A 144,179-nucleotide genomic window follows, 5' to 3' on the forward strand; every position below is an offset into this window, starting at 1 on the left:
ATGTTTCTGTAATACCTTCAAAGGAAAAAAATACAATGCTTTGATTGACTGCCTGCCTGTTTCACCTTGTTATTTTCAACTCTGTCTCCAGTGTAACAGCTCAGATAGGGCTGTGTTCGGTAGCTCTGACTTCCTGAGTGATTTTCCAGTAGATGAGCAGAACATGTGCTGTATTGTGGCATCAGTGGTGCACATTCAGGTAAAACCCCTTCGCACTTAAACTGGGTTTGACACCAATACAATGCAGTACACATAAACACCAACTGACATGAATCAACACTATAAATCAACTCTGTACTGTATCAATACTTCTGATAAAAATAAACTGAGCATAAGATCTCATTACTTACTCTTAAATTGCTTGAGATTTACACCATCTAGGTGCACGTAATAAACCTGTAACGTGTGTAAATTGCCCATGCAAGCGCTAGTTGTTGTCTCTCCATCAATTTGAGTCTTAATTATTGCTTGACACTCAATAAACGTGTTCCTAAGGTGCGATAATGACTGCTGTGTTTACTTACATGCTACAGCCTCAAGGTTAGTTACCGCTGATGCCGCATAATTAAGAGGGTTAACAAAGGTTAGTGGCCACAAATATATGCACACCAAGATCAGCACTTTCCTGTAAAGCAGCTTAGAGAGCACTCAGCAGCAGTGGTGACAGCTTTATTCCCATATGCATAAAACACTCTCCTTAGATGCAGAATATGAATACAAAGTGAGTGGTATTAATTAAAGCAACCATATGCATCAGAACTACATTAAGGAACAATAGAAGTGTGCAGAACAGGGGTTCATGATACATTTAAGCATCATTTAGAGTGGTTTTAATTATGTTTTTTTTATTCACTTCTAACAAGCAAACTGTTCTGTGGTTAATTCAAAAGATGCTGTGACAACTCGTCTTTGTTGAATCCTGACAGCTACGCTTGCACAGACTTGTGTGAGTCAGAAATCCAATTGTGTAAACACTTTTGTTCACAACCAAACAATGCAGCCATCATTTGAAAGCCTTGTGATTGTGATGTTGCCAAATGAAATGATTGCCACATCTTTGTTATGGCAAATACAGTTGTGCTGTTTGTGTGCAATTATTGATAAATGACTCACAAGAAAGAGGACATTTTGATTTTATGGAGTCAATCACACCCATGGTAGGGTATTGGCAGTAGAAAACTAAACAATTAAACTGGACAGTGTTGTTCACTAGGGCACAGAGGGTTGAATGCTGTCCAACACAAACAGTATCAATGCCATCACTTATTTTGGCTTTGGCTTCTGCTAATATAGCTCTCCCATGAGCTTTTGTGTAGATTGCGCCAGTTCTCTCATCTTTATGCATCGGATGGCAGCCTCGTCCCACAACCAGCACTCCAGCCCCCCCTTAGTGCTGATGTCTCTGTTTGCTCCGTCTTCACTGCCCATTACTACTTGACATGATGAGTCATAGAGTTCGCCTTCCCCCGAACACGGCCACAACTCCCAGTCCTCTTCCTCGCAATAAAGCCTTGAATTCACTTGACTCTTGTCTCCTTTTTCAATGTTTAAATTGTGTGTTCAACCCAGTTACTCGTTCAGAGCTTAACATAAATATCCAACACACTCTTTTCTCTTTTGGAATGTGACTACATTGTTGGTTTAAGTAACTAACAACCATAACTCGTGAGGGTAGTATGGCCATGGGTGTAGAAGTTGAGTCACATCCCTATTGTTGCAATTCATGCTGCCTGCAAGGGTTATAGAAGACTTCATGTCAATTCAAGCACTTGCAATTAATGAAGCTCAGATTTGGGGAATACCTACTGGATGTGATAGAGAGAGACCAAAAGGGGAATCATTTCACCTCCATTGGCAGATGCTCTGCATTATATATCACTGACTGCTTTGGCTTTCATCCAGACCTTTCTTTACGTCGTCACCAGACCATGGCGAGAAATAGTCTGAGCCACTTTGTTCAAAGGTTGGAGAAGTAAAGCTTTTTTTAAATTTGACTGAAGCCCCGCTGTGACTGACGTTGCAACTTGATTGCCTTTTCTAAGCATATAAATGTTTAGTCAATTCCAGCTAGACTCACTTTTAAAAGCATTTATGTGTTGATTGGTCTGAAGTAAACCAATCAACAGAAAAGTGATTTCTCCATTTCTAGTTTGGAGGGATTCTGGTCCAAGTTTGCATTAAACATTTACAATTTCTTCACATGCATTGCAATTTAAAGGAGAATATGAACTGCAGGCACTGAGATACTTTGCTGCCCATAAATGCATTTATCGGCTGTAAAGTGCTATGGCCCTTTCACATTAGTTGCAGAGACCCTCATCATGAGCAGTGCCGTATTGTTTTAACCCAGTGATGGATGAAATATTAATAGACCATACATAATGCAAGCCAAACACACTTAAAGGAAGTTTGACCAAGTGTGGTTTATTTAAGAAAAACTGTGTTTATTACATGACTGAACTGCATTATTTAGCCCTAATAAATGTTTTTACAACTCTAGTACAAGTCTATTCACATCACCCACCTAACAGAAACATACATTTTCATGTGGGCCTTTTTTAATTACAAAATTCCTCCAAAAAAAAAGAAAATACAGATTGATGACTGAGATAAATAGATAAATACACAAACAAATAATCAAACTCAATCAGCCAATAAATAAATAGAACAATAAATAACATTCAAAACATCTTTGGCCTTCTTCGGGCCAATGTATGTCCTCACAGATGTTGCATTGCTCTCGGTAGACAGAATCAGCCATGGGGATATAAAGAACAACACTGGATGTGTGGCATGAGATAGCAAGTGAAAGAACAATTATATGGAGGCACTTTTTAAGGATGTTCAAGGGAATGAAAACATTTCCGTGTGTATGCGTATTCCCCAAATAGGAAACAAAATGTAAGACAGGAACATTCAATTGAAAGATAATTGAATGGCTGCTTGGCTCATCTAATCATGTTACCGTATGTTCCCTCATTTATTTTTTTACAATTGTGGAACTGAGCATGGTTAAGTACCAAATCAAAAAGAAAACAGAAAGCTGGAATAAGATGGAAACAAATAACATGTGAAGAAAACAATGGTAAACTATTGTGTGTCGTAAACCAAACTTTGTTACATATTTCCTTTTCGAGTCTGTGAATAACATCAATGTGTGTTCTCCGTGGTGGTTGAGTTCGACTGAGTCTCTGAGTGCTCCCCGAATATCCCTGCTAGTGTCTTAAAGCGGGGCCCCCAGTCATTGAGGTAATCATAGTCCTCCTCAGGGTCTATGACGATGGACTCGATGGAGCTGAGCGACTCAGCCACGGAGCCATCGCCCTCGTAAGCGTACGTGGCCAGGGAGTCGTAGGGCGGCGCCGAGTTGTCCACATCGTGCTCCTTCAGACGCTGGTTAATGAAATGCCGGATGTCAGCGCTGTCCTGAGAGACAGGTGCCCTCGGACCTTTCTTCATCTCAGGTTTGACGTCCCTGCGGAATAGGTTCTCTTTGACAACCTTGGGATTGCGAAGCGTCCCCATGTCAAAGGCGTGCGTGTCCTCTTCTCCACCTCCTTCATCGTCATAGTGGATCACATTATCCCGGATGTCCTCTTTGGATGACATGAGGGTTTCTTTCTTCTTCTGCCGTCTCAAGCCAACGTAGAGGACCACGATTACTGGGGGAAATAAAAAATTGAGAAATGTTATTTAGACTTGTTCACACAACTAATCTACTAAGCACAAATGAAAACGTGGGGTTATGTCAAGGTTTTGGTTGATGTTGGCTAAGGACTAAAATATATTAACCACTTTGGAATGGATTGCCATAAACATTTTGTACAGATATTTTAGGTCCCCAGAGGATGAACCATGATTACTTTTGTGAACCGTCACAAGGCGCCATCTTCTCATGAGTACTTTTAGTTTACACTAAACAACACACATTTGGATTCATTGCCATCAGATTTCTTACATATTCATGTGCCCCACAGCATGCATTCCGATGACTTCGGTGATCCCACAACCAGCAGGTTTTAATGTTATTCACCAAAAACTTTGGTTTATTTCCCAATCTCTGGAAGGCTATACAAATCACATCAGCCTCAGCCGTACTTTGTGTTAAGTGTTAATTAGCAATAATTAGCATGCTTGCAAGCTAAACCAAGATGGTGAACATAAAATCAGCATGTTTGCATTTTTGTGCAGAATGCTATTGTTGACTCCAAGGCGCACAAAGATACTGCCATCTGTATTTAGCTTTGTGTGCTTTAATACAGCCCATATTTCAGAAGGGTTTAATTCCGGCAGTGGCTCTGTCAGTAGGGGCTTGGACTGTGAGCCGTAGGGTCGCCGGTTCAAGTCCCCGACCAGACCTAAAATATGGAGTGTAGACTGCTACTTGGAGAGGTCCCAGTTCACCTCCTGCCCTGCCGTGGTGCCCTTGAGCAAAGCACCAGACAACCCCCTTCCCCCCTCACTCCCCGGGCGCTGTACAATAGCTGCCTACTCCTCCTAGTACTAGACTCCTGGTACTAGGATGGGTTAAAAGCAGAGAACAAATGTCACTGCTGTGTGCTCTGCATGTGTGACCATTAAAGAGGGTTTCATCCCTCCCAATTATATTCTATTTATAAAGTGAAGTCCTGCTTTACAAGGAGGTAGTAAATGAAATCCCATTGAAACCATGGTTATGAAAAACCTAGACATATAATGCACTATTTTCACAGTTTGACCAGCACCTTCTGGGTATTGAATTGCTTTTTGTGGCTCAAAGCGAATAATGTGTGCTGGCCACATTACACACTTATAGGTAGCACAACAACTGTGAGCACTGTTGGATAGAGCCAAAGCACACAGTTTTGCTCACAAGCCTTCATATGTAGCTTGAGGATCTGCACATTTTTAACACTGAAGTGCAGCAGTGTGATGCTCAACACATTATGTTACAATACATTCCCTTCTCTCCTTTCTGTCAATGCAATCTGTCTCCCTTGATGCCCCTCTCTGGTCTCCTCTGAGACATTTGCAGTAAAATATGTGTTTTTCTTTTCCTTTCAATATAGAGTTGCATCCAGGCAGGAGAGCAATGGCAAGGATGGATGGAATTATTCAAAGCGAAAGAGTCCAATAAACACATTCCGACTGAAAAATAGACTTAAGTAGGTCTCTTCCTTTCATCCTGGCTGTATATCACTTTCTCTCTGCCTCCCTTCACTCCCATGTGATTTTGATCTGCCTGTATACAGTGTGCCAGCTCCCCCCAGTGGCCCCTATGTAGATTTCGACAACAGCCAGCTCCAGTATAGAAGGACTCACTGGTTGAACACAGCCTGTCACTGGGTGCAGCCAATCCACATCAGTTTGAAAGAAACAGCAATGCAGATGAAAGCCTGTGTGCTGGTCTCTTTAATTGACCTCATCATTCCTCCTCGCAGGACAACTGGGTCATCCTGACAAATCCTGCACAGGAACTAAGTGGCTCTATGAAAATGTTCTCAGTGTGAGTTCTGATTTTCTCCGCCACTTTCCTTCCCAGGGACAGCATGACAGTTTGGCGTCAGCCTCAGCCTCTGGGGCGAGTTGACTTGGAGCTTTGAAGACGTTCCCCTCAGATGAAGGGAACACACCAACAGCTCTGCAGCACACAGCTACTCCACCACATGCAGCGATGGAAACAAATTAAGTACATTTACTCAAGTATTGGACTTGAATATGATATGTTCTTCTACTTACTGGTCCACTTCAGCTGATAGGGACATGTTGTACTTTTTACTCCACTAAAAATATTTGACATTTATGGCAGTGACATTTTGCTCACATATTTAAAAAAACTGAAATTGTTATGCCACACGGAGAAAAAGAAAAGTAAATACAGCTCAATTTAAAGGTCATGGCTACCCTTGACTTCCATTGTAAACTAGGAACTTCCTTAACAACCAACCATCCCATATTCATAATTCAGAGAATGATCCCATAAACCCACATTTACTTCCTCCCTGTTATGTAGATGATATAGGGCATTAATAGCAGGGAATTAAGGAGGAGTTTTACAACCATGACCTTGTGGGGAATGTGAAAGCTGAAGCTTGAGGAGCGGCCACAGGGCAGCGAGATTGGATTTAGTTTATCGAGCCAAGAACTCCTCCCTACAATCTTTATTGCTCATTGAATGACTAAATTCATATGCGTTCTATAATTAACTGTGGACACTCCTGGAGAGGCGCCAGAACAAGTCTGAGGGTCAATTCGACATGTTTGGATACAAAAATTGTAAAGAATTGAAAATAATCCTGCACTAGGATTATATTCCAGGTGTTGAGCTCAATCTCCTACGATAAAATGTTTTCATTTGACATCAAAAATCAATCAACATCTCAAAATTGGGAAGATAAAACTCATACCTAAAATGCTAATCAAAATAAAAGTCTGTTTTCTGAAGACACTGCAGATTTGCTGCAGAGCAGAACACATTAATGTCAGAAAAGCACACAGGGGCCGTTTCTCAATCTCGTGGATACTGGTTTCCAAGCCAATATCTCAAAGATGCTACGTCATCGAGTGCCCCCGAAGTAGCCTACTGTTCCAATCTCCAGCATACTTGGAATTCCACCGAGGCCGCGTCCTTGGTTTGGGGGAAATGTCGACGCTGCACATGGGTAGACTTCGCGTCCTTAAAATCCCCACAATGCTTTGCGCACGGACCAATTTCAAAAACCCTTGCGGAGAATGGCTGAAGCGACGCAGCACACATTGTAAGTATGTAGTGGCGTAGAACATGTGTTGGTAAATATGTTCACCAAAAATGTGTTCCGTGAAAGTAAAGCAAGTTCATAATTAGATAGACATGGTGAGGTATTTATTTTCGGTACTTGGAAGTAGGCAACTACCAAGCCAGCGTCCTCGAGATTGAGAGACGGCCAGGGTGTTTCTCAATGTCAAGGAAAGCTGCTCCAGAGCCACTATTTCAAGGATGCTACGTCATCGAGTGCCGCCGAAGGACTGTTCCAATGTCCAGGGTACTTGGAATTCTACCGAGGCCGGCGTACTTCGTTCCGGGAAATTTCGAGGCTGCACATGTGTAGCCTCCGCGGTCTTAAAATCCCCACAATGCTTTGCGCACGGACCAATTTCCCAAATCTTTGGCGGAAAAATTAAGGCGGGGCCTCTCCTATGACACACACCTGCACACTTGCTAGCCTGTCCCATTCTTCATTCTCCGAATGAAAGGAAGGATTCTTGCCTCGCTTCTGAAGGGCCACGACTCGGAAGACGTGTCCCACCAAGGAAGCGTCCTCGACATTGAGAAACACCCACAGTTTACTGAGATTAATTGAAATAACATTTCTGCTAAATAAAATAGATGTATACCTTTTTTTACCCATGGGTAAGGTTGCCTTACCCATGTCGTGCCATGTTAAGCTGTGTCATACAATTTACTTTACATTTCAAATTATAACCAATCAATATCTTAAAACGGCACTCAAATTGATTTTAAAGGTCAAAATGTTTACTTAACCTGTCAAAGTGTAAAGACTGTTTGATTTGATAAACATATGGAAATGGCATTTTTGTAAAAGTAATAGCTGACAGGTATAAATTACAAGCAAAAGTTCAAACAAATGTCATACTCTCACCAAGCATGAAAATAAACATATAATTGAATGTGTTATACCCAGTGTGTGGTTAGCTTGTTCTGAGTGTAACACTAGGCAATTCCCTGGTCCCTTTAATATTATCAATGATGCAGGGCTACAATGAAGCATGTTTACAAGCCAGAACACGGCAGGCCTCACCTAACAGGATGATGATACATAGGAGGATAGCGATCAGCGCTCCTGTGCTGAGGCCCACGGGGAGAAAGATGGCCTCGGCGCTGCACGTTAGCAGTGAGCCATCGGACTCGCAGCCACACACACGGATGGTCAGAGTGCCGGTGCTGCTCTTAGGAGGGTAGCCATTATCATCAATCACCACAGGAAGGAGGTAGATCTCCTGCAAACGCCGCCTGAAGCCACCCCGCTTAGTCACAATTCCAGCTGTGTTGTCTAGAAGAAAGGAAAGAAATCATGAAAGAAGTCTTCGAAAACAAATTTTCTTAAAGGCTTTGGATGAAAAGAAACTCCTAAATCTGCATGGAGAGGCCTGAAGTACTTTCTTCCTTGATCGATACAGTTTATAAAGTGCTCTGACCAAAAGCAAAAGAAAATATTTCACCCTTTATACCAGGGGTTCTCAAAGTGCGGCCCGCGGGCCAATGGCGGCCCTCGGAAATGTTTCTGGCGGCCCGCGATAGTTAATGTGACACGCTGAAATGCATGCGTTATATTTTAATCCTCCATGGTTGTATCTAGTAAGAATTAGAATGGAATTTAAGAATGGTAAAACTGCACCCCCTGGGTTGTCATTCCTAAATTATGAATGACAGATTGTGGAAAGTTTGCTATGCTACTGGTTGCATGGCAACTAGGCATCTCGCGAGTTGCGGTAATTGGTTAGTACAATAAAGAAAGGATTTGTTTTTTCTTCGGCGGCCCTCAATCCAATATTGGGTACCTAAATTGGCACTCACTCATCAAAACTTTGAGAACCCCTGCTTTATACCCTCACATCAATCACACAATCCTCCAAGCAAGTCTGGAGGTCCATGAATGAGCAAGATAACACTTTTCAATGTCTGATAACTTTCCATGTTTGATATCAAATCCTCTCCAAATGTGCCTCCCTGAATGTGATGAGAAACGGCAACGTATCAAAGCTCTCGCCCATTTCACACCGCTTTCTTTAAAAGCCAACCACACTCCGTACATCATTCCCTGAAACACTGAGCAGCGTCTACCTGCACAGGGAAAGCTACGGAGATGGGATGTTATTTCTTATCTCTATGTGCAGGCAGTGTCACTCGAGAGAAACGGCAGATCAGCAATGTGAGATAAAAGATCAAGAAAATAATAAAAACACCCAAACTTGGAGAGGTGGGAGGATGAAGAGTGAAATGGAGGCTGCCAATGTAAACCAGGGAGAGGGAATGTCTCAAGTTGTTCTACTGTAGAGAGACTTTCTGACCCCTGTCAAGCCGGGTTTGTTCCTCTGACGGAGCCGGTCACTTCTTCTTGACTGGAGGTCAGGCGTTTTAGCATACCTTGCATGTCGTGCAGAACTGTGGCTTTGTCGGCACTCTCTCTCCCTCTCTGTGTTTGCAGCACCTGTCGAGAGGCCCGCAGTGTGTTGTGCTTCCTGTCCCTGCCGATCACATCCCTCTCTGTATTTGGGAGGGTGCTCACATGGCCTCTGGCACTCAAGAAACTGCAGGAGTGTGTCCAAAAAGGTAAAACTGGATCAGAGGTTCGGAACTGGGCATGTCAAAAGGATGGTGAATGCATTCGATTCCTTGGCCTCATCCTGCCATGACCCACTTTTCATTACCTGTCTTTCTTAGACTTCAAAGGGCTCCGCCAATGCAAGCTGTCATGTGTGCATCACATATATAAGTGACATGTATGCCCTTATGCAGTCACGTTGTCAAATTATTTTTAGCTTTGAGACATGCCACTCATATGAGCTTAGACCAAACAACTTTTTCAGATGGCACATTTTGATCTTGACAGGTTGATTGTTCTCACTCCAAACGAAATGACTGCATGTAGGGACCTGAGGGTAGCCATTTAGATCAATATTGGTATAAATGGCTGCCAAAGACAATTGTTATCATTTATACACTGCAGTGGTGATCTACAAATGTACACTTAAATCCTTATCAAGGCCACTATCTGGGCTGTTTGAAGTATTCAGTTGTTTCGTTCAGTAATCTAATAACTATATGTTTCCTTTTTAGGAAACCGTTAATGATTGCATGCAGCATTTCTTCATCATTCATACGTCAGGTTTTTATAGTTAAAGGGGACCTATTATGCTCATTTTCAGTCACAATTGTATTTTGTGTCTGAGGTGACGAAATTCAACAACACTTACTTCCAAAGTCCCGGATGGTAAAGTTCTTGTTCTTCATGTCTTCTTTTGGCGATTTGAAGGAGAACTGTTGTCCAGCCGCTCGTAGATCCTGGTCTTGTGCACTGAACGTCTGAATCACCTGTGAAACATGAACATGATGATAAATAGTTGAAGGTCCTGCCTGTACGTGGTACACTCGTTGTAGAAGTTTGATGTTTTGTTTGAGCACTGGATGTCAGATGTCTTTTCAATAGAAACTCAAACGTATACAGGTTGAATTCTTCTGGGAAAAATGTGTACAATTATTCAACATGGAGAGAAGTGTCGGACTGTCCTGAACTGACTTCCTGTCAGCGCTGAAACAAAGCGGTACATTGTTCTCCCTGTAGTTTTAGATACAGGCACTGAGTATTTGATTGATGACCTCTCGATAACCTCAACACATTGTGATGGATTCAGTTCATTCCGGACTGGTGGAGCTTGCTCAAGAGTCATGGACAGAAGGCAGTTGTTTCATATTGTACTTATATTACAGTGCATCGCCTCAGAGCACGGGGCCGTCCAAAAATAAACCCGCAAGAAAACAATTCGATTAATTCAACACCTTTCATGACAACTCCAGCACAACCCACTGAATGTGTTATGTGAAAATGAGTTAAAGCAACAACTGAAACAACAAACAACTTCTAACTTTTCCACCCCGCTGCTCACAGACTGCTGAGTCAGCCGCCTCTGTAGCAGACTGCTGACAGCTTTCAACTTCCTTCTGTTCCCCAAACGTCTCAGGGCTTTGTCTGAAACCCACTGACCTGAAAGCCCCCCGCTCGCCGGGCTTCACCTGCTGAAGACCTGACGCCTCATCCCAGGAATTCCCCTGCGCGAGCCGCAAATTCCCCCCCCGACCACAGTGCTCTCGCTCTCTTTGCTCCTTTGTTTGACAACCTGACACCGGGTGTGATGAGCCTCTGTTGTTCTCCCCACAGCAGCTGTACACTTCACACTGTTGATTTCTCAGCCACCAAATTAGCTCGGCGATGAATAAATCTAAACTATCAATTACTTCCCTTGCTTTAAAACTGTCAATTCTTTTTTTTCTTCTGTCTTGCACATACCAACACGCTGCAGAATGGATGGTTCATTTCCTGTGCTGCATGTCACACCTCTCCTTCAATTTTTAGATATACCTTTACTGACCAACAATGTCCAAAAACCCAAATGAATCAATCAATTTGTGTTTGTTTTATTAAACAAGACTTGACAAAAGCAGCACATTTTACAATTTTAGAAGCTTGCATCCAATATTTAATAATCTGTTGATTGCCCAACTGATCAATTCAATATATATGGGTATACTGTCTATCACAAGCTCCAGAGAAGAATAATCTGCAATTTAATATTCTATCATTGGGAGAATTCAACTTTATCATCTCTATTTGGTGTAAACCTATAAAAGCCATATGTTTTTTTTTATAATTACATAATCCATTATGTAAATGCTCCTTTTCTTGCTCTCCAAGTGCTCCCACCTTGGGATCATACGTGGAACTGTGAGCGCACTAACTGCTACTGTATATGTTAAATGGCTCTAAGGCTACTCTGCTTTTGCACTCCGCTGCGTTGTAAAATAAGCAAGATAAAAGTGCCAGCTAAATGCTGTAAATGTAAATGTAATTATTCCAGCATATCAAACTGATCCAGCGGTTTAGCATTTCAATGTGGCATTATAAAAAGCCTGTTAGAGGAGATGCATTAAAGAGTGAGCAATGTAATAGCTGGCTGTCCTAAGTATCTCTAATACGTGGAGGTCAATATTCTTGTTTTTATGTTTCCTTTGTGCTTGCTTTTTCTCATTTCACACTTGACCAGTTGACTCTGAGTGTAATACATTTTAAAATAGGGAAACGCCCTGCCCTTTTTATTTATATTTGCAAAATCTCAGTTTGAGGTCACTCTTCCTGCTCTTTCCACACACTGGCATGAACACAGCTTCTCTCTGTCCTGGTTACACATTATATTCCAGGGTAGGGGAGTGGCACTGTGTGAGGCAGCCCTAAACAACATGTTTTTTCAGCAGCGTGAAGGCAGATAATCTTCTGGGGAGACGTGTGATGGATTTTACACGAGAGGATCTGCAATGCTTTATCATTCACCAGCTGCGCACAACACCTGCTGGAATCATGCTGTGAAAATGCTGCATTAAGTGTATATTCTGCACCGGAGGGCAAGGGAGGAGAGGGAAAAGAGGGGGAATAGGAAGCGGGGGGAAGTGATTAACGCAAGGTGGATGCATCTTGAATACAGACGCGTTGCATTGCTGATCTGAATTTGAGGATGTGGTTGTCTCCATTCCTGCTTTTTATTTTTAGGAAGATTTTTATTTTGATGACCTTGATTTTATTTGTTCATTATATGGTCTTTTTTTATAGCTTTTACTATTTCTATATTTGCTAAATTATAATAAATAGTGTCTCGCCTTACTTTTTGACTTCAAATAGTTGTGTCTGTCAAAGCACTTTGTATATTTATATATTTATTTCTTAAAAAGTAATTTTTCAATTCCATTTTTCAACATCAAACACAGCTTCGAACACATTTCTAGGTGTCTTGACTGCATTTTTAAGGCTGACAAACATGACTCTACCTGCAGCCAAGTGCATGATGGGAGGACAGTGATGCCTTCAAATGCAGGGGCACAGCCGTTGTTTTGATTGCAACAGGCCTGAGGAGTCGCAAAGTGTCCTCAGTGTGATGAGGAGTCTACAGCAATTTGACAGACTGCCAAAGAAGCTGTTCCCTCAGAACGCTAACTGCATATAGATGCCGGCTAATGGGCTAATTTACAGGCGCAGGTGGTTTGCAATGCGCACAGGCAAATTATCCACTGCATCCAAAATATATCATCTGAAATGTACTCCAAGTTGCCGGTAGGAACAACACTGCTGTGCTTTTTGATTGCTTCTCTCTTTTGAATCCAACTCCACCACTCAATCACTTCAGGGTTTACATTCACACTGTGCTGAAGAGCCTCCAAATCCCCCTGTTTAATTTAAGTGACCTTGAGTAAAACACTAGGAATAAAACTTCTGTTCTGTATCAAAGCAAGAACTAATTATGTGTATTCATTCTAGCTGAGAATACCAATAGGTGTTTTCGCCAAAAAACCTCATGATCAGTGTTTATTTCTGCATAAGTGTTTTTACTCTGTGTTTTTTTAAATCCACACCTCAATGTAACACCTGCAGATATTTAACAACCGCCTTGCAGCCACATCAACTTTATAGGAGGACAAACCAAAACCGTTTTAACACTAGACCACTTGCGGTGTTCAACCACAAAAGCATAGTGTGTGCAGAAGACATGTGAAAGTACCTGTCCAGCTTTGGAGTTTTCACAGACAAACGTCTCGTAAGGGCTGGCCAGTTCAGGTGGGAACTCATTGATGTCCAACACGTGGACAGTGACGGCCACTCGACTGCTCAGAACCGGACTATCTGCAGGACAAAACACAACAGAGACAGATTTGCACACTGGAGCAATACAACACATTCATTTGTTCACAGTGCTGACATCATGTGGATATTGAAAGTACTGCCATCATAGGACGAGACAAAGCATAAAAGGTTTATCGGTTGCAAAGGGGTGGTTAAAGAAAGTCCAGTCGAGATTTTAAACCGCCTATCTGCTCGCCCACTTTAAACCGCTCTGGTTAAATGTGTCTGCTATAAAACCTCAGATGTGTCTGGAACACGGTGATGCATACATTCCCTCTGGACGCTGATGGAGTATGCCATGTTTGATTAAAAATATAAAGGAGAATTAAATAAAAATACACAGCAAATGCATCCCATGTGCTGCCTACAAATAAAGCACAATATGGAGTATGGCTCTTTAGGGATTCTTTTTGTGTTGCTTTGGTTATTTTATGGGTTTTAGCCTGTGTTAATTATAGTGTGAAAGCCCTCTTGAGAGGAACACACTTGAATCCAGGCTTGTTTGGAACAATGTTTCCTCACTGCCGGGGCACAACGGGGGAAATGTTCTTTTTGTGCGAAACCCCAAGTAAGGAAAACTTTATGGATTTGGTGTGGGAATAGGCTTTGCTCTGCAGCGGGGGGCTTAGTGTGCGCTTGTGTGTGCCAATGCAGGGCAGCGCATGGTGTGTGTGTGTGTGTGTGTGTGTGTGTGTGTGTGTGTGTGTGTGTGTGTGTGTGTGTGTGTGTGTGTGTGTGTGTGTGTGTGTGTGTGTGTGTGTGTGTGTGTGTGTGTGTGTGTGTGTGTGTGTGTGTGTGTGTGTGTGTGTGTGTGTGTGTGTGTGTGTGTGTGTGTGTGTGTGTGTGTGTGTGGTTTAGAGGACTGCAGGAGGGGGGATCTGTAGAGTGGTCTCCACAGGATTGGAGACCAGTTAGTAACCTGTCTCTGACCTTGATGGAAAAAGCAATCTTCCCACTGATGTGAAAATGACACGGAGCTGGGGATTTTCTACTTTCGCACTGACTGAACTACTAACATTGATGCTCAGCCAGCAAAAACACTGATCTTTTCTGTCATCGAGGTCCTGAATGTGTTGGCCTCTACAACGTTTGCAAAGCTAGATCAATGCAATCTGTACAAAAACATACAAATACTGAGCTTCTGGATACACAAGTGTGTGGTTTCCCCCTCATCTCATTTCAACAACTCCATAACTGTCAGTGATACATCTTTCAGTCCACTAGATGGAGCAATGGTACAGTGATTACATTCAAATGTGACCAGCGTCAGCATTTCAGCTCAATACCAAATGCTTTATCTATTCTACTGAAACAGAATTCTGTATTGCTTGATTGGTCAGTCATAAAGTTGGCTACTTTCTGCAGCTTTTTTATTGAGTATTACTTTTTTGATTAAGCTCGTTTTAATAAAAAGCCAACCAACCAAGCAAGCAATCAACCACAAATCTATAAAATGTCCTGCCAAACAGAGATAGGGAGATGTTTGTGGTTCGCAAACTCTTGAAAGTGCAACTGTAGACAGAATAAGTAAGCAAGCTCTCATCACAAACCCCATTTTAAGTGTGGAACTACACTTAGTTGCTGCAATTTAATGGAATCTGTGCGTCCTCATTTATTACCGCCAAGGTTATTATTGCATTTAATAGAAATTCCCCTCCATTTGACTCGTAAAAATGGCAACTGGGCTCAAATGCCAAAAAGCAGAATGTTAATTTAACCCCGGCTATTATTTAGCTTGGCTTCTGCTGTGTTCTGAGTCTCAGGGGAGCAGCGGGCACTGCTCTCATTTTGCTGCATGACTGCAGTGTCTCGCTATGACGGAACAAATCTCTCAGGCTTTTGAGAAGTCTCCAACTGGGTGGTTTCACTAATCGTTGCAGAGTAAAGGTGCCTTTTATTCAGGGGAAACGTCATCCAAAAAACTCATATTGTGCAGATTTTTTCGCCAGTGTCAATTCAATGGTGAATAAAAAGTGTAGGTGGATACACGTTTAAAAGCATTAGTCACAAGGACACACAGACACAGAATGGAGAGGTCTGTGTGCGGGGTCAACTGTGGCTGCTCCATACATTAAATATATATTCCCACACAATCTATATTTCTCTGTTGTGTGAATGTGTCTTGCTTTCATATTCATTGCTGTATTGGTGGTTTGAAAGCAGACAAACTATAACCCGACGATGATAATATAATTCATCTCAGAGGAGCTACCCAATACTCAGAACACAAAGTTCTGCCAAATCTCACTGAAGGTCACAAACAGATTTCAACTCACTAGTTGGGATACAAACTCTGGGGTGATGGGTTTATCTCTATCCCTGCTGCACCAGCTCAACCATCACATATTAACACTGGTTTCCATGTGAATATTGTTCTAATCTTTCTGAAGGAGATCGAGAGAGGACAGAGGCCTGGGTCAGAGCCTAAATGGGCAATAAGGAAGGAGTGAAACATGTGAGAGGGCAAGATGTGCAGAGATACTGCGATGACAAACTGAACATGTGCAGTAAACCCCCCCGTCTTCCTCCCACTCTCTCCTCCCACCATCCCATTTCCTTTCAGTCTACCTCATCCTCCCTTTCCTTGACATTTATGCACAAAAGCCACACAAAGAAACACACACACACACACATTGAAAATAGAATTAGCATGTCACTACCATGACCTTGAGGGGAAGTGAGTAATATCAGTTTCCAAGGCGACAATGACTCAAGTTTTACAGCCCATATTTCACAGTCTATCCTAATGAATATACAGCGTGTGTAATTTTGATTGAGCACCAGCCTGCCTCTGGGATAATGACTTTGACGGTTCTTAGCAGATTTGATGACTTGATGACGATGGATTTGCTTATTTATCCGGAAATTTGCTCCACTTCCTTCATAAAAACATAATTAGCCTGATGACATGTCTTAAAGCCACAGCTCCGCATTACTTCACCCTTTCACAACATGCTGCGACGCCACCACATCTGCTCAGTGTAACATTTTAGAAGGTTGACATTTTACTGCGGTGCGAGTACAAGTTGACTCTGGCAAAGAAAAGCACTCTTTCAATGCCAACGTCATTAAAGAAATAGTTGTTAAAAATGAAAACAGAGATGAGGAGAGAGTGCTTGAGGAGACACTGTCCTAAAGATACATCCCCCAGGGAGAGCCATCATGGTTTATAGTCACCAATAAACATTTCCTGCAAAATGGGATTGAGTATTGACTTGAGTAAAAGCGTGTTAAATCCTTCACACCGATTACGAAGGGGGAAGGACAACGACGCTTGCATGGATCACAATCTATCTTGTTGTCATACTTACTAAGTTTGGTGGCCACGATAGAGATATTATGCTGGGCGATGCTCTCTCTGTCAAGGAGTTCATTCGTGGAAATTGTTCCCTCCACTGGATCAATGTCAAAGTAGCTGTCCAAGTCACTCTTCCAGTCAATGGAATACCTGAAAGAAAAATGTTTGTTTAATGGCGTCCATTTCCAACATAAAGCAGAGAATTAAACCACAGGGATTGTCCCTCTGGGCTCATGTATATGAGTTAGGTGTAATATAACGTTGGCATAGCCTTCATTACTCATTCTGAATGGTCATTTCCAGAAAATGTGCTGAGGATCGCATTTACATTCTAATCCTCTAATGGGCCGCATGTTCTTCGGCCATGCTGAGCCAGTGTTTTTTTTCTTCAGAACGTAAATGAATTTTCGGCATCGCTGAAACCGTATCAATCTCACAGAGCTGATGTTTAACATAGGCGGAGACATTTGGATTGGTGTCTGAGAACAGAGGGCACAGTGTCCTTTGGTCTTTCCCAGTTATTCTGAATGCAAACCATGAAAGAAAACAGGGATCTGAAACCAAACCGCATGACAGCGCCATTCATCAAACTATGCTATTTGATCTTAAAAGGGCGATTTTTTATTAATAACTTTGTGATCGTCAGTGGAGTTCCCGGAGGAGAACATATGTTGTTGTCTTGTATTCCTCTTCACAACAAGGTCATTGGTTGGGGGTTCAATGCCTTGCTCTTGGGCATTTCTTCAACACAGAGGCTTCATTTCTCTCAGCCTTGAGTCTGGACTTCTTACATTAAGAACAGCCTTGCTGTGCCACCATTATTCCTTTATTTTTCTTTCTAATGGCAAGCTGTTTGATCTTAATAGGGTATTTCTCATGAATATGAATTTGCTTGTTTTTTTCTCCCACTAAAGAGCTTCAAACTGGACTTGAGTCATTAATGGAAAGAGGGTTAGCGTACTTTCAAACCCTCAAGTCTTATGCCGTAATGAGAATGATAACAAAACCATTTAAGTGGATTTCTTTTACAAGCTTTGGTTCCATCACATTTTCTGTTTAAATTTTGATTTCTCCACGTCCTCTCTTACACTCTTCATGGCGCGTAGCCTTGAAGTGAACACAACCATGTCCAAATAGTTTAGTTTGAGTCTCTCTCATAAATATTGCAGCTAAACTCAAATCAAGAGTTCAAAAAATCAATGGTTCACAATTTCTCCTCGGGGCACAAACCCTTTTTTTTAGTGTGGTTTTATTGGAGTCCTGCTGCTACTGAATCATATGTGTCAGTGTCAGTCCGACCCAGAGGTTACACAGGCGGCCTCATACCGAGAATATTACAGATTAAAGAATGAATGTTCAGGGATTTCCTCGAGCAAAACACACATCTCTAATCACCAAACATGCAATATGTAAACATGTGCGATAGAAAAATATCAGAAATGTTTTACTTGTAAATGGATCAATCTGTGAATTATTTTCAAGGAGAATAGGGGTGTGAGATATAAGGAGTCTTCTTATACCAAACTCAGTACCGAGAACAGCAGATGTGGAAATTAATAACAGCGTTATCATACTTTGAACTGCTGTAGTGGTCATTCAGTCCAGAGAAGATTACTAAAAAAACACAAGTTGATTTAAAAAGTAAACTGAACGGCACAACTGAAGTTTATTTTCCACAGTTATTGATTTCTAGAGCTTACAGTTTTGCTGCAGTAAACCCTTCAGAGTTCATGTCCAACAAGGCTCTTCAGTGGGATTTGTGAAGTTACCATTTAAGGCCAACAGCACAGCATTCCATACAGAATGTATGGCCATTAGCACTTAGTAATATGACTGTTTTTTTAAGGAAGGGGCCATTTTATGCATTAGATCCTAATTTACTGTAAATATGTGCTAACAGCACCTGGATGCTATTTGCTTGGCGCAGGTTTACTGCTACCTTTTTTAACAGCCAGCCAATCGTTCTGTGAATACGCCCTTCCGCTTTGAAACTGATTTGAACGCTCTTTCAATTTGGCCAACAATTAAGTATTCATGATGCCCTTTGTTTCCCCAGTAAGAGATAACTCGGCTCTGTACTACTGCTAAATAGGGCAATCATTTGGGACTAAAGTCTAAAAGCTTAATTCCCTATGCATGATGGGTGATTGGGTCTATTTTTTAAGTAGAAAATGCAAGGCTGCTCTCTGAAGGCACCCAAAGAACAATGTGAGCTGTGGTATTGATGCATATTTAAAGTGCTGGAGACAAAGTGGAGTTCTAGAGAATAGTGGGTTTTGTTGTCCAAAATCACTACTTCTTCCATTGTTTTTGTTTTCTCAAGGATAAAATATTCATTATAAAACATTTCATGTCTAGGCAACAGGTATTTTTGTGTTGCACTTGAGTGATACATCTTGGAAGAACCATCACTACAAAGTAGCTACAGTGGACGAGTTTGAAAACAAAAGGGTTCTCATAAATGTTTAAGAATGCACTTCTTTGACATTCTATTGTTATCAAGCACTCAAGTTGTATGTTAGCGTGTTGTTTGTGTGGTGGAGAGGTTGTAAAAGAAATGGAATAACATGACTTAAGTGAAGTAACCAGGATACGAGTAAAGTCAGATTTATAAAACTAAGCAGTGATGTTTGAAACTGCACAGAACATCACCAGGACGGAGCTGCCATCCGTGGAGGACCTTTACTCCCAGCGGCTCAGGAAGAAAGCCCTCCCTCAGGATTATAAAAGACCCCCAACACCCCAGCCACAAACTGTTCTGTCTGCTGCCGTCTGGCAGGCGCTACCGCAGCATCCGGACTAAAACCAGCAGACTCAGAGACAGCTTCATCCCACAGGCAATAAGACTGTTAAACACCTGAACTGTCGAAACAACATCTGTTAAACACCTGAACTGTTGAAACAACATTTGTTAAACACCTGAACTGTTGAAACAACATCTGTTAAACACCTGAACTGTTGAAACAACATTTGTTAAACACCTGAACTGTTGAAACAACATCTGTTAAACACCTGAACTGTTGAAAGATCCATAACATTCATCTGGCTGCTAATTATTTATCTAATATATCATATTCCAATAACTTGCATTTAGACTCTTATTGCACAATTACACTTTTTAAACAATTTTTCTTTTTGTATTTATTATTTACCTGCACTATATTTTATGTTTATCTGTTTTATTGTTGAGCCTGTGACCTAAGATTTTAATCCTCATAACTACACTGTATGTTCGTATGACAACCTTGAACCTTGAAAGTCCCATCTAAAAATCACCACGGAGAGGAGGGGGGAGAGGATTTTTTTGTTAGGGTAGGAATTGTTTGGATGTGGGGATTAATATTTCAGTTAAAAAAATAAATAATCATAACATAAGACACGTTAAAACTACAGAAGAGTTTGCATTAATATTCATTATGTGCGGCTCTACTTGTTCATTGTATACTGTTTATATTATTATCATTCATCTTGTTCAATAAGGATTATATTTAATGCTGCTAAACAATGTTTTTTAATGTGCAAACTTTGCAATAACTTTACTGGAGAAGCTAACTTTGGATAAAAACAAATACGCTTACTCTGTGCAATTTATTTAATTCTAATTGCGTGCCAAAACTTCTATAAAACAACATATCCACTTCCACTTGTGTCAATACAGGAAATGTGCACAGTGTTGCACATCCCCACAAAACAAGGACAAGTATAGAATATATGATTGCCATTAATTAAGTTATGTTAATTATCTCCATCTGCAAAATAAATCACCACAAACGGATCTCATCTAACAGCTGCCTCAAATAAATGCATTTCACTTCAGGGAAATAGTTGGCCAAATAAACTTTTCAAAGTGACAGCCACTTAAATCATTTTCAAGAAACATGGCTATATCTTGAATATTTTAAGCCATAGTGAATGTCAGCCCATGGGGGATACAGTATGTTCCTGAATATGGTCAAAAGAATGAGGTGCAACAGTTTCTGTTTAGTTAATCTCGATAAAAAACAGAAACTGTGAGATGCAACAATTCATTAAAAAAACAATTAAGTTGACAGAATCATTGTCTTTTAAAGGAATGGTATGCTCATGACACTCATTTTTAAATAATTATCATCCGATAAAACAGACCAGTCTCTGCCAGTCTTTTTTTTTTTTTTTTAATCCGATGACATTATCAGTGATTTTAAACTGATTATATACCGAAATAACATCAACACTGTGGGCGCCGCCATTTTCTGGACGTGACGTAAACCATGCGTTTGGTTTTCGAAGACACGTTGATCTCCATGTTATTTACTGTAGTTTCTCTCTTCAAATATGCCTCACTGTATCGCGAAATATTGCCATAATTCGGATAGGAACAATCCACGGAATGCTCGGTTCCATCTGTTGCCAAAAGGTAAGCGTAAGAAGTACATTCGGAGGCAGTGGCTAGCGAAATGTGGCCGGCCCGAACCGAAAGATTCACAGGCTCATGTATGCAGCGCAGAGTCCTGCATCGGGTCCGACGGGTGACCCGCAAAAAAGGTGATTCGCGGGTGGTATTTTTTCAAACGCTTTTTTCCGGGTTCAGTTCTGGGTAAACAAAGATGATGCGGGTCGGGTCGCGGGTGTTGCATAATAAATATATTGAAATAATGATAATTTAGTTTAATGTTTAAATCCTCAGACCTCTCCCCCGCGGGACCGTGGATAATCATAACCTCTGCAGCGCATCAATCTGCTGCTGAGCGCGCCACATTCGAAATGGCTGAGGTGAAGCTCTCTAGCGGAGAATACAGCATTTTCAATAACACTTCCTCAAGAGCGAAATCCAACGTCTGGAGGCTTTTGGTGTCATCCTAGATGGAGAAAATAACCAACATCCCATGCTTTTTGAGATAAATATGCAACTGCGTGTGTTAATAATTGCACGTTTTCACTGCTCATATATATGCGGGTTCGGGTCGGGTCGCGGATCTTGTGCCGACGGGTCGGGTCGGGTTGCGGAACTAATTGGCAATATGTGCGGGTAGCGGGGCGGGTTCGGTATTGCACGTCGCGGGTGTGGGGCGGGAGCGGGTCTTGAAAATCAGACCCGTGCAGGACTCTGATGCAGCGAACATTTCAAATTTCCGGACGACTACTCTGAGTATGATAAAACATAACATGGGATTTATGGAACAACCATTACTTAATGGAGATGCAGTACCATCGGTCTTTCTGGTGTCATCACCGACCAGGACACCAGTTCGGCCAGTTGAGAAATCGCCCTCTGCAAGTGTGAAGCGACGGAGGAGCAGAAGTAGTGCTCGGAGTAAGAATAAGGTATGTTATAGCGCATTTCCATTGCAGCGGCTAGCCCCGTGTTAACGTCCTTTAGCGTCCAGGCCAGGCCAGATTTTGGTGGCCTTTCCATATAGCGTAGTACCGGCTAGTGTGTATTTTCCCCCAGTTTTTTCCGGCCCCATAAAATCGTGATTCTATGGCCAGGGACAACGAAGCTGAGTATGCTAAACTAGAGAGGGAATCGCTAGCCAGGGTGGTACTACATGCATACATATAGTATCTTATATCATCTTCCTATTATACACACATTTATTTCCAAACATTTGGACTACCTATGTGGCAAATGTATTATCTTTTCAATGTACACACGGCATCTATTGCACGTCTGTCCGTCCTGGGAGAGGGATCCCTCCTCTGTTGCTCTCCCTGAGGTTTCTCCCATGTTCCCTTTAAACTGTGGGTTTTCTTCGGAAGTTTTTCCTTGTACGATGTGAGGGTCTAAGGACAGAGGGTGTCGTATTGTCATACTGATATGTATGGCTGAATTCCCCCATCCAATCTCTTCACATTGGTCAAAACTTCTTCCTCTGCTGACGAGTCCGAACTCAAATACGCCGCCATGTTTCCGTGTGTTGACAAAGTGAACGCATGGATGACGTCACGACCATCACGTGACTACTGAAAATGGCAAAAATGGCGGCGGCCAGACGGAATATACAGGTTTTGATAAAAAAGAGCTATAAAATCATTATTTACCGGGGAATATCGCTGATTTCTTCAGGGTATGGTTTAAACATAATGTTTCACTAAATACTGAAGTTTTGATTAATTATCTAATGAGTGGACCATTCCTTTAAACAAAATAAATATTGCAGTTTAAGAGACGCCAGTTAAAAAGAGGGATTTCTGCTGATATCCTCCATTAGAATTAACATAGTTTTTACATTTAACCATAAATTATACGGCAAAACAATATTAGTATTTATTACATTGTATTGAGTAAATGATCCAACTATGTAAATGTCAGACAGCATACATAAGCAAAGTCTAATGAGTCCTTATCAACCAGAATTTCAGATATGCAATTATAGCGTGGCTAATTATATTATCTCTGTTAAATCACATCAGCGACACAACCTGAGCTGCAAAGAGACGATGCAAGCAGGATTTCTCATGACAATGTCAAATGTTCAACATAGATTGATTAGCCCTCTGATGAGTAAAGCTGACAATACTCTGAAGATTAAAGCCATGATGACATTAATGAATAGAGACTTGGAACATTGATGAATGGATTAGGGTTCTAAAACCTTCAATCACCGGCGGCAGTATTACAGTTCTTCTTCCTTTAGCTCTTTTATCCTTGCGGGAGTAACGAGGGATAATCGGTTCAATAGTAAAGCCTCTGAAGATGAAGATGTGCAGATCCAGGCCAACTTCATTCACTAAGACTACATAAAGCTTCTTTAGATGGCCAAACTGGGGGTCATACGGACTCCTTTATGTATCTTACTTAGCCCCCTAGAAACTTCAAAGTTGACCAAACTTTTGAATGTTCACAACAAACTCCTTAAATAGTCCATTTTAAATGTATTATTTAGCAGGGTTGCCAACTTTGGGCACCTGGCTGGAGTGAGATTTTGATATCATGGGTTTAAATACACATATGCGCACGAAATGACTGCTATCGTGTCAGCAGCGGGACCTTAGCATATATATAGGATATATATACAATATATGCAAATACACAATATTGGACACAGACTATAAAGGACACACAGTTTCATTCACTAATGAAAGTCAAACACATGTTTGTTTCCACTGTTTTATTGTGTGCCTGTCGCGATAAGCAATTAATTCAATCATCGTACACTCACAGAAATGAATCATGGTAGAGTTTATTTTTAAGCATTTACATCTATTTTATTTTATTTAAATACTCGTATTTTTTTTATTTATGTATTGAAATGAATTATAATCTGTATAATTCCTGTCAATTCTAAAATATATTGAATGTAATTATTTAGAGGTTAAACAATAGCAGGATCGATAAATAAAAATGAACTCGATAAATTGCCATTTACATGAGGATGTGACTAGCAGTTTGAAAGGATGTACTTTAATTATTATTATATATTATCATTATGTCAGTGGTCTAAAATGGTCATACAACGGTGCCGACAATATTATCGTTTATCGCAATAATTTCTGGGAAAATGTATCCAACAAAATTAATTATCGCGAGAGGCCTATACATGAAACACACACACAAACAAATCTACAGACTTACTCCAAATTGCCAAATAATAATAATATTAATTAACACACTCTCACTCTCATATACTCTTTGACTCTATTTAGGCCTTAGGCCCATAAGCAGTAGACTTTTAATCATTTCTACTGGATCTTAGATCTGCGCATGCGCAATACGGGTCGGCAGTTGCGGCTCCAGAGTATTTTTGTTGGGTAATCTATGGTGGGGCTCAAATCAGTATTTGCAATGTAATTACATACACGCTCCCCTTGACAGTGAAACGCCATGCGTGAGGTTTAGATTATTTCCCTGTCTCAATCCAAATTGAACTGTATCAAATAAAAAGACACATTTGTCTTGTAGTAAATAAAAAGGGCGACCTGGAGCCAATCCTGCAATTTCCCCACAAGTGAAAGAGTTGACATGCTGAAAACCCAACCCCTGCAGGGGCGTCTGGGGGGATTCTCCCCCAGGAGATTTTTGAAATACTAACATAAAATACACATTCTGGTACTCTCTTGAGAAGAAAAATACATACATCTATTACTACATATTTTAAAAAAAATGAATGCCATTTTAGTTTGTGTTACTTTGTTCTGAAAGCTGAACCTGCTGCCCCTCACAGAGAGAAGAGGGAAGAGGATGTGAATTACTTTACATTGTGGATAAGGGTGGAAAGCCCCCATTGTAATAGGCGCATTCACACTGCGGTACTTTTCCCACAAAGGTTCATGCGAATTTAGTTCATGCGAACTCTTTAGTTCGACTCTATTGCATGCAGTCACACGGCGAATATGCCTTTTTTTACGAGTGGGAAAAAAGTCTGTCCTTCAGGGCAGTATCCACTACACTATTTATAATCCAGGGGGCGGTATTGCGCCTAAAAGCTGTTTGCCAGCCGCCCTTAAACAACAAATGAAGAACAAGAAGAAACACAACAACAAAACGAACTAAATACAAGAAGAAGAAAAGTTAGTATGGCGATTTCAGATAACACACATGAGCTAGAACCCACCTGCTTCTTTTAAATCAGCTGTGTGGGAACATTTCGGGTTCCCTGTGGACTACAATAACGATGAAGTGTGCGAGAGGTGGATCCGACGAGGACGGTGTGTCGGCGTTGTTCGATAGCGGTGCGGTGCGGTAATGCCAACACACTCCAAACATGCTAAATCATATCAGGAGGCATCACCCAGATTTGCCAATCACCGGAGCCCGGCAAAAGACAACAGCTGTTCCCCGCTGTTTTTAAGAAGCCAATAGACATGAGAGCCGAGAGACCAAAATAAATAACGGAAGCTTTTGGCATATGTTTTTCAACGACTTTGCGCTCTGGAAACACTTTCTTATTATTTATGATGTAAGACATTCTTTTTAGTTTTACAGCTTGATGAAACCTTTTTGTTTGACATCAGCCATTATAGATAATATGGCCATCTGAGTGTGTGTGTGGTACTGTTTATGGTTTGTTTTTAACTGTTTAATACAGTTAATTATTCAAAATGTCAGAGTTCCTTATTTTGAGACTGAAACTTGCACTACTGTTCAAAAATAAATAACAACAAACCTGGAATTATGCATTTGGGACTTTTTTTTGCTTTTTCTTCTTGTCCCGAACCGTGACCCCCAAACCGAGGTACGAACCGAACCGTGACTTCTGTGAACCGTTACACCCCTACTACTTAGCTAAGAATGTCCGGAGAACATTATATGACCATAAGAAAATAATTCAAACATGTCATTTAGATGTGAATGGTTGAATGCTGACATGTATGAAAGCGCTTTGAGGGGTTTCAAAGACCCTTAGCCTATCAGAGAGCACGCCAATTGAAGCGCAAGTGTTTCATCGTGATGTCATTATCTCAGGGAACTTTGGGATGTCAGCCTTTGCAGACCATTTACATGCACACAAACCTCTATAACACAGTACAGGATAGAGAAAACCCCAAAAGCATTATCTGGCCCCTTTCAACTTAAGTGTAGAGTGTCTATTGTTCTACACAGAGGAGTGAAACTTTACCTGACCGGACTGCTGCTGGCGTCTAAATCTTGTGCCGTCACTGCTCCGATGATGGTGCCCGCGGGTGTGTCTTCATACACATCCATCATATAGGAGGGCTTATTGAACACCGGGGGCTCATCCACATCCAACACGTTAATCTTCACTGTTGCTGTGTCTTTGAAGGCCCCAAAGCTTTGAAATCGTGGATCCAGATGGGCATTGGAGGCGTCTACCTTAAAGGTGTATGCCTTCTTGCTTTCATAGTCCAGGGGCTGCAGAAAAGAAACAGAAAATAGTCCAGTTAACATCTCCAGTTTATTTAAAAGCATTATCTTAATGGGTATAGAACGTGTCAGCACTGCCATGTCATTTATTGTCTCTGTAGTATTCATCCTGTATGCACTACGAGCACTTGAATGAATTGACTGATTCCGAGCAACAGTGTTGGCAGTAGTTTCTTATTTCTGTTGGTTTAGCATTTTCAAGGATGAGTAAGTGCTATCAATTGCCTACATCAGCGTCCTCTTATTGAATCTATTTAAGCATTTGGCTGATTTCCTATGTTACTAAAAACACGTTGAAATACAGTCGCCTGAAGAGCAGAACTGAACAACTGACGATTACACATATTTGTGTTGTTCAAATGGCAGTTTATTGTGGAAGAGTGCTTCATGTTAGACAGACACTGTAGGTCCTGACACGTCTCGCCCCTCTTCAACGAATAAGTCAAGCTGCACTTTCCTGGTTCAGCAGAACTACGCCCCTTTACAAGAGTTCTCCAGACCACAGCTTAGGGGTTCATCTGTTCTACCTCTTCAAGTTTCTGACACATCAGCTCAGGGTCAATTAGTCAAAGGCGAGGGGTGGAATCTGCATTCTCGGCATGTCTGCAGCTGAGGTGTAAACACCCGACAGCAGTGACACCCATGTTCGTGCTCCTGCCTGTCTCCTGCCCTCTCATGTGTGACCGACAGTACTTGGCGAGCTTGCAGCCGGTCACGCTCCGCTGGCCTACAGTCACATGAGAGACATTCCTTTCGGTGTATTTCAAATTGACTAACATGTAACCACTATGGCAGCAATGCTATCTCTCTGCCCCAGGACCTGGCTCTTCTGGCATGTTGTTCCAAACGACACCAAGGGAAAAACTGCTGGTAATGGCACAGCGAAATGTCCTTAAAGAGACAGTTGATGTGAGTGGGGAGGCGCACTGGAGGGTGCAGAAAAGGGCTTTTATCGGTGGAAGGGAAATATACAGTCATCTGTCCAAATTAAACGCACATGAATTAGATATCTAATTAGAGTGTAACCACTAGGAATGATCAGAGGCTGTGCAGTGGTGATTTCACAGTGATAGCAGATGCTTCTCGAGACCTCTGTCTCTCCTCCATCTCCATGGTTTCACAGTCTTGCTGCTACAGCAGGTGTCCGTAAAAAAAAAAAAGAAGAGATGTGAAGGCAGGCCAATCTGAAAGCAATCATTGACCATCAACCGCCATGATTGGTTTGATTACAGTGTGCCAGATGCAACTGGCTAGGCACAGCTATAAGATCTTTCAACAGGAAATACACTCCGTCCCTTTCAATCTCTTTCAAGAAGTGACAACACAGTGAGGAGACCAAGCTCCCTGAAGAAACAGTCGTGTATAAAAATGAAATTCATGGCGGGTGTCATTCAAAAGCTGATCACTACAATCGACCTAAAAGACTTCCTGCCAACTTTCACTTACAACAGTCGTACAAAGTAGCTTGAAATATACAGCAGTCAATCTTTCAGATAACTCAGATCCCTGCAGGTTCCTGGAAAATGTTGGAAATAAACTTCAAAAGGAACTCAGTGTATCTCATAAAGTGAGATTAAGACATGGAAGAAAAACGCATCCGTTCTGTAATTCCAAAACATATATTATTAGGAATTTATGTGACGTAAATCTAGGAATAAAATATACATAGTAGCTTTAAAAAGACATACATAGTGACCACGTCATTGTGCCTGAACCATCGCATGTAGACAGCCTTGCATACCTCAGCTTTAATACAAGCACAGGTGGAGGACACGAAGGGAGAGGAGGAGGGAAGGAGATGCTGGGGGAGGTAGACAGCAGGTAGTGTACACCAGGCTTCATTAGCCAGACTCTCATGGGGACGAGGAGACGAGTTGCTTTCCATCTCAACATGCTGCATCGCAACACAGTTCAGATACAGGCCCAAACCTCCACCTTGTAAAGCTGTCTTATATTCCTGTTATCCTCTTCTCTTGGGTGTGATGGGGAACTGCTTTTTATTTTTCGCATAAAAAACTTCAAAGGCACAACAACTGGCATCCTGGAGTTACATTTGACAAATCATTGTTCATAAATAATATTCTAAATTCAAAAACTGAGCATGACACAAATCGTTTGTTCAGTTATTGTCACTATCTCAGTTTTTTGTATTTAATGTTTCCCGTTTTATTTTGAAATGTATTTCCTCTTTGTGTTTCGATTGCATTTTACTTCCTGTTTTTTTGTTTTCCCGCCTGTGTGATGTTCTGATTGTGGTCACCTGCTGCCCTTGTGTTTCTGCTTGCCCTCCCCAGCTGTGTATAGTCCTGTCTCCCCGTGTTCTTTGTCGGTTCGTCGTCTTCCTTTCTGTCCGGTCTTGATGTGGTGTATTTCGTCCCTGCCTGACTCCCAGTCTTCCTGCTCGTTTACTGCCCTTGTTTCCCAAACCCGGTCTGTACTCGTTCAGTTTTTTATTTTGTTGTTTTGCCTGATTCCCCTTGTTTTTTGTGTTAAACTGTTTATTTTTGTTTATCAGATAGTTTAGCAAAAACTGTCTCTCACACTCCATTACTATAACTCTAAATAGCTCATTCAGAATCATAACTATATTTGGTCAAATCTAAAATAAGACTTGTAACTAAGTACAGCTAAAATTAGCTAGCTGGTGCAACATCCACAGCTAGACCTTAGCTCAGTGAAAATAACTTCACATCAATGCTCAGTGCCCTTGTCTTTTGTTTGAATCCATTTTGAATAACAATCGATAGTGGACTATGCATGAAAGCTCTGTGGGCATGACTTCCAATACTATGCAAATCAGATGCCCTCACTCTGACTCTTGCGTCTATTAGAGGCATTTAGTTGACCAGATGCCTTGATTAGCTAGCTAATAAGCTAACATAATCAACAAACTCAAAGTGATTATTTCTCCTTTTCGCTAACATCTACATTATCACCACCAGAGGGCGTGTTATATGACCTAAACACGTCTCTGCACTGAACGGAATCACAGAAGCAAGTCAGATGATTTTGTACAATCTTTGATCAGAAAATTCAATTAATAATGAAACGTTTCTTGCTGACACCCGTGGAACAATGCATTGACAGAGATATGATCAACCACCAAGCACATCTCACATTTACATATTCTGATTTGGGTGTAAATCATTCATGTTAAGAGCTTCACTGCCTTTTTAAAGTGCCTAAGACTCACGATGGTCCAAGTATGACTGGGAGATCTGGGGCCAGGAGGGGGTAATGAGAAAGTCTGAGTTAATGAGAAGACGTGCTAATGTGTCAGCGCATGACTTGGGGAGAATCAAATCACATCTGGAAGCCATAGGGGAAATTTCCCAGGAAGTAAAAACGGCCATTCATTCTCTAACTGCTACTACCATTTTGCGTTTTTCCCCCTTCCTCGAATGACCTACTTTAGGGCTCAGAATCAGAGCTTTATGAGGGCGTATTACACATATAATATCCTAAAACAAGTTGCATACACCTATGCATGTTCGGTTACACGTTTGAAGTGTCTTTACAGCTTCAGTTGTTATGCACATTGTATTTGTTACTGCGGACACAACAAGGAAGTGTATCAACGGAAGAATTTGTAAGGAGGACAGACCGAGTTCCTCTCATGTCAGTGCTGCTGCTCTTCAACATCACAACAGAACACACTTGAAATTCTAGACATGGTGCTGCACCCTTTGATATGTAAATGTGTACCTTCATTGCACTGGCAGTGATACTGAATGAAGGAACTTCTTTTTTTTCTTGCCAATTGAACCTGTAATGTTCCAAGGGAATTTGTTCATTTAAAACAGGGACTAATCAAGGCATCGCAGTCTCTCTGGAACAGTATTATGCTTCAAACACAAAGGAAAAGAAGACCATATTCAAATGTGAATACTGAACAATGGGTGTGATTTTTGACGCCTTCTACTGAGATATGTCATGTAACCCATAATATAAAATCTGTTTCTCCTTTATACTTGGCTATGTTTCTCCCCCCACCCCCTAAAGATTGCTTCCAGCATATTATAAAGTGTTAGCTGCAGATGTTTTTACAGCTTGCTGATTGTTTTGGAGAAGCAGGATGATATGCTTATTGAATATGGGCTCCGTTTCTTTGTGTCACTCTTGTATTACCACAGCAGATCAATAGTCTTCTCAACCTTCACCTACACACCCAATAGTTTGAGGGACAGTCTTTTGCCAACACCCATGGCTGCCATTCCCCTTGGAGAGTTATTATCGCAGCGCAGCAAGTCCTCAGCAGGCTGTATTTATTTGTTTATGCTGAACACAGGTATTGCGTGGAGAGGCTGACGATTAAGTAGGGTGAAAGATAATGCACATGTTGTTTAACCTGTGGTATTCAGAGCATCCTTAAATCCATTTACCACTGCATTATATATTTACAATAGCACTTATGAATCATTAACACCCACTCACGTGATTTATCCTCTGAGAGTAAATCAAAGCTTAGCCGAATATTAGAATATCACACATTTCTAATGGCAGCTGTCTACGCCAGTACATTTCTCCACAAATCATCATGTCTGCATGCTTAATTCTCATGAGGCCAAAACCTCTTGATCCCATATGACAGCACCCTTCATTTAATCGCTAAAGATGTGTCTGTTTTGTTGCATTAAGCGGGAATAGTTTCAACAATGCCCAATGCTAAACACATTCATTCTGGGAGGCGAAGCCGCTACGAGGTGCAAATTCCTCTGAGATTTAGAGATAAGCAATTATGACTCGGTGGTTTGACTGTGGCCTGACGTCTCTGTTTGTGAATGAGTGACTTCTTCATAAGGTCACTGCTGTCTTTGACTGACGGTTCCGGAAAACTGCCATGCAGAAGAATGCTAAACTCCTCCAGCCACCATTGTGCCATCAGCAGTCAACTGGCCACGGAGCACAATGAGCTTATCATCGCCAAAGAAAAGCTTACATGCCCCAGAGAGCGATTCGATGTCCCTCTTAATACGGGGGGGGGGTCTTAGCACTGTGGAGAGGAGATGCTCACTTTATTGCGCTGCCATCAGTCACATCGGTTTGTGTCCTTAGCTGCCTCCAAGCATCTCCATCCCCCCAGTGCTCACAACAGTCGAGTGCCATGGAGAGGCTTGCCAGCAGCCCTGTCCACTGCAGCGGAGTGGAGTGACTGTGAAAGACTCACACTGCCACTCTTAATAGGACAGGGTTTGCCGTGGGATGAGCCCCGAGACTCTACTTTAATCTATTACACCCACGCCTCCCGGGCCACCAGGGAGAAGGCACTTCATCGACTAGCACCACCTCCGTCGCCTATTTGTAACAATCTCTTTCCTTTTTGTCTCTTTGTTCTCATTCACTCACAAAGCACATGCAGAACCACACACAAGTAGTTGGAGCTATATATCTCTTTATATTATTTAATAGTTTAACATTTATTTTCTTGCTGTTTATAGTGTTTATTATTATCATGTATTTATATGTATTCTTAGTTAGCGTCATAAGTTAAAGTAGTTTCTATGCTTTTATTTTGAAGGCATGTTTTGGGCACTGGGTGGTTAGAGCACCCGGTGTAATTGTATATATTGGAGACAGGTGGGTGGTGGGAACCAGAGCACGAGTAGGCAAACGGTTTTTTACCAGGGTGTTTCAAGCCACACAAAAGAAAGCCATAGGAACGGCTTCAGGAAAAGAGGTATAGGAAACCTGTTCATTGTACTATTTTTGGAATAAAATGCACAACGGAGAATCTTGTCTGGACCTGGATCATTGCCCTGCGTAAGATCCGCTAACTAGTGCCTCAGCGGCTGTTAAGTTAACTATCTGTTTTAGTTCTATATGATTTTTGCCGCTACACAAGTAGTTGCACACACACTTCGCTCCAAGCTTGGTGAGGTGTTATTTGCGTGTGGTGCACCTGGATCTCCTGTTGTTCTCAGGTATTCTTTTCTCCTTCGTTTGACTCCTTTAACAACCCTTCTGAAAATAACTCATGTCACCTCCCACTGGAACATTGTGCACTATAGATTAGTTTAACTCCTGTCTGTGACCAAGGCTCAGTCACTCTCATTCTACAGCATGAACTCTCACTGCGATCAGTTTTAAGCTTTAACATATTGAAATCAATCACCCCCTGGCCATTTACAGATGACATGTTCCACTTTGGAAGGACATTTAGATATTGGACAATGTATATACTGTGTCCTTGTTAAAGCGTTTAACTATATCAAACTAAAGCCCCTCTGTTCTTTTTTGTTGTTGTATTCAACCAATATTCCTCACTATATTCTGGCTTTCAGAAATGTTAGCAGTCCGTTCATTTCTTTCATTTGAACGTTCCTTTTTTTTTAAACTGACGGATAGTGTCGCATCAAGACTGAAAGGCAGTAGCAGCTTTCATTCTCTGAAATGATTAACTGTTCAAACAGCCCACTAATGACATTTCTGATAGAGAAATTAGACTGCAGTCACCGTCTGACTTTAGTGAAATTAAGTCCTTAATTGATGGCAGCAAAGATGAAAAGGGCTTCTTGCTTCGATACTGCCAATCGTTATGACTTTAGGGAAGTCCATTGGGCCGCGTTTGAGCTAAGCAATCCAGGCAATTAGTGGCATTTATTTTGAATGCAGTGCTTATCCGTTTTTGCTCAAGGTTGGTGGCAAGCTTTCGTCTAAAATGTCAAGCGACACTGTAACATTTAGCTCTTGAAGGTGCTGCTCTTTGAAAGTGGGAATAATTGTCATCTTATGCAATCTGGAGTAATCATTTGCCGCTTTTCTTACTTGCCGCTTTTCTTACTGTACCTTATTAGAAGAACAATAGAAACAAATCATTGTGCGGTTGTAAACTAATTGCGTACTTATATAAGAGCTCAAACATCGGGGCGGTCTGCATTTACTGTGGCAATACTAGAGTCGATTATACATAATATATATATTTCTTTGATTACATTTCAGTCTATCTCCTTCTGTCTCCGTCCATGGAGCTGAAACATTTACAGTGTCTGGCTGTGGCACAATCCTCCCACCCCTCTTGTCTTTCTCTCATAAAATATTCTCTATATTATTTACTTTATAAAGAATAGAACACATTTCCTATTGTCACTGACCTAGTATTGTGTTTTTTCTGTGTTTCCAGAGATAGAAAATGGCCTCCTCAAAGTACCTTTACATGTACAAGTCAGAATTCACCCTTTCAAACACATTCACACCGAGGCAGGCTGCCATACAAGATGACACCTGCTCCGAGAGAATAACTATACATTCACACATCATTAGCCATGCCATCAGGAGCTGTTGGGGCTTTAGAATATTGCTCAATGACACGTTGACTGTAGGCCTGGTGTTCGAACCACATAGCTTACACCTATATGCAACCAACAGTTGCCCACGAAAGAAACCACAAACAATCAAATTAGATGCATTTATGTTGCACTTTTTGAGCTTATATGTTCATATTGCAATATAATATTACTTTTATTATCTAGTTTGGCTGTTGGAACAGTCCATCCATCTCCTCCCGCTTATCCGTGGTCGGGTCGCGGGGGTAGCAGTTCCAGCAGAGAGCCCCAAACTTTCTTTTCCCTGGCGACATCAACCAGCTCTGACTGGGGGGTCCCAAGGCGCTCCCAGGCCAGCGAAGAGATATAATCCCTCCACCTGGTCCTAGGTCTACCCCTTGGTCTCTTCCCAGCTGGACGTGCCTGGAACACCTCCCTAGGGAGGTGCCCAGGTGGCATCCTAACTAGGTGCCCGAACCACCTCAACTGGCTCCTTTCAACGCGAAGGAGGAGCGGCTCACTCCGAGTCCCTCCCTGATGACCGAACTTCTCACCTTATCCCTAAGGGAGACACCAGCCACCCTGCGGAGAAAACCCATCTCGGCCGCTTGTATCCGTTGGAACAGTGTCTAGCTAAATGACCTATAATAGGAAAAGCCAGGGCTCAAACCACAACACATTTGCTTGTCACCAGTGGTTGAGGTGTAAATGCAGCACTTTGCACAGCACAAGTCCCCGGCAGTTCTCCACTTCATGTTTTTTGAACCGCTCTGACACTGGGGGCGATGGATTTGGAGTCAGTCAGTGCCAAGAGGTGCTCTTTACTCAATGCACTGTGGCCGCTGGGGGCATTCGGTTTGTTCAGTGAGTCCTGTATTAAAATGGATTCTCTGAATATGAGCCAGTAAATATTATGCCACACATGGTGAACAATGCCGTTCCTCTAGGCCTAGAACAGCATATTTCAATTACACATAACCGCCATCCCCTCATCTCCCAGGAGGAGGTAAATAAACAAGAGAGTGGGCATTTCATCTGACTAGAAGTAAGATAACCAACACACGGTTATCTTGCCGATGTGTGTGTGGGCTCCTCATACTGTATGTATAGCTGTGCATTTGTCTGAACGTTTCTGTCTGAATTCATCGGTGGATTTACCTATTGTCTCCCGTAATCCTATGTTTCGCAGATGGGATGTGCAAACCCCCTTCATGCCTCTGTTTTCCTCTCCCCCCTGTATCGTCAGACTGGGAAATAGATGATCATCCCTTGTACCCATTACTCAGCCTGATCCTCTTATCATAACCAACCTTCCTGAGTCTCTAATTTGGGGTCTGCCAAACTCTGCTCTGTGTACAATGTGGCTTTCCACTCTGGCCTGCTGCGATTTGTCGACGCTGCTGCATTGGAGGGGAAGTCAAAAGGGAAAGAAAGAGACAGAGGCAGAGGGGGGGGAGAGGGAAGCGAGAGGGATTGTCTGCACACATTTGCACACCTGTCTCTAGGGATATTCCACCAATGTGAAATAAGACAAGTCTGTGGGCGGGTCAGTATTCTGGGAACACAGTGAACAACTCATAAAGGCTTCATCTCTAGCTCCCCACACCTTTCCCAAGCACAGCTCATCCCTCTCTCGTCTGTTTCTCACTCTGTCCTATCACTACCCCACATGGGCAGAAGCACGTGTTGTTTAGTGCATTACACTGCGGGGGAGCCTGGGCAGGTAAAGGGGATAAGAACGTCCCCCATCAACAATGCCTTTGTGCAGTAGCTTACCACTGTAGGGAATCCATCACACTGCCTCTGTGTTATATGGCAGTAAATCAAACACTACACGTGAATACAATAAAGACGAGATGCATCCCCATCCATTGAGGCTATACATGTAAACCACTCATTTACATCATAATTGCATCCTGCCTCATTTGGATATTCCATTAGTGTCAGTGAGAAGGTCACTTTAACATGATCTATTGACATGCCTTTGAGAACAGTAGGTACATATATGTACTGTAAGCATGATATGGAGTTTGCATACACGTGCACAGCGCATCCTGAGCAGCGCTAACACCGAGCAGGGAATCAATTACACCCTCAGCGGCATCTTTTTCTGGGATCAAAGGATCACACCTTGGGGTTTGCTGGGGCTTGTACTAAAAATGTACCGGTTCGCAAATACCCAAGTCTGATTCGTCAGAAAAACAAATTCAGATTTGCATTTCCCCCGGAAACATTTTACACACTTAGATGAGAAATACCCTGAAAGGTGCATGGACAGATAGAATTGTCTGGCGACAAATCAGACAAAACATATGCGGTATCCCCGAACTGAAAGAAGTGACAAAAAAAGATGTATTACCATTTCTTACGGGTATTTTGTTGAGGTGAATTTACATGAAAGCGGCAGGATTTAATGTGAAACCGACTCTTTTAATTCTTTAATAATGAATTTGCTTTAACAGCTGCAAAATGTTAGAGGCATCTGTTTTTCGAAGTGAGTAATTGATCCTGTTCTGTTCTAACATTCAACATAATGGTCATTGCTGACATGAATGTGGGACAGAATTAGTTTCAGTAGAGTTGGAACTTTTTTCACATAAAATATTGTATGATGGATAATCAATGGATTATATATATTAAGGATATCATACAGTGCTCCTTAAGGCCAATGTTCCAACATACAGAACAATCCAGATAAGCAATTCATTTCCTCCACAAATCGGAGCATCTCTCATACATATCTTTCTGACTTTAAATAGATTTTGCCTACATTATATCAAAGATACATGGTGTGGCTCTTGCATTATGCAAACGTGGCTTTGCTCTGCAGTCTTTTTTTTTGCTTCCATTGAACCTCAACGTCACTGACAACAAAGGGCATCTAAACTCACCGCAGGGGTCTGCTGCATCCTGCCAAAGGGAAACGCAGCACCAGGTATGAAGGGATCGATGTGCAGGGGATTATGGGAGAAGGCTGAAAGCATATCTGTGTGCATGTGTTCCTGCATGAGTACGATAATGACTTGCATATGTGTAGTTTGGGGTGAAGATCAAATAACTTTTTTTTTTTTTACTTTTTTTTTTTTTTTTATAAACTAACAGTCAGACAGACAGCACAATAGCAGTTGGCAAACAAATTAGGATGACAACAATGTGATTCGAGTCCGACAGGATAAAAAACAAAGACAAAACAAAAATAAATGAAACAAAACAAAATGGACTGCGAAAGGCTCTGAGTCTAACTCCATTATTAATAACATAATGCAAAAGTAGAGATCAAACAATGTGTATACATGGAACAAAAAGACCAAATATATCAAAAATAAATAAAAAACCTAGCACTTGTTGGTCAGTCAGCCGCCCACTAATCACAGTTTAACACCACAGGTCCACCACAGAGACATCCAGCATGTCCAGCTCCCGTATATACCCGTATATAATATCAAATAACTTTGATCACATTCCCATTATCATGGTCCTGAGCTGCAACATGACACGTTCGGAAACACTGAACCAAACCATTGCCAGCTGTTAGTGATACTGACGACATGTCACGCTGCTGGAAGTGTGAGCGGCGCTCTATACATGCCAGAAAGAAGTCTGTGAAAATGAAGATGATGGTCAGATATCTTACTTAAGTCAAAGTAGGAATATACCCTCATGTAAAACTCCAAAAGTACACCAGTATGAGCATGAAAATACATTTTGAATACTGAAAATAAAAGTACTCATTATGCAGACTTCAAATTCATTTATCTTATATTATATATTTATAATGCATTAAACATAACTTTAATGTTGCAGCTGATGACTGTGGGGATTATTGTATTTATTTGAAATGCTGCTGGTAGCTTAACCTATATTAATATCATTTTTTTTTTTTTTTCATATATTCTTTAACAATTTCAATCTGCAGAGTAACTAGTAAATGTATCCCAGATTCCTCTTTACAGAGCATTTACGCCGTGATTAATATGACCAAATATGGGAAAGGTGTCATTCTAATGAGGCTTTCATAACGCCCATGCTCTTAATAATACCCTTTTTGTCACACTGACGCTATCACCATCTTGTGTGGAGTCCCCTGGAACTTTAATAAGCCGATACTGAAACTCTTTTATTCCCTGCTCATAAATGCATATCATCACCCTCTGTCAGCCAGCTGAATGCTTCCAGTGTCCGAGGAGAAATAATATCCCTACAGTGAAGCCCGAGGGAGGAGAATAATAACCTTTATATTTGGTGGGTTTGGGCTTTAACCTCTTTTAACTATGAGATTTCATAAACCAAAACAACATAATACATTAAGAAAGCTGACATTAAGATTTATGAAGGAATTCTCTTAGTCTTTTCCATGGAACAAATCTGAAGCGTGTCCTATACTTTAAAATTGCAATAGTTATTAATGAAATTATCACAGAAAACGGCACATTGGTATATTTGAAATGAAATGAATATCCATTGTTAATCCACTCCTCAGATCTTAAGGACATACAGTCATGATAGTATTTAAAGTATGAATGATCTTGGAATGGAGAAAAAAGTATGTATAGGCTTAAGTTAATAAGTCTTATTATAGCCTGGATATTAGTCGATTAGCACACAGGTCAATCTATTTCTGCTTCCAACATTACTCTGTGGCTGATATATCCTTTTTCTTTCACCTCTGGCAGTTGTATGTCCCGCTTGAAAATGAGATGATAGATCCCAAGGGTTTATCCTTGGAGTTATACTTTATAAATCACTGGTGCTTTCGTGACACTTCCCTTTTTCGTGCAGAGATATCATAGCCCTACAAACGTGCTAAAAGTAGTTTTAAAATGAGATATCTTTGCACTGTTGTTCAGAAGAAGTGCAACCAAAGGCCGAGACCTCTTGACGTGGGTCACTATGCACCGGCTGTATTAATCCATTTAGCCAAAAAGAACATATGGCATATTAAATGAGGCCTGACAGGCTGAGTTAATGCTTTATATAGCACAGGCACTCAGAGAGCGCTACTCCTTTGCTCGGAGCGTTGCTCTTAGGCATCGGCTGCAAGAGACAAACAGAAAGAGAGCAGCATCTCACAGGTTCAGCATCCGTTGTGTAACACAGTGAGCTGCACACTTGGTATGGTTTTATGTATTTAAACATTGATTTTTAATATGTGTAAATGTAATGTAAAGTGAGCTTCTAGGTGTATTAACACACTGAGTGTCGCGAGAAGTGCAAGATGCTAGGGTGCTGGAACAACCCCCCCCACACTTTCACACGTACACAACTGTGTATATACTCCTGTATATGCTAAGCTGCCATAGTTGTCTCCAGTGTTACATCCCTTTTCCCATTCCCTGTCACAAACAGGAAGGAAGCGTTGGACAGGATTTAGACAGCCTCTCCAGCATGAAAGAGGCTTCAAATGCAGAATAAAACAAACAGCAGCTCAACAAATGTGTTGCTTTGTCTTGAATGACAAGTCTGCTTCACTAGGCCTTGTTAGGACCCCTTAGGGCACCGTTTTGCATATACGTAGAAACATTCTGTTCGGGAGTTATCTGCAATGTACTGTAAAGACACATTTGAATTGTGTGGCAGATAATCAATAGACAGTGTTATGTGTTGGTGTGCATGTTAATAAGCGTCCATCAATGCATTCCAACACGTTTTAACATCGAAACTAGGCTTTTCCCTTATTGGTTGGCTTTTAATGTGAACATCCACACGAAGGGTTGCATTTAAAAAAGTAGAACAACTGGATACATCGGTAAATGAATCTGGTCATCAGTAGCCTACTATTTGCTGACTTTAAAAAATGTCTTCCATACCCTTTTGAGAATGATGATCCCCTCTTGGTTGTGTTCATTCGTGGTGATGTCGAACATGGCCCCTCCGTCACCTGGCACGATGGTGTACTCTACTTCGGCATTTTTCCCGATGTCCAAGTCATGGGCTTTGATTCTTCCGACAGCAGAGCCCAATGCGGAAGACTCCGGAACCCGGAGATGAAAGAAACCTGTCAAACAAAGATCAGACCGGATTCATTTATTATCATCACTTGACATCGGATGGAAAACGCCGAGCTCTTCACATCCTCCGTCCTTTATGTGTCTTATCCGCCCACAGGCAGGCTGCTGATATGCTCTGTCTGAAGTCCGCCCTGTAGCTATGAGCATGACATTATTCCATTTGGACGTGCTTGGACATCAAGGCAACACTGCTCGTTGTAATTGGCGGGCTCAACCCTGTATGATCCACAAGCACAAGAGCCAGGGGCTGTGATACTCCCAACAGGAGAGATATGACGGCTGAGGGCTTGGAAAGGCAAGCAAACAAACTGCGGATTGATTGATTATCACTTAACTCACAATATGTGGAAATTAATCTGTTTCTGTTTTTCCCTTTTTACTTTTTTAGATAGCTAGTATCCTCAACAACATAATCTGCTGATGCAAGAGAAATATAATCTTTACTGCTGCATTAGAAATCTGTTGCGAACACCTGGCGGCATCACAGAGGTGCCATGGGCAATTCAGAGTGTCCACGTTAATTTGAATGTTTTCAGGGCTTTCATTCCATACTCAGAATCGTGTCAGGTCAAGAAATGTCAAGTAGGCAATGTGTCATTATTTCTAACACTGTGTTATGTCAGAGGTTACACGACAACTATTTGAGACTAAGTCCTTTTCTGACGCCACGGCTGGCTTCACTGTTTTGTTGACACTAATTTAACAAATTCCTCAATTTGATTAAACATATTCCGGACACATTTTACGGCTGCAACAAATAATTAGCCAAGATTGGTTTTCAAAAAAAACATTATTCGCTTCATGGAATGTCATTTATGTGGCCTTTTAAATTAGAAATGTGATGCAAGAGAGAAGGATGTTTGCATCTCTTAAAACTTTCTGAGGATGGTGCTATTTGACAAATAAATCCATCAAACAAAAGGATGACCTTGAACATTACAATGTACAATAATCCAAAGTCTTAGTTAAAAGGCATGCACAGGGTGAACACAGAAGGTGGTTGGCATATAGGATGTTCATTTTGTGGGTGATTTAACATAATCTACTGAAACAAACACCAGTCTTTCTCAGATCTCACTCAACTGCTGAAAGAAAAGGGAAGTTTGATCCAGCTATTTAAACCCAGTTCCATTTTGAGGACTTGTTCTGGTCAACCAGGCTGTATTTTGAATGTCACTGAACCCAGGAGCTGGTGGGACGTAACAATTCACCTTCAACATCGTCTGTTAACCTGCATTCTGATCTGTGTCCTTCGCTGGCCTGCTTTTCCTCTACCTCTCCTCTCTACAAGATCCTCATCCCTAATACATTGACATTTTGGTTTTTACATCTGTTGATGTTAAGTTTTTGCGTAATGGGTCTTGATGTGATCTTTTGCTTTCAGATATATTAATTATGATTTTGGACAAATACTGACATTATTTGTACATCCTGTAAAGGTCACCGGGCTATCTCTCCATCTGTTTCAATAAATTAACCTTTTTATTCTTGACAGATAAATATTTTAAATATTCTTCTGTCTGGTGCCCAAATGTAATGTTATACTTTTGCGATAAAACCTACGCTACATGCTGTTGCTATCTACCATTTCCTTCACTCTTGATCCTTGGATTTTGAGAGGGAATCTGAGGCATATGTGTGAATTCAGATGGTCACATTTCAATACCTAATAAAGTACTTTCAAGGACATGTACAGTATTTAAAAGTGGATGTCATTTGAAGGGCAGGACAGCTCCAGTGCCAAAAAGGGTGAGTTGCAGGTTAGGAGAAGTTAAGAAACAGCTGTTATATGCCACTGCATATCATTTAACAAAGCCACATGCAGTTAATACACCCCTATTAATCATGACCATTTCAGTTACAACCACATCTGGTATCATTACAAAAAGAGATCATTCAGGGGATTTACAAATGTTTAATCTGTAATAACTAAAGGACAGATGTGGCAGGGATCCATGCTGGAATATTATCAGAATCCTTTGATGAGGTTCCCCAATATGGCCGCAAGACTTTTTTTTTAACTTGTAAGCCTATACATATGGAAGAGAGAAGACAACAAAGAGAGGATTTGGGACAGGGCAGAGGGCCCCCCCACCTCTGTGCTGTGACAGCATTATGGAAATATCATCTTTTCCCCACTGCCAGGGTAGCTTGACCGTCTGACGGCATATATTTACATTCAGGGGAGACCACTCGCTGTAACCTCGCAATACCTGAAGAGACTGCATCAATACACAACAGTATTTATTTTTCCTTTTCTGTCATACACTAGCTGATATTTAAAATGAAATAAACACAATTTAATATGTGTGCTTAGTATAAGTAGGAAAGCGTTCACAGATCAACATGTTTACAGTAATGCATTTTTTTTCCCAGCTTGGCTTTTTACATGACCTGGTGAACGGCACAATCAAATTAATCTGGTTTAGCAGCTTATTCAAAATATCGGATGGAGAACACGGAGTGTTTAAACTCTGAATCCCCGATGCAGCAGCAAAACTGCTCTAAATATAGAAGGATGCCCTGTGAGCACATTTACAGCAATACTACAGTACAGTCGTTCATTTGCCAGGAGTATTACATGTAGATGCAATCGTGCTAAATAAACAAACAGGCCTTAATATGCATAATGAAACCTAATTACAAAGAGGATACATGATAAATACCCCCCGCCATGTTGTAATTGCACAGTGTTTATTTTATTGTCATACAATGTTTGAACCTACTAAATGTGAGTCAGCTTTGAAAGTAGGTGTTGGCATGCTGCAATTATTTTCCAAATATTTACTCACTTTTAGAGAACCTGGGTGGATTATCGTTGACGTCGCTGAGGGTGATGTTGATAGTGGTGGTCCCGGCCAGCCCCCCCAGCTGGCCCCCCATGTCCTTGGCCTGGATCAACACCTGGTACTGTTCCTTCACCTCTCTGTCCATATTGGGCAAGGCTGTCTTTATAACACCTGGTAAGATACATAGGTTATAGAGTGGTTAGAAATAGGAAGAAATAAAAGAGAGAGAGCATAGTCAGTTAAAAGAAGAGAACAATGTGGTAACCTGGACTATATTTGGCACTAAATGCTCAATTAACCTCATAATGCACACTCTAATATATTCCCCCTTAAGGAGCTGACTGCCCAGGAAGACACTGCTCTAACCACGGCTGAAATAGAGGTCATTCCACAAACTGGAGACACTTGACATTCAATAGGGAGCTCTGGTGAAGCCATATAATGATTCACTTGAGGATCACAGGCTCTGAGATCAGAGAGCGTTTGTACTGCAGATTAATAGCGAGGTCCACTGGAGGTTGGCAGGGTAAAAGGCAGCGGGCAGCATAGGTGGGTCTGCACTTTTTCCCTCCTCTTATTTAACTTGAGGAGGATGTAGCACTTGATCCACACACATGTCTGAATGCAAAACCACACACTGTGGGCATTCAACATGTCTGTCACCATCTTTTGGAGAAGGGGTATGTCTATCTCTAAAATCGATAATTCTGCGACAGACATGGAGAATTACGTGTCTCCCACCCTTCCATTGCTCACCTTTGTTCCTCCCAGCAGTTGTTCCCGTTGCCGATGTGCGTTTGGAGCTAGAAGCAGGCCCAGCAGTGCAAACATTTACTTTAACAGTTTGATTTTTTCCCAGCATCACTTTGAAATACAGTCGCAGTATGTGCTCTGTGAAGCTCTGGGATGAGCGGCATAATCAGCAAAAGATTCCCTCGTATCTGCCAGTGTGATATGTATGAACCTATTTTCGTATGCTTTGAACTGCCCCAGATGGAAAGCCATCAGCAGCCCACTGCCGGCAAACACTAGTGGTTTGAAGGTATTTCAGATTTAGAGCAGTCACTGCCACTCTGCAACCTTTTTAGCACCATTTACCTCCCATGACACCAACCGCCTACACCAGAAAACAGCAAGCATTCATAAATATTGCTTCAGCATATTGTTTCATTTGTCTTTTGCTTTCAATTTAAGCTCCCTTATATTACAGTTTGCCAGCTAATGCTACGCAACCCAGAAGATGCAGTGTCCATGAAGCATAGACTCAGATAGACAACGGGGGATTTGAAATGCAGTTTATTTCTTGAGTTAGAGACAGTCTGTCGGTTTTCGAAGCTCAACTGACATTTGTATATGTCGCATGAAGTTAGCAACAACCATTTCTCTATCCACTGTACTTGCACATGTTTTATCTAGCTGTCTCTGCAGTAACTCTCCTGAATGTTCATATTATTTTTGAACGTTTTTAGATAAAATTGGGTTTTCTGCAGGGTTAAAAAAAACTTGGACTTATGAGTTTTAAAGAGCATGAAAATACATTTTATACCTACTTTTTTGCAGTCACACTGGCAGGAGTGTGAAGAAAATGTAAATGACTATACGTGTTACTTGAATTGCATGAGTGCATTGACTGTTTAAACAATAACAAATATATATATATATATATATATATATCTATATATATATATACATTGTGAATGTCTAAATCCAAATTGCCTAAATGTAAAATCTAAATCTGGTAGGGTTTTATTTTACTTTAGGACCTTTACGGCTTAATATCAATGCAGAGTCGGATGCAATTGACCCTTTACTTCATACCTTAAAAAAACAATTCAACATCTTTATTTGAGAGCATGTGTCCTTTCTTGGCCTCATGATTTGTGGATTGGCCCGATGGTCAGTTCTGGGATCGTTTTATTCTCATGATGTATGCTTGCACACTGCAGCATATTTCACACAATGTTTGGAAGACACTCAATCAGTCAAGCCTAATGGCCTAGATGACCTTATTTTACTGCGCAATTGCCTCGTAGCAATTGTCAGGTGCACATAAAACAGGTATTTATTGTTGACTTTCACATTTAAAGTGAAAATGTGAGGATGTATTTGAACTCTACACTGACTGAAAGATTTCCTCAAATAAATCAGAATGTGCTTTACCTGTTTTGGGGTCAACGGAGAAGTATGGCTGTCCATGGAGGATGCTGTACACCACTCTGGCACTGTTTCCATAGGTGGGGTCGTCTGCATCGGTGGCTGTAACCTGCGTCACATATGTCCCTGGGGGAAAACAGTGGGAAGATGTATTGACTTTCTATGGGCAAAGATATGTCTCATCATTATTTGTGTGAACATAAAAATAATTTGTGTGTAAATATGTGATTTGTAAATGTAAAACACCATCCACAAATGCATTTAAAAGATTTGCAAACTCACTCATTTGCAAGTGTAAAACGGATCTGCAAATACGCTAAATATGTTCACATATAAAAAATGTCCAATGTTAGTGGTAAATGTTTTGAGAGAATCCTTTTTTAATTTTGGGAATGGTCCATATGCTTCAGAAAAGCTGATGGGTAGTACAATATGGGCAGATTGGGAAGCCGCCATCTTGGCAGTGAAGCATCAACCACAACCTTAATTATGCATTATTTTAAAAGGAAAAAAGGTCAAATAAATGTTAATAAAAGCTCTCTTGATTCTTAAATGTAGGTCTAATGTATCAAGCACATTGACTCCAAATCGGGCCCCGAAGAGCTGATATTCCACTTTCTGGTTCAAACTCAAATGGCCAATGACACAAAGCACCATGTTGGCATCCTTTTTTGGGAAATGTTTTGTTTTAAACTGTACACGACCCACTTTTAAATAAACTAAGTATATGTTGGCATTGGAAGTTGCTGCTTGGTTTATAATATTTGTAGCATTACTAAGTGGGCCGTATTTGAATAATTAAAGCAAGGGTAACAAACAAAAGAAATCTCTTGTGTGACCATTCATAAAAAAATACTACAATTAAGTAAACAAAAGGGCCATGGCAAGAATAGTATGAGTATGGCAGTCTTCCAAACTCCTACAGTCAGAGACGGAATAATTACTTGTTGGAGGCTCGGCTCATCCTCCTTAACTAGCTGGCATTGCACATGGTCCTTATTTAATATTCAAATTCCATGTTGTTCAACCATTTTGGGGATAATTAAAAATGCCTTGTCAGCCTGACTAACTCTAAAAAACAAGGCTGATGTTTCTTGGGCAGATTTTTTTAATAAACAGGTGGACATGGACAGCTCAGTGAACATATTTCCATACATCACTCAAACCTTGCTGTGTTCAAAACATGCTGTGGTAAAAGTTGTCAGCTGCAGGATTGTGGAACCTTTATATAAATAGTAGACACTGACCAAAAGGGAGGACATTTACATAGTCTAAATTCTGCTAAGCTTCCCTGTAAGAACTTGCAGTATAATAAATAGGCTTTGCAGTCTGAGCAGATGGTAACAATGGCATTAAAACATTAGGTGAGAGAGATTAGTGTCTCTATCCTTACTAACAAAGCCACACATGCCTGATTACCAGAGATCGACTGCATAGTGTTGTAACACCAATTTACAGGTGAGAAAAGCAACAGCTATTACTCTAGGTGTGAGACGACAGCAAGCCGAATAAATGAGGTTCCTGCAATTATGGAAAATAAGGATTGCAAGAAATAACTAAGTGGAAGAATTTGATCCAGAAGTCAATCAGCCGCTTTCACACCAAGGCCCTTTCTCATTTCTCGAACTCCCCTCCTCGACTCCTATCCTCGATACTTAGTCCCGCCCACAGGAGATGCGAGCGGAGGAGCCGAGGAGGGGAACCGAGGAGAGAGGAGTGGAAGCAGCAGGCGGTTAGAGAAATGAGAACTCCTCTCCTCTGAGCGGTCATATTAAAGAGACGTCCATCAATGATGACAGGAGGCACAGCAGCCCTCTGTCTGATGGACAGATGTGTTCATGATGACTTATATATTTACTTTGATTCATTCACAGTGCGGTATAATGAGACAATAACAGGCTACAGATGCGGACACGCACACACACATATATATGTGTATATAGTTATATAAATAAATACAATTTCAGAATCAAACAGAGCACTCTCATAACTCGTAACACTATCAGAGACTGGATATATCCCCCCCCCCCCTCTCCCATTTGGTCGCTACAATGAGGAAAATAAATTACGGGCCAAAAGTTGTATTTACAAGTATTAAAAGTAAGCAGAGGACACCAAACTAACAGACCTGTCTGTCCGCTGCATCTACACACACACTGTACCACACACACCTACACACTGTACCACACACACACACACACACACACACACACACACACGCACGCACGCACATACAGCTCATAAAACAGGCTACAGCCGTTGTGTATTTTATTGTGAAGCACTGAATGGTTTTAGAAAAATATCGACTCTTTGTTTGTAGATATCTACTACTAAACTAAAGCAAATAAAGAGAGTAGGCCTGTTATACTGAGCGATATATATTATACACACTGCTCTGCTTTCTGCAAGGACCTCACAGCTGTTCTCTCTGTAAACATCGCGTCGCGATGAAAGCAGTTTCTAAAATAATATCCAGGGGATGCATGCAGAGCTGTCATTGGCTGAGATAAGTCCGGCCGTGCGTCACGACTCTTTGAAACATCTCTGTTCCCGGAGATGCATCCGCGAAGGAGCCGTGGAGGACCATGGAGGACCATGGAGGACCCATCAGTGTATCCTCGGTTAGTGCTCCTCCAGAGAGCCTCCTCGATGCTCGGTCCTCGACGTGCATTTAGAGAAATGGGATGTCCTTCAACATGGCGCGCTAAAATTCATTTCCGGGTCACTACCGGAGGACAGAGGAGTCGAGGAGTCGAGGAGGGGGATTTGATGAAATGAGAAAGGGCCCAAGTACTTTGCCGTACTTAGTGCCGGTGTTGCAGTATAACTTGAGTCATGACCAGAGTTGGGTGTAACGCGCTACTTTTATGATCCAGTAATCACACTACAGTTACTAACATTGCCCCGACACGCGTTACTTCGTTACTTTCTAAAATCAGTCATAATCAAACCTCAACAAACACCTGCAAAGAACACATGCTAGGTGAAGCTAACGCACATAGCTGTTGTTTATTTATATATCACACACACACACACACACACACACACACACACACACACACACACACACACACACACACACACACACACACACACACACACACACACACACACACACACACACACACACGTAGTTCTTCTTCTCTGTTTTCCGGTTGTTGCTTGTTTTGAATGACGAATACACACTACCGCTGCCTGCTGGTAAGGAGAGTTATTGCCACTCACGCATGCGCAGTTCGTACGTGCTCGGCTGAAGTCTGGCTCCAGTGCAACACATGGCCAACACGCAGGAGAACACGCTGACGCAACAGCGTGAGCAGAGATAGACTGCGCAAAATATACAGATAGCAGGAGACAGAGGACAGCCACGGTCAGATAGCAGGAGACAGAGGACAGCCACGGTCAGATAGCAGGAGACAGAGGACAGCCACGGTCAGATAGCAGGAGACAGAGGACAGCCACGGTCAGATAGCAGGAGACAGAGGACAGCCATGGTCAGATAGCAGGAGACAGAGGACAGCCACGGTCAGATAGGAAAACATTCAGGAGCTATCTGGATCAGTCTTATGCGACAATGGAAACTGAACTAAAGAGAACATTTGAAACTTTAGCAGTCTGCGTGATCTGCCTGCAGGGAGGGGCGGGCCGGCCCTGCGAGTAAAGTAACGAATTACTTTATGTAGATAGTAACGAAGTAGTGTAATATATTACTTGTACCTGTAATATGTAATATGTAATATATTACTTTTTTTTTAGTAACGACCCCATCTCTGGTCATGACAACTGGCGACATTCTATTATTTTCGTCATAGGAATCCGGGGCGTGTACATTGAGGACCCATTGTTGACTTACCAGGAAATAAACATGTCGATCGCCTCGTTTGTCGTTTACGTTCATCTTTTGCTATATCTGCCTTCCTACGATCACTTTGATGCACATTCAGTACTCGTATGTGAGGTTGTGGGTGAGAGATGAGTTATTGTTATTACAACGTGACTTCACTATTATTTAACAACTCTTTTTATTGGGTTCTTTTATTTGGGGTTAAGTACATTGTCAGAATAAGTGAGAAATGGATTTAACTTCTGTTAGACAGCTATCATACTGAATAAATATTTACTGTGAATGTATGCAAAAATGTATGGCATATGGCTGTTTAACAGAAGTTAAATTCATTTCTCACTTATTCTGACAATGTACTTAACCCCAAATAAAATAACCCAATAAAAAGAATTGTTAAATAATAGTGAAGTCATGTTGTAATAACAATAACTCATCTCTCTCTCGTTTTATTTTTGAGCTTTGCTAAAAGCCACTGTGTCAAGGGTCCATCTTGGGTTGCCGTCCGGAGTTGTCCAATATGGCGGACCATCTCGCACATGCGTCACATACATGGTGACAGCCAGCAAATACAATGGCGGCTTCATAACACTTTTTAGAGTTTTACGGGGCGTGGTTTGCAATTCGCCCAGCCAATAGAAATTGGTCCTTTTTTCTCTCCAGGATAGTACCACCTCTCTAGCAGGCACTAAGTACTCTTTTTGGTGTGAATGCAAAATAAGGGGTACTAACGTACTAACGGGACTAAACGGGAAAAGTACGGGGAAAAGTAAGTACTCCGGTGTGAACGCGCTTATTACACTGGAGAAGCATGCAGATTTTTGCAAAATAAAGATCTCAGTTAAATATATTTTACATCACAATTCTAAACAAATAACTGTAATACAATACAATGCAGATTAAACAAATTAATATGGAACTATATTGAATGTCTAATTTGTACCAGAAAAAAAAGATCATTTAACTGATACAATAAATGACTTCTGTGAGTTCCATGTAATTTGTTCAACCCGATATCACGGCAAGACGTGAACATGTGACGATTTACCATGCTGGGAGACGTGAAGATGTCACGATGTCATCCCTTCAAACGTGAGAATTACACGGTATTGTTAACCCATGTTAAGCATTGGGAGAAATAACCGGAAATGCCAAGCAAATGCTACCCCGACGGTCGGTTGTTATTGTCAATATTAATATAATAATGATTTATTTTTTAATAGTCACACTCGATTACGGTTACCCCAGCTGGTCGACACCTCTTTTAGCAGAAACAAAGGCTACATTAATGTAGTAAATCGATGTTAATCCATGCGTGTAGATCTGGTGTGGATGTGGAATTAACGGACGTGACGTTGTGCGATTGAGTTGCCAGGCAACAGCTTCGGTTCATGTTAATTTACAAACTCTTCAACTACAACCGTAGTTATATTTAAAAACATGTTGGAAGGCCTCACGAAATACTTTAATGCAAATTAAAATGTAAATGTGAAGGAATGTGTGTATAACAAAATACATCGGTGATAAATGAAACCGGAAACTGACTTAGGCAAGATCCTCAGCTCGATGATTGGATGGTTTAGCCGCAATGCATGCTGGGATTTGGGGTTTATGTGATGTGAAATCTGAAAACGTTTTTTAAAAACAAAACTTTATTCCGAGTGTGCTTGCTTTTCTCTTTGAAAGTCATCACATAACAGCATTGTAATACATGGTTCGGCTGCATTAAGTATTACATATCTGCCGTAGTTCTCTATGTATAGAGCCCTGCTGAGAAGACTTCTAGACAAGCAGGAAGAACTGCTGCCAAAACTGAAAACGTGACGTGGATCATAAATATATAAGCAATTAAACAACATCTTACATTTCTGTTCACACAATACGTCTCCTTGCAGTATCAACACTAATTCGGTTGACTTTTATATTTTATCCAATTGGTAGATAGGCTGTATTTACACCATAATGGTGCAGAGCTGATAGAAAGGGACACCTGGTGGTTAAAGCACGTTATTGAATTGTATTATTTATTATTAGATATTAATAGGAGGATGTGCAAAACAGACAAACTAATAAGGCTTAATTCAAACATTAAAGACTACTTTAGGTTAAGGTCTTCTTTTGAATAAGAAAAAAGCTTTGGGGGTATAGAAGAAGAATATGGATCACACATGCAGAGCACACAGCATTACATTACATTGCATTTAGCTGACGCTTTTATCCAAAGCAACTTACAATAAGTACATTCGACCAGGAAGACACAACCTTGAAGAAAACATAATCATATAAGTACATCAGGTTTCATAGAGCCAAACATTTCAAGTGCTACTCAACTGGCTTTAGATAAGCCAGTCCTTTATTAGTATATAAGTGCTTTGTTAGCAGGGTTCTTTGTTAGTAATTCTATCGCTCGAGGTGGTGTCGAAAGAGATGAGTTTTCAGTCTGCGCCAGAAGGTGTGTAAGCTTTCTGCTATGGGGAGTCAATGGGGAGCTGATTCCACCATTTTGGAACCAGGATAGCAAACCCACGTGTTTTTGCTGATGGGAACTTGGGTCCCCCTCGCAGCGAGGGTGCAGCGAGTCGTTTGGCTGATGCAGAGCGGAGTACACGTGCAGGGGTGTACAGTTTAACCATGTCCTGGATGTAGGAAGGGCCAGATCCATTCGCAGCATGGTACGTAAGTACCAGTGTCTTGAAGTGAATTCTAGCAGTTACAGCACACACAGTGACATTTGTATCTACAGATACATATTAAGCCTGACAAAGTACTTCATATAATTGCTTTCTTGCAATGTTAACTATGTTTAAGCACTTATTTGTTTATTATTTGTTCATTATTAAACTGATATTATACTGTATTATACTCTTATAACATGTATGTAGATAGTATAAGAAATGTGCAGAATGACAGTTTAATGGTGGAGGTATATACACACAATATTGATAGATGTCTTGTAATGCACTGTTGAGGAACCTGCGACCCAAGTTGTTCATTCATTGCATAACTACACCATAGTTGTGTATAATATGTCAATAAACCTTAGCTTAGAACATCTTGAAAGGGGTGTGTAAACTAGTCATTATATACAGTCTGTTGTGACAACAGTCTTTAATTAACTATTAGTAGAGAATAACGAGTAATGAATATACTTTATAGGGATCCTATTAATATCTAATAATAAAATAATAAAATTCAATAACATCCTTTAACCACCAGGTGTCCCTTTCTATCAGCTCTGCACCGTTATGGTGTAAATACAGCCTATCTACCAATTGGATCAAATATAAAAGTCAGCCGAATTAGTGTTGATACTGCAAGGAGACGTATTGTGTGAAAAGAAATGTAAGATGTTGTTTAATTGCTTATATATTTATGATCCACGTCACGTTTTCAGTTTTGGCGGCAGTTCTTCCTGTTTGTCTAGAAGTCTTCTCAGCAGGGCTCTATAAATAGAGAACTACGGCAGATATGTAATATTTACTGCAGCCGAACCGTGTATTACAATGCTGTTTTGTGATGACTTTCAAAGAGAAAAGCAAGCACACTCGGAATAAAGTTTTATTTTGTTTTTAAAAAACATTTTCAGATTTCACATCACATAAACCCCAAATCCCAGCATGCATTGCGGCTAAACCATCCAATCATCGAGCTGAAGATCTTGCCTACGTCGGTTTCCGGTTTAATGTATCACCGATGTATTTTGTTATACACACATTCCTTCAGATTTACATTTTAATTTGCATTAAAGTATTTCGTGAGGCCTTCCAACATGTTTTTAAATATAACTACGGTTGTAGTTGAAGTGTTTGTAAATGAACATGAACCGAAGCTGTTGCCTGGCAACTCAATCGCACAACGTCACGTCCGTTAATTCCACATCTACACGCATGGATTAACATCGATTTAATACATTAATTTAGCCTTTGTTTCTGCTAAAAGAGGTGTCGACCATCTGGGGCAACAAGAACATTGGCGTAATCGAGTGTGAATATTAAAAAATAAATCATTATTATATTAGTATTGACAATAACAACCGACCGTCGGGGTAGCATTTGCTTGACATTTCCGGTTATTTCTCCAATGGTTAACAATACCGTGTAACTGTCACGTTTGAAGGGACGAAATCGTGACATCTTCACGTCTCCCAGCATGGTAAATCGTCACATGTTCACGTCTTGCCGTGATATCGGGTTGAATTTGTCAACTTTTTTAAATGTTTGGTTCAGGATTTGTACGACCAACAGTTCTTTGCTGCAAGTGGTCCCCTCTCTCTCCCTTTCCTCTCTATATTCAGTTGTATTATCTCATCACGGTGAGACAAAAACAATCTTTTAATATAGATTTTTTTTTATATTTGGAGACAAATTCATCGAGTCTAAGACATTTGGTGGTGATTAAATGTTTTAATTTAACCCGTATATCTGTCACTTTATTAATGATTCACGGACAATTTAATTGCTTGTAAGTCGAAGGGAGTCTCTGGATTGCCTTGAGTGATATCCTAATGTCTGGCCATTGATTGGTCTTCATTACAAAGCATTATTGCAAATTAATGTTAAGCATCTCTCTTTTACTTTTGTTTTCCACTAACATAAAAACGTCTGAAAGGAGATAAAGACAACACGAGGGATTTAACAGTTAATGAAGTCATTGATCACACATTTCTTGCTGGTGTAAATATTGAGAATAACATTTAGTTGGTTTGATGATTCTTTTTTGCACTGGCGGTAAATATTTACTCAACACAAATTGTGGCGTGCTGTTTTAAACTCACAAGTGCACTCTCGGCTAAGATATTTCTGATAATGGTGTCACTCTGCATCATTTGGCAACACTCATCATTGCCACTTGTGATTTTAAGGTTTTAACAGTTATGGGAGAGGGTACACAATATTTCTGAAACCCATTATCCATTAGTCTTGTTTTTTAACAGATTTTCCTGTAACACTACACAAGTGTTTTGCATTTTAAATTATTTGATATTGTTGCCATGGCTTTCATGACATATTGTTTAATGTGTTAGTCTTTTTAAATTAGTGTTTTTAAATGTCATTTCATAATATGTTTCTTAAAGGTAGGGTAGGAATGGAGAAACCAGCTCGAGTGCGCTAGAATTTGAAAGTACACAACCGAAGAAAATCTGCCCCTTCCTTCAGACTTCCTTACAGAGCCCCTCCTCCAACACACACGAACGTGCACATGACCAATGAGGGCACGAGATAAGTTTGTGCACGAGATGGAAGGCTGACAGGCAAGTAGGCCATCCAATGATCTGCCGCGGGCCGAGGCAGATGATTGGACTTGCTTTTTACAGCGCCACAGCTTCCACAGATTAAATATTTGTCTATATTTATTGTCAAAGCATTTAATTAGTTTCTGAAGTGAATTACCTACCCCACCTTTAATGCTCTTAATGCACTTTGAATTGCCTTGTGTTGAAATGTGCTATATAAATAAACTTGCCTTGCCTTGCAGTGACTTTTTCATATTCGATCTTTGTTTATTTTTTAAAGAACTTATAATTCATTTTTAAAATATTCTTTCTCAAAAGCTATTTGTTTCAATGTTGGTAAAATGTGCATAACAATATTAATAAGATTACCTACATGGAAGTTAATAAGCTTTTTGTCAACTATCTAATAAAGGATCTCCTTAATATATTTTGTGGATATTTTTTTTTACATAATCCCTGTACTCTATAGTATGTGTTTTTGATTCGCTTGAAAGCTTCTCTGATTCTTCGGTAAACTATTTCAGAGCAGTTTATGATTTTGAGGCTTCACTGGGACCGCTAGAGAGACTGATGATTTGGGAGTGTTGAGGGATTCATTGCCATTCAGATCAAGAGGAACCATTCTCCCAGCGAATTACCTTGATCTGTGTCCCAGGGGGGGGGGGGAGGGATGTGTAAAGACAGAGCTGTGAAATACACTCAGGGCACACCAAGAATAACTGGTTCTCGGAAATGTAAAAATCTGAGGGGAGCCTCTTTACCCCCCTGGTTGTATCTGTGATGCTGTGGAAACGTTTGTGTTGTGGTTAAAGAGGAGAAAATAAAACGTTCAGTGGAAAGGAGTCTAAACAAGTAAGCGTCTCTATCTTTGACGAACAGAATACATATATATGGATGGTTACTGACCTACTGGTGACATCTCAGGGACACTGGCTGTATATGGACCCTCCAGGAATTTTGGCTCATTGTCGTTGATATCTTGAACCTTAATTACAAATTCTGACTCGGGCTCGAGGGGCCTATTGGTGTCGATGTCAACAGCCTGGGCGCGTAGGGTGTAGTAAGGCTTCTCCTCCCTGTCAAGGCTCCTTAAGGCATGGATATCCCCTGTTGTTTGGTCAATTGTGAAAATAGAGCCAGCCCCATCTCCGGAGAGAGTGTACTTCACACCACTGTCCCCACTATCGAGGTCAGTGTGCAGCTGGAAGACAAAAGAGGAATAAGACAGGTTGAGTGCAAACATTGGCACATAATGATTCATTGCAAGCACTAGGGAAGAACTGTCAAAGAACACTATTTCACAAAGTGTGTCAAGGAAACTGACTGTGCATCAAAGAGCAAATTCATGTCTTGGCAAAGAGCTGCAAAACACTAAGTCATGAGAAAAATGAAATGATCGTACTTTCAGAGAGTTTCACAGATTAATGAGGCTAAATCTCTCATAAATTATGTATTCTCTCTGTGCAATTACACTGTGGTGATAACTCTTCTATCTATCCTGGACCCGTTTCTATTCATGCAGGCTCTAAAATGTTGTCTTATTGAGAAAGGAGTTCTCAAAGTGGCATAGATCAGACTGTATGTAAACCTCAGGTAAATACTCCACAAGAACTGTTTTTAATACTTCACCTGGCAGCGGAGGTCTGTGACCAGATGACTCTCGGGACAGTTGTAATATCAACACTCAACAGCCAAAGAACATCTTTGCTAATATAGATCCAGGACCAGCCACTCTCTTTGCTTTGTGCAAGACAAACACATTCTGGGATGGTGGAAGAAAGCCTATTGACATAGTTATGTTTACCTCCCCCGGGGAGATCAGTCGTACAACTCAAATCCTTTTAAATATTTAACAGCTCTAATGCAATGTAATCATCACCATATATGGATATGGATTTCTGCCTTCTTATCAATAACATGGGCATTTCTGTTGAACAGGAGTCTTATTCCAGGTGACAAGAACAGATATTTAAAGCACTGTAGCAGAGGAATATAAAGTAACCATGCTAAATAGAGAACACGCGAGTGGGATCCAGGTACATCTTAACAAAGTCACGCTTATTTGCTATCCTCGCTCCAAAATGTTGGAACCTGCTCCCTATTGAAACCAGGACAGCAAAAAATACAAACTGAAAACCTGATTCTACTCGACCTTGGCCGAATAAAATATAAAAATAAAGAAATGCCCTCTTTACCTCTTTATCACTTAGAATTAACTTATTAAAAGTGACTGTACTTGTAGGATTCTTACTTTTTGAGATTGCATCTTCTTGCACTAAATGTATTGTGAAATGCTAGCTAACATGATAACATGGTTATTTTTCGTCTTTCAGAAAAGCTTTCATATCATGCATGGAAATTCTTCAAATGTAATCTTCTACACTTTATGATTGACTTTAGGGAAACTGTGTGGGTGTCAGTTTGCTGACTTAATAATAATAATAACAAATTCAGAAACAATTTCTCTCCTGCAATCATATTCTAAGAAGCCTTGGTAGTACAACTATATTGGGCCACTAATGGTTCACCATTCATGTGCAATGACAATGTTCAGTTCCAACGCGGAACACTTTACGGCTTATAAAGGCAGTTTCTCTTTTTCCAGTTTACTTATCCATGAACATCATCTTTTTCTAGCCACCGCCTAGCACTCACTAATGGCTAAGTGAATCACTGAATTACACTATTTTTGAATAATTCAGCCTTTATTGTTGTTTTCCCCACACATAAAGATTAGTCTATCATTTTCACATGGACACATTTCCTGTGAAATTCAATGGTAATTGCAACCAGGGAGAGAATAAGAAAATTTGAGATGCTGCAAACAATTCTCCATAGGCTACAGTTAAAACATAACACAATACACTAGCAAAAACAGATTGGGAGTAATTGGTGATTCAGTTCAAATTGCCCAGTTCACACAAGCGTAGCACTGCATTATGATATTCTCACCCATGGTGCATTATTCATTGCCATTCAAATGTGCGAACATTATTGTTGGTGCATGCCCCTTGTTGGGTGACTATAGCTCCCATAAAATTGTATGCAATGAGCACACAATTTGATTATGTATTGTCCACATAAACACTGTGAACAATAATAACCTGGCAATAATACTAAATACAAACTAAACTCTGTATTTACTCAGATAGATAGGAAAGTGGGGCAGGTAAAGCAATATTATTTTTTATTGGGGACACTTGGTGAAGATTATATTTTTACAGCAGAAAGTCAATATATATATTGCCTGCCTTTCCACTTTCTTATCTCCATATAAAATAACAATTCTTACAACTACTCATAATTAACATGTCCATGTTTGTTATCCTGAATGTTATAATGTGCAATTGTTCTCAGTGAATGCAACTGTTAATATGTTTGCCATTAGCAGACAAAACAAAGAAACGAGGGAACTGCACATTGCAGCTGTGCAATTTCCTCATTTGCAGGAAGAGACTGCCGTTCAGCTTGATGCATTGCCCTGTTTGAACACTGCGTCATTTTGGCTATAGCCTATCAGTATTTTGTGATTTTACAAAACGAAAGAAACGCTACAGAAATAGACGTATCCGGGTATTATGAGCTGTAAGGTTATCTACATTAGTTTAATTGACAGGAGGTAATTCAATTAAACTGCGCAGGAGCATGACAGCTAGCTAATAGGTGTGCTCACCCAACCCAGATGACAGATGCGAGTAAAAGAAGAAGTGGATGAAAGGTAATAAAAGCAACCATGATAAAAGTAACTTTAACCTTATTTCTTACTTAAATTACTTAATTTAAAGCTAAGAATTAAACTTTTCAAAACAAGTTGAAAGCAACGTGAAGGGTCTCTCATCGCTTTTGGAGCAGAGCTAGCTTGAGCTGCTCACCTGGACAGGTGTAAACACTTTTTGGAAAACACATTTGACCTGTCATGTGCTCTGAACAAATATATTTTTTCGCCAACAGAACAAGACGGGAGAGGACCAGATTCAGAAGGTGAAATACTGTCGCAATGTCCGTGTATTCCTGGAGAAAACTATGTTTTGGACATGGCTATCGCCTGGAGAGTTTGCGACTGCAAGGGTAGGAAATAGCTATTTTGTTTAATTCTGTGCTGTGTTGTTGAGGCTTCCTGGCGTGTGTGTGTGTGACAATTGATTACGATTTATTGACTGTCAGTGGAAATGTATGTTGATAATACGACCACAGCAGTATTGTATTAAAGGTCCCATCATGGAGCCAGAATTGGGTATATATTCTAGCGAGCAAAACAAGCTACTCATCATGAGCGAGGTGGCATAGGGATATATATTTTTTAAATCCTCTGAAGCAGAGCGAGGAGCTGTGGACTATTGTTATTGATTAATGCATCATTGTTTCTTAGGGTCAAAAACACTAAACTCACAACTTAAAATGAAAGCGTTTAGTTGATTTAATAAAAGAGCATAGGCCTATGTTCAAAGTGAAAAGTGACAGTAGCCTATATAGATTAGTTGCAATTTGTATAATTTATATATATATATATATATATATAATTAATTAAAACATTTTATAATTTCTTTGCTTTTTTTAAACACCTTGAATTTCAGGGGGGCGCAGCGCCCCTCCAAGACAATGGTAGGGGAAACACTGCTAAAATAGATTTATATTGTGCAATTTTCCAAACTCACATTGGTTTCTCATACAGCATCTCTGTATAGTATGTGTATTCACTCTCTGTCCTCTGTCCTGTGCAGACAAAGCTACATAACACCAGTGATGTAACTGAACGCGTTCAATGAACGATCGTTCATGAACGCGTTCATATTTTGGGCGAACGTGAACTGAACGTACTGTATTTCCGCTAGATGAACGTAATTGAGAACGCGTTCATTCTCAGCGGTGTATAACGGCGTTCAAAAGTGCGTTCATTCTCAGCACTGTATTATAACGGCGTTCAAAAGTGTACCAGATTTCATATGCCTTTCAGCCGAAAACCCAGTTAAAACACACCGTAAACAGGCTTCAAAATAATGCGGAAAACCACCCAATTTGGCAACAGCAAGCTGCCTGTGACGCGTACGCGCCTGTCACCCCTGGCTGTCGCACTAAAATATAAATATACTAAATATATCAGACTCCTCACAACTAGTGCTGCGTACCGGTACGCCGAACCGGTACTGGACTTGTACAAAGTTTCGGTTCAAGTCCGGTTCAAACCGGAACGTCAGGAACCGGTACTTGGACTCGCAAAAAAACTAGCACTTACATATATTCTGGTGTCTGTGGTTATTTAAACATTCCCTGATACACGTTATTCAGCGTCAATAAATGATTGCTAATCCCAGTGTGCTCAGTGTACAACATCACATGTCATTTCACCTTCGACTCACGGTTTGAAAACGTAGCATGTGGCGAAATGCTAACCGGAAGTGAATAATTTTCAGAATAAAAGTATTAAGTTAATAGTGTGAACTTCCGGTTTTTTCAGAATAAAATTGATTTAAATTAAATAGTGTATTTAATTCAAAAATGACGCCATATCAACATTGATTTTAATTTCTAACAGTATGTACTGTATAATGTAGAGTTGTAGAAAATACATGGTGTACAGACAGTACAGTACACTACAGTGTAGCCTATACTGTATAGTCGGTGTGTAATGCGTATAGTCTACTCTACACTCTACCTTTCAGCACCGTTTTAGGGATTTAGGCTCAGTCAGCTCAGGGACTGTTTGGTTACTTTAGTTTGGTAAATGAAATAAATGTTTGAACTTTGTAGTAGTTCACTGTAGTTGCTGTCATAAGTCATTTGTAGACTTAAGTGGCAAAAAGTGTTTTTTTACATTTGTACTTTTTAGAGAAATGTAGACACAAGTTGGAAGGGAGCACAATAAACCTGACGAGTTTGAATTTGAGTTGATTATGAGTTAATTTTCAATTGATAATTAGCTCACAATAAGTTCACTTTAGTTACTCACACAACTTGACACAAGCCATGGGTTCAGGTCCGGACTTATAAGTCCCGACCTGAACCTGAACTTCTGGACTTGAGTCCGGACCTGAACCTGAATGTGAGTCCAGGTACGCAGCACTACTCACAACAAACAATGTGGAACCGCGGAACCGGCGAGCATTGAATGAATGAATGAATGAATTAGTATGGACGAAGCCGAGAGCAGCTGCAGCAGCACTCGCTCAGAGTGAGACTCTACGGCAGGGGTGGGGAACCTCCGGCCTCCGGGCCGTATACGGCCCGCGAGACAATTTGGTACGGCCCTCGAGGTAATTTATAAACACACGCAAAAAATAAAAAAATGAAAGAAATCTAGACCGCAAAATAATTAAACAAGGAAGTGCCTGTTTTTCCTGGCCAAGATCAGGGTCCTTGAACACAACACGAGCCTAACGTGTCATCACGTGGTATATGTCTCGACTGACAGGGGTGCAGTTCTGACGGAGAGCACCAGAACGCCACTCCAGCACTTCAGAAATGGCAGAAAGTCCATACACATGCCGCAGTTTCTGCGTGTCTGTGTCTTTAGTTGAAAGCCCAGTGGCGATCTGCTCATCTGTCATACAGTCAATAACTTTGTTGTTATCATTAGCATCTGGTTAGCTAGCTATGCTAACGAATATAAGAAGCTTTGTCTACAACCAGTGAGGTAAAGGCACATCTTTATATGATCATTATAGTTATAAAAAAAATAAGAGAATAAAGTAAACAGGTATAAAATACTATATGATAGTTATTAATAAAGAAGAATACAGTTTGAAAGGGGAGTGATTTGTCAAATATCCATAAATTAAAAGAAAATCTGCTTACAGTTGTGTTTGGGTGTTGAGAGATGTGTCCATAGCTCTCCTAATGTTGCACTCAAAGTGCACCAGATTGATGCTTTTAACTTCAACATTTAAAAAAAATCTTCCCAGGGGAGCATGCCCCCCGGATCCCCTTAGAGGAGGTTAGGTCCCCCCCCCCACTTAAATCATGTTCACATGAATAGGAAACTAAATACATTTGCACACATCTTGTGTCCATATCTTTCTGTTTTGGTGGTCACGCCACACCGTGCACGTGCATACATACGCGAGTCATGGTGAGATATCTGGATTAAGAGGTTGCTTTTTCTTTGCACAGAATGAAATGAATGGGCTGTGATTTTAGTTTTTTTAAGCAGAGGTCAATAACTTGTACGGCCCTCTGAGGATATTGTAAAAATTGAAATGGCCCATTAACATCGTACAGGAGACAAATAATAGCTCGCAGCAACATATTGAAAAAAGAACTATGAACTATAAATTAGTTCATTTTTGAAACCATGAACTTTAGTTCAACATTTTGAATTATGAACTATGAACTGAACTAGTTCATTTTAAAATGTGTGAACTGTGAACTGAACTATTTCATGTAGAAAGTGAACTTTCCCAACACTGCATAACACACAAGGGGACGGGTAATAACCAGAAAAGCATGACATGGGACCTTTTAAAGTATATTGTAAGCACTTGCATCAAAATAAGGTATTGATTTGGAATTGCATTTATGTAACCTTGAATACATTTCACATAATAGTATAATCATTTCAAACATAACCTATTGCCCAGCCTGATGTGCTTGAAGGTGTGTACATATACACAGACAATGGACATGCTCTTCTATTCTATTTTATACTCTATTCTATATCACTCTTTTCTAATTTATGCTATGCTGTTTTGTTACTGGCCGCTGTGCTACTAATTTGCCATCACAAATCCTTTATCACATGTATGTTTGAATGGTATGCATTTTCATCACACAATACATCTCTCCTAACATGCTGTGGAACCTTAGAAATTGTGTCACACAAACAAAACATTTGGTGTGTATATGGATAGTGTTTCTATTTCTAATGCTTTGCACACATATGGAATTTTGGACTGGATGACTGATTCGAATCGACACACGTCTCCTCACTACAAAAGGTAGGACATTATTTTCTGTTGTGGATAGCCGCCGTGCTATTATACTGTGATGGTCGCCATACCACCAAAGGATATGTGAAAGTATGTATCCCATCTACTGTGTGGGGGCTGGGGCTGCTTGGTTCTTGTGGAATGCATTTCTGTTCATGGAAATGTATTTGTCATGTGATCAGAAACATTGGGTATAGGCTTCGAGTGGTTGTTGCCTTCAGGGTTTCTGTTTTTGACTTAGTTTAATCAGTTAAATATAGAAGTGATATAATGATTTTATTATAGTTTGTAGTGGTTTACTTCTGAAATTAAGTTGGACTGATTTCAATATAAAGTCTTTGATAGCAGGTTGTAAATAGATGCTGTGATGGATGTGTTCATCAAGACTTGTCATTGCACCATAATTACACCACGCCTTCATGTCTTCTTTCCAAATACATACATTGCTTGATTTTATTGTTTTCTATTCTGATCTTTTCAATGCTGCTTGGGCATCTTGCCATTTCTTGGAATCTGTTCCTCCAGCTTGCCTGTGTATGTGTGTGTGTGCATGTATGTGTGATACAGTAATGATCATACAGTACTAATCCATCATATGAAATTGCACTGTAGGTGAGGCTGCAGAGCAATACATAGTCAGACTTATCAAGCCTTCTGTGATGAAAGTTTTTACAACAACTTGAGTACATTTGAGAACTTTCTATTTTAATCGCAAACATTTAAAACGTACAACTAGTAAAGGTTTAAAATCAAGCTCAGATAGCCACCAAGCATGCATTGTTTTATACAATAAATACATAAAACTGCTTTTTCTGTTGAGTCTAATTAAAGAGAAGTGTAACTGTGGGCCTTTTGCCTGCCAGCAGTTTGGTTAACGGCCCGTCCACACAGCGGCGTGCGTTGACGCTTCCCCATTCACTTTGAATGGGGTGACGTCACTTTTAGCCGAAATGCATCGTGGGAAGCGACGTGGAGCGTAGCTGGAGTGGCTCGCTGCAAAAGTTGAGCAATGTTCAACTTTTGACGCCTCGGCGAGGCGTCAGCCAATCGAATCATATGCCAGTACAAGCTCTAGCCAATCAAACCGCTGCTTGTGTGTCAGGGGCGGGAGATTCATGTGATTGGTTGTTGGTCGAGTTTCAGACACGCCCGCCGGCAAGCGTCAGCGCACGCCGCTGTGTGGACGGGCCGTAAGACGTTCTTGCCTTCAGGTGATCCCTGGAAACTTGTGCTTCCTGGATTGCCCTTTTTTTAATGAAACACTGTGCATTGCAATGCATTGTGTTTTCTTCAGATAGTAATAGGGAATCCTGCAACAAAAGTAGCTGTGTCTCTGTTCATTCATTATCCATGTTGTTTTCTATTGCTTTGTAATCCTGTAATCTCCTGCAATCCATTCATATGATCCCCAGTATCATTTGTACTAGATTGTTAGTTTTGTTCTATTAGGCAGATGACATGACAATACCAGTGAACATTCATAAGCACCATGAACGTTGATATTTTCGTGTGCTTTCGGCATGGAGAGATCACAGTTGCAGATGGACTGCTGAAACAATGTAGGCTAGCTATAATAGGATTCACAATATTTTACTTTGTAAACCAAGCCAAGAAACACCCTCTGCTCACACATAACATGTCACACATACACATATTGCAACAAATACTGCTGTGAGAAAATATATATGTTCCCTTTCTGTAGGGAATTCATGATACAGTGGCATACAGATTGTGATTGCATTAATAACATATGTTTGTCCTAATCTGTCACCCACTACTGAAGAAGAAAATAACGAACCCTCGACAACAGTGGTCACCAACCTTTTTAAGCCCAAGATCCCCGACCTCGGCCTTGGTGAAAGGCGAGATCTACCTATTGCAGAATTGAGTGAACAAGACAGCCCAGACAGTACTTCCAATTTGAGGCCTTTTATGTAGGCTAATTGCATCTGAATTACATCAAATCATTTGGTACAACTTCCAATTTGATTAAACCAAGAACACAACATAACTAACATGTCAAAAAGGATAAATATATATATTTACATCATACCTATCATTTTAAGTTTCATTCATTCCTTCATTACAATCCTAAATATAAATGTATGTAGCTTATTTTCCGTTTGAGTGAATGAGTATTTTGTTGACGGCAACAACAACAAAGAAAAAAATAACATCTTGCAGTGAGCAGATAACATAAAGTGCCATTTTAACTGAGTCTTATCCATTGAAGCTTCATGCAAGTGCAACATTTAAGATTAACATTACAACTAGTTATTTTAACACAATTCCATACATGCCAACCTTTCCAAATCCAAAAGAGGTAGGTTTGCGCGCGGCAAATGTGCACGCCCAAAGTAGAAGAAATGGAACCTCAGTAATTACATGTATAAACCATGTATTGAACATATATTGCATCATTTTATGCATTTTTCAGAAAAAGTAGTTTGGTAAACAGTGACATCAACGACATGTTTGGTCTGTAAAATGTGCAAAAGTAAAAGAATGGGAGATAAATATCCCAAAGTCTCCACATTTTATTATATTTTTAATGTGTTTCTGGTCCTCTTTCAGTTGAGACAGTGGAGATGAAGGATGTGTCAGGATGTAGAAGTGTGAACATTGGATAAAGCCAGGTTCATATTCTTGTTTCATGTTGTTGACATATTAGAGTCAAAGGTTTGCACAGAGCGAAATATCTTTGTGTTGCTCCAGAAATCAGAAAATACTACATTAAAAAAAAGTCATTTCCTGCATTTGACTACTGATAAAGTGTGATATAGATAATGTACAGGCTTTCAGATTGCTGTAGTTCACTAAACAGAGACATTAACGACATGTTTGGTGTTGAAAATGTCAGAAAAAGTGAAAGAATGGGAGATAAATATCTCAAAATTGTATTATATTTTTTGTGTGTTTGTGGTCCTCTTTCAGTTGAGACACTGTAGGTGAAGGATGCTTCAGGAAAAGACCAAACACTGGATTTCTTTCAGTTGCCAACATGTGTTTTCGAGACACTGATATTAACGGGGAAATCCTGCAGGACTCAAATGCCTCGTCTCTGTTCCCCTAAATTCATTTGGGAGTGATTACCCATCAGCCCCGGGGGTGCAGAGGAAAGGCAGCGTTATCCCCGGTCTAAACGTTGTTTCTCTTTCAGAAACACAGAGGACTGTTTGTATGATGCGATCACAGACACGCTGCAAACGGTGTCCGCCAAAAGCCGAGTCCAGTGTCTATGTAGTGTCATTTTTATTTGTTATAGTTTGGGAAGATTGAACATCGGTAGGGAAAGCCAGCTAAGTCGGTAGGCGGTAGAAACATGTCAAAAGCGGTAGACTACCGCCCAATTCGGTAGGGTTGGCAGGTATGCATTGCAATTCTTACAAATTCAAAATTCTAACAACATTCTTTATCCGTGCATAAACCATTGGTGCGTTCACACCGGACGAGATGCGAATGACGCGTTCGCGCGGTAGCCAATCAGCGGTGAGCATCTCAGCCGATCTCAGAACCAAAACATCAGCCGTTAGCACTCAGAGCTCACAGCTCCTCGTATCTGTTCAGAAACTGGACAAAAGTTAAACATGAACAAACCACAGACTGTCCGTGTCATGGCGAATTCAGTCGCTGTTGTATCTGTGTCTGTATCATGTTGTTGTGAGTCCGGACGGAGCAGCTACAACGTTAGCTTAGCCTGATCGATCCGATCTCCATTCAGAAAACACGCATTTTAAGAGTTTTTTTGCCTGCCGTCTGTCTGCACACTTGTCAAAGCATTAATTCATGGTTTTTACTAACCGGTATCAGTATGTAGTTATTCCGGCATCATTTTGAAACGTGTATTACAATTAAATCACGGTAAAATATTTTCATTTTGTTGTAGTTGGTATCTACCATAAGTGCAGTGCGTTCAAAAATATGCAACATCACTTGAAGTCAGTCTATCATTTTCGGGAGCGACAATGAATGTCTCAGACACGTCAATCAAGTGGCACCTGCTAATGGGGTGGTTGATGATTTGTTGTTGACCACTGCTCTACAATGAAGTCTCTCTTGTAGTGCTGAATCAACATCTTTCTAACACACTCCTTTTTAAATAATTAAACATTGAAAGTGCACAGCAGGGTCTGTGTCACATGTTTTGTCTGGAAATATATTCTTGAAGTGTTTATGATAGTTTACATCATATGTTACCCTTTTCATTTAAACCACACTATATTGAAAACTCATCAAACTGTTCCGTTCTAATAATCATCAACACAACATACTGGATTAGTATACTTTGTAATGGCTCCTATTTTTGAATAAATGATCACTTTGTATTTATGAGCAATGAGGTGTTTGTATGTGGTTATCCTTTGACTGACAAGAAAGGGAAAATATAACAACTCGGAGCATATTTTTCTAATTTGTACTTTATTCAATAGAAGTACCCAGGAGAGGCACCTGCAAATTATTCATAACTGCAACATTTAAGATGTAAAAGAAATGCAATTATAAAAAAGAATAGACCTCATTAGTTATAAGTTAAAGTTAACTGATATTAATTATATATTCCATTACTCTAATAATGGCAATCAATTATGAAAAATATTCATTTATGGGGAGGTGGTCATGGTTTTTTTTCCAAACTACAAAACAGCCAGTGGGCTCAATGGAAGAGTTACCTCTGTAAGTAAATCAAAGCAAAAAAGTATGTTTACTAAAGAAATAAAACATGTCTATTCTTTTACCGATACGGTTCGTCACAATACGTTTAAATAAAAAAAAGTAGAGACTATGCATTTGGCATATAAATTATGCTTAACTTATAACATAATATCAAACAAAAAGCAAATGTGGTTAACATAAAACATTCGTAGAATGACTAAGAGCCAACCTGAAGAGACATATGATGATTTGGTTGTTTTGAGACCGTCTTTACACTCCATTTTTCATGATGGGCATAATTAGCAAGATGCACTGCTCAGGGTACCAGTTGACGTGGCAGCTATAAAAAGAAACAGGTAGTGTTGTCAGAAGTGAAATAGGAATCTTGTTACCATCAGAACACGCACCATCTGTTTGAATAATTATGTTTGCATGAGTTTTTCAAGACTGTTAAACAATGAGGCTGGGATTTATGCCTTTTTATGTACATGCTTTAGACATTACAAGATGCAAAGCCATGACCTATTATTTCCACCTTTTTTAGGAGTGTTGTCAAAAGAAATATCAAGCAGAGACTATTACTCTTCTGCTAATTTTGAAAAATGCTATTAGCTTAAGCTACACAAATACTGGTGCAAATGAGAAGAATGTTGGCTGATGCATACTGTCTGTGGAATAGTAACATACTTAGGATAGTGATTGTGCTGTGCAGGGAATTGTTGGCTCTGAGAGAGGGGGGTGTACCCTGTTCCTTTCAGGATTTGCAGCACATGATCCCTCATTGGCTATGCAGTAAACACGCATATTGATTAATTTGAGTGATTTCAGGGGAGAATGTAACCAACCGCTGTAGAAAATGCTGTAATTGGATTTCTGCAGCCGGGATTATGTGGAGCTCCTCTCAGGAATGCATATGGTGGCCACGACTCTTTGCTGATAGCAAGCCAACATTGTTCCTTGAACAGCCCAGCAACCTTGCACCAGCAAGTACATTCACAGATCAGCGAACATTCTGAAAGGGTCAGAGTGTTCTTGTTGTTCTCGTTTTTGCGTTCAGTTAAATACAGTGGCGAGCCGTGACTTTTATACCTAGGCCCTCTGACCCCCCGCGGAATATCAAAACAATGGCCCGGGGTGCAAAACGCATCAATGAAAGCAACCCTCTACCACACAAAACAACACCTGTAAATAAACCTATTTGTGTTCTTTGAAATTGAAAAGGATATTGCATTGTGTTTGTTACTTTCGTTGCAGTTGTATGTCTTAAGTGTAATTTGGCATCCTTTTATTTTGAAGGCGAGTTAACGCTGTTGACAGGAAGTTGTTGTTGCTACGGAAACAAGAAAAGTTTCACAGCGGGCGGAACTTGTCATAAAGTCCGCGATAATAACACCCACCCAGCGCCATATAGATAGACAGTAGGCTTGTTTGAGACACATTGCGGCTCGCCTCGAAAGTAGACTAGAGTAGCCGATCGCAGCCGGGGGAGGTGTCAAAAAGCTCGTCTTAAGTCGGACAGCTCGGACTCGGAGTCGGCTTGACTGGCTGGGTTTGCAATGGCGGAAATTGCGTTGGCGTTTTTCGTTGCAGATGAAGTGGATGCAATAGAAATGCTCCTCCCTCTTAATGTTTGCAAAACTGATAGGTGGACATGCTACAAATGATCAGTCCCTTCAGATCCGCACACATGAAGCTTCATCAGCATGAATTGAACAGACCTGCTGCTGTGTTAATTCTTTAGCTGCCACTTTAAGCTTTATGATCTGTACAACATGGATGTAATTTGATTTAATCTTGCCATTTTAAATGATGTATTCAATAAATAAGGTTAAACCAAATCATTACATTACAATATATTTTATTTGAATGATTTGGTTTAACTTAAAGAGAAACTTTATTGTTATTGCACATATTACAGGTACTGAGACAACGAAATGCAGTTTAGCTTCTAACCAGGTGCAACAAGCAGTGAAGTGGAAAGTAATGTACACAATCTACAGAATAACATATAGAATGAATTGAATGATGAATAAACAGTGGGGTATGAATACACTAGATATCAGCCTGTGAGCAGTATGAACAGTGTGTATGAATATGCTAAGATATATAAAGTATGAAAACGGTAAGCAGTATAGTATAAAATATATAGATATTAATTTCATGATGATAAACATTGTGGAACAATGATGAAAAATGGGAATGGATGTGGCGACGTAAAACTGACACAAAACAACAACAAACTTTTGCCAGCCAATTGGAGAGTTTCATCAGCAGCACGTGGTAAAAACCACCAATGAGCGCTCAGCTCGAGATACCAGCGAGCCGTTTCCCATCAAGCATTTCGCTTCCGCAGCTCGTGGAGAGCAACTGCGCCAACTCGCCTCGCCTCGCTCTCAAGGCTGCGGGCGTCTTTGTTCCGCGAGATTTCAAAGTCTCATGTGGGCGAGCCTCCAGAGCAAGTCGGACAAAATGACTAACCATCATGCAACGCACTAGCAAGACGTTGATCGCAACTGCGCAGGTCTGCACAGGTCTTGCTTGTCTCAAACAAGCCTAGTCTATATGGCGCTGCACGCGCTGCACCCACCCATTTAGAGGGAAGATATTGTTCAATTGTACTGTCATTTGACATTACTCTCTCGTTCAGTTACTATAGCGGGGCCCTCTGTGAATTCATAGCTGGACCGCCTGGACGTCCAACAGCTCCTCTTTTCACAGACTCGCAGAGACGAGCTTCTTTCATTTAACCCAGGGGTGGGGAACCTCCGGCCTCCGGGCCGTATGCGGCCCGCGAGACCATTTGGTACGGCCCTCGAGGTAATTTATAAACACACGCAAAAAAGAAAAAAATTAAAGAAATCTAGACCGCAAAAAAATGAAACAAGTGAGTGCTAGTTTTTCCTGGCCAAGGTCAGGGTCCTTGAACACAACACGAGCCTAACGTGTCATCACGTGGTATAGGTCTCGTCTGACAGGGGTCCAGTTCTGACGGAGAGCACCAGAACGTCACGCCGGGTCTTCCACACATTGCAGTACCCATAAGGAGCCGTACAAATGTTTCTGCGTGGCTGTGTCTTTAGCTGAAAGCCCAGTGGCGATCTGTTCATCTGTCACACTGAGCATACAGTCAATACCTTTGTTGTTATTAGCATCTGGTTAGCTAGCTATGCTAACGAATATAAGAAGCTTTTTCTACAACCAGTGAGGTAAAGGCACATCTTTATATGATCATTATAGTTAGAGAGAATAAAGTAAACAGGTATACAATACAATACAGTAAAAAAAAAAGTTGTTATTAATAAACACGAATACAGTTTGAAAGGAGAGTGATTTGTAAAATATCCATAAAGAAAAATAAATCTGCTTCCAGTTCTGTTTCATCTGGGTGTTGAGAGATGTTTCCATAGATCTCTTAATGTTGCTCTCAAAGTGCACCAGATTGATGCTTTCAACTTCAACATTTAAAAAAAAATCTTGCCGGGGGAGCATGCCCCCCGGACCCCCCTAGAGGAGGTTAGGTCCCCCCCCACTTAAATCATGTCCACATGGATAGGAAACTAAATACATTTGTACACATCTTGTGTCCATATCTTTCTGTTTGGGTGGTCACGCCACACCGTGCAGTGCATGCATGCATGAGTCATGGTGAGATATCTGGATTCAGAGGTTGCGTTTTCTTTGCACAGCATGAAAGAAAGGCGAAATGAATGGGCTGTGATTTTAGTATTTTTAAGCAGAGGTCAATCATTTGTACGGCCCTCGGAGGATCTTGAACAAATTGAAATGGCCCTTGAGAGGAATAAGGTTCCCCACCCCTGATTTAACCCTTCACATTCCAACAGAAACTGAATAGGCAGATTCGAAGGATTTATTTATTTTGAAATGTTATTTTAAATACAATTAAATCAAGTTATTTTGGTAAAACTCATGAAAAATATAAATAAAAAAAATATGAAAAAAAAAATATTATTTTTTTTAATGTTTTTAAATATTATTTTGTAGAATATCTTAGGCCCTCACAGAGCCCTGATGGCTCGCCACTGGTTAAATATCTTTCCTGATTTTGTCATGTAAAGTCCAACTTAAATTAAATAGCCTTTTGTATTTCGTGTTCTTGAACATGTATGTCTGCTCTGTGTATCTGTCCTGTTTTCTCCATTTTAAGAGAAACTTCATACCAAAAGTGAGGATTCCACATTTCTGTATTTTTGCTACACACAACAAACATCCAGATGATATTTCGTGCTGAAGTCTGATTCCGAGTAACTCACCACCATAAGTATGCATCTTGTCCTGCACCTTGTTAAAGGAGCGATAGTTTCCTAGTACATCATAGAAAAATGCCCTGTTTGGTGGCAAAATACAGTTTCTTTGGACATTTATTATACTTGAATATCTGTATCCATTGGACCCACTGCTGTTTTGAATCTATTTTTAGGCTGCTCTTCATTATAGGCCTGAAAATACCCTTCAATCAAACAACCATTCAACCACTGTCCTACCAACCCAGTAGTGTGGTGACAGTAAGTTGTCATTATTATGGAATAGGTGTCTCCAAGTTAGTTCATTATCAGACTTGTGCCATGCCGTACCACATCATCACGGCACGTTGCATGGTAAGGTTTTCCAAGCTATTCCACTGGTGAGTTGCTGATAGGAAGAGAACGCTGTGTCAAATGCTGCCAGCTTATTATAGCTGATCGATATTGGCTTGCGAGCCATTTCTTTGCTGCTGACAGCTTGAAGCTTGCTATCTGGGTTGTGTCATGCCTCTGTCAGGTAATAGGGATGGAGGGAAAATGCACACACATACACAGAAAGCTATACAGCTAGATATGCAACCACAGACAAGGTAGAAATGTGCAGTTGTGTACGTGAAAGGGAGAGGCAGCCATATGGGATTGATTGCCAGATATAACATAGGTTGTTTGATGACAAATATAAACCGTTTTTACCTCTGCATCTGTATTCAGTGCTATGCCCATATGACCTGCAATTGTGAAGATGCATTCACAACGTAACTATGTTGTTACCTATGTACAAAATCTGACACAATAAGATGCATGAAAACTAGCATATTTATCATACATCACAAATATAGTGGGGCAAAAAGTATTTAGTCAGCCACCAATTGTGCAAGTTCTCCCACTTAAAAAGATGAGAGGCCTGTAATTTTCATCCTAGGTACACTTCAACTATGAGAGACAGAATGGGGGGAAATAATCCAGGAAATCACATTGTAGGATTTTTAATGAATTAATTGGTAAATTCCTCTGTAAAATAAGTATTTGGTCACCTACAAACAAACAAGATTGTTGGCTCTCACAGACCTGTAACTTCTTCTTTAAGAGCCTCCTCTGTCCTCCACTCGTTAACTGTATTAATGGCACCTGTTTGAACTCGTCATCAGTATAAAAGACACCTGTCCACAACCTCAAACAGTCACACTCCAAACTCCACTATGGCCAAGACCAAAGAGCTGTCAAAGGACACCAGAAACAAAATTGTAGACCTGCACCAGGCTGGGAAGATTAAGATTAAGATGAACTTTTATTAATCCCTCATGGGGAAATTATTTCTCTGCATTTGACCCATCCTAGTGTTAGGTGAACGGCGCCCGGGGAGCAATGTGGGGAACGGTGCCTTGCTCAGGGACACCTCGGTAGCACTTGGTCTTTCGGGGACTTGAACTGGTGACCTTCCAGTTCCCAAGCCAAGTCCCTATCGACTTCGCCACCACCGCCCCGACTGAAAGACTGAATCTGCAATAGGTAAGCAGCTTGGTGTGAAGAAATCAACTGTGGGAGCAATTATTAGAAAATGGAAGACATACAAGACCACTGATAATCTCCCTCGATCTGGGGCTCCACGCAAGATCTCACCCCGTGGGGTCAAAATTATCACAAGAACGGTGAGCAAAAATCCCAGAACCACACGGGGGGACCTAGTCAATGACCTGCAGAGAGCTGGGACCAAAGTAACAAAGGCTACCATCAGATAATCACTACGCCGCCAGGGACCCAAATCCTGCAGTGCCAGTCGTGTCCCCCTGCTTAAGCCAGTACATGTCCAGGCCCGTCTGAAGTTTGCTAGAGAGCATTTAGATGATCCAGAATAGGATTGGGAGAATGTCATATGGTCAGATGAAACCAAAATAGAACTTTTGGGTAAAAACTCAACTAGATGTGTTTGGAGGAGAAAGAATGCTGAGTTGCATCCAAAGAACACCATACCTACTGTGAAACATGGGGGTGGAAACATCATGCTTTGGGGCTGTTTTTCTGCAAAGGGACCAGGACGACTGATCCGTGTAAAGGACAGAATGAATGGGGCCATGTATCGTGAGATTTTGAGTGACAACCTCCTTCCATCAGCAAGGGCATTGAAGATGAAACGTGGCTGGGTCTTCCAGCATGACAATGATCCCAAACACACCGCCCGGGCAACGAAGGAGTGGCTTCGTAAGAAGCATTTCAAGGTCCTGGAGTGGCCTAGCCAGTCTCCAGATCTCAATCCCATAGAAAATCTTTGGAGGGAGTTGAAAGTTTGTGTTGCCCAGCGACAGCCCCAAAACATCACTGCTCTAGAGGAGATCTGCATGGAGGAATGGGCCAAAATACCAGCAACAGTGTGTGAAAACCTTGTGAAGACTTCCAGAAAACGTTTTACCTCTGTCATTGCTAACAAAGGGTATATAACAAAGTATTGTGATGAACTTTTGTTATTGACCAAATACTTATTTTCCACCATAATTTGCAAATACATTCTTTAAAAATCAGACAATGTGATTTTCTGGATTTTTTTTTTTTTCTCATTTTGTCTCTTATAGTTGAGGTATACCTAGGAGGCCTTATAAGTGGGAGAACTTGCACAATTGGTGGCTGACTAAATACTTTTTTGCCCCACTGTATGTGTTTCCATGTGAGGTTACATACCAGATAACATGGTGTAAGAATGATTTGACGTATCAAATGCATGATTGTTATTGATCTTAGAAACTAGGGTTAAGGCTTGATTCCCTTTCCTCATATCACACTTGATTAAACAATATAGTGATATTGATACAACATGCAGAATGCAATTTTCTTCCCAGATCCCCCACAATATTGCCCATCAATGTCAAGGAACAAATGGAAAATGTTGACCAAGGTAATAAGTGATACTGATTGTCGCATTAGCACACAGTTTGGAAATATTATCCAGGCAATTCGTCCATTACCCATAAGGACAAAATATATGAAATATATTACTTTGGCAGGACAGATGAATGGCGTCATTAGCTTTTATTTCAGATGTTCTTTCCTGAATTTCCTGCAACATTCATCATCAACATACATTACAATTGTAAAGGCCCTCAACCTCTTAATATGTTCTAACGAGTGGCTGAATCACTGGCATACCTCATGCAAACCCTCTAGGAGAGCAATCCTTTCAAATTACTCGGAATTTGACAGTGAATTACTTGGGCAATACTTTTTCTAGATGAATTTAGAGATAATATCTGGTAACAGCATTTTAAAGAAGAGCCTTTATTCACATTTTACAAAATCCACACCTATACTGCAGTTTGTTTATCAGCATTCAGACATATTTATATAATTTAAATTAATTCAATATTAACAATATAGTCAAGTGCCATGTTTGCTGATACATGCACTTGTGTGCCATATTACGCATCTCACTGATTGCAGTATTGTTGTGTCAGTTACTACATTAGACATGCTTTGTGGATGATATGATTATTGGTTTCCATTTTGCTTGACCCTGCATGCAGTCACCTGTTAAATCTAGGTCACTGAATGGACTGCAAAGTTATTACGTTACAAAACCTGTGATCTTGCAGTCAAAGTTAATTGCCTGCCGGCTTTGCAGTCAGCCCTCAAGTATTTTTGAAAACATTGGCTTCTCATCTCCCTAGACAAGTTTGCTGTTTTTTTTATAGTCCTCTTCACGTTTTCATGCATTTAACAGCTAAATTGAAAAGCATTTAAACCTCTCCATATTCAACAAAGTGTGTCTCTTTGTTGGGCCTGGTGCATAGGTCTTGTTGAAGCATTTTTTATGTCCTTCTTATAGGTCCTCATTGAAAGATTAAATTGCAGGCTGCACATCAGTAATCAATCTCAGCCAGGTGTGAGGTAGGGCAGAGAGGGAGAGCCATCAATAAAAAGAGGGATGGTCATTCCCTGTCGGGCAGGAAGCGAGGGAATAAACAAGCTGTAGGGGAAACGGGCCTGCCCTTTCTAGCAAAAGTGCTTTATTGACTTGTATTTAAATGAGCGACCTTTTGTTCGCGAGTGTGTGGAACGGGGCATCGGAGCATGCCACTGTATGCCATTGCATGCTCTGTATTGTAAAAAGGGTACTGAGACTTTTTATTTTTTTGCTCCTTTACTTTTATAGGTCCTATCTAAATTGATTGATTGGATTTGTCTTTAACCTTCATTGCATGAACATGTTATGGGGGTACTCTATGGTTTTTGCTTTTTGAACTTAAACTGATTCCATGACTGCCTTCTCTTGCCATGTGTATAATTTGCTAAGTCCCCTTTAAGGGTTTTGAACACTGTCTTGCGATAATGTCCCCATTACTTGTATACAAGAAAGCAGGGTTATGTGGTGTTGATTTCTGTGGGAGGTATGCTGGAATCCGTTTGATTTGCAAAGATTTATATTCAGATGGACTTTGAATCTGGAGACCAGGTTGTCCATACGAGTGTCCAATCCCTCATTAATGAGATAGCAAAGTAGCAGTTATACTCTATTTGTCATGTTACAAAATGAGAAGAAACGCTCCTTTTGTAAGTGGTTACTAAAAGGCCACTTTACTGTAATTTCTGGATAAATATGTCAGCAGCAGCAATGCATGGCCATTATGTTCAATCTGAGAGCCCAATGATGTAAGAAAGAAATGGTAAAAAATAGCTCCTGAACACAGCGGGGAGTTTAATAGAGAGTGAGAGGAAGCAGCTTGCCTTGCTATCCAGCCACACCACTAATGGCTGACTTTTCCTGCAGATAATCACTGCTCAGCATAGGAAAGGTCTTATCATTATCTAATTGTGAGCGCTCAGGGTTGTTATATTTACCCCTAAGCCTTCTGGGCTTTAATTGCTAATCTGAAATAATGTGGTTGTTTTCAACAGGAGATTGTCAGACACTCACAACATGGAGGCCTGTATTAAATGTGCAATCTGAGTGCTCAGTGATTTTGAATCGATATGTTTCAGAGGTCATTTTTTATATCAAGTGACAGCATAATAACGTTGTTTTTTTTAAACTAGAGAGGACAATCATACACTTATAATGGTTGATTATTTATTGTTGTTGTCCTTTCGAGTTACACAGCTTCTCTCAGAAGAGCAGCCTCACAATAAGCTTGAACAGGTTAAATATGTTATTATTCTTTTTAGAAATCCTTTGCATTCGTCTTTTAATAGACCATTGAGACATTGTGACTCTTTGTTAAAAATGAAGTATACCTTGCTTAATTGCATTTCACTTTGCCCTCTACCAAGACCCAGAGCAGAAGCTTCCTCTTAAATGTAGACAGTAGGGAATATTAGCAGTTGGAAACTTATTCCTGAACCCTGTCTTATTTGCACCATAGAGAGCAACGAGGATGACTAAGAATCTTTTGTAAGTTGCAGCTCCTAAATGTTACTGTAGGTTTCTAACTTTCTCCTTGTGTTCAGTTTCCTCAACTTGCCTGAACAAGAAGACGCTCCATCAACTATGTCATAAATATATTAAGATTTAGTGATGGTGTGTGTAAAATCAATAGGAATATATTACTGCTACTGGTTATTCTTCACAGTTTTTGTTCTCAAATTACGTGGCATGCATTAAATGGTTTAAAAGCCAGGGTCTAAATGTATTCTCTATTATATTGTACTCGCACTATAATGCCAAAGCAAGTGAAAATGCAGACATTGCACATTTTCCTATTGCTGTCAAGGAAGAAGAGAAAGGTTGCTTTGCTCGCACTCATTAATCTGAAATAGACCACAGCATGGGAAGATGTGCGTCTTAGTCGGTCTTTCTCTGCACAGTGCGAACCAGAAATAAGGAAATTGTGTAGGTGCTTTGAAAAGTATGTCGCACCTGTATAATATACCTACATCAGTTGTGGTTAAAAAAAATTCTTATGGCAACCGGCAAGTTCATTTTTCAGGAAAAAATCATTAGAAATATGGGGAATTATTCTCTCATATTAACCTTTAAACTGGAATGCTTGAGTTCAATCAACCATAAGAGAGCCTGAGTGTTAGTTGTTGCTTATTTTGGTGCCTTAACAAGAACCAGGGACTTAACTTGGCTCTTGAGACCAACACATAACTGTATACCGCATTGCTACATATACACCTATAAAGTTACTGCTATAACTTCATGTCATGGCAATTGTTAAGACAACTCTCTATTTAATGCACAATTGTATAATGGTGAAATGGTTTGAAATCAAGAAGCATTAGCTAATGATGTTTGTGGTCTGGTGTTGGATCTAATGAATGTGATGTGCATCCTGTGGTCGGTTTATGATCACTGCAGTCTAAGACTCAAACACGGAAAAGACAACAATCTGACATTCACAAGGACAACTTCATGTTATTGTGTCGTTTCCCAACATCTGCCGTCGCTACAAGCAACCACTGGTGCATTTCGGCAATATTCATCTGGTGATAGGCAAACTGGTTGATCCGTAACAATGGTACTCCAAAGCTCCACTCAGTTGTCAGTGGTTGTCCCCCTCCCCCTTTCTCCTCTATATTTTGCATTGTATTATCTGTGCTGTCATAACTGACAACATAACTGCAACCATTTATGCTCACATTCACACCTATACATACAGGCAATGTATAGTCAAACACGTAACTAAGCTGCATCTCTTTGCAGTGTGGGATATGCTTCAAAACCAACATTGTTCAAGGAAAAGTTGACTAATGCCCCTCTTTAGAGGGCGCTGCCTTATGGTAATACAATTACCGTTATTTGAATGGACAATTACAAATAATTGATAATTCCCCTCAAAGTTCCTTAATGTTAATACACCTTGCACGAGTTTAAGAGTAGGGCACAACAGCCCCCATGTGCTGTGCCCTGTGCTAATTAACTGATAAATAAATAAATAATAAAAGGGTTGTTTTATGCAAATGAACCATAACTGCTGAGGAAATTCCCTCGACAATAACAAAATCAATTCCAATATGCCCTATTATGCTTTTTGTATAAGGTTTTAAATGATAAGTTCCTCCTCTCAGTCAGTGAGAAGAGTAAATGCTGATTAGCCTTTTCCCAGTTATATATATATTTTTTAGTTCAGAAAGACTCCACTCGAGCCACTATAGGTCTTTTACTCCGAGGGTCACTGAATGGACATCATGTTTACACCCTAGAGTGAATACATTACCACAATTAGGCATTGATGTATTATAGGACAAGCATTCATTGCATGACGACTCATGTGCCTTGAAAATAAAACTGTTGCCCTGACAGGCTCTGTGATAGCACTTGATAACTCTCTGGAAGACATGCCACTGACACCCTGGCATTCTCTGTTTATCTTCCATCCTGCTATAGCTACACGCTTTATGCAGTAAAAGCTTTGCCCATAAGATTGTCCCAACAAAGGTCCCAGGATCTCCTCTCCAAATGCTTTTCATATGGCAGAGAATCAGTCAATTATTTTTGAAGCAGTGCAGCAGTTCAGGATTAAGTGATTTAAGAGTGCACCGGACAGCAGCCTCACCCCCGCCACCCCCCTTGCTTTTAGCCTCAGAGACTTCGACAAACCGTGTGGCTCGTCAGGGCTGATTGCAGCGGCACTGGGGCAGATAAGTCAATCTTACTATTATCCTATGTAAGCTAGGAGTAACAAATTACAACTCTAGCCTTACACTTCTTAAGCCACAGCAGAGAATAAAAGAAATCACTACACTAAAGCAGCGATGGCCCAGGTTTGAAGCGGGACACAAATAAGTGTGTCTGATGGCATGCGTATAAATCTCAGTCTGGATTCAGTTCAGGCTATCGGGCCTCTCTGCTGTCTCTTTATTGCCGTCAGCATCTCCCCAAGCTCATAACTATGATGCCCTGACAGCTTTACAGGGACTGTAATTCAAATGTATTTCTACCAAGCCATCGATTCTCTCACCACTTTAATGTCATGTGTGTCTGGCGAGTCTAACATAGAAATGCACAGCTCCATTAGCATGTATAGATTTTCTTCCCAGTTGTAACTTGGAACACTTAACCAACAGGGGCAGTTTTACTACAAGAGCATTATTATATTAAAATGCTGAGGCTTATCTCCAGGGGAAAAATGAACAAAGGTTGTGGTAGTTATCTTCTGGTGCAGTGTAGATATATTCCTTATTTATTTTGAAAAGAGAGTCTTAAAACATTGTCATATGAATCAATAATAAAATATTGTGGAATTGTATGTAGGTAATATTGCCCACCAGAGTAGTTAACATATTCAAAGGTTTTATGTCATGTGCACAATACCGTATTCTTTTGGCAGTGACATGTTAATACCCAGGCTCCTTCAGCAATACAATGTACAATACACTTAAAATGAAAGACAAAATAGTGCAGTAAAACAGTGCAATAGACTATATGATCAAAGTTATTTGGGGGATAAGTAAGAACAATATTTAAACATAGAATACGTAAAGAAAATAAAATACTGTAGAGTAGCATAAATACTGTGATAGTATATCAATATGTGGGTAGGAGTGCAATGTACAAATAACAGTGCAAATAGTCTTTAGTCTGAACATATGGTAGATGAATGATACTGCATATTACCGTGCTTTTCTGTGCCTTTTCTCCTACTTTATCCGCCTCATATTCTGTTGCTCCCTCCATTTACCACAAATTCAATTTCTCCCAAGCTACACTGTGTGATTAATGACTTCTCCTGGCCCATAAAAAGATGAAATAAAATATTTTTACCTTGCCCACGTACTGCGGGTCTGACCCCATGTACTCCTCCAGTACAAAGAACTGGTTCCACACCCAGCCCCTTTTGACCCGTTGATATCCAGCCGCTCCATTCCTCATTGGGCCCACCAAGCTCTTGGCGTGCTCCCTCCCCGTCCTGCTCCGTCCCAGTGGCGGCGAAGGGGGACGCAAAGAAGAGACTGAGCCTTCGTCGACAAGAATCCAAAGGAACAGCAGCAGGCAGTTCCTTGTTAGCATTGGCGATCTGTGAGCCTCAGGTCCCCAAGTCAAAGTCCAGTGATGAGAGTTGAGCCACGCTGAAACAACTTGTGAGGGTGGTGATGGGGAATGGGTGAGGTGGGGTCCAGTGCCCAAAAAGAAGATTTCCGTCGGTCTGTCAGGAACCTACTCAGAGAGTTAAGGAGCTCATCACCTGAAGGAAAGGAAAGAAAAGAAATGTTTGGATTAAAACGTTACTGGTGTTATATTAATGATGTCGAGGACTGTGAAATGGCACACATGGTCTTCACAATAGTGAAATAAAGTTGTTGTAGGTCATCAACCTTCTATAATGAATATAATTTTAAATAATGTATTTTTTGACATTCAAAGCTTCTATTGAGTTTTTTGAATATCTCTAATGCTTATTTATGACAGCTTCATAACAAAAAATTACATAATCATCTTTTTATACTTTAGTTATGTTTTATATATCCTTTATTTAACCAGGTAAAAAACTCATTGAGATTAAAATCTCTTTTCCAAGAGTGACCTGGCCAAGAAGGGCAGCATGTACAAAGTTACAACATATAAAACACAGACATGAAAGGCAGACACATACAGCTGTAAAACACAAATAAAATGGCACATTAGCCAGTCAATATGCGAAGTAAAACAAACTATTAAAATCATTCAAAAACTGGCAACATTTAAAACGATTTCAGGATATACGAGCACTCACATCGACCAATGGTGTCGTGTTCTCTGTCCTTTAAGATGGACCTGAATTCCCCCATAGTGACTCAATCTGAGATTTTCAGCTCCTTCTGTACATCGTTCCAAGCTGTGGGGGCAGCATATCTAAAAGCTGTTTTTCCCAGTTTTGTTCTCACTGTAGGAACCAGCATCTGAATAAAATCTTGGGAGCGCAGGCCATATGGACTTTCTCTTTGACACATATATGTGCAAATGTAGGAGGGAACCAACCCAAGCAGAGATTTATAAATAAAACCCAACCAATGGGAAAGTCTGCGAGCAGACAAAGATGGCCAATTAGCAGCAGCATATAAAGTGCAATGGTGTACACGATATCCACATCCAGTGATAAATCGTAAGGCACAATGGTACACAGTATCCAAGCTCTTTAGGCATTGGTCAGAGGCATGTTATCAGTTTATTTTCAATTACTAGGTGTCAACTGAGGACTGTGTGCGCGTGCGCGTGTGTGACGGAGGGAGAGAAGGTGGACACATCTTTTGTGTAAGTTATTAATAACCAGAGCTGTTGACTAATCCGTAAAACCCTTTAATTAGCTAGATCACTTCTGTCAATAGTGAACTTGCTGTCAATTTAAACACAGTGTCCCACACCTGTCAGCAACTGCGATTCCTTGATTGCTTATAAAGGTTAAGCGGTTGCTAAGAAGCTCTCATGTTTTGTTTAAAAAACATGTCTTACTATTGTCATTAAACCTGTCAGAAAGTTTTATACTTTCGAGATGAACACTTTTAAAAATAACTTGACACAGATGTGCAGTTGTTACGCCAATTGCACCTGAAGATGTAGCATGATGCTTTGGCACTTCATATATGAAACTGACATGTGTACTGAAAGGCAGATTTGACAACCAATGGCCACAGGAGATTGTTTTGCTTGCTGCAGCATGTCACTTGACTGACATGCATTCAATGAGAGGCAACTCTCCTACAGAAGATTACTAATATAATCTAGATGACAGACGAGCGGTTGAATATTTTATTTGTTTTCTTCCATTATGTTTTGTTTATGTCTTCAAGTGGTTTGGTGGAAGTACCAATGAGCTAACAGATGGATATCATGTCGTGTCATGAGCCATTGTCTTTGCATGCTTGAGTAAAGCACAAATGCAGACCATTTTTTTGTTACCCTTATTATTATATATTTTTTACAATTGTGTTCTATAAGCAAAAGCAATAACTAACTATTCTACACATTGAGGACTTTGTTTGTAGCTAGAGTAAGGTAATACACTACGGTTTAAATTCGGAGTTATTTACCAATATTTATTAATGTCAGGTGAGTTTTGTTTGACAGGCAACACATTGTTCGTCATAGATGACTACATTGTGATTTCCTAATTACAAATCATTTATTTCAAAGCCTAATGCATGGAAGACAAAGACGTATTACAAAACCAACCTAATTTGTTAAGCCTCATTCATTATTGCACAACAGCTTTTGCTGTTTACACCTTGTTTGCAAGCCTGACTAGTACACTATCACCACTAAAGTATTCACGTCTGGCCTCGTTATGACACACACTTAATTGCGCTGAAAACAAGAGAAGGGAAATGGTTTGGATGAACAATGGACCTAATGGTTTCCACACCTGGTTTATTGTTCCTTTCTCCCTCCTAATGCACTTATAAGCTATACAGTAATGGAAGACAGCATGCCTCTAATTTCATAACCGGGGCCCTCATTGACATCATTGTCTTTGATTAATTATACAGACGTGGAACATCGGCTTCAACGGGAGATTACTTCAACAAGGTTATGCCGTGCTCCCAGATCCATTTATTCTCTGTCACCACAATATCTTAAAAGTTAAAACTGATCTTCAAAGTTCTCCGTGCAAAATTGTCAGGAACTATCTGGACATGGGTCCGACCTGCCTCTCCCGCAGGTCACTCCTCATTTAGCATTGACATAATGGAAAATGACTGTTTCCATAATTCCTGCAAAATCACGCCTCTGCCACGGTTCGGCTGCGGGAGGGCTTGATGCATATTTGATGAGATAAGTTCATTAGCATGTGTCAGGCTACGGTTGTGAGCCCTGACCCGCGCGTCGTCTTCAGATAACACGACACAGTGGCAGCATTCTCACACATCACCTTCAATAATCAAAGAACATATGGCTCGCCGATCTGCTGCTGTAGATTACCTCCCACCAGAGACTCCCGCAGAAAGTTAGGAGTCATCAAAGCTGCCATAAACATGACAAACACATAAGTAAGCATTGCCTTCTGAAATGAAGGGGAGAAATTAGTCATCTGGATAAAGCAGTTGTTTTGCATATCCTTTCATTTCTTTCTTTAACAACTACAGAGTTTTGCATTGTGGAACGACATGTCAGTCAGAGAAGTCATATTTGCTTTAACATTTAAACAGTTGTTGTCCAGGTTAGAAGAGCAGAAGCATATAGATAAGAAAGGGAAGGCATTTTGCTTGTGTTTTTTTCTTTTTCACACTATGCTTATATGTAAACAATCGTCCAAAGATTATGTACTCATGTTCCCTCCCCTTTAGGGGCCGCGGTAGTGCAACCAGCATTGTCATGTTTGGAAATGAGATAATGGACTTTAAGATGGGATGTGTCGTTGTGAACATGTGTTGCCACTCATAGGGCTGCTCCTGGGTAAATAACCTGGGTTGACCGTTGAACTATTTGACAATGGTTTTGAGTAAAAAGAAAATGCATGCAGAAGTATCCACATTTGTATTATATTCCTCTCAAATATATGCCCATCAACATTAAACTCTGTGCATTCATCCGTCCCACAATTTAACAAAGTAATAACGCTAAATCATCGAATGTAGCATAGCATTTGCAATGAATCAATATTGATGAATGCATTTTGCTGGCATTACAATCTACAGCTATTCTTTGAACAGAATTAGGAGGAGACAAGTTATTTTCTTCAATATGAAATATGTTACTATCAACACAATGTATAATGATTCCAGTAGAAGAAAACTAAAATGTAGAATTATTATGTTACATTTCTGAGTACAGGCCCGTATGAAATGTCCAGTATTGTGTTTAAGCAGATCACATTGTCCTAAAGATGTCTGTAGTAGCAGTGAAGGCTCCAATCACATAAATAGATGTGTTGAGTTCAGTGCTGTCAGCAAAGTGATCAAGACAATGGCCTCACTTGAATTACAGCCTTGACTGATGAGGTATGTGTGCTAAGGCTGAGGAGATGGAGGAAACAGTGTGGGCCAGACAGGGATATCACTCTGAAGACATTGTTTTTGCACAGCTAAGGCTAACGACTGTAATATCATTGAAACCCATCAGGGGAAGTGTAGGAGGAGAGAAGTGTAGGTGGAAGCAAGGTAATGAAAATGGGAGCAACAACACAGCTGGCCAGTCAGGCTGAATAATCAAAGAACACCTCATGCGTAGGTTATAGCACAGCCAAAGTAATGAATTGCAAATAAAATGGCTCCGTTAGTTACAGATCACTTTGCGTCATTACAGATGCAACTTTGACTTTAACCATTTTATAGACAAAGGTGTTTGTATACGAGTGGCTGTTAGATAGCACCACAGTGGTTTTCTGCAGAAAGATAATATAGCAGATTTTTGAAATGTTCTTTATGATTTGGTTTTTAAGGGCTGCTTGCATGCAACGCACCACGAAGCATACTAGTTGGTTCCTTGAACAATAGACTCATTAATATTTAATGAGTCGTCTTCCCCACTTTTTCGTGCATCCCACGCACATTATGTCTGGGGAGAGCCAAATGATGCCTTCCACTCACAAGTCCGAGTAGTGTAATGTTCTGCTTGGTACGACATGAGCTCATAATCATACACTGAAATATTCCAGGTTTTTAGTAAGCCTATTGCAGTCTTTTTCTTATTCTGTCCGACCCTTCTGTTTGTATCTTAGTTTACACACTACAGTGGTTTTGAGCACCAACAAATCACTTTAAATGAGCCACCTTGCTGAAAAACAGAAGCAGCCATAAATAACAGTGGTGATTTGAAAGAGATGATTCCACCATTGACTGCCAGTACAACATTTTCTAAACCATATATTTTTCCTGTTGAAGAACACCTCTATCTTTGAGTTCATTAGAACACTACAACAGTAAGCCAAAACACATTCTTTTAATAGTGACAAATGGCAACTACCCCTTTTTGAAAAGGCTATTTATGTGATAAATGTGCCTTGATGCTTACTTTGCTATAGTGCTATGTCGGCAGAACCAGGACTGGATAAAGCCTTTGCTCAGAGTTTTGGTCATGTTGGGGAAGTTTAGTTTAATGTAAGACATCTCTACATTATAACATGTGGGTTTCATGCCATTTCACATTAACGAGTGACTCTGATTCCTGGCACCTGAATTGGCAAACACTAACCTGATTCACTAATACATAGTTTCAGGAATGTGCACAGTGTTTACAATGGTAATATTGTGACAAGGAAATGTCAAACAGCTTGGCAAGTTCACAGTGAAAGAAAAATACCAACAAGGTTAGGTTTGTCACAGCAACACAAACAACACATGTCAACTTGTCTCTTTGTATATTTTCATTATGGAATGACTGTCACTCCATCACTTCTCTTTATTCACTTTGACACCTTTCCGCTGGTGAGAGTGGTGTCAACATAAACCCTTACCAACTAAGTGCTTATTCTGAATCAGCAGAAATCAACGGGGGAGAGGGCTTATTAACTGTTATTTAATTTTAAATGAATAATGTTTATGTCCGGGTGGCATGTTACAAGCGGTCTTCTTTTTGTATCTCCTCTTGTTTTTGCCACTGTCTTCATTTTGACGACATTTCTGACTCAATTATACATTATTTTATCAGGTCTATAGCCTTAGTCACCATATTGAAAAACTCTCAAGGACACTGCTACTCACTCTTTTTTTAAAACTTGTTAACTACCAGTTCACACAGGCCTGAATATTTGTTGTACAATCATAACAAATATGACAGTATTTCTGTTATAAATCTACAGATGGTAAAACATCCTTTCCTATGCATACAATATCCTTATGATCCAGTGTTTAGCTATCTTTTCTCATGTCTTGGACATCTTAAGTTTTGACAGCTACAAATATTCTGAGTCAGAGACATGCCTGATCTGATTGTGGAGCAGTGAAAGACAGAGATTAGATGAGGCAGCCCTGTTGCCTTCAGGCAGCTCTGGAGCACCATTGGTGCAAAGGCAGCGGCTGTCATCCAGTCAGACAGTTCTCCAGCATGTAGTGCTACAACTTATTCTGACCCCGCAACTTCTGCTGCTTAAACACTGTTTATCAAGACTCTTCTCTCAATGAGGTCACTTTGTGCTTTTAGGCCTCGTCCTTGTACTCTTCTTTTTTCTTTTATAAAAGACTCGGTATATGTATATTCAATGTCCGGCCCTCCTTTAGAACACATGTTAGTGCTGTGCGAAAAAACGATTTTGAAATGATTGCAACCCTCGGTTTACCATCTTACAATATCTACCCTCATACTGGGATTCATGAAAAATAGACTAGATATAAACTGACAACAAATGGCTTGATCAGTTCAATTTTGTCCACCCTTCATATCATTGAGTACATGCACTCCCTGAGATGCTCTATCACCTTAAAAATAATAAAGCGATGATGACAAATAAATTAGTCCCATGTCCTACTCAGGGCCGCCCCTGTCCAACTTGGGGCCCCAAGCGACATTATGAGATGAGCCCCCCCCCCCCCCCCCCCCCAACCGACAGGAGTGAGAAACATTTTTTTTTGGAAACAAAGTAGGCTACTTTGCAAATATAATTCCTGTTTATTATTATTATCAACACTTTTTTATGCAGCGAGGTAAATGGTAAATGTGCATGTATGTCGTTCAGTATGCGTTTACAGGTGACTACGTCTGCATTTCTTGCCAAATACTAGCCTCAAAAAGATTAAAATATAATTAATGCAAATAAACAACTTCTACTAATAATAATAATCATAATCAATTCAATAATATAAATACTATATTATTTTATTATAATATAGTTGTATAGTCAAGACAAAACATGCTTATGATATTTCTTAAATCTGTATTCAAATGTAGTTCCCTCTGTCAGCAATGTATCAACAACTACACACACATTTCTATCAGTATTTCTCTGTGTTGTGGTTGACATGATGATGACTGTTAGGAGCTGAGCATCACCATGAAATGTGCAAATTGACATAAAAATGAATATAAAGGGGAAAAATGCTCCATGTTTTTTAGGCTGTAAACTTTAACTGTTATGTAAGCCAACTAGACAGACAGTTTATCACTCTTCCTCCTGTACGTTAGCAGATAAAAGGCATAACATACTTGAATGAATGGTAAATAAAGAATGCTGGAAATAACTGCATCTCCATTAGCCTATATGCTCTGCAGAGACTGCCTTCTTCATGTCGTGAATTGCAGCTGATGTTTTAATATGGCAATTGGCAATTTGACTTATACAACATTCGCAAGTTGTACATTTGACAATAACCCACCTTCGAGTGATGCTCTAGTTTCTTCAAGTTTTGTTTTTTTCCCCTCTAGCTTGTGCCGGACTGAAACTGTCTTTTCACCGACATCTCTTCACCTGCACTAGTGGCCGTATCAAAGCCGTGATTGGTCAGATGTCGATTCATTGCAACGGTGTCGGGTTACAGACGTGCTCCCCTTGTCACCTCTCACTCTCGCATGTCAGCCGGGGGTGCGCGGAGAACTGAGCGGAGAACTGCGCACAGCAGCTGAGGCCCTCTGGGCCCCATGCAGCCTGCGTGATTGGCCTGTAGGGAGGGGCGGCCCTGGTCCTACTGAATGAAGGTAGCCTCTCTGTTTGAAAAATGAACTTTTCTCCCCTGAAGAAATGGCAGGCTTAGCTGTAGAGACAAAACTGGCCTGAGGCACTGACTCAGCTCTCCCCAGTGGGAACACGTCTGGATCCCCTGCCAAGAAAATGTATGATGCGACAGATATCACTCCAATGAAAGGTTACGATTAAAAATGCAATATACATACAACTTCAGATCAGCACTCAGGATTTAAATGTATTGATTTTGTCTTTATAACTGCTGGGTGCTGTGGATAATCTGTGACATATTGTACACTCGCACGCATACAAAAAAAGAAGACAAACACAAGCGGTAGGTTGAACGGCTTAATATTGATGCCGTGTTCCTGTTGTTTGAGTCGGTGCTGCTGCTGTTCTCTGATCTGAACGAATGTGCATTAGAGTGTGAGGTGTGAATGTGGAGACTTTAACTTGACTATGAACCCAAGAGCTAAATTAACAGTAGGGGGAATTGGATTTCCCTGCTACTACAGTGTGTGCAGTGCAAACTCGTGCCCCCGTCCCCCGCTGCTTTAGTTTGAACAAAAAAAGAAGACGAACTTGAAGGCTGCATTCTGAACCCTCTTGTTTTGTTACATAGTGTGTAATTAAATTCTCTTGAAAGCAATGTCGACTATTGACAGAGGAGGTTATGAGGGTCAAACTGACTAAATAAACACAGATAGTATTGGGTAAAGCACCTGCTCTTAACTATAAAGACTCACACAAAACCGTATGAAATCAAAACACCCGATCAGTGCAAAGCCAACATTGATCATGGGCTTACTATTTTTCACACTGCTTAGTTTCACTCTTCAAAAAATACATAAATGCATAAAATGTATTCAGAAAGTTATTCTTCAAAAGTATTTTGGAGCAAGGATTTTGTAGCTAATTGTAACAACTTAAAGGTCTAGAGAATTTAAATATGCAAGGCCACCAGTATTTTTCCTGGCAACTAAAACAGTGACAGCTGACCAGATAATGCTGTTAATTTGAAGACAATATGGCAGTATTTGCTACACAATCTTGATCATATCAGAGGCAACATGTAGAGTCAGCAAGCACCTAGTGAATGTCAGAGAAATGTGCCTTGCCTCTTTATTTCTGTTGAGGTTGTCGGTAATTTATGTAGAAAAGCAATCAGCGCTGGCTAAAAGTAAAGCCACCTTGAAGGCTGGTATTGAGCAAACTTAGTCGGTATTGTGGAGTTGATCCAGTACAGATAATAAGTATTGTCTTAATCCAAAAGAGCCTTTTTTATATATTATTTTTCATTGGGTATTGTGAATGGATAACTTCGTGACCTTCATCCGTCGTTTGCAGAGCTGCAACTTTATGACAGAACAATTGATGTTCTTCAAGATGGCCTCTTTATCACAGCCGAGCAGCTTTTGCCTATTACAGCTGTTGTCTTCTCCTAATTACCCTGATCTAATAAGTGCATTTGCTTGCTGCGACAGACATATCCCCAACTATTATGACTGTCATTATCCGTACGCAGCATTTCCCAGCCAACGCGTTTCCCATTTTTGCTTAATTAGACATTGCTAAATGTTAACAGATAAAGCTCGGGCGAGCAAGTCTGCTCGCGTTCAGATTTACACCCAGGCTGAGCAGATGGCAATAAATTAGAGATGAGAGAGAGAGAGACGGAGAGAGAGAGAGAGGGAGAGATAATGGGCAGTGGCCTAAAGAATTTCTGAATTCCTATTTTTCTTGTGGCAGAGAAACAACCTCATACGTTCGCTTTCTTGTAATTTTTAAGGTGCCCGTCTTTATTCTAATCAACTAGAGCTGATAATATAAACACACCCCTTCTTTCTTGTATTGTTCATAATGTGATGCGTTGGTTATGCCATAAACTTAAAAATAGCTTTTATTCATGGCTGCTTTTAAAATGCAATCCTTTTTTCAATATTTATAGAACAAATGCTTCTCCACCCAGCCTTCTCACAGTTCAGGGTTTGGTTTGAGATTCTCATAAGCCAAAATTATATCTTTGTCAGAAATAAAAATGTACTTCGACGCACTGAATTCTTTATTATTCCGCCGGGTTATTTTGAGCCTCTTCTTCTCCCATATTCCACATCGCAGAAACTCCGTTCAAACATCAAAACGTTCAGCTCGGTCGGGAATCAATGTCTATTACTTTTCACATTCATAACTTTCATAATTTCAGAGATACATCCCATAATTCATCACATTTTTTACATTGAAGTCAATGGAGAAACTCTTCAGACTTCAAAAATCTTCATGCGACTTCAACTGCTAACTGCTCATTCATACTTTCCCTCAGAAACCTCATTCCAACTTTAAAATGTTACACATCTTTCTGACTTTATTCATGTTAAACAACTTTTAAATCTGATTCATACTTTTAGAAATATTAAACATTGTTCAGACCTTGGTAAAGAGGCCTTCTTCAGATTTTAACATGAGTCTGTATTGAGCAGCTCGTTAAGGTGTGTGATCTCAAAGCTAGAGTGGAGGACAGCTTGAAATTCGCCTTCATATATTTTTTTAAACCTGCCATAATTCCCAAACCCTATACTCCTGAGACATAAGTTGTCATGACAAACGTAGGAAAACATCTCGTTGCTTAAAAAATGAAAACAAATTAAGCAAAATAATTAAACAAAATGCCTCTTGAGGGCATGAAGTGACAAAACGTTCAACATGTCTCCATTAAAGCCAATTGTAAATTCAAGCTGATCTTTACTCACAGCATTAGCCACACACCTTTTAGTTAATCTGCCAAATAGGCCACATTATTAACCTGAAAGTACACAAAAAGCACACTTCAGATGCTCAACTTCCTTCAGATGCTTCAAACATTGAAATGTCACCGATATCTGTTACGGTTCTTCAACAAAACGTTCACATGTAAGAGGTTTATCTCATTCAGAACAATGAAAAGGCTCTCCTCTCACTGATTACTGCACATCACCATGGAAACCTTTGATCTCTGGACACGTCGTTAGCTCAAATATAAACAACTGTCATGGAACACGATGATGTCATAACTCCAAACTGACATGCTCAGAGCAGCAGTCTTCAGATAATGGTTAATGGTCCAGCCTTCAACATGTCTGTGCCATTAGTGAGTTTTCCTCGAAAGCTGTTGCCATGGCAAAACATCCCTCGCTGTAAAACACAATATTGCTAGAACTCCTATGAAAATGGTCAAAAAGTGCTCAAACTTCACGTGTGCTAACAGTCCAGCCGTGAAGACATTGGACAGTTTTAAGATTTCTTTTAAGAGTTTTAAGATTTCTTCAAATGCCGTTGCCTTGGCAACACAATGCTCACTATGAAACACGGTTTTCTCACAACTTCAGTTAAAATGCTCGAAATGGCCCAAAACGTCACAGGTTTGGTAACGATTCAGCCATCAACACATCTAAGCGTATTAAGTCATCAAATGCCGTTGCCATGGCGACAAATCATTCGCCATCAAGTTAGTTCAAAAGTTTACAGTTCAAATGTTCAAATGTTCTGCTGCTTTTCCAAGCCTTTTTACTTTCTTTTCTTCTCTCATCACACATTCAAGCCCCCAGTGTTCATGTATCATTTCAATCTAAATTCTTCACTTTCTTCTTACACATTACATTTCAGCATAGCAATTCAGCGTCAGCTTTTCAGCATAAACCATTCCCACTAGCAATTTCTTCAGGAATTGCATTCTCTAGTTTTAACTTGATATTTGATAATAATAAGGTATGGAGAAACAGCCAGCTAACGGTCCCGCTGTGCTGCAATATAAAGTTCTCTCGACATAAAAAGTTATCGCTGAATACATTTTCCCTAACTTGTGTTCAGTTGTGTTTCTCTCCTTTTGTTCACATTTTCCCCACCACGGTAATGACTACAGTCGACGGGGGAATTCTCGCCCTATGCACGCCTTATTTATTTGATTATTGGAGACAGCTCTTATGTGTAGAAGCTCGGTGAAGCTTAATTAAGTGGCTCTGATGCTGCAGAGCCGTCACTTCTTACGGCCCGTCTACACTACAGCGTCGAAAGCGCCAATCTGCTCCAATATGCCCATTCACTTTCAATGGGGTGACGTGACGTCACGTAGCGAGGCAGAGCGAGGCGTCTCAGGCGACAGAAGTTGAACAATGTTCAACTTCTGTCGCCTGAGACGCCGGAGTAGCCAGCGCCAGCCAATCAAATCCCGTTTCCCAAAATCTGACAGCTGAAGCCGTAGCCAATCAAACCGCGTCTAAGCTGGGAGAGATATCCCGCCGTTCATTTCTATATTTCAAAAAAAGTCGGAGGAGAAACTAACTATCGCCGTAGCAATCTCAGTGTGCGAAAAAGTACACGTCCCACCGTCCGGGACGTGTTATTTACAATATCGGACAAGTAGATCTTTGAATTGACTTGTCCGCCGGACAAGTGACGTTTTTCGCCCTGATTTATTGACAAATTATTGATAAATTCAGTTTACAAAAGGCAGAACTCATTCGCAAATTGTACATGTCCGCCATTGTTCGTTTAGAAATGTAGTTTCGGTTCTGCTTGTCGATTCCTAAGGAAATGCATCTCGCCGCTTTCTGTACAGTTAACGGGGCGGGCGGAGCGGAGCGGGAAGTGTAGCACAGTGGCAGGGTTGGGAAGCAAAACTCGGTTCCGAGTAGGAACAAATAACAATTGTCCGGTCCCGGGATTAATAAGAGTTGTGAGGCCAGGAAGCGAGGCCGAGCCCCGCGGACTGCAGCTCTCTCTATGCTCCGTATCAGCTGATCGCTGCACGGTGCAGCTCAGCGTCTCTCTCTCTCTCTACACACAGCAGATCCGCTGCCCGTTTAACAGCCGCATCTTTGTCAAACTTTCTTATGTTCTTTCTCTAACACGTAATGAAGGTTATTAAGCGTTTTAGCTCATGTGTTTGTAAAAGTAAATAAATGCGTGCAAGCGTCTTTGAGTTGTAGAAAAGCGCTAAGCCTATAGGCTATACATATAATGTATTATTATTATTATTAGGTTATGTATGTCCTATGTGTTGGACATGTGTGGTTGGACTCTGTCTCACAGGCAGGTTGCAGTGTAACATCAGAGGACACTGGGCCAATTGTACATTCTCAAACTGCACCACTTAGAACTAACTAAACAATGCAAAGATTATTTTTATATAATTGTATTCAATAACAATAAGAAATTCAACAGTATGAAGTGATTTGTAAATAGGAATACAGATTAGGACTTAATGTTTTCATAAATATATTTTTCTCCCAGTTTGTCATGGGACTTATTTTTACCCTCTCAAAGAACTGGAACTGAGAACCGAAAATAACCGGAATCGAAAAGCAGAACCGGAATCGTTAAAATCCAAACGATACCCAACCCTTTGTGTGATGCAGTACAATCTTACCGCTCACTTACGTTAGCGGTGTTGTAAAAACCGTGGGAAAATGTAAAATACGATGACGAAGAAGAAGATTCCAGTGGCCCCAATTTTTGTCCATTCTGGACAAGTGAAAAATGTATTCGGACAAGTAAATTGCCAAACTCACTTGTCCATGGACAAGTACTCTCTAAAAACTTTTTCTCACACTGAATCTCCCGGTTTTGTATGACCAGACCCTCTTCACCTACCGGGATACAAACCGGAGGAACCAGGCATGGAGGGAGGTGGCAGAGACAGTGGGGGAAACTGGTAGGTTTTCGCCTGTTTGGGGAGTTTATATATATATTGCTCGCATAAAATCCCCGGGGGTTTTTGCTTTGTATGTCGGGGGCGGGAGATTCATGTGATTGGTTGTTGGTCGTGTTGCTTGAATAAAATCCCCAAGCTCCAGACACGCCCAGCTCCAAGCTATTTTTGGAGCTGTAGATTTGATGATGGGGAAGAACTGAAAACAAATTAAGCCTTTTGTTACGCACTATTGACAAACAATGTGGTACACATGAATATGAAAATCAGCACTTACAGTGATGTGTGGCAAATGCCTGACTTAAACATAGTAGATCTCTAATATGATATACTTATGTTTATTTCTTGTATGGAGAATACGTTAAATAATTATTTAAGTTGCCCGATATTATGACCTGGCATTGGTATTGCTCCTTTGCATCAGCTAGAGGACACTTCAAAAGATGACATCTTCAAACAATGGCAGGGAAAGGCTTTTTCACTGAAGACATTACATACTGTAACTGTACATTCAGTTCACAATCATACATAGTCATGTTTTTCTACATAGTAAATAACTTTATTAGCTGTTGTTTTTCAGTATTGAAGTTGAATATGACAATTTTCATACAGATTCTCCTGGAGTGTTTAACTTTATAATTTTATTCAAAATACAACCACATTAGTCTCTTTTTCAGAACAACATTCATCACCATAGTTTTTCTGTTACGACAGTAATCTAAATGCAAATTTCAACCGTCCCTTTTCCACCAAGATGATGCTCCTGGCATGCACTATAATTGAGATGTGTTTTCTCCCTTTTATTCTACATCTGTACCAGTGAAATATTTCCTTGAATCAAGACTGCTTATCATGTTGCTATAATGTAAATGGAAATATGTCACTATTCAAACACAAATAAAGCCTTGCAGTTTGTCTGCGTCTACAGAGCTTAACAGAGACAGTCAAACTGAAGGGGTGAGTAAAGATGGGAAAACTATACAATTCGAAATAATCATATTACAGGGATCAAGCAATAGCTGAGTCATGGATTCATTGTGGTAATCTTTGATGATGAATTTGTAAAATATAATCAAGTTATTTCCATATAGTCCTTTTTTTATAAATATATTTTCTCTGGGATTTTCTGCATTTACCATTTGGACTAAAATTAAAGTTTTGCAGAGTTTTCTTAATCAAGGTTTCAGTGTAGTAACTCCTAATACACACTATACGCACTGTCTACACACAGTGTGATGCCACAGCTATCCTGGATGCACTGATATGGATTTGTGGCAGTGAAAGGCTTCATCATCCCTGTCTTCCTCCTTGCCCTGCCATCAATTTCTCCAGCATGGATATAGTCCTGAGTGACACCTGGTGAGTTGCACTCTCCTATCAGCGCTCTTCCTCAGAGCTGTTAATACATCCATGAACGTGCCTGTCTTCGTGTAACTCTAAACCCACGTGTTGGTGGTCTCATACCAATAACCCCCCTCAGCATGTTGCTACTTTGGCATTGCCAATCAACCATGCTTTGTGGTCAAAAGCGGCTGCTTCGGCCTTTTTTAATCATCTTCTATTCATCAATGTGTTAAGGCTGGGGAATATCAGTATCCACATCATTCACTTTACTGTCTACGCAACATTTGTCCAAAATGAAACTCATCATGAGCTTAAATGAAAAATAAGTTTTAGGTGGCAAGATCTGTGTCTCAAGGTCAGTATATTCAATGTTCAGAACTAAATGCCAAATCCTGGCCTGAGCCAGTCAAAAGAAAGCTGTTCTCTGCTATAAAAGCTGGACCTGCAGAGAAATGAACAGATCAATACAAGGTTAAAACCGTTTGGGTAGTAAAATACATAAATAATTCAGATTGCCTGCTGCAGGTTTATACTGTAGGGTTAAGGATATTCAGGCAAACTCTGAATTCTATCTTTTTTTTTATAGTACGTCTGCTTTCTGACATTTTTTTTTTTTTTTATGATTTCCAGCCTCCTCATCCTAAACCTCCACAGTCCATGGTATTTCAAAAACACAACAGTGCATGCTCAACATTTCTGTACATGCTGGATTCTGTTTACTCTGCTAAGAAAATAATATAGTTTTACAAATGTCTGTCGGACAGGTTTTTGTAAAGTCAGCAGGAGTTTAAATTGTCATACAATGAGGTAACAGAAGTGTCACAGGGAGACAATAACCACATGTTTTTCTCGAGGTAGCCTTGTACTGTATGTGGTTATGATTTTGTGGAGGAAACTTCTGTGTAGCAATGCAGTGGGAGTCACCGACTCATGAAGGAGACACGGGATGAGCAGGAGCTTTGATGTCAAACACTGATGGTTTATTTTGAGTTACGGCCGGAGAGTTGACAAGACAGGTGGTGTGTCACGAGTTGACACAGCGGTTACCAAACCAATTCTGAAGAACTATTCTGCAGCTCGAGGTTTTAACTAGTTCGGAGTGTAATAATCGACATTCTTCATCAGTGAGACTAAACAAATATGGAGCCTGAATCTAACTAGAGCTCTCGTCCATAGAAAAGAATGCGCGCCAGGGAACCTTCGTCCCTGAACAGTAAATTACCTCATGGCGGCTTGTGCTCTGTCATAGACTGGCAACAACAATGCGCCCAAGCTGCCCCTCCTTAAGAGAGATAGCAGCAATACCGAAGGCCGTAGACATATGCCATGGGAAATGAGACGGTGAGAGGAGAAAATTATGAACTGTGTCAAAGGTTGAATACCAAATTATTCCCTAACAGTTGTGATCTTCTAAATATATGTTTTCCCTTTAGGGGGTTTGACAAGGACAACCATGAAAACATGTTGTCATTTTCCTTTAAAACAACGATGAGAATGAAAGACCATATAAACGCTGCAGGGGCTATGGGGGCTGGCACAAGTACCTGATCAGAGACTGATTAGTGCAAGACAACGCTCTCCATCGTGGCTAATTAGACATTTAGCATTCTCTGTTGACAAACTGCATTGTCTCTGTGTTTGAACATTAGGGTAGATTTAATGGCATTTAGTCGAAACTCAGAACAGTAACTCAAAGGTGGAGAAAACAACACCAAGGCATATGCACACTAACAAGAACCGGTAACACTTTAAAAAAAACAAGAACTTTAGAGCCATTCTATAAGTAGTGCACAACAATGACTTGCGGTATGTAGGTTGTTTAGTAGAAGGTATGCGTGTCTGGAAATTGAATTATCTTGAAAACCCAATTACTAACTAATGATGAGACTCCATTGCACTGCAGCAATAGAAAATAACACTTAAAGGTGAACTGGCAATTACCCTTAGCTGATGCCTAATGAACTTCTGATTATTCTAAAGCAAAATAAGCTGGAGGGGCTCTTGGCTCACTCGTTACTGTGCTGTTGAATGTAGAATGGGCATCATGGGTATAATTATGTCCAGACATTTTCTTGTCCAATGTTTTTGAATACGGTCAAGATAAAAAAGCAATTCAGTCTTTCTTTGACCTAAATTAAACGCAGCACGATCCTTTGGATTTGACAGCATACTGACATTTACCGAACATATATTTATTTAAGATTTTTCAAAAACATGTTGCGCTTTCCTTCCAATTTGGAAATGTGTTATAAACATCTCAATCATTTCTGATAATAATGATGTCTCAGGACATATCTCTGACATAGTCCAATAAGCATTTAGAATAAATAATGAGACGCTTTTTAACTCGGAAAGGTCTGCTTAATTATTTATAGTCTCAAATGGATTCAGTTGTCTACATCAAATGGCTGAAGATGAAGTTCAGCTCAAGCGGCTGAATTGTAGGTAGAAAACCTTGTTCAATTCCATCTAACAAGAAATGTGAGACCTTTTCCTATTCCTCCATCATCTGTTTTCAATTATTTATTTATTTGAATATCCACTTGTCCAAAAGGTCATTCCTGGGAGCTAAAAGTAGTTAATTGTATTTAAAAATATAATGCAGGACTTCATACAGTGCTTTACAACATTCATACATTACAGTACATCTTCAGACTGCGCATTATGTGATGGAAAAATGTGCCTGCAAGTACAAAATAGACAAGCTGTGATAAATTCTGATTATAATCGAGGCTACCAATACGTCTGAAGGATGACATGTTGGCAAACTCCACAGGTATTGCTATTGTTGGACTACATCTGTTGCAGCAAATAATGACATGCCTGCAAAGTAACAGCAGGGAGTCCGCTATAGTCCGGCACCGAGAGCTGCACATTAACATTTAGATTTATTACCCAGACCTGTTAATCAGGGGTTACGTATGTTCAGCCTGTCCCTTAATTACCCAGTGTGACAAAGGATCGTACCATCAATGGCTGCTCTGGATTGAATGCTCAATATTTTATTGCCGCACAACCTGATACTTGCAGCAGGAGACCGTGACCTCATAACCCAACACTAAGATAGATTACTGTCATTAAATATGAGCATCGACCAAGCTGTGTAAGATTGCATTCTATGAGAAAGCTTTTCTCTTGTTGCGTATCTTCTCAAATGTTTCACCTCATGATTATATTCTAGTAATGGAGGGCTTTCCATGTACTTTTTGACCTATTGGTAACATCAATGTTTTGGCACTGGGCTAAGCCTGCCTGAGATATTCAAACCGAATAACTTTATCTTTTTCCATTGCTTGAATGTATTTGTGGTCTGATTTGCTAAATGGCACATTTCTGCAAACAACCAATAGTTACTTGTGTGCTCAACTTCACCATTTAATATAGATCAGTCATGCTCCTGTATAATACATAGGAAATGTGTTAAAAACAATTGAATCATTCACTTTTGGTCTCCTCTCCAAATAAGGATATTTCAAATAATATTCCTTTTAATTTCTATTTCAAAACTAGTGTTATGTGAGCGCTACGGTTCCCTGCCCGACGTGATACTAATTAATGGAATCGTTAAATCAGTAATATACTCTTGGTGCATGGAAAGAAGACTTCCTTCAAGACTGAGGGCACAGAATAATCTCTTCCATGGCACAGAGAGCTCTGAGATACATTAGGGCTATTAATGAACAGTTAATAAAAATAAACCCTACAGGCCAGTTAAATGAAAATACAGTGTGCAGGTTTGAAAAGCAGTTTTTTGTATAGCTGCAGCCAGTTTCCTTCCATCAGAGGTGGATGACAAGACTGGCTGATAAGCATTAATGGGTAGATCAGGCAGAACTATGCTGCATTGCTGGCCATGCTCTAACGGTGTGATTTTGACACACTATATTCTGATAGATTTTATATGATGCCTGAGGTTGCACTCTATAGTTAAACAAATGCCACTATAGTCTGCAAATCGATATTTCCCTTGGCTTACTGTACGTCCACACAGCAGCTTCAGACAAATCTTCCACCGCTTCTCTGCCCATTGACTTTGAATGGGGATGATGTCACTTTGCCTCGCTTTTCGCCAAACTGCATTGTGGGGGAGCGAAGCGAAGATTTCCAGGATTTCCAGGATTCAAAAGTTGAGCAATGTTCGACTTTTGAAGCTGAGCTGGAAGCGTCAGCCAATCAAATCACGTTTATGCAAATCTGACAGTAGAAGCGCTAGCCAATCAAACCGCGTGTAAGCAGGGAGAACCAGACCGCAGTTCATTTCCTCATATTCCAAACGAGAAATTACGGTAGCAAATCACCTGGTTCTTTACGACCAGAACTATTAACGGGATACAAACCGGAGGAACCAGACATGGAGGGAGGTGGCAGAGACAGTGGGAGAAACTGGTAGGTTTTCGCCTGTTTGGGGAGTTTATATATATATATATATATATATATATATATATATTGCTCGCATAAAATCCCCGGGTTTTTTTGCTTTGTATGTCGGGGGCGGGAGATTCATGTGATGGGTTGTTGGTTGCGTTGCTCGCAAAAAATCCCCAAGCTTTCAGACACGCCCAGCTTCAAGATTTTGAAAAGCTGCTGTGTGGACGTACCGTCAGTGTCAGTATGTCAGCACAACAGATTTGTGTCTGTGAGGAATCACAGACAGGAGTCTTTTTTACCAAGTTTCCCTTGTTATGTTGAATAAACATAAACTGCCTTTCCAGCAGATTGCTCTACTTATTTCAGTCAAAGAAAAACTTTCAAAACTAAATTCATGAAATATTATTGGAAATCAAATCAAGTTTTATTTATATGGGGCATTCTACTGAATTGATGCAAATTGTGGTCCCACAACAAGAAATAGTATTTAACAAAACAATGAAGTATTGATACATAGATATTTACTAAGAATATGTCATGGTCTATTCAATTTTAAGAGATTTGAATGACTGGTTTGGGCAGTAGATAGGCTCTTTGACCCGCCAGGACACAACTTACATTGAACTAAAACGTTCTTTTCTTTGTGTTCGACAAAAGTGAAATAGTGAGAATTAGGGGTGTAACGGTTCACAGAAGTCACGGTTCGGTTCGTACCTCGGTTTGGGGGTCACGGTTCGGTACAACAAGAAAAAGCAAAAAGAAGTCCCAAATGCGTAATTCCAGGTTTGTTGTTATTTATGTTTGAACAGTTTGAACTCTGACATTTAGAATAATTAACTGCATTAAACAGTTAAAAACAAACCACAAACAGCACCACACACTCAGATGGCCATATTATCTATAATGGCTGATGTCAAACAAAAAAGTTTCATCAAGCTGTAAAACTAAAAAGAATGTCTTAAAAATATTACATCATAAATAATAAGAAAGTGTTTCCAGAGCGCAAAGTCGTTGAAAAACATTATGCCAAAAGCTTCCGTTATTTATTTTGGTTTCACGGCTTTCATGTCTATTGGCTTCTTAAAAACAGCGGGGATCAGCTGTTGAACTGCTGTTGTCTTTTGCCGGGCTCCGGTGATTGGCAAATCTGGGTGATGCCTTCTGATATGATTTAGCATGTTTGGCGTGCTCCCATTAGCATACCGCACCGCTATCGAACAACGCCGACACACCGTCCTCGTCGGATCCACCACTCGCACACTTCATCGTTATTGTAGTCCACAGGGAACCCGAAATGTTCCCACACAGCTGATTCAAAAGAAGCAGGGGGTTCTAGCTCCTGTGTGTTATCTGAAATCGCCATACTAACTTTTCTTCTTCTTGTATTTAGTTCGTTTTGTTGTCGTTTCTTCTTGTTCTTCATTTGTTGTTTAAGGGCGGCTGGCAAACAGCTTTTAGGCGCAATACCGCCCCCTGGATTATATATAGTGTAGTGGATACTGCCCAGAATTACTTTTTTCCCACTCGTAAAAAAAGGCGTATTCGCCGTGTGACTGCATGTGCCGAACCGTGACGTCCGAATCGTGACGGTACGGGACGAATACGGATACCGTTACACCCCTAGTGAGAATATCTCCAGGTGGAGAAACTAGACTTGAGCTCCGCCGCCGCCATGATAGTCTTGTTAGTAAACAACACAAACACGCCCACAGCCCGTCTCCGCATGTGACACAGGAAGTATTTAAGTACATTTACTCAAGTAGGCCTACTGTTCTCATCTCTGTTCGCCTGGCTGTTGACTATATAAAACAACTAACGCAGTAACGGAGTAACGCACCATGTAGTAACGCGTTAGTCCCAACACTGGATATGGTACCAAATATATATGGACAACGTTTTGGGGAAAAAACATACAACATTTCAAAACTATTCCAACCTGACTTTGCACCAATTCGATAGAATGGCCCATATAGCACATTTTGAAAAAGATTTTTGGTCGAGCCAAAGTGCTGTACATACAGTAAACATACTTATAAGGACACTTTACAACAAATACAACAGCACAGTTTGTGCAGAATATCAGTATGAGAAAATACCGCTCCTCCTTCGCGTCGAAAGAAGCCAGTTGAGGTGGTTCGGGCACCTAGTTAGGATGCCACCTGGGCGCCTCCCTAGGGAGGTGTTCCAGGCACGTCCAGCTGGGAAGAGACCAAGGGGTAGACCTAGGACCAGGTGGAGGGATTATATCTCTTCGCTGGCCTGGGAGCGCCTTGGGATCCCCCAGTCAGAGCTGGTTGATGTCGCCAGGGAAAAGAAAGTTTGGGGCTCTCTGCTGGAACTGCTACCCCCGCGACCCGACCACGGATAAGCGGGAGAAGATGGATGGATGGATGGATGGATCAGTATGAGAAAACAACACCCTGTCCTTAGACTAGTGTTGCACGGTGTACCGATACTTGAAAGGTACCGCGATACCCTGCCGTTAAAAACGGTACGATTCCTCAGTTTCATTAGTATCGGTACTTTAAGAATGACGGGGAAAAGTACTCCCGTGAAAAAGCGCAATTTTTCCATATAATAATAATAATAATCACCATCTGCCCCTTATATAGACCACCCTCGGAAGCCAGCCTCTTCGACCTAGGACCAGAGATGCGGGAATGGCTACACGACACCGAGTTGGACATCTAACGTTATACGAAAGAAGAAGCGCCGTTTTTAATAAGAGCCGTGTGTGTTCAGCGCTCTGCTTCCACTCCCTGCACTGCAGCCGTGCCTGCAGTCCCGCTCCTCTCAAGCACGCTCTAAGTCCCTCCCTTCTCTCGTGCACGTGGCCACGTGCGAGCTGCCAGAGCATGTGAGAAAACGAGAAGCATGGCTGCAAGTGGGAGTGCAACTGCCGCTGCGCCTCGGCTTGTTAACAAAAAAGACGCCAGAAGTCTGTGAACGGGCCGTTCAGAGCAGAGCTCCCTGTCGGAGCGGCAGAGCGTGATGTGCACTGAAAAGTTTTTCTGTCGCAATATTATCGTTGAGCAAACTTAACTAGCAAACTAGCATCACTATCTGCTAACGTTAGCTTTAGCCTTCGTTTTCTATTAGTTTTTTTTTCATAGGCTATAAACGGAGGTGGTATAAGTATATATCTTGTACTTGAGTAAAAGTAGAAGTACCCAGGTCTTGTACTTGAGTTAAAGTAGAAGTACCAGAATGTAGGAATAATCCTGAAATCAAAATGTTCCTCAAATAAAAGTACAAAAGTATTCTCATCAAAATATAGTTAAAGTAGCGACAGTAAAAGTAGAAGTACTCAGGTCTTGTACTAGAAGCACCAGAGTGTAGGAATACTCTGTTACAGTAAAAGTACTGCATTCAAAATGTTCCTCAAGTAAAAGTATTAAAGTAGCGACAGTAAAAGTAGTCATGGTGCAGATTGGTCCATTTCAGAATAATATATATGATATGTTTTATAATGATTGATCATGAAAGTGTTCTCAAAGCTGGTAAAGGTGCAGCTAGTTTGAAGTACTTTGTAGACTGCAGGGTAGCTGGTGGATTTACTCCAGGTGGAACTAAAGTCTGATTCAACACTTGGTTAGATTTCACATCATTCATCCAGATCTGTGAAGTAACTAAAGGGATTCAATACATGTAGTGGAGTTGAAGTACACCATGTACCTCTGAACTGTAGTGGATTAGAAGTACACCATGTACCTCTGAACTGTAGTGGAGTAAAAGTACACCATGTACCTCTGAACTGTAGTGGAGTAAAAGTACACCATGTACCTCTGAACTGTAGTGGATTAGAAGTACAAAGTAGCAAAAGAAACATTGAAATACTTAAATAAAGTACAAGTATCTCGAAATTGTACCCAAGTAGTACTTGAGCTTATGAACTTAGTTACTTTACACCAGTGGCTATAAAGATAGAAAGACTAAGCCTTGCACAGAGGCATGAAAATACATTTTCAAAATGCTCAACAGTGCTGCCAAAATGTTAAACTCACTGCTACACAATTAAAATAAATGCTTTTATATATATTTATATTAGATGTGACTCTTTGGCGTTTCTGTTCTTAGTAACACTGCTGCTTTAGTTGTTCTGACTGCTAAAATCATCTGTTATTCCTAATTTTAAAGCCGATATTCCATATTTCCATTTTTTTAAGAAAAGTATCGAAAAAGAATCGGAATCGCAATTCTTGACTTGGTATCGGTATCGAAACCAAAATGTTGGTATCGTGACAACACTACCTTAGACCCTCACATCGTACAAGGAAAAACTTCCAGAGAAAACCCACAGTTTAAAGGGAACATGGGAGAAACCTCAGGGAGAGCAACAGAGGAGGGATCCCTCTCCCAGGACGGACAGACGTGCAATAGATGCCATGTGTAAATCAAAGAGATAATACATTTTACAGCGTAGGTAGACCAAATGTTTGGAAATTCATGTGTCTATAATAAGAAGATGAATCCACGAGGATGTCAACAGTTCTGTGGGAGCCATCAGGGACGTCGTATGATGAGTCAGGCAGGACCGCAGAGACGGGTTCAGCCACGACTCAAAGTCCAGGACTCAAATCCAGAACTCAGGATGGAGGATCCAGGACACAGGACCACAGCAACAGGTTCAGCCACGACCATTGTGCAGCCGCTGTACGAGTCATTGCTTTGTTGTATTTTTCAGCTGCCTGTTCCTCTTAATCAGCTCTACTTTACCTCCCGAGTTCTGACATGTTTTACTTCCGTTGTTGTCTTATTTGGCTGTCAACTTATCAGAAAAGTAGTCTACTTATTCATCTAGCTGGAAGATTTTACCAACGCAAATGAGCTTTTTCACAGTATTATCTTCCTTTTTTAAATGCAGTTATTTTCATTTCAAAAACGTATCATTTTCTAATTTCTTTGTATATTCATAACATGTTTAATTGGACATTTTTTATATCAATGTTTCTTGACTTTAGCTGTATTTCTTTTTTACCTTTATTTCTTGGGACCACTCAGATCTTTTCCCCTGGCCAAGTGTTACGATGGAATCGGGTGTTGTGTAACAATCTCATTACGGTGAATGAATATACGAGAAATGTAACAACAGATGGAGCTGGTAGACATAACATACGTAAGCTCGAGCTGAGTCGCCCGCTTGTGCTGAATCGCTGTAGGTGGCAAGCCATGTTTGTTTGAGACCCGAACAGATGAGAAGCACAGCTCAAACACATGTGAGTAGGCACTCTTCTTAAAACCTTTGATTTGAAGAGCACGTGTCTGATTTATATGGATGTTACTACTTACTATACACTGGTGTGTGTTATGTCTCATGTGAATGCAGAGAGGCCTTTCAACACAAAGGACGCATTTACATTTTTAAAAAGGAAAAATAAATACAAACGTGAGGTGGAAACTTGAACAAGAATATCATAGCAGTAATATAACCAGGCAGATTTCTCCTTCATTGGAGTTATGTCCTTGAAATGAAACCTCCCGACGAAGCATTCGAGACCTAATTTCATTAAACGGTAGATTTTGCCAAGTCAGTGGACCTAAAATGATGCAGTTGAACTCTCTGGTCTCCAGTCCCTGTCAAGAGGGGAGGGGTTGGTAGTGAATCAACCTGAGATGGGTTGCCATGCTGCGGCCTCCAGTCAACCTCCACTCCTCCTCAACTCACTCTTTAATAACCTTGCTTTTACGCTCTCCTTCGTTTTCTCCCTACGTGTTGTCCATTTTCTGCTCAACTGTGCTGCAAAAATAAAGCCAGGACGAAAGAGACAAAAGCAAATATTTTTCATGGTGTTCTGGGTTATTAGGCACACAGTCACATTAAGCTGAGCCTCATTATCGAGGCAAAGAGAAACTCAAAAAGCATTACGGTTGGAAATCACTGATGTAGCTATATCATCACATTGGTTATGCTAATGGAGGTCTGTTTTCCGTGTGTGTGTGTGTGTGCTACCGTAATGGTCATGTTCATCAATGTGGGCACATGTGCGTCCATTTCTGAGAGTTTCAGAGTGAGGAGTATTGCAGAGTGCCAAGTTACGGTAATGTAAGGGGACTGAGAGACAAAGAAGTAAACATTACTTCTAGCATCTCAACGACTGTGCAATCGCTGGAAACCCAGTGGCCCGATCATATCATCACAAACTAATGGGTCATTATGCACAGTGCACACCGTTGAAATGTAGGGTAATAATTATCTAATGAATTAATGTAGATCAAAAAGAAAGTAGGCAGAAGACAATGTGTTAGGAGTTTGCCTGAGGTGGCCCTCACTGACCAGAGTGTGCGCTGTAAACGTTCCGCCTCATGAAATCTCATCTTCCTCCCTTTTAGCAATCGGCACTGCGAGCTATTGATGTTTGCAGCAATGCACTCCACGCTGCAGGGCGATATTACTCTCCTGTGATACCTTCTGTGCAAATGGCAGAGGAGACACTTTGAGTCGGTGACTTTGAGGGGGATGCTCTTTGGGATTATGGTTTTGAAACGGTTGTGATCTTATTTATTCGTTACTTCCCCTGCCTGCTGTCACCTGGCTGTGATTACTGAAAACAATAAAAGGCACAACGCCGACTGAGAGCATTAGGACAGACGAGGGTGATACGCTTTCAATTAAAAGGAAGGATTTATTTTCATATTAAGCACACTCGAGCGAAAGGCACATAAGTCTACTGCTTGTCTGAAATTGAAAAGAGATAAGTAAATAACACGCTACTCCTGTCGCCTTTGTTTATTATCTGATAACCTATCCCGTTGAGAGTTTTTCCTCTCATGAACACAGTTTGACTGCCGCTGTTCTCCCCCCCCCCCCCCCTCCCGAGACTCCCTGTTCAGGCTGTCAAGCCCCCTTCTCAAATCACAGATACTATAATGGAACCTCAACTGAGCCTCACTATTAAAGTGGAGTGGTCTGACCTCAAAGGCGTCAAGGAAGCTACTTAAGCACAGTGTTTTTTAGCACTTAATTAAAGTGACATGAGCAGTACGTATTGCCAGATCATCAAAGCGTTTCTGAAGGTATCATAGTCTCTTTATCTCACTGAAGTAGACTGCTACCTTTTCTGCACTCCACATTCAGGTTTTTTACTGCAGAATAATGAAACTATGTGTACTTTCTTTTGAATAGCAGCTGCTCACATACCATGCTACATTTTGAATTAAACAAATCAAGTGAGTCATTCCAAGAGGTCAGAACTTCAAATGGATCTGCAGGAATATCTAGTTTGAAGTCTTGGTTAAAATGAATTTGCATTGTTTATTGATTGATATTTGCTAATTCTGAAGAATACTTTGTCACAGGAGGCCCATCAGCATTCCTAATCAAGCATCACAGTTCAACATAGTTAGCCTCGAGCAGTGCTGCTCTAACCAGTCAGCCGGGTAATATTAAAAGGTGTGCTGCTTTCAGGCTCCCAAGTGACACAAGTGCCTTAATCAAACAGTTATCACGCAAGAGGCCAGAGGGAGAGAGAATAATGAGAAAGCAATATCCTAGATTCAGAATGAGTCTTTACTGCATGGCTCTGTCATACAAAAGCGGGGTAAGGAAGATTTGAGGCTGGTGTTCTCACACTGATGTGAATGAAAGGGAACCCGTCTGTCCATTGCACCAATGGGAGAAGTATTGAAACGGGTGTATTGGTAGTTCGATTAATGCCATTTTGAGGTGATCACCAGACGATGCCTAGATTCACAAATACATATTTCTTTACAAAAGTTACATTTTGTCATGAACACATTTATTTAGTTTAGTGTGTGTTTATTGCATTTTTAAGATTAAAAGTGAGTGTCACTCTTCAAAAAAAATAATGCCGACTTGTCCGACAAATGAAGCTCTTTTTCTTTAACAATCAAAAATAGTGACTGCTGAATTTGAGAAACCAAACTATTTTCAGAAATGCCTTTCATCACCTTTTTTTTTTTTTTAAATTGAAACGCCTCTCTTATTCTGGCTCCGTTTTGAAAAGCATTATTCTGTGTTCCAGATATGAAATATCTTTGGTCTGTGGCAACAATACTGTCCTTAGAGTCCCACTGGGAGGAGCTTTCTCCCTCGCTCGCTATCCATTTGTACTTTATTCTTCGCAACCTGTATTGAAATATTGAATAGATGGAGTCTAATGCTGACGATGGCTTTAAAAGCCTTGTGAATAACTTCTCACACTGCATGTTTTCCTCCTCTACATTATTCAGTTCCAGTTTGCAGGTAACTTTGAAATATATTGCCATGTATTTAAACTAGAGCAGGTTAATGTGAATCCTTTTTAAATAAAGAAAAAAAAGGAAAATCTTCCCCAGAAAATAAAAAAGTTGTTTATCCATATTTCAGTGAGCTGAACTGATAAAACATATTCTATAAGGTGTTTACTCAAAGCTTTCCCTTGGTGCAGGCTGTGAATGGCTTCGGTGATCTGATGCTGGTGATAATAGCTCTTTCACTACTTTTTGTTTCAGGTACAACTGATTGGCTTCAACCTCTGATTTCACATAAAAACAATTATATTTAATGTGTTTTTATGTAACATTTCAGTTTTTTAAATCAAGCAAAACACAAAGGTTTGGCATGCCATCAAAGACTGCAAATGCATTTTTTAATAAGTGAAGTATAACCCCATCTTAGTTACATTGTCATTTTAAGGGAAAATATGTATATATATTCAGATTTGTGTGCGGTAATTAAATTGATGAAGGGCTGTTGAGCAGCCCCTGTGAGACATCTGTCTGTGTCGACTCAACCCTGCTTCAAGCCTCAGATCCTAAATCCCCCGGAGCAACTGTCATGATGTAGTTCATGCTCATATGAAGATAACGGATGATCCATGTGCTTCTTGAGTGACCCGCTCACATGTGTTCCAGTTGCCTTTTTTATTCCATTTTACACAGTTATCACACATTATTTGTATATCCACATTTACAATACTAGAGATAAGTATCACTTACATCTGCAGTGTATTCTAATGATATGTCTTTGATGTGAAAGGTATATTATGTTGTCTGTTGGAAGAGCAGTTTATATATACAGTGGCTTGTTGCATAGTAATATCTGAACTCACAAACCTTTTGTTTAATCTGTAAATGTCAGAGCCACAGATCTCTGAATAGTTTTCTGTGTATTTACAGTGAATGCATTATGGATTAGCAGTAAATATGCAACATGGCAGAATGTATTAGCCATCAATGGAGTTCTGTATAATAAAATAGGAAGCATTGCTTTCTTTAGAGGCACTGTTTGTTAGAAGCCAAAGTGGTTTCTTCAACAAAAGTAATCAAACAGTTGTGCCTAACATTTAGCTTTAGAGTTAAGTGAAATGTCGTTTTTTAATACCAAGAGAACAAACAATATTCAATTAAATATTCCGTTTTGCTGAGATGCAGGTACTAAGTTGATGATTGATAACACCTCAAATGGTTAGATCGTCTTTAAAAAATGTTTAGCAACACCATGCGGTTTACAGTATGTCACTGAAAGTTACTGGATCCCAAACTTATCCAATTTAAAGTTGAGATGTTTTGCACAAAATAAACCAAGTGATTTATGGCTCCTTATAAGAGAGATGATAGATCTGTCAGTCCAGTGGATCTTGCAGACTCTCAGATATGTGGCTGGTGGAGGCCTCGCTCGCACAAGGGTGACTGGGCATAGTGTTGTTTATTCTCTACACCAGGAAGTCAACGGACCAATGCTCATCAGTAAAACTCAGCAGGCTAGGTCACAGCTGTCAAATCCAGAGCTCTGAGTCTTCGGGGGTTTATTGTGAATTTAGCTTTTCCTGACTCATGGTTTTGCTCACATGAGGAACATAAATACTAAACCTATGACAATGCAGTAAGACATAAAAGACACTCAACTGTGATCCTTGATTATTGTCATATTATTTGGAACTGAGGAAAACCTACCAATCTGTCCATTGAAGACAACTTCCAGTAATATAACATGCACATTGACACTTATAGCTGGTCTTAACTTGTGCATACATCTTTGCTAATTAAAAACTACATTGACTTTCATCCAAACAGAACAGAACAGATTGCTTCTGTGGGAGCCTATTTAAGTTACTTGCAGCAACCAGAACATGCAGAGACACAGCCCCTAGTTTCACACGGAATCCACAAGTTTCATATCCAACATGCAATACCAGTGTGGAATCATGTCCAACAACACTGAATACTGAAAAGCTACCTCGTTGACTCAAACTGATTTGTAGCACTCCATGTTCTGTTCTTGTTCAGTTCCATAGCATGGCCCGGCACCACTCTTCTTTGTTTACACGGCAAGAGATACAGTTTGATGCTCTTGCCACATTTTCATCTGCCTGTTGCAGCGACCAAAGCATTTGATTGTCACAATCCAGACTCTTGATTCCAATCCTCTCCTTGTAAAATATCATATCTCTCTTTTATTTTCCTTGACGTACACTAGAAACACATTTCTCCCCTCCATAGAAGGGCTGCGCTCTATAAATGTGTTATACTCAGGCAATACTTTATTTAAAAAGTCCATTGTTGGTACTATCCTCACTTTAAGCTGAGATAAATCGACTCAATGTCATCCTGAAACTGTTCTGATATCAAGTATTCAAATCTGCACTTTCATAGTACAGTAAGTACTCTGTTACATTGTATTGAAATTACATTTACAAATTAACCCTTTAATTAACAACTATACATATGAATCGACAGATAAACATTTACTTTTACCAACGTACATTTGTGACATTAAAATGTACAAAGGTACCTAACTTCTTTGTCTTTTTTAACCATCGTCACAACTGAGAAACTCTCGTGGCCTCGATGTTGAAGTAAACACAACACATTAACCCCAGTGAATCCTTGCTACCCCCCATCCCTTCTTTCTGCACCCGCTTCCTCTGCACCTTACACTGTGTCCTATTCATCACAGGCACTGCACAGAGTAAGGAAAGTACCATCACACTGACCTTGAGGAAGTCTCGCTCATAAGAAGACTTACCCAGGCTAAGATTTAGGGTCTGTCAAGATGATTTCTTATTCTATTTAATGGAGGAAGTGCAATGCTTTATCACACCCCAGGTTCATGGTTTATATAAGGCCTACGTACCCACCCTGTTTGAAATGGTAAGCTGTTAAGGGAAAAAAACCCGTACACACAAAAGATGTCCTTAAGAGTCACAATGATATTGGTGCAAGGAGGACGGCTTTTATGTTAACCGACACTCTTCTGAACCGTAAACTCCGAAACAGATGACAATGTCTCCTCAATGACATTTTCAACTAAGACATTTGTTGAGAGATAAGCATGAATGAATGCAGAGGAAAGTGTTTATTTGTCCTCACGCTCTCATCTAAGACAACCTATTGTATTGATGTCGCAGCAGTTTGTAATAGTTTGAAAAGTCTGCATTCTCTTTACAGAGTATTGTTAGCCAAATGTTTCTGGGTAAACGGTTCAATTGTATGTCTGTTACGACCCTGGGTCGTTAGGTCGTGTGTGTGTGTGTGTGTGTGTGTGTGTGTGTGTGTGTGTGTGTGTGTGTGTGTGTGACAGGTGGTGCCCGTTAAGCTGATTAGCTACCTTCAACCTGCTGATTGGTCCACCTGAAGAAGAGAGGATATTTAACTGCAGTTCCTCGGCCTCTCTCTGACTTGACTTCTCCTACTCCCAACACAATTGCGTATCTGTCCTGTTGTGCTGTGTGTATACTTATCCTGGTCCTTTTTTCTTGTTGTGAAACTTTAGAAAGAGAAGCTACTTTACCTGTCTTTGTTAGACACGCTTTATTTATTTTGCCTAGGGGTGCAAAACCCTTTCTTTTTTTCCCCTTCTGGACAATTCGTTTTCTCCTGTTTTTTGCATTAGAGTAGGTAACATTTTTGTACGTTTATTTTTCTCATTTGATAGGTAAGATGTTGTGTTAAAAGCTTTCTTTGTTTTGTGGTTTTGCTACTCCGGTGTATAATAATGATGGGTAAATAAATTGTCATTGTATGCCAAATCCACCAAATTGCTACAGCTTGTGCCTGGATACATTTGCTAATTTTTACCATCCCTCCTATCGTATCAAATCTGTTATCGCTTTTTATAGCTATCATCATCAGCAAACTCTCTTCTGTCCTTGGCGCAAAGTGTTTTTCGTACTTTTCTGCTTTTATGAGAGGAAAGTCTATAGTTAAGTGTGATTGAACCAGTTGAGAGTAATACAAAGACTTTCATGAAGCCTAACATGACTGGCAGTCTAACGTTAGTATTAACTCGGAACATAATATAAATCAGCAGGCTGATATTTCATGGATAAGGGCAGCTGAGATTTGCAGTTAGCACCTATCCTCCCATATCAAACTGCTGCCTGCTGCTTTGCTAGCTCAACCTCTGTTCTACTTCAGTACGTTATGATGCAATCTCTGCTATGATAATGATGAGAGGAAGAGATGCCAGAAAGAGAGACTTCTATGGATGCATATTTTTAAATTAAACTTCAGCCTGCTGTTAGTACACATACTTGGATTACTACCTCAGATATTTTAGACTTCATTCAAAGCGCCTGCGTACTGTATTGTCGTTGTTCTGTCAGTTTGTGGTCACAACTGTAAATGTGTAGCGTTTACTTCCTACTAAAATGTCTTTATAGAATAGCTTAACTTCTACAGTATGCACCAAGTATCATACACTGAAATGAATTCAGTTTAAGATACTCTGAGACCATAACTAAACTGATGGGAAATGTACTTAAACATTTATTCTGCATGGGTTGCATCTAAAGCAGTACAGTATATGCTGGGGAGGGAGACTTGCTCCAAGGTGTTAAGCTAAATGTGATATGTGATAGTTTGTGAGAGGTACTTCACAGGAAGGTGCTATCTGCTGCACTGGGAAATGATGTGATTTAAGGAGCACTCTTTATTTTAATGAAATGAAGATTGGTTGTGACGTGGATGAATACATGTGAAAATGTGATGTGGCATACTGTATAGTGGACAGAATTCCTTTCAGAGGCTCCTTGGAAAAAGGAAGACACTGTAGCTTGAGATGCTTTTAATGTAGGCAACACAACCATTGCTTATTACTCTAGACGATTTAAATCACGGAAATATAATATTTTGAGTATTAGGTTAATACTATTTTATTATAGTATAAGGTAAAACGTAAGATCTCTGTATCAATATTTAGATGATGGAAATTGCTTTGCCTTTTTACACATCTCTTTAACTTAAACACTGTCTGAAACACTTATACCCTTAATAGTTTAAGCCATTTATCAAGCAAAATATGTATAATGAAACATTTAACTTGAGGCTCTTTGTTGGTTTAACCAGTTGAGCCCCATGTACCGGGGGCAAAACGCAACATCTTGCAAGAAACAGCATCCGAGGGCTTCTTAACATTTAACAAACTATAAATGTGTCGTACCCACTTAACGGGAAGAAACTCAGCAATCAGGAAATATTAACAATTTTTAGCAAAACAAAACACGAGGGTAATATCAAGCCTCTGAATTAGCCCTGAGCGAAAAAGATTCTAACGCACTTAGCACAGAACTCACAGTATACATACTTTATTACTTATCGGATCTGCACAAACAAGATAGCAGATTAGAGCTGAGATTCCACCGATTCTAGAGCTATACGTATCATCACTGTGCGGCCAAAACTCAGGGCAGCGAAGGCAAACCTAGACAACACACCACGTAGCTTTACGGAGCCAAAACGGCAAATATGTCTTACCTTTGCTGTTTTTCTGATCAAAGTTGTGTAGCAATGTGAAGAGGACCCCTTGGCCCTCATAGATAAAATGGACGAATTCCTAACCACAATAATAGGTAATCCAGCACTAACTATAGCAGTCATCATCCGATACTAAAAAAAGAGAAACTGACAGATTTCCATGGTACAAAGGATTCTTGGCGCTTTTTTTCTCTCTCCTCAACTCACAAGAAAATAAACATGTTATGACTTGTATTGATGCCTCAACTCCATTATTTCTCTAAAAGGTATCCTGATAGCCTGGGAATCATCTGCAAGATTTAATCAATTCACCAGAATAGTGTATTTCATATCTATTTCTCCCTCTCACTTTACTGCAGTAGTGCTAGCGCTGCTCAGTCCCTATAATGAAAGCCCCCCGAGCACCCTCTCCAGAAATCATTACAATCTCCCTCTACCTCTAGGGTCAGTAAACTAATAGTCATTCACCTGTGTGACAGGAAATCTTTCCCAAGTTGCCATTGGGGGCCAGTGAGGTTGTGTTTAAGGTTATCGAGTGGAGGCCAGCCAGAGATGACTGTATATTGTTTGGATGGATCTTGTGATTAAATGTGTCACATAAAGTATTTCATCCACAATGCAAAGGGCGGGGATAATCTGTATTACCTGCTACTGTAATTGGCAGTCTTTTTTTTCTCTGGCAATCAATGAAAACACATTTTGAATAGCTTGCCAATTATGGCGACACAACAAAGGACAACTTCTATAAATAGTTGAGTGAAGGTATTGGCAACGAAACACCCTACGGTATATCATCCACTTGTACTTGTGCCTGTGTGGCCTCCAGTGATTTTCATGACAACGAATGTTACTGCCTACTGGCTGAGAGTCTGCGGTGGACTTCTCAAAGGGATTGCACACATGTATTCAGAGGCCCTCTTTGGAATATTTAAATAAATGGTTGTGTAGAAAAGTTCACAAAGTATTATTACAAAAGGAGAGAGCTTGAACTGACCTCACTTCGGACTTTGCCCTAAATATCTTCAAAGGAAATAGTTGTGTATGGAAAGTGGAATTACAAAAAAGCAGCTTAATGATATCAATGAAGTTTTAAATAAATGGTTGTCATTTTCCTTGAACGCTCCACTGTGGACATTCTAAGAAAGACCCCAGCAGTGCTCGGATAGAGTAATAATCAATGTCCAAACTCCGCACAGTCGCCTCTCCTTTTATCTCACATAGCACACCATACTGTGTTCACTGTTTGTTACAATCATAGCGCAAAACAGTTGTGTCCTCGATACAAAATGGTATCTTCAGGTAACTGCCTCCTTCCCACTTCTTCTATTTTCACCACTACTTCAAACATGTGTATACCACAGGGAAGGGTATATTTGTTTTCTTTTCTAGAAAAAGCCTTTAGTGTCAGTATGCTGCAGAAACGGATGTTTTACCTGCAGGGTATTCCTTCCACTGAGAGGAAAGAACAGCATGTCCGAAAAGCTGACGAATGAACAGAGACACATCTATATAAATAATTGCGAAGTGAAGAGGAGTTGCCCATCATTCAGAGCAGAAGCGTGCACAATATCTCCTGGAGATTGAGAGTCATCCATCACTGTAAGACTTTAATTTGAGATGTTTAGGGCTCTTGCTGGTGATAGTGTGGCAGCCGGGAGAGCCCTGTCTGAGAGGTCTGCAGGGGTCGTGGCAGAGTGTGGCTCGATGCGGGAGAAATTGCTGCCTGACAAGAAGCACGCACATGCAAGAACAATCGTTTCATCTGAGATTGGCCTTGAGACAGCAGACGGAACAACAAGATCCACTTTTTCTGATTAGCATTCAGATGCTTTAAACTGTGCAAGCAAGTGTCTGACGGTTAGTTTAATCATTCTTATGGTGCCCCTGAAAAATGCACACAGACGCATAGAAACAACTGATTTAGAGCAGAATTATTTAAAAATGAATGCATTGAAGAGCCCAAGGTGAAGAGAGTCTGGAGACTCCAAATAATCTCAAGTATTGATTGTGTTAAGCCCGCGGCTCTTATTGGGCACTTACTTCAAAATGCAGTAATAGGTGGCATATCCGGATGACTGATCACTGCAGTTCCGCTTACGCTAAAGGCTGCACACCATCCCATAAATAACAGCTCCCCCTTAACAGACGGTGTGCAGTGGATCAACGATCTGATGACAGCTGAGTGGACATGTGCTTTAATTTACCGCAAAGCACTCAGTCTTTCCATTACATTTACATGGACACGGACAGCGCGGAGAAGGCATATGGAGACTTCACATTCACCCTGACAAGTGGTCTTGCTGTCTTGCTGTGGCAGCTCTGTCAGGCAACGCAGGTAATTGATACCAATATGTTTCCCTTTGGCCTTCTCAACTCTCTGTCGGCCCTAAATAAGCACTTCAACTCTTAAGACGGATATTCCTCAGTCAAATATGACGACACGGTGGGATATTGAACCATACTCATGTTTAATACATTTATTAGCATGTCGAAAAAACCTAGCATTATTGTCAACAAAGTGGTAATTTATTTTTCTTGGGCTCCAGGGTTATTGAGTAAAATGAATCATAAATCCCTCTTAAAAAAAATTGAATTAAACTTGATTGCAGAGAGTTTAAGTAAACCTGTTGTTCTGAAACAGGAGAAAAACTTCCACTGAATTGTTCACAACACGCACCTGGGCAGATATTGTCACCATCCTCACTTAATATAGCACCAGTAGTGCTTCTCTCTTCATTGATCCCCTCTAATGCAGTTGTAATACCTGAGCGGTTGGTTGCTGCATGCCCTGAATGCTCATTTCCTGCACAGTAGCCTCTGTGTACTCAAAGGGTCCAGCTCCTCTTTTCCTTTGGAAGTCGACTGCTTGGAGCGTCATTTGATTATTCCAAAGCAGGTGTTTTCAGCTGAATGCTGATAAGGACATGCAGTGCCTCTGACACAAAAGTGAGTTGTATTAGATGTGCTTAAAATAGTGGAAGGCTTAATTTTTTTTTATCTTATCTGTAAGTGAAAATGGGATTGCCTTTGAAAATCTGTCTGACATAATGTTACACACATACTGAGAATAGTAAGCAAGTAATCTGCATTCTTTCTGGTGCAATGCACATCAATGTAAAAGTCTTTAAAGTGACAATAGGCGTTGTCTTGTATATCTCTTCGCCCACATGCCTGCCAGTTGCTCTGACTCAACATGCATTTGATGCAACACAGTACTTGGGATAACTGTGGCTTGGAATATTTCAAGAGATGCAACGTGGATGGTATAACAACTTCCAGTGGGACTGCTGATGTAACAATCAAATGTATAAGTTCACAGCAGATGTGGCTCAGCATCGCTCTCGGGTACACTTTTAAATGGTGTGTCCTTACATCTCCTTTCTGGCTCATCTGAATGAGCATCTGCTGTGGATCGGGGGCAAGGTTACATCTGTGATCCCGTGTTTCTCAGCAAATCAGATTCCGTCGAGCCTCTTTTCTATCCTTTCAGATTGTTCTCTCTAATCCTTTCCAACACTACTAGAATGGTCTGAGCCACTTATAATATTGCTGATACACACTGAGTGCAAACAAAAGGAATAATCTCTTGCCGGAGATTGAGCCATCAGACAGCGAGTGCTGTTGCTCTCAACCAAAAGTAGTTTTATTAGCACTGCGCTGTCTCAACACTGCACTGTGTAAACACTATCAGTTACATTTCAAATGAATACAACAACGATTCACCTAAAGGCTTCCATTCCCATGTAGAAAATAACTTTCATATCACAGGTTCATTGTAATTGTACATACATATGGATTAAACGATTTTGGCAGCTTATTTACACAGCAATGATATAGACTTGCCAAAAGCACTTGACATGCCATGGTGTGATAATCACTGTTGAACACTCTCCAAAACAGTGTTGAAAAGCTACAGAGACTTTCATATGCAAATAAACTAACCTGCAAATGAGGTCGGCACATTCAGAGTGTTGCTTGATCTGTGAACCTGTGAATGTGCTTTTTTCAACACCTACCGCATTCTCGTTTCACTCCATAAGGCATGACAGAAAGCACAAGTGACACACAACTGCGGTCCACAGACTTACAGCAGTCGTGTTCCTCACAACTGCTTCTGTTGAAACATTGTCAAGGGCACAGCTGGACCACATTTCATCACACTCAGCCAGCAGTTAGAAATAAGTGTCTTAACTGTGTTCAGAAGAAATTAAAATGCCGGTAACACAATCAATTAAACACCTCCTGTTATGTGAAGCTCTGTCAACAAGCTACACATGTATCACCTGCACATGGCAAGACACGGAGTTTCTGGAGATCTGTTTAATTTCTACAGAGGTGAACTGGGGTTTGTGCAAAATGCCTACAGGCAAAATAAAAATAAGAAGGTACACTCACCATTAGTGGGATACTCTAGAGCAGAGACGTAGCCAGTTTAATCCAAATAATCACTGAATCAAACCTTTCTGCAAGAGCACACTCTCCCTTTTTACTCCTCTTTTAATTATCTCTCTCTCCCTGCTTTCCTCTTTGGAGCCTTTCTTTCATTATCCCGCTCTGGGTGCACAGTTGGAGAGCCCACGCTGGAACAGATCAGATGCTGCGTGAGTTGCAGAGAAAAACAGCTTCGGAGTAGCTGGAGAATACACGGGAGCTAAACCAAAGTGGAGCGCGTCGGTGCCGTTACAGAATGACGACTGAGAGAGGGAGCGAGTGAGTGAGCGGTGAAGTGAGAGAAAGAAGCTTGTGTGTGTGCGCACATCGGAGAGGAAGTGTGTGTGTGTGTGAAGGGGAGAGAGAGGGAGGCAAAGGGAATGTGAGAGAGTTGCTGCTGGCTCGGAGGCAAGCGACAGTCGTGATTGCATTGGCGTACGGCAGTATTTCACCCCCCCCCCCCTCTCCTCAGGTCCCCTGAGCACAGGGGATCTTCATCATGAAGCAGATTAGAGCCAACTAGTAAGCACCCTGCCCCCAAACCCCCCAATGACACACATACAGAGCCAGTGGTGTGTGCTGTGGTCACCGGGGATGTTCTAATTGGAGAGACACTCGGAGATGCTGCTTATGTCCGGAGCTCGTGAGCTTCACACCCTCTGAGGTCCCGACCGGAATTAAAGCACTTCTAGCTCTTTGCAGTTACAAGTGTGTTAATTCATCTTTTCTTGGAAATTATGAAAAATAAGTTTTAGTTTTTTTGGATGTGCTGTGGAGGTTTGGGGGTCATTGGAGTGAAAGGTGTGGTTATGTGGGGGTCCAATTGACTGACAGCTGAGCCAAGGGGGAGGGGCTGTGATCTGTTCTGTTCAATGTTACCTCGTGCCACCGTCACGCTGCAATAAGCAGCTGAAAATTACTACTTTATGCTAATACCATATAAAATAAAATGTTTTGTTTGGCCACTGTATATGCAAATGTTTTCTATTTACATAGAGGGATACCCACTGGCAATACTGTTGGCAGATAACCACAGTGCATAATACAATTCATTTGTCGCTTTTGGGTTCCAATTTAATTTAAAGGGAGGCCAAAAGGCATGTCATTAAAACGGAAAATAAATCAACATGGCAAATTAAACAATTTAAGTTACAGCTCATCATAAATGGCAGTGCAGTATTGCGAAGATGATGTATTAGTGCAATTATGCATTCATTCATGCATGCATGCATGTTTATGTTCTGTGAGACATTTCACATCTGTAAGGGGTAGTTTAAAAAGTTACAGTACAAGATTCTTAACTTTTTTTCTTTAACATAGCAGTATATACAAATACATAAGTCTAAGGATTAGGTAAGTCATTGTCAGTGGTATTTTTTCGAGTTTCTTTACAGTGAATAGAAGGATAACAATTATATCAATGTTATGTAATGCCTGGTTGATATAGCACAATATGTGCAGAGGTGTATTGTTGGTGTCGTGATATTTGTCTTTACATGCGTGCTCACTATGAGAGAGAAGAAGATGGGGTTTGGGGGAAACCAGTTGGAAGAGAGGAGGCATCAGCTGGTTCCTGCTAATACCCATAACCTCTCAAAAGAGACGGAGCTAATAAAGAAAGCCAACACCTCCCCCGCGATTCCCAACAGAGATCACCAAAGAGGAAGAATTACATCATCAAAACATCAAAACTTTACGGTTCCTCTGAAGTTTGGCAGTTGTCGCTGATGGTGACCTAAATTCCCTTATGTTCTTGTATTGCATGATTTAATGCAGTGCTTCTTGCCTTACTTGGTCATGCAGAATACATATGTCATATTGGATCTCCCCGGCATATTGAGGAGCAACCACCAGCTTTAACCTTTTGAAATTAGACCTTGATGTGCAGAGGGAATCAAAGGTGGCACACATCACTCTATGGAAAAGGTTATGGAGGCATTAGCATTTAGTCCTCTCTATATTTCATTTTGACTGTCTTGAAGATGGACAGGGCTAACGACGAAAAAAAAAAAAAACTTCTTTCCGCTTGCTTAAAATGATTCTCAATGCTTTCACTTTCACTGAAATCAAAGCAATTTTCTTCAATTACATATAAAAAATACATCATCCCCTCTTAAATGTCAGGACCGTTGAACACAGGGAAATAGTAGAGTGCTTGACAGCAGGAACCACTTTATCCACAGCAAGGAAACAACACATTTGTGGAAGATTACACTGAAGTGTCCCACATCAACTCTAATCCTTCCAATCATCCCATTTCCATAGTCAGCAGAAAGCTATTTGTAAAAAAAAGGCAACACTAAATTGACGGCAATACTGTATGAACCAAAAAAAGATTCTCCAAAGCTGAAAGCTGCATTTGAATGTAACTATGCAGCATTTTATACACTCAGCAGTCCTGGCTGACAGCCCTGCTCCCAGATCAACTCTGTCCAGATGGCATGACATGGCCCAAGAGGACTCCATTTGTAATCCTCTTGGCACAGGCTCAGCGAAGCAAGAGGTGGAACGGATGCTCAGAGTCAGGCGTCAATCACAGCATTTCAGACTGGCCAACTGCTGTACGGGACACACGAGTGTCCCACGCAAGTACGCATGCAGGACACAGAGACAACAAGTGCCCTGGCATCAGTCCATAGCAAGGATTGACTGACATTTAATTGAAGGTCACGGTACGTTACAGGGCAGTCATGAAGGCGCACTGCAGATAATGATGACGGCTCCAGCTGGGAAAACATAACCTTCTGGAACAGACATAGAAAATACAGGATTAAGGCCTCAACAACTCATTTGCTGAAATAAAGTAAAATGCCGTGAAGCACACATCCCATAGCCCAGTGACCACCAACTGGCGGCCCGCGGGCCACATCCGGCCCGCCAGACATTCTCATCCGGCCCGCACGACGGGGGTGACTGTGGCGTTGGCGGAGTGGTTACTGCATTCGCCCCCCACCCATTTCTTTGTTTACAACGTCTCGTGAGTAAGGTGCAGTACCGGAGTCCAACAGAGAGGCAGCAGCTGCGGGACAGTAGACTGCGTACTGCGAAACCTTCCCTCCCCTGAAGAAGAAGTGATCCTTCGTTGTGAAGAGTCTGGTTAATGCGCTCCGCACCACAGCAGTAGCCCCGCTGCGACAGAGTCCAACAGAGAGGCAGGAGCTGCGGGACAGTAGCCAAGAAGCAGGGTTGGGTTGTAACGGAAAACATAACGGCGTTACGTAATCAGAATACAAAAAGTAGGCTTAACTGTATTCAGCTGGCGTTACATTTGAAAAACGAGTAATCTGATTACAGTTACTTTCGTAAACCTGAAGTGAATACATTTTGGAATACTTATTGGAATTATTGGTGGAAAAGTTTCCTCACAAAATGTAATATTCATTACCGGCAGAACTGTGTGCACACTGCACAGCGCTGCAGCATGTCTGTGAGCGAGAGAGAGATGCAGCGTGTCTGTGAGGCCCCGCCCCCTCACGCAGATGAGAGAGAGATCTCTTTTAAAATATATTGAAAGTTAGAAACGGAGATGGTTAGATAAAATGTGCAAGATAACGTTTATGTAGCATTTCTTTATTGTCGAAATGATGACATTTCAAAATGGGATGAAATCAAAGTGAATGGCCTGCTGCTGCTGAATGCATAGGGCAAGTGACTGGAACCAGTTTTAAAAGTTATTACATCGTTTCAGATAATAAATAATAATGATAATTCATTCTATTTAAGGGCGCCTTTCAAAGCACCCAAGGACATCTTACAATTCATAACATATTCCAAGGAAAGGTTTTAAGACAGTACAAAGAATGCAGTCTGGGTGATGTTTTTTATGTGGGGATGAGAGAGCTTTCCAGAATGACACCAAGATGTTGTGTTTGAGTTCTTGATAAGCCATGAAAACAGTAAAATAAGTGTCTCCTGTTCACCAAAACATATGTTATGTTATGGAAAAAGAAAGTATTCCAAAAGTAATCTGAATACTATTTCTAAAATTCTGGGCTATATACAAATTGCTGGCCCGCGATAGTGTCTATTGGTTACATTTCGGCCCTTGGACAAATGTAGTTGGTGATCCCTGCCATAGCCTATCCAACACATTGATATTGGGGGAAAAAAGGTTTTATTTGAATTTTTAAGGCTTATTTACAGTAGCATTTTTTGCACATTTTCATTTAAATGACTTAATTTCGCAAATCAAATGTCTATAAGTAGCAGAAGGAAAAATATTGGTCAAATTTGGTAAGAGTCCCCAAATCTGACTCGTTTTGGAACTCCTCATAGACACAGGACTTTGAAAACATCATCAGGCATTTGACAGAGGCGTATCCACAGATTTGATTAAATTAATGAAATTCTTACAAATATCCCAAAAGTACAATTAATTATAATGTCTATAAAAAAAACGTTATACTGTAAAACTAATGCGGAGTACAAATAGTTGAATTGCCTTGTCGTTTATCTGTTAAGTTGAATTGGCCACCAGAGAACTGCAATTGCTATTTTTTCTTATCCTTAGAATATAATTGGGGAACTACGTTCACAATTGAAATAAATAAATGAAGAGGGAAAATAATGGTTTACGCTTCTCTCACATTTGTGTGCACTTCAAATTCAGTCTTAAGGAATTTCATTTTTCTCTGTTTAAGATAAAATGCTTCGAGCAAGATGTGTACATTTTTATATATCAATAATTTTTTCGTAGTGATAAGCTATTATTTTCTGATATCAAAAGTCATTAGATACATCACAAAGACACCTAAGACAAAACGGCACAGGTTGTACATTCACACGGTTGGGTTATCTTTCTGTTTTATTTGCAAAAGTTGAAATACTTACCATTCCTCTTTCATTCATTGAGCGGAGTTCATTCTAGCACATGGTAATCGCTCAAATGGCTAAATGGACATCAGTTTTCCAAACCATGATAACATATTCTTGCTTCACTCTTCTTTTGTACTCCACATGGCTGGGGATGACATGGGGGGCTGCTGGATGGGTGGGACCCAGGTGTAGTTCCTATTAGAGGCTAAGTTAATGGAATCACTAGCCTGCAGACTCTCCAGCTGAACACAGGAGCAGCCAGTCCTGAGGGACACACACACACACACACACACACACACACACACACACACACACACACACACACACACACACACACACACACACACACACACACACACACACACACACACACACACACACACACACACACACACACACACACACACACACACACACACACACACACACACACACACACACACACACACACACACACACACACACACACACACACACACACACACACACACACACACACACACACACACACACACACACACACACACACAATTACCAGCATCAGACGCATCAACCTGAAACAAATACTCAAGATCTGCGGATCACGATTTCTGGTTATGGTGACATTTAAATCAAGCACACAGTGGTTTTGAGTAGCTGAGACAAATCTTTGTAATAGATTGAGGAGAGTTAATGTCAACAATTTGTGTTATACATATTACAGTAAACCTAATTTGATTTGCATCACATTTTTATTTTTGAGAAGAACATTCCATATATGATAGTTACATTTTAAGGTTTAAGGTTCAGAGGCTTTATTGACATATGCATATGACTACAGCATAGACGTTGGCAATGACAATTCTTATGACCCAGGCATCCCATCAATACGACAAAATATGCATACTTAATACACAAAATGGCGCACAAACATCAAGCGTGACACAATGGTGCATTTATAAATGCAGGAATAAGTAGTCTACTGAAAAGGCTACCAACAATTAAAAAATGTAAAATTACATTTTGTACAGCTTATTGTAATAATTGCATTATTCACAATTGTGGTGAAAACATTATTTTGGCTGAGAAAAACATTCTTTATTGCAGTGAATCAGTTGGTGACAACATGTGATGTTAAAGCGCTGCTTAGCCTCGTGGAATAAGTGTTCAATCAGAACAAACAAATCTTTGATTAAGTATGCTCACATAAAAACACTCCTCACAATCAAGACCTGGCTGAGAGTGTTTTTAAGAAAAATTGAAATACTGTTTACTGATCACAGTACCATTGCCGCATTGATCTGAATGGAGCAGTAATTAAGACAGCATGCGTTTCCGAGAGTTGCTTGAACGCAGTGAGCCAAACACTCGGTCTGACAATGCCCCGCAACACAGGTTGCCATTAACAACAATCAGTGCAGGCACCATGAATGAGACATCCAATCACTTTCCCAAAGCTGTACTGCTAACCTAATGAACGAGATTAAAAATGCCTGTTTAAGAGAGACTGGCGCGTGTCTCCATGATGTGTTTCTTACGGCTGCTAAAGATAAAAGCACAGTAACAATGCTGGAAGATGTATTCTCGATTTTAAGATAATGACCATAAGGGAAACATATTGGTTGTACGGGAGAAAAATCCACAAGCAATTTGATTTAGTGATTTAGTGTGCAAAATGTGGATGTCACAGAAATTGCCCCACAAATAAAATGAGGTCACATTTCCCGCAGGTACGAGTAAAAACTGTCTCAGAGTTTGGATGATTTGACAATTTGATCAGCAATCTTCGCGAGTAATCAGTCCTGGCAGACACAAGCCCACTGCTGTCAGTGCCAGGGGCGGCTGCGAAATGAGCCCATATTACTCGTCTGCCGCATCGGCTGAAAGATGTGTAGTCAAGCAAGCATTTGGCAAAGGTTTGGAGTGGGAGTGGGAAGGAAGAAACGCATTAAATACTGTGGAGAGATGAAGCGGCCAGCATATGGGCTCTTGCCTGCAGAGGTGGAGGTATATTGAACGGCTGAAGGAGGACGGGCTGAACAGCCAGGAGGGCTGTGGTGCAGAAAGTGCCTTGACTCACCGCAGGCTCTGAGTTGTGCTCTGCAGCTACATTATATTACTTTTATATGCTGTCCACCTGACTGCAGCACACAGCCCCAAACTTGAACCTAGTGAGATTATTTTAGTATTGCTCTCAGGCTGCTAAAATATATTCCCACCTTGTTCCTCTATTTAAACTTAACCCGGTGTGCAGTTGTCACAGTTGCTTCTCTGTGGTCTGTTTTTCTGGCCACTGCAATTTGATGGGATAAGTACTGAGGTCTGTCCTATTAATGGTGGTGAGCCAACTTGGATGTTATGATGAAAACGAGAGACATGTAATCTCTGAGGGTAGGACGGTGCCAGGGAAACAGCTTTCCTGTTTGTCCACAGCATGGATTTAGATCCCTTCATCCCAGCTCTCTCCCACTGCCTTCACAGGGTTATTATCCTCTGAATTCCCACGGTGTGGCCAATCAACAGATGTGTTTAAACTGAATGTGTCTTCCCTCCCAACAAGCCTCCCGCACAGCCACTGATATTCTATCATGTGACAACATGGCACATTCGTCATGGTTGCCAAGGCATTGTTTGCAAATGTGTTTGTGTAAATGACATTGAGCAAATGCTTTATCCTTCAACTAGAATATCCAACCAACACATTTAGCTTGAGGTTATGTCTAGTCTGGGTGTTATACAATATATATATACAAGTCAACACATTATGTGTTAATGTGTTGAATGTCTCCAAATGCAAAACATTCAACATGCTTTTGACCTTTGATACAACTACAGTACAACATGCATCTCAATGTAGACACCTTCCACAGTACATTTCAAAGATGCAATATCAACTGTTTTTTCTGGTTTCTACCTATTTTTACTAACAAATACTTTTTTTGTCTTTTAAGAGCAAATACAAAATAAAATATAAATAGTATATTTCAACTGTTTTTTCTTTTTCTTTCTAAATAAATAACACATTTTGAGAGAGGAAGCATTCTGAGAGAGGTTCACAGACATGTGGCTACTTCTCTGTGTGAGTGCAAGGCCATTATCATGCACCTTGTTTTTTATTTTAAAAGCAGAAAATAATGAGCCCTTCGCATTACTCATGGGTCCTCTTGTATATTACTAACAATCCAGGTAGCTTCGGAGCAGTTACCATCCACAGCTCAATTTGTCACTGATGATGATTCCGGCAATTCAGTTTTAAAAATTGGGTCAATAAATATCTGTCAGTCTAATTCATTTGGCACTGAGTCATTAATGCCAGAAAGATGCTGTTGTCGCGCTGCTGGAGCCACCACCCTTGGCAAGCAGGGCTTAAATTAATTTGCAGCTGGATTGGTTTGAATACACACACAGGCAGAAAGAGATAACGAGGGGTAGACACAGATTATATAGAATATAGGATTATAATACCAGCAAATGTATTATGCTGGTATTATGTAACATTATGTAATGCTGTTTATGTTTTTATGTCTTCATGTGGAACCTACTGCTGCAGGTCTACCTTGAAAAATAAAGGTATTGAATTTAAATGACCACCTTCTCCTCAAGGAGCTGTTTCCACCATGAATAACAAGTCACATTAAAGTACCGCAAGTAAATACTGAGCTTCATTAACTTGTATCACCGGCTGTATTTCATTATTACATCTCATAAACACATCAGAGTATATGCAGCGAGTTCTTTCTCTGACTGAAACTACCAGCTGTCCTTTCTGTTTTATACTGAACCACACATCTGTCCACACCATTAAAACCGTGTGCTTGTTACGTCCCAACACATTTCCCCACAAATTAATCAGAAATCATGTTCTCACATGCTGCACTTTTTCACTGTGTCATTTACTACGCTAAATGAGTTGTCCAATTCATTAGGCATACAGCGTTTATCAGTGGTCAACATGTGTGGCAAATTAAAGAAGAGGGATAGTCTCTGTTTATATCATTTCTGCAGGGAAATCCGGAAATAAAAAAAAGGCTACGGATGGAGTGGGTGCTTGCTAAAAGTGCCAAGCCATTCCTTTCAGTAATCTCCCCCAGGGGCTGGTGGGGCTTGCTGTTGCCTCTGAATGTGTAAGCTAATAGTGGAATATCATTGGATATGGTCCTTGGCTGTGAACATAATTCATATCACTTTTCTGTGACACACATTTGTGTATCATAGTATGAAGGAAACAAGCTTTGGATATTCAGTAGAATGAGGCTCTTTGAGGACATACAGTGAGTGATCTCCTAACATGCAAGGGCATTTTCAATTTCCTTTTTTACCAAAGGAAATCAAGTTTTTAGATGTTCTACATTTAATGTGTTTGTTGGCAAGGGAAATCGGAAGCATTCTTCAGTAACATCAACACGCTTGTGCGGGACAAATAATGCTGTTCCTGCTTGAATGCTCTTAGTGACAAGGAGATTTCAATCTGCATGCGTTTTTCCATTTAGACAAATGTGAAAACAACTTGCATACACAGTACATCTGAAGACGACAGAATAAATTGGTTCTGCTGCGAATGTTTGGATCCTCTGCTGGGGGCTTATTATGTGCCATTGCACAACACCTATAAGGGTTTAAAAAATGGTTGTTATTGCACAATATTTCAACAGATACTTTTCTATGACCTGCCATGAGCAGGTCTAGTGTGCCCGGTGAGGGGGTCTGGCCATTATTGGACCTAGCTTATGGTGATGTTGAGTGTGGGATCATTATCGAATGGTATATTCCAACAGGCACTAAAGAGTAGTGTTGGCCGCCTCGGGCCTCAAGCTGTTCAACCTTACGCTCACTAATTGGTCTCTGTCAGGAAGGCCAGAAAGTGTCAGTTTAACAGAGTTAGGCTCAGGGAGGAACTCTGCTAATGAAAGAACATTTAAGAAACGGAAAGGAGTGGATTGCATTGGGATAGGGCGAGAGAGCTGGACTCAGGATCAGACACAGAATATTAATTACCTTTTTAGTATATGGTAAAAACTCAATTTGATTTATTACTTACTTTTCCAAATTGTTTAATATTTAAAAAACATTTGTTATCAGAGATAACTTTATTAGTCCAACTGCAGGGAAATTAGCGTCAGCTAAATGCAATGTAATGTAATGAAATTAACCGTGTGACAGCAAAAGCACAATGCAGATACAGACAAGAAAAACATAACGTTACTAGACTAAAATGGTAATTAAAGAGCCAGCATTCCTAAACAAAATCAGGACAAATCCATGGTAACATTTGCTGGGAATAATATTAAATACATGTAAAAAAAACCAGCTTTGCCCGCTAAGAGGGGGGACCGTTGGTCAGTGTCTGTTTATGTGGTAACATCTAGTGACTTTTTGCTGAGTTATGTTTCGTGGCTGATTCAGTTGCCCCTCTTATCAGAACAAATCAAGTCATGTTTAATTTCTGTGGTACTCTTGAGTGGAGGAAGCCAACGGGGCAATCTACACCCTCTTCAGGCAAACGGAGGGAGCAAGTTATCAGATTAAAAAAAAAAAAAATCAATAATACAAAGGTTAAGGTGAGAGGAGACAATCAAAATGAGAATCCGTCTTTGTAGATCCTGTCCCAGAATGCAAACAAATAATATTAAATGTATTTTCCTTTTACAGGGCTGTTGGCCAAGCATAACGTTTAGGAACTCTGTAATATAAATGCAACAACAACAGTAGCCCCTGTACAACATATTTATAACAAACGTCTAATAAGAAATGCAAAGGTTGAATTCTTTCACAACATAAGTGAGAAATTGCATCCATCTGCATCTCGGGCAGGTGTTCCAGTACAGTACAATACTGCAGAACATTCATTGTTACCTGTACACAGTAGGGATTGACCTTTTTTGCATCAATTTATGTTGGACATATCTCTAGTAAGCAAAACACACAATTCAGGTCCCAGGTGACATTTCAGAATATAATGGCACATACTGTAATGCTGGAACACTCTGTCTTTCTATAATGCTTTTAAATGTTTTTTTCTCCCGTAGATCAACTTTTCTCATTTAATGTTGTCTCTGCTGAGTCGACATATACTGTATGTAGGCGTTATTTATGCTTCCCTCCTCTTTTGTGTCTTTTGTTAGGGGAAAGTAATCGTTTTAGATGTGCATATGGTTCCTAATCAGATCAATGATACATTCAGTTATAATAGATTTTTCAAACCTCAAATAACTAACTAATTCATGTTAAAAACTTCTGCACATAACTTTTTTCTCTGAGAGTTCAAGAACTTAGTCCAGAAATAAAGTTGTCATTTTATAAGAATGAAGTCAAAATATCTTACGAAAAACTCTACCTGACATTTAGTATGCAATGCATTATTAGTTACCTTGCTGATATGTTAAAATATGAAGTTTGTGACTCTGCATCGGCACTTCTGATGAAGCATACATCTTCAGATTCTGTAACCTATTGTCCACACGCATATCAAGTCCCCCACCTTTGATAACATGTTGCTCACAGCCGCTCCCCCAAGCATTCCAGTGGGAAGCATCTAGTAGATTGAGAAACAGAGGTGGTCATAAGGGGGCGGGGTGCTTTGGGAATCTGCACACACTTGACAAGGGCTCCATGTCGGAGGAAAGACGCCCCACAGCCGTCCAACCTTTCTACCTGTCCTTAAAATTGCAGAACAGTGATCAGATCTCACCTCCTCTGTACGGCAGTGGATATTACATTACATTACATGTCACTTGTTAGACGCTTTTATCCAAAGCGACTTACATATGATATTTGTACATGACATGAGCCTTCAGATAGCACCCTGCTATGCTTCGAGAAAGGGCACATCAAAATGATGTAATGTGACTTTACCTCAAAGATAATGCAAATTAGTTTGCTTTAATATTGGGAGTGGCAATTCTCTCCTCTCAACATATAAGTATGGTCATGTTCCTACCAGCCACGTGGCTAAAACGTGGCTGAAAACAAATAATATATGCTGGTTATCTGCATGTTAATGGGGGACACAGGTGAAGTGTGGGCCATCCACTTATGTGTAGAGGAAGGGGAACATTGCTTTGTGAGTCATACCCATAGACTGTATATATAAATGGACGTAGTGTCCGTGACGTCACCCATAGGATTCTGCAGAGTTGCCGTGAAGCCCTTAGTAGGCGGAGTCGGCCACTAACTGACGTCAGAGTCTAATCCAGCCTGATCCAAATAAGGGCAAAGAGGCGGAGCTGAGGCGGGACCTGCTGCCTCCTAACTGGAAGTAAACAGAGCTAGCTCAGGCTAAGAAGCTAAGCTAACATGAAATACATGCATACCAAGTTACTGCTAACAGTGTAGTTCCCCTATATAAACGTTACATTCATAATCAAATGAGACAATCTGCAAGAGAATTAGCTATATTTTGTTATTCTTAATGCTTGTCATTCACACGTTGAGAAAAGACAGACTCCACCGCCCGGACCTAACGGAGCCGCAGTGGGCTAGCTCCGGGACGCCGGCTGGAGCTAGCCCCCTGCGGCTCCGTTCGCTCCGGCGGCCACCACTGGGATAATTGGGTCCCCTATTAACATTTGCTCCCGTTTAGCATTATGGGCGTCATAGCCATAGACTATAAAAGTCTTACCCAAGGCTGAATCATAAACTAAAATGTATATGTATGCACAAAGGGTTACGTCCCTAGCTGGCTAATAAGTAACAAGCTAAGCTACCAAGCACACAAACACCTGCGAACGGGGTTAACATGTATAATATTATCATTTTAGACTTCTTGGAAGTTCTGTTAGTACATGCAAGCGCACAGCACGACATTTTAATTATCTGGTATTTGTAACAATATTCCCTAACAGGCACGATCACCATGAACACAGCTAAAGCTAAAGGGTCAAGTACAGTACTATGACTAACTAACGTTGTAGCCTCTATGGTTGTAGCCTAGCAGAGTGGACAAATTGCTGTTAGCTGACAGTGAGGCATGTACGTGTCCATCAACGTGACCACGCCCTAATTTATGCAAAAACTTTAAGACCTAATATAAATAAAAGGGTCGTGTTAGAAAACAATTCACTCACAGATTCATAATCATGAAGGTGGAATCTAACTATATCGATAATAATATTTATTGCATCCATGGGTAGAAAGATGTTTTTTTCTGCTGTAAAGTTGGGCATTTTAACATGGGGGTCTATGGAAATTGCTCCTTTCTGCAGCCAGTCCCTAGCGGCCCATGTATGAACTGCAGTGTGTGGCACTTCCGTATTGGCTTCCCGGCTGTTCCCCAGAGTTTGCCGCTTGGTCATACCCCATCACTGCTCTTTTATCCCTCCCCCTTCCCTAGTGGAGGGGAACAAATGCATTTACCCTTCCATAGTGTATAGAAGACGAGGGCTAAAAAAAAAAGGGCCAGTTAGTGCCATCAGTCAGTTTCCCCTTTCTAACTCCCCATGTAGCCGTCTTGATGTTCCACCTGCTTGCACATGAAGACGATAAAAAAGAATCGGAAGAGACATCCATTCATTTTTAAATGATAAAATCACACTATCTATTATTAATGTGCCAAATGCCCATCTTGAGATGCACTTTTGAAGTCTTGAAGGGTATAGCTTCTCACTTTGTTTGAAGCTGGTCCTAACAATATGAAAGGAGGTGGGTATATACAAACACAGAATATAAAGATGAGTGTGTGTTTACTTATTTATCTGTTTCATGCATTTACTCTTTTAAGGCACGGTTCACAGGAAGTGCAGGGTGGACATCTGAGCCTTTTGGGTAAAGATATTTCATAAACTGCAATAAGTGTTGTGTGCCAGCGGTAACGTCAACTCGGAACTCCTTTGGTAGTTACATATTACTTTTCCCCCCCTTATTGACATTGGACTGGCAGCTGATTTGTAGTTTATATTTCTGGAGAGAAAATGACAAGTGACGCATTTTCATCTACGAATCAAGAAAAGTTGACAACTGCTGACAGTAATGGAATGCATTTCCATGTGTATGTTTTTATCATAGACTGTATATATAAATGCAGAGTTGCTGAGAAGCCCTTAAGGCCGCTAAACACCAAGCTGAGACCAAATAATGCGTACCGAAGGCGTCCCGACTTTTACGTCCGCTACGTCGCCTGCGTCGGCTACGTCGCCTGCGTCGGCTACGCACCGCAAAGACTTCAGTTGACGAGTGGCAATAACTGTCCTTACCAGCTGGCAGCGGTAGTGTGTATTCGTCATTCAAAAGAAGGGTAACAACTGGAAGACAGCCTATACACCGAGAGAAGAAGAACAGACTGCGTGATAACAACAAATAGCGTCTGGGTTACATTTTCACTCTCTCTCGTCGATCGAAAACATGTAAACATAAAAAAGAAACTATTGGGTCCAGGTGAGATGAAAATGAAAAAGATTAACCGTCTGTGTGTGCCTTCTTAATTGTTTGTTTTGGTCCCTCACTTCCGTTTCGCTTCTCATGCACTGACTCGCTAAGCTGAACAGCCAATCAGAGTGATTTCTTTGTCCCGACTTTCTTTGGCCTCATGTTGAATCGGTCGCGGGAGGTGTGAAAAATGTGCCGTAAAGAAACGACGGTGCGGGACACACCAACCTGAGTAGGCGCTGCGAATGTCCGACTGCCTCTGACGGCCTCTGACTCCCAAAATCGGGTTGGTGTGTAGCGGCCTTTATGCTGCATTCACACCGGACGAGACGCGATGTTTGGGGGCGGCGCAATTACATGAAAAGTCAATGCAGAGACGCGGACAGACGCAAATTCACTCTGACGGCGAGCATGAAGCGGTGGACGCAAATCACGCGATTGAGGTGATTTGAACGGTGCCGCGTCAAACGCGAGAGTTCAATTTTTTCTCAACTCGAGTGTCAAATTCACGTGACGCGTTCTCACGGAAGCCAATCAGCATTGGGATTCCCTCTGACGTTCCTCTGACGTGCTGCTGTTGATCAGTTGTAAAGATGGAAGAGATGATCGTTGTGGCTGTCAACGGTATGTTTGTTTTGAATGACGCGATAAAATAAACTCCAAGCCGCGGTGGAACTTGAACGATTGGAATGCGAAGCAAATATTCGCATCGCGTCCGGTGTGAACGCAGCATTAGGAGGCGGCCGCTGCCGCCTCGACAGTGATGTCAGAGTCTAACTACCGCATGCTCCAGCCTGATCCAAATAAGGGCAAAGAGGCGGAGCCGAGGCGGCATACGATAAGCCCGATATTTAAATGAAAAATACTCCACCAGGCATCAACACAACAAACGCGTTCAAGTTGTGTTCCCCGGATCAGCCTCGCAGCTTAGCCCTTGTAGTATCCTGGAGCTAACAGACAGAAAGCTAGAAGCAGCAGTCACCGCAGAGTCCTGTCCATCAAAGTGACCACGCCCTAATTTATGCAAACACTTTAAGACCTAATATAGCTAAAAGGGGTGAGTTATAAAACAAATTCACTCCACAATCCATTATCATGAAGGTGCAATCTAACTATATCCAGCCCTCCATCCAACATGTTTATTTCTGCTGTAAAGTTGGGCATTTTAACATGGGGGTCTATGGAAATGGCTCGTTTCTGCAGCCATCCCCTATCAGCCAATAGATGAACTGCAGTTTGTGGCTCTTCCTTATGGCCTTCCCGGCTCTGCCCCAGAGTTTGCCGCTTGGTTTTTATAGTCATTTCCTGCAACGTTGTTTAGGCCTTGAGACATCCTTTTTGCTATATTGGCTTTCTCCTGAACTTTGTTTCGATTGACCAGTTGACACCAAAGTTTTCATCTGGCAAAAAAAGAGATACGATTTATTAGCATACTTAAATGTATTGTATCGTTCAGCTACTGTACTGTAAATATGCAAGTTATTTGTGTCTCTATATATAAAAGTGGAGTTTTTAGTTAAAAAAAAAGGAAGGTTTTCAATATATTTGCAGGACAAATGAGACTCTATGTTATAAATCATAGTGTTAAATTGTTGTATCTAGTTCACCAATGGTTTAAGTGAATGTATGTTGTCTCAACATCTAATTCACAAACCACAGAGGTTGTTAATAGTTCATCTATTACCTGAGGTTCTTCATAATGAAGGTGATGAGAACAAGGCTATCGGCTTACGTCTGTTGATACATTTGGCTTGTATACTCATGCATGTATTCATAGATGCATACTCACACATTGACAACACATTCTTATTCTCACCCAACGGGTCAAATAAAACATTGTTTATATTTTACATTACATTACATGTTACTTGTTAGACGCTTTTATCCAAAGCGACTTACATACTCAGTACTCTGGGCAATCCCCACAGGAGCAATCTGGTGTGAAGTGTCTTGCCCAGGGACACAACGACATGCAGTGGGGTTTGGTTTGAACCTGTGCTCCCCTGATCCGAACACCAACGCACTAATCCACTGCGCCACAGCCTCCCCATATTTCATTGACTTAACAATTCCAATAAAAGGGGAAATTAATTATTGAGATTGTGATTGCTAAAGAACATTTGTACTCACACATGCAGTGTTCTCATTGCAATTCTAAATTCCCATATATGGCTTTTTAAGTTTCAAAGGTAGGCTTTTTGGTGATGAATTCCTTTAGCAGTGCCTATTTCTGTCTGTGTTCCTTATACTCTAGGCTCTTGAGTTCAGGGTGAAGCAGTAATGTGGAAATGAGAGACAAGTAAGAAGTTGCAAATTAAACCCCTGGCAGGTTATTTTCAAGATGTGCTGTCAGAATATGACTAGAGAGCTGATCATTAAATAATGGAGGCCCACGTCTCACGCTATGGATTTGGGATTTCTCAGCAGTTTCAGCTCCCCTACTGTACACAATCAATATTTGATCAAGTGCCATGTCACCAGAGCCCATGCATCTCCTTTTTAACTTTTAATTTCCTCCCCATATGTCATTCCTTTCAACTGGGATGGCAGCTTTAGCCAATATTTGATCTTCTAAGTGTGCAGCCACAATCAGTGCCCTTTTGAACTGTACCATTTCAGGCATGAGCAGTTTCCATGTGCTTTGCATTAACCAAATAGTGTGGTCCCTAAATGTATTCAAATCATCTGCCCACACATCTGCCATATGAAGAAGAAAGTGGATCAAAAGCAATTTCAAAAGATGTGTAAGATAGACAGTATAGGTCAGAACTCATACATGTCCATCTAAATATGTATTAAGATTTCAGAAAATAATGATGTTCTATGTTTTGTTACATCGGGATTCGCTTTTTCACACTCGTCAACCGGATGTATTTATATCATCAAACGGGCATAGTCAAAGTAACCAGAGTGTGTCAAATTAATTAAGAGTTATTTTCAGTAGACAAGAAAGCAATATCTTTAAAAAAGTTTTTCCGGTAGTTATGAACTGAAACTAATTCAATTCATTATTATTTTCCTATTTTATGTTAGGATTATGGGAAATCACAGAAGACTGGTGAAAGCATTATATTTAGACAAGCACTTTGATGACATTCGCAATGGGCAATAATTAAAATCGTATTTGCATAATGCTTCCCAAAAAACGTTATGGACAGCAAATTTAATTAAACTGCTGGGCTTAAACACCATGACCTTGCAGTCACTAAAAAAAGACATGCAGTTTTTCCTTTTCAAAGGTGCGCTAATTCCATCATTTAAAAGCATTTTCCGGAGGGTCTCTCAATTTCCCAACACGCAGCATATGTCTCTCTATTGGTCACATTAATTATCAGTATGGTACTAAGAGCTTGAACTAGTAGGCAGGACAATTGCAAACCTCTCTGTGGTAATATTAAGCAGAAACCATGAATTTGACAAAAAAATGAGGGATTAACTACTTAAAATGTTCTGCTTGATCCCTTGACTGGACTTCAAAGTGAAGTTTCACAGTTTGAGCAGACGGGGCATTATCTGCGGCCCTGTTGTGACACTGACACTCAGAAGTCACCAAATGCTTCCAAGAAAGTTTGAGCTCCATGAAAAGCAATACGATCACAATGGACACATTACTGGATAGACTTGGTAGGCTTCAAAACTATCCTTTTTTGCGAGATCTAATCTAATTCCAATGTATTTCAATTGTTTACTTGCTGTCCAAGAAAGATAAGCAAAGGACCTTCATAACTTTACTGGATGAACAAACTAATTTCAAACCCAAAAGTCGACGGACACCCTGTGCCCTCTGCCTTTTTTCTCTCCAAATGAGGCAACAAAGTAATGAGAGCTCAGGATTAAACATTTCAAATAAGCGGAAATTACACAATCACATAAGCACTCAAGCCATACTGTACATTTGTATGATAAAAGCTCCGCCTGTTAGTGTGCATCCTAGCGAGCTATAAATATCAACACTGCTCTCTACTCCCATTCACAGTGAGGTGTTCTAATGCTCCTGTATGTTTTATGCTGGTGTAAACTTCACTGGTTTTCCCCTCTGTAAATGGTACTGTGACAGTTTACTTATTTAGGTTATTTGGGGTGCCAGTCAGGTCTCTCTCCTGACGTTTCAGATTTGGCTAGTCAGTTTTAGTACGTCTGCACAAATGTGTATACATCTCACTGTAAACACCCAACATTGAATGACATTATAAAATATAAGAAAGGACACAACTCAAAATCATAATCACAAATAGGAAGTGTATTTTTGAATACCCCCCACCACCAAACAATTCGTCTTCCCACAGTTCAATGTTAAATCCAAAACGTTCCACTCCGCGTTTCCTTCAAAATAAATAAAACAGTTGTCACGGGAGAATGTCAGTCAGTTTTAGCAATCCAGTTGGTTTTGAAATTCCAGTCCTGGTTTTTAAGGTGGTTGGGAGATGAGCGGCTCCTTTCAGTTTTGTACACAACACTCCAGGAACGTGAAGCGACAGAAGGGCATGATGACGGTGGACGGTGGATCCGACAAACGGTACAGACTTTAAACGACCTAACTGCTGGTTGCTAACAGATGAGCGTGTTGCTCCGCCGATCCCTCTTGCTGCACACACCTGCTCCGCCGATCCCTCTTGCTACACACACCTTTCCCTTCCTGCTCCGTCTAACTAAATAGGGGGAAAAGGAAATGGAGGCGCCAACCAACAGCGAATCACTGGCTGGGTGGGCGTTACCGTGAGTGACTACCGGTCACATAAACACCGGTTGTTACACTCCTTCCCTCATGAGAGAAGCCTGACATAGGAAGGCTTTTTCATTTTCCTTATCCCTCCTTATTTTATTTCCGATATTGTTGTTCCAACTTTAAGCTGGAAAACCCACACAATCCTCTTCATCGCTTTCCTCTTCAAAAATCTTGAGGATACGCTGATGTTGCTTTCTGTCCATCTCTTCAGCAGTGGGAAAGCATGGTTTGATTTGAGCCACATTAACAACACAAATGTTCTCTCCAGTCTCTTCTAGGACCACCTCAAAGTTTAGAGGTCCGACTTGCCTGATGACACGATAGGGACCTTTCCACCTAGGTGCCAATTTGGCCATATAGGATTTATCAGCCCTTGATTAAGGATGTGCTTTTATCCACACACGATCCTTCTCTGAGAAATCCACATCTCTTCTTCCTTTGTCATAGTTTATTTTTTGTCTCTGCCTTGCTTTTTCCATGTTGCCGTTTACCATTTTCTGAAACTCAGCTATCTGTTTAGCTGTAGTGTATGCAGAGGTGTCAGGATCACAGAGATGGGGCTTTAGCTCGACATCCAATGGGCCTTTCAAAGAACGACAAAGGTTTAGCTCTGCAGGGGTGACTCCTGTGGACTCATGCACCGCTGAATTCAGTGCAAAGCGGAATTCTGGTAAGTATTTGTCCCAAGCTTTGTGTTTTTCTTCCACATAGGAAGCTATCATAGCTTTCACATTCCGGTTAACTCTCTCAGTCAGATTGGTTTGAGGGTGGTACGGTGAGGTCCGTTTCTGCTGAAGGTTCCACCGCTTGCATGTTTCTCCAAAAACAGCTGAAACAAACTGGGGACCTTGGTCAGAGAGGATGAAGGTCGGTACACCCCAGCGAGTCAGAATCTCCTTTGTTAATATCTGGGATACTGCCTCTGCTGTTGCTTTACGAAGTGGAAACATCTCAACCCATCTGGTGTAGTAGTCCACAAAGACAATGAGATAGAGGTTACCACTAGAGCTTCTTGGGAAGGGTCCCATGAGATCAACTCCTAACTGCTGAAGTTTCCCTGGAGGTTTTCGGGTCTGAGGTTTGTAGAGCTGGCAAACATGACAACAACGTACATACTCTCTCACATCAATGCTCATTTTAGGCCAATACACAAGGGCTTGTAGTCTTTTATACGTTTTATATCTTCCGAAATGGCCGGACACAGGATCATTATGATAATAGTGGAGTAGTTGTTGGCGTAGTGAAGATGGAATATGCACCTGGTATAACGTTTTGTGAGGTAAGTGCACCACTCTGTATACCTTGTCCTCCAAAACAGTCAACTTGGTAGTTGCGTTTTCAACGACTTCTCCTTTTTCCATGATTGCATCGTACAGAGTCTGGATGACAGAATCCTCCTGTTGGGCTTTCCAGATGTCCTCATCAGTAGGGTTGGGTACCGAGAACCGGTTCCGGTTCGGAACCGGTTCCAACATTTCGATTCCAACGGCATCATTTAGAAATGTGAATTTCGGTTCCGCTTTTCGATTCCTGAGGAAATGTTTCTCGCCGCTCTCCGTAGCCTACTGCATGACTGCGGCGGGGCGGGACATTTCCTACAGTGTAACCTGAGACCAGGGCCGGCCCGTTGCACTGGCGTTATAGATGTTTGCCTAGGGCGCCAGATCTGTGGAGGCGCTGCGCTGGCAGCTCTGGGAGAAAAAAAAAAATGTTTTGACCGTTGGTGCTCATCCTAATTTTCGGCCTTGATGTAACAACATTCATAATTAAGTAAATGTAACACCCTTTTCACCCCGGCTACACGTTTCATTTGCCCTGTACGATGGGTGCTGCAAGTGATTAAAATGGGGGATGTTGGCTTATCTGGCAACCGCAGCTCACAGCCAAAATGCGAGTGAGCTAGGGAGAAAGGGAGGGCGCTGTTGTTATTAGCATCTGGTGCTAGCTGCTCTGACGGATATAAGAAGAAGATGTTTCTACAATGATGTGGAGGGAGAGTCCTCTCCAGTCATACTGAGAGGCTGATAACTACAGCTCAGTGAGGTAAAGGACTCTGAGGGTTTAAATAGTTCACTTTAGTCTAAGTTATCTCAGTGGGTCTCAAACGTTTTGATCACAATTTATGTAAACACATATTTCCAAGGCATTCTTTTATAATGATTGGGATAAAACAGGTTTGAAATCATTCCAATGTATACTATAGGACAGTAAACCAGACACATCGTTTTAAACTGGAGAGATAAAAACATATGCATAAATAAAATAGTAAAATAAGATATGAATGAACAACAAAAATAAAATGCGTTACATGTAGGCTATTTGTTATTTAATTATTAAAATGTAAACCGATCTTTTTCATATGGGTGTTTAGAGTTGTACCCCCTAGATCTAGTCTCTAGTAATTCTGCGTGTGCACCAGATTGAAGCATTTTACTTCAAAATGTTCAAACATTTCTTCCCGGTATGCCAGAGAAGGCAGATATAAGAGATTTTTCTCAACAAGAACTGTTTTTAAAAGTTGGACTGTTGCACTGTTGTAGCAGTGGTTCTCAGGTTAAAGTTACATAGCAGTGAATATAAACAGACTGATTCATGTGAATATTACTTTAAACTAACCTGTGTAAAAGTTTCTCGAATAAATGTAATTTTGTTGGTGGAAGAAGCATGTATCATTTGTTTACCCTGCCCCTCAAAGAATCGGAATCGAGAACCGTTAAGAACCGGAATCGAAAAGTAGAATCGGAATCGGAATCGTGGAAATTCAAACGATACCCAACCCTACTCATCAGTAATTTGGAGGTTTCTATAGGTATCCCTCTTGGAGAGCAGCACAGCAGCACAGGTGGCAGGTTGTGTCTGGGCATCATCCACAGGAGCTCTTGACAGCGCATCTGGAACTGTGTTGTATTTTCCTTTACGGTACTCCACAGTGAAGGAAAACTCCTGGAGACGGAGAGCCCAACGAATAAGGCGAGTGCTGGTTTTTTGCGTTTTGGAATGATCGGTCACTACTGTAAAGTGTCTGCCTTCCAAGTAGTACCTCCACTTCTCTAGGGCCCATACGACCGCGAGGCATTCTTGCTCTGTGGTCGAGTAGTTCCGCTCTGCCTGGTTTAAAGTTCGGCTGGCAAAAGCCAGGACCTGCTCTGTACCAAGACCAGTCTGTTGAGCCAAGACTGCCCCCAAACCGACATCACTGGCGTCAGTATAGACCAGGCATCCTCAAAGTACGGACTCCGGTCCGAATCCGGACCGAACCACAACTGTCTCTGGACTCTGAGCAAATTATACTTTTCATATGTATTATCTGTATTATCTGCGAGACATCGCCACAATACAACGAGTCAAAATGATCCGCTATGTCCATAGACTGCAAACAGCGCTCTGCATGTCCTGTTCCACTGTCTGTGTGTGTCTGTCAACGCATTGGTCCAATCACATTCAGCATCCCGTCAGCGTTTTTTCCCCACCAAACAATCTGCGAATCAGAGGTACAGGTCTTCGCGGAATGCAGGTGGGAAAAATGTGTTTATCGTCTCTTTCAACCTGTAAGAGTCAGAGCGAGAGTCTAAAAAAAAGAGTTAACAGCTCATCTAGTTCCATCTGTACTTTAGTTGGTAGCCTAGTTTCACCTACCGGGGTGGCAACTGACACCCTAAAAATAGGCCTTGCCACCCAAGTTGGCAGCTTTGTTTTGAAAGAAAAGTTGTGGCTCATCGGACATTTGAGAGAAAGTCTCTAATGTCCGAGTGCAAGTCAATGCAGCACAAGATGCACGTCATGTAACCCCTCCCCCGGTCCTGGCGCGAGCGTGGACCATAGACTGTGGCGTGGACATATGATTGACGGCGATTTCATTTGAACGGGACGGCGCAAAATGAGAAGCATTCGGACCCAAGCACTGAAGGAATGAGGTATTTGCGGTCTACACTGACAGAGAAGAGACTGTCAGTTTGGCTGTACTCAGCATTGAATCAAAACGCACTAAAGCTGTTGATCTTAATCAGTCTGTGAGGCGTTTTGCTGAACAAAATAGTAATCGCCGCATTCAGCTGTAATACACGTCAACTTGATGCTCTGCTCACGGATGAGCATTCAACACTATTAAGATGATGACCTTACGTGTGTAAATATTTTTTTTTCTTTGAGGGGGTCTGCCCCCAAAAAACAGTTTTAAGTCCTGAGAAAGTCAAATAAGACGGTGTGTAAAACTACACTGCCCAGCCAAACAAAAGTAATCACTTTGATTGAACTAGGCCAGTAGGTAAGGACATTCCATTGGATAATAACTGAAGTATAAAATAATGCATGACTGAAGTGATGGAGACCATGTTGAAGGCAAACAAAAAGAGGAAATAACAGGTCAAATCAAGCAAATCCCCCTCTCAGATTCCACAGCAACCAGAAGAACATAAATACTGGCTGGTGATTTGATTAATCAGCTTTGTGATGGAATAAAAATGCACAGTGCATTTCCTTATCTGTGGGTGAGTCCACTGACACCGCTGACAATGCTCAGTTGCTGGTGTTTGTGAGTTTTTATGATGAGGCAAAGGGGGAGTTTGTTGAAGATGTGTTGGGCCTGACGAACCTCAGTGGACACACAAGGGGGCAAGACATTTATAAAGCAATAATGGGAATGCTGAATGAAAAAGAGTGCAGCTGCCTTTATTCATAACTGTGCAGCTCTTACACTGCGACTCTGAAGGGTCAAGCACAGACACAATAACAATGAAAACTGCTGCATACAGATTATTTTTGTTTTTGCAACCTTGTGTTAAGAATCTTGTTGCAATTGTTTAAAAGTTTGAATGACCGTAATAAATGGACCTTTGTCTTCTTGGGAACACGCACAGAGGACCCGGAGGTCGATCGTGTACGAGTGTGTCCCCGCCTAACAGTGCGTTTAAATCGTGCATTAAAGAGAACAGCTGTCATTGAGCATTTTCTCCTTTTGGGAACAGACTTAACGCGGCTCCGCCGTAACGCACCCACAGCGGACTCCCGATCCTTGGATGAGGAGTCCAGTCTGCATAGAGTGGTGCACCTCTGGACAGTAATTCTGTCCCGAGGTGCATAACTCCCGGTACCTGTGTCGCTCTCAGAGAGAGGAGACGTCTGCTGCTCCAAGGGATCAGTTTGTGTGCCAGTGTGTGTGACTGGAGACAACGCAACCTCCCCTGGCGGTTCATACACGATATCGTGTTGTCTGTCCTCACGAGGACATGGTATCCTCTGAAAGAAGGCAGGAAGCATTTTAGGGTGGGGAACACCGCTAAAATCTCCAGGTAGTTTACGTGCGCCCGCTGGAGGTCTCTGCTCTAGGGACCTCTCATCGGGCGACCTTCGTAAATACCCTATCAGCCTGTCTGACCTGCGTCCGTGGTGACCACCTTCCGTGAAAAGACAGCACCCGTAGGCGCGTCCCGCAGGCGCGTCCCGCACTAGAAAATTCGGGTGTAGTGCCACTACGCATTACATAATAACCAATACTCTCCGCACGCCGTGGCGGGTCTGTGAAGTCTGTGGCGGGTCTGTGGAGGGTCTGTGGAGTCTGTGGAGCCTTCACGACCTCACCGTGACGGTGGAGCCTTCACGACCTCACCGTCACGGTGGAGCCTTCACGACCCCAGCCGGCACTGCGCATGCGCGTGACGGTAGTGCCCTTAAAGCCCCAACCGGCACTGCGCATGCGCGTGGCAGTGGTGCCTTCACAGACCCGTCAATAATCCGCCTTTTGAGAGATGCCGTAGCTGCTCTCAAAAAGGGAAGAATTGGCTGGCTGTTTATTGGTTTTATTGATTTTCTATTCATTTTTTTGAGCTGCGCCCTCGGCCTGAAGCCTGGATGCGTCAGCGGCAAATGTTTAATGACAGAGTGATCAACCAGTGTGTGACATGTGTTTTTGCAGACTTGAGGATGGTGTTTAGGCATCTCTCGAGGCGGCAGGAACACATTCACGGAGAGGAGAAGGGAGGGCTGTCAGGCCGCTCGCTTTTTCTTCCTCGACTGCTGGTCGAAAGTCTGGGTTGGCTGCGCCTGGGCTGCAGCCGGAACCGGAAACTTTCTAGGCCAACTCGCCTTCGTCTCCTGCCTGGGCTGGGGACTCGGGGCGGGCTGCGACCTCTGCTGTTTCGGTATTTTAAACCGAGCAGGGTTCGGGGCAGCTTGGGTAAAGGGTTGCCGCTGTGAAGGCAGCGGCTGGACCCTTCGAGGGAGGCAGAGGTGGAGGGCCTCGTCTTCCTTCTTTTTCGACACGCATCTCCTCTACATGGAGGCGAGAGCGGAGCCGAAAATCCCCTCGGGAACGATGGGCATGTCAAGCACATCCTCCTTTTCCCGGTCTGGGAGGTTGGTGAGGTTGAGCCATCTAGCTCTTTCCTGCACCACCATAATCCCCATTGCCTTGCCCGTGGCCTGGACGGCGCAGCGTTGGACACAGAGACAACTGTCTGTGACCGCAGCCATCTCGTCCAGAGTGGCCGGTCCAGGATTGCTCGACAGATCCTCACAGAGCTCCGCTTGGTATGCAGTTAGCAGTGAGGAAACGTTCAGAGCCCTGGCGGACAGCGCTGCGGCTCTGTAGGCCCGTTCCGTCATGGTCGACTGGAATCGGTCCGCCTTTGCTGGCAGTGTGGGGTTCCTGCTTGGTGACGGGCCCATCCTCGGTAGGAGGTGGGTTGCCACCAGCGGTTCCATAGGCGGTATGCGGAGCAGGCCGAGCCTCTCCATATCGTCACAGTCTAGGGAGGAGGCACCCTGGATTGGGGCCTTGTTGCTAAAGGGCCGGTCTCTCCACGAGACCGACACCTCATCCAACATCTCCGGGAAGACCGGAAGGAGTTGCCTCTTCGTCCTCGTTGTTTGAGGAAAATGTTTCCCCTCGTAACGGGACCTGGAGGTCTCCTTGGCCATTTCGGGCCACGGGATGTCTAGCCTGGACGCAGTGCGCTGACACACGGCCTGCAGGTCCATGCTTAGACAGGGCGAAGCTGGTGTGCTATCGCCCGGGAGAGCAGCCATCCCTCCCGGCTTTGCAGCCTGAGCTGATGACATGAAGATGTCGTCTTCTTGCTCATCCGAATCAGACAGGAGGAACTCGGAGCCATCCTCTTCGTCCTCCATGTAATCCAATTCTAGGACATCCTCCTCGGGTGAAACCATGGTGAGGTCCAGCCGGGAGCCCCAGCTTGGTAGAGCGTGGGGCCCCGTTCCCGCGTCTCTTGCCGCCACCGGGTCCCGGCCTGATATGGCGCGGGTATCCGGTTCCGCGGCTGCCGCTGTTGATGAGCCCCAGACCGTAAAGGTGAGGGGCTCAGTCTCTGCGGCGGACGCCCCCGCGTCTTGATTGCCAGCCGGCAAATCAATGGACATGAGGGGATCCTGTCCCGACAAGCTAGCTTGTCGTGCTAACCGTCGGCGGAGGCTCTTCATGGTGAAGCGGGCACAATGCCCGCACGAGCCGGGGTTGTCAATAGCCTCCTGGGCGTGTTCCAGCCCGAGGCAGGACGAGCAGACCTGGTGTGAGTCTGTGCCTGACACTTTCAACCTGCAGCCGCAGAGTCGAGCCTCCGAGTCCCTGACTCCTCTGGTGTGAGGGAGAGAGGCGTCCATCTCGTTCGCCGCGTGGAGAGGAGCCGCTCGTAACGGGTACGTCGAGAAAAAAAAGTGTTACCAACCTGTCTTTAATCCGGAAAAAAAAGGACGGTGTGGGTCTTTTTTCTCAAAGAATATTACCTGGTGTGGTAATATTCTTTTAATCCTTTTCTCCTCCGTGAGAAGAGAAAAAGCATCCTCGCTACCGTGGTGTCGGCAGTGAGGGAAAAAACACAAGCTAGCAACGGGTGTGTTGCTAACTTGAAAATCAAAACCTTACCTTAATTCCAGAGGAAGAACGGCGGGGTTGATTATTTGTAATACTAACTGGTGTGTTAGTACTACTGTATAGTCTTCTTGCGAAGCAGAAAGAGTAGCCGGCTAACGCCCGTCGACCGAAGTTAGCTTTGGTTCAGTCTGTGGACCGTTTAGCTAGCGCGGCTACCATTAGTGATGCTCTGAAGCGAGAATAGGTGTTTGAATGACGCATGCGTCGTGGCGCAGGCTACTTATAGGGGGTGATTTCCCCTGATGTTGACGTCAAGATCACCAGCCAATCAGGATTGGCGTAATGAGATTGATGCTTCTGTTTGCTCCGCGATGAGGCGCATCCCATAGTGAGACATCGAACGGAGTGTTATGAATGAGAACAGTCAATTACCACGGGAGAATGTCAGTCAGTTTTAGCAATCCAGTTGGTTTTGAAATTCCAGTCCTGGTTTTTAAGGTGGTTGGGAGATGAGCGGCTCCTTTCAGTTTTGTACACAACACTCCAGGAATGTGAAGCGACAGAAGGGCATGATGACGGTGGGCGGTGGATCCGACAAACGGTACAGACTTTAAACGACCTAACTGCTGGTTGCTAACAGATGAGCGTGTTGCTCCGCCGATCCCTCTTGCTGCACACACCTGCTCCACCGATCCCTCTTGCTACACACACCTTTCCCTTCCTGCTCCGTCTAACTAAATAGGGGGAAAAGGAAATGGAGGCGCCAACCAACAGCGAATCACTGGCTGGGTGGGCGTTACCGTGAGTGACTACCGGTCACATAAACATCGGTTGTTACAGTGCTG

General features: G+C 41.1%; 1 protein-coding gene across 1 annotated transcript; it reads right to left on the minus strand.

Annotated features, from left to right (window-relative positions):
* Nucleotides 1–2,438: 2,438 nt before the first annotated feature.
* Nucleotides 2,439–116,905, minus strand: LOC117465462 (cadherin-12-like). The gene is made up of 12 exons (XM_034108264.1): nucleotides 116,594–116,905; nucleotides 79,344–79,764; nucleotides 54,721–55,015; nucleotides 44,747–44,866; nucleotides 42,590–42,757; nucleotides 39,597–39,784; nucleotides 26,262–26,515; nucleotides 16,736–16,872; nucleotides 13,303–13,424; nucleotides 9,955–10,072; nucleotides 7,779–8,030; nucleotides 2,439–3,662 (listed from the first exon to the last, which is right to left on the minus strand). Exons 2-12 carry the CDS (start codon nucleotides 79,587–79,589, stop codon nucleotides 3,151–3,153), a joined length of 2,412 nt encoding a protein of 803 aa, XP_033964155.1. The 5' UTR covers nucleotides 79,590–79,764; nucleotides 116,594–116,905; the 3' UTR covers nucleotides 2,439–3,150.
* Between the last annotated feature and the right edge of the window lie 27,274 nt (nucleotides 116,906–144,179).

This window comes from Pseudochaenichthys georgianus, chromosome 20, assembly GCF_902827115.2.
Source record: "Pseudochaenichthys georgianus chromosome 20, fPseGeo1.2, whole genome shotgun sequence".
Lineage (NCBI taxonomy): Eukaryota > Metazoa > Chordata > Actinopteri > Perciformes > Channichthyidae > Pseudochaenichthys > Pseudochaenichthys georgianus.

Excerpts from the sequence above, each read along its gene's own strand:
- LOC117465462 (XM_034108264.1), bottom strand. The coding sequence starts at position 79,589 with ATGCTAACAAGGAACTGCCTGCTGCTGTTCCTTTGGATTCTTGTCGAC. Across the intron at positions 16,873-26,261 it reads GCCAGCAGCAGTCCGGTCAG|GTATTCCATTGACTGGAAGA; the intron begins GTAAAGTTTCAC and ends TTTTTCTTTCAG. Across the intron at positions 8,031-9,954 it reads TACCATCCGGGACTTTGGAA|ACAACACAGCTGGAATTGTG; the intron begins GTAAGTGTTGTT and ends CCTTTCTTCTAG.